This window comes from Capricornis sumatraensis, chromosome 16 (genome assembly GCF_032405125.1).
Source record: "Capricornis sumatraensis isolate serow.1 chromosome 16, serow.2, whole genome shotgun sequence".
Taxonomy (NCBI): domain Eukaryota; kingdom Metazoa; phylum Chordata; class Mammalia; order Artiodactyla; family Bovidae; genus Capricornis; species Capricornis sumatraensis.
This window is the reverse complement of record NC_091084.1, coordinates 58,909,061-59,053,239: the sequence shown is the minus strand read 5'-3', so window position 1 is coordinate 59,053,239 and position 144,179 is coordinate 58,909,061. Positions and strand designations below refer to the sequence as shown.

General features: G+C 41.9%; 1 protein-coding gene across 2 annotated transcripts; it reads left to right on the top strand.

The window, feature by feature from the left end:
• The first annotated feature begins 56,008 nt into the window (after positions 1–56,008).
• Positions 56,009–96,320, top strand: BDNF (brain derived neurotrophic factor). 2 transcript variants are annotated; one of them, XM_068988934.1, is made up of 2 exons: positions 56,009–56,082; positions 95,547–96,320. In XM_068988934.1, the coding sequence occupies exon 2, from the start codon at positions 95,568–95,570 to the stop codon at positions 96,318–96,320; it is 753 nt and encodes a 250-aa protein (XP_068845035.1). In that variant the 5' UTR covers positions 56,009–56,082; positions 95,547–95,567. The 2 variants fall into 2 exon arrangements, with proteins under 2 accessions (XP_068845035.1, XP_068845037.1); XM_068988936.1 differs by lacking the exon at positions 56,009–56,082 and adding an exon at positions 56,352–56,411.
• Positions 96,321–144,179: the final 47,859 nt, after the last annotated feature.

The following is a 144,179-nucleotide window of genomic DNA, read 5'->3' as shown; positions in this document are numbered from 1 at the left end:
TGGACTGTTTCAAATGCTTTTATTATTATGATTTTAGCCTCAAAAATCCTACAGTATAGGTATCAATAGTAACCCCTTTCACAGATGAAAAAACAAGCACAAAAAGCTCAGTTAACATGGCCCCGGAATTAGATTTAAGATACTTAATGGAGAGTGCCTCATTCCACAGTGGGAAGGTGTATCAAACTGAAAATATAATCTTGATGTGGCTGGAAACACCAGATGAAATTTTATTTTCCAGGGCAGTTTTTCCACAGTAGTTCTTTTTGAAAGCCCAGCAGAGTTGGTGACTTGGGCTTGATATCCAGGCAGTGGAGGGAGATATCCAGAAAAATTCCCGATGTCACAGGTTCCGAAAGCACCAGATGTGTCAGAACTCTGCCTCGTGAGCTGACCCAATGGTTCTAAGTATGTAAACAAAGCCACTCTTTAGACATCTGGGAGGAAATGACTTTTCTGATGGCTCTGATGAGTGTGGACATGTCAGAAGCCCAGACTCTACCCTCTTCTTAATGTGTGAGCTTGCGCAAATGAGTGTCTGTGTGCCTCCAAGAAGTGGTGAGGAAAGATATAAAACAATTGTGACTCAAGTGAACAGTCCAAGTTTCTGGTAACATGATGGAATACACAGACTTAAAAAAAAAAAAGAACTATTCCAAGCATAAAGACCCTGTTCTCAGGAAGAAGCCCAGTGTCTTCCCATTACACTCGGCAGATCTCATTTGTGTGGCAGGAAAGGTGACTGCTTGCCTGATGTCATTCTTTGTCTGCCTACTACGGGCCAAGCATTTATTCAAATCTTCATTTGACATTCACTGAGGCTCTTGGTAATGCTTTCCTAATCACTATGACAGAGGAGAGTCCTTCCGTTCTTCCTTGTTTTACCCAGCCAAAGAATATTCCTTGAGTTCTTCTCGTGGATCCATTATCCAAATTCTCTTTCCATACAGATTTGTTAGTCATCTGTGCTGTGCTCACTCAGTTGTGTCCAACTCATTGCGACCCAATGGACTCTAGACCTCCAGGCACGTCTGTCCATGGGATTCTCCAGGCAAGAATACTGGAGTGGGCTGCCATTTCCTCCTCCAGGGGATCTTCCCAACCCAGGGATCGAACTCTTGTGTCTCCTGCATTGGCAGGAGTGTTCTTTACCACTAGTGCCAGCTAGGAAGCCCAATTCTTTGTCTAGTGCGTGCTAGATGTTGAGTATAGGTCTACAGATACATGTGATTCAGTGTCCCTTTCCTCTGACATCTTCTAGCACGGCGGCTTTATTTTCTATAAGTCCACTTGTCACATGCCATTTTGCCCTTAGAGTCTGGGCCAATAGCAACAGCCTACAAGCAAAAGTTAAACAGCAATGTCTTGGATCCTTGGAAAATCCTCCAGGCATGTGCAAATGCACATATGTAAAGATACCAGTTTTAAGTGGAACTTCGTACAGCACTGGTCTTACCTTCATTAGAGATTTAATATCCATCCCATAGACATTTGCCTCCATATTACAAAAAAAAACAAAAATAAGGGAATGGATTGAGGTTGATATGAAAACCCCAAACAGAGAAAAGAATAAGGAGGAATTGGAAAAACCAGTAATCTCCCCACCAATATTCATGGTTATATGACCAGATTGCCATAACACAGTTTTAGGAGTTTGCTGTTTGGTGTTTTGTGTTCAGGACATGCAGTTCCAAGAAAAGCTGTGACTCGACTCCAGCAGCATATATATTTATATATTTCCATCTTCATCATCTCTATCACCATCAAATGTCAGCTCTCTCCCATGAAGGCAGTGAGGCCCACGTGATTTGCTGAGCACACAATTATTCATGCTTCCTGGTGCCCAAGCCGGGCTTTTGCCAATCTATATCCAAAGTGACCCCAGCCCCTGTTTCTGAGGTGGAAGATGGGGATCATTAAGATCAGGTGGGTGAGTGTCTCTGCGTTGAAGCCGCCAGACTGAAAGGACGTCTACTTCCCTTTTGGAGGGGTCCATGGATATCAAGACCCACCATTCATCACTGTCAATTGTGGAAAAGTGACATTTATTTTAGAAAATACCAAATGTGTTTTCCTTGCATATCTGTTACCACATTAGTGATCTGTCCTTAGATCTCTCTGGGAAAAAAAGAAAGAAGCAAGCAAGTAGATCTTTCTGCCTCTTTCTTATTGGGTGATCTTTGGTAAATTACTTAACTGTCTGAGCTTTAATAAACTTAACAATGGAAGCGTTAATACCCACTGAATAGAATAATTGTGAAGATTAAATATAGCACCTTCTACACAGTAGGTAACAACACTACTGTAAATACTATTATTAATACTATTTACTAAATACTTACAATGTGACATTTGATAATGTTAATTCTTCCTTAAGTTGTCTGAACTATGTTACCTCTCTAAAATTTACCTTTGAAAAATCTGTACAGTAGGCTTAATATTATTTTATGCATTTGTTTTAAGGTAGTGGTTCTCAAACTTGTGTATGCTTAAGAATTCCTACTGAGCTTCTTAAAGCATTGCTAGCTGGGCCCAACGGCCAGTGTTTCTGATGTAGTAGGTCCGGGTTAGAAACTGAGAATTTGCAGTACTAACAATTTCCTAGTAGAGGCTGATGCTAATGGTCTGGGGCCACACTTTGAAAAAGTGTGCTCTAAGAATTAAATTCATTGAACATTTTTTTTTAACGTGCATTTATTGAATTCCTACTGTGTGCAGAGGGCTGTTTTAGCTGTAGAAGGAGAAGCTATGAACAAGAAAAAGCCCCTGTCCACATGAAGATTACATTCTGGCAGGGGAGGTAAACAATAAGTAAAGCTACAGGGGAACACCAACATTCAGCCCTTTGAAGTGAAAGATAGAAGGTTAGGAGGGCAGTGAATGATTGGGTTACACTGGGAAAGATATTTCAAGTACAGCAGTCAGGGAAGGCATCTCTGAAGATCTGGTTTAAAAAAAAAATGATAGGGAAAAGAAGAAAGCATTTGGGAGAAGAGCACTCCAGAAAAAGAGAACACAGCAAGTGCAAAGATCCCAAGGAGGCAAAAGATTTGAAGACATCCAGGGGCAGAAATGGCCAGCATGGCCTGAGCAGAGTGAGTGAGCTGAGAGAGAATGAGGAGATGCCGTCAGAGAAATAGGCAGGGAGGCCACGTCATGCAGAACCTCGTAGGTCGTTGTAGGCAGGTTGCATCTTATTTGCGGCATGATAGACAGTGCCTGCAGGGTTTTAAGTAGGCGAGTGACATGAAGGGAAGCCCCTGTGTTCTAGAACAGTCCCAAAGAGCACACTGGCTGCTGGGTAGGATAGGAGAGTTAGAACACAGAGAGCAGAGAGAAGAGTACAGAGTTGGAGGCTGTTGAGACCCTCCGAGGTGAGGGACGAGGAGGGTGTGGCCCCAGGTGGTGGCAGAGGAATGGCTAAGCAGCGATCTGATGTACATTTTACTCTGTGCATCAAGCCGAGGACCTGCTATGGAGGTGGGGTTAAGGAGAGGGAAAGGGTGCACTTGGGAACGACTCCTGAGATTTTTGACTGAATTTAATAAAATAAGATCATCTGTAAGAAAGTATCTGGCACATAATAAGGGTTCGCTACTCATCTGTGTATTCTGGAATCAGGACATTTCAGGTTGGAAATGCTCATGCTACCAAAACTGCCATGTAGCCCTGTGCACTGCACAGCCTCCGTAGACTGGGCTGTGAACAGAGCTGTGCAAAGCTGTTGTGCTGAGAAAGCTCTGATTTGCAGGACTGTGACTCTTTATCAATGCTCTTCCTTAGGCTTTTTGACCTTTCTGCAACCATATATAACTCCAGGACACTGAGAGGAGTGTCCAGTGTGAAGGCCACTGTACCGGGGGCTGAGCCTGTGTCACTCAGGAATATTTTAGAACTCAGGGACTTACCTCTGGGGTATGAGCTTGTAGCAAGGAAAAAGTTATCATGTCATCAGTAATCAATATTGATGGGGAAGCCTTCTTTCTCGGCATTTCCCCCCAGATCTTGCTTACGGACTATGGGCCAGCTGCCCTTCTTGATTATGAGGGTGGTTTAGAGTGCTTGTGCCATGTGACTTACTCGAGGACAGCCACCCTGGAGGCCCACCTCCTCCCTGAGTGGGGCTGGCAAGCTTGCTGCCACATGAGCAGAGATGAAGCACATGCATTCTGGGGGAGCCGTCATGTTTGAACTCTGGACCTCTCCAAATATCTTCAGGAAAGAAATCTGACTCATTGGAATTCAGTTGTATTTTTTAAGACATGTGTTGTTGTTTATAATTTAGGAGATTCAGTTTGTGTTCATGTACCAAAATTGTGAAGAAGTCAGTTTGTCTCCTCAACTTCTGAAGCATATGTAGCATCTATTTCCTGAGTGCCAAGGTCACCATGAACATGTATGCAGTTCCCCATTCCCGTCCTCCCTGGTCTTACCCAGGTGCCCGTGCTGCACACCTGAATTCACCAATATCCATTAACACATATGCATTTAGAAAGCATTTCATACATCCCACTACACATGTGTCACAAAGCACCCGTTCTGAGTTCTGCTCTTATTTATCCAGTATTTTTTGAGTGTCTGTTATTTGTCAGGCACTGAGTCAAGTGCTTTTAATAGATTATTTCATTTAATCCTCACAGCAGTCTTATGATTTTAGTACTACAATTTTATTAGCTCCCATACAAATAAGTATTTATACCTGTGAAAAGGTGAAATGATGCCCGGGATTAGTCAGGAAGCATATAGCAGGGCAAGATGCAAACCCAAATCATTCTGATTCACAGTCCATGCTCTTAACCACCACCATCTTGCCCTTCAAGGCAGAAGAAAACTAGCATTTATGGAACACCCATTGTGCAGCATACCCTTTACAAATGTCATCTCATTTGATCCTCACAGCAACTCTTCAGCATAGATATCATTGTCAGCTAAGAGGAAACAAGGGTCTTGGAAAGGTTAACAATCTTATGCAAGGCCGGGAAAAGTGACTGAGCCAGGACACAAAATCGGATTTCCTAAATGCCCATGTTCATGCGCTTTCCATAGCACCACACAGCCCAACTTTGTAGCTTCATTGAGGAGCTGTGGTATCTGAGGGGTTCTTTGAAGGTTGCACGGCAGATGGAGGAATAGCCTCTGGATGTAAAGAACAGCTCAGTGTGCACACAGGTACCATTCATGCTCTAATTTTCCTGGGGTGGAAAGCCAAGAGAGAAAACATATCCTCAGTTTTTACATTTCTATATATTTTGTCTCCCCTTCTCCTTTGTTTGAAATCCTTCAGTGAGTCGCTGTTATGCAATGACTTGCATGATCTGGCCCCTGCCTGCTTCCTTTTCTTTTGGGGTTTACCCACTCTGCTGCAGCCTCGCTGGCCTCTCTTCTAATCATCAGATATAAGGTGAATGTGATAACCACTGCGTGATATGAAAGCCTACTAATCCTCCAATGGATCCATCATTTTGCACCTCAGAGATTCCTGTATTTACTCTGTGCCTTGCCAGTAACTTGTTTTTACCTCATCCTCCTACAGCAAAGATCAGTACAAACGTCACCTCCTCAAAGGCCTTCCTTGTCCCCATAGTTACTCTCATTACGACATTCTGCTTAAGTGTTTCTGGAATAAATAAGCTATGCATCCTTGAATGTTTGCAATTCAAGAGGAAAAAAAAAAGAAGCAGTGTTTGTTGTCAACCTTTTCCAAAATTGGTTTGTTTGCAGGTTGATCAGTCCTGCCCTAAATCAGCATTCAGCTGAATCTTCAGATAATTTCAAAGCAGCTTCCTGACATAAGAAGTTTTAAACTGACGGCAACGGTGATGAAAACCAAAAATCAAGTGACAAACCCCATTAGGAGAAGGTGATTGTGAGAGTGCAGGCTTTAAAATCTTGTCTTGATGGGTGAGAAAGACAAAATAACTCTTTGCCCTTTAACCTAAAATTGATTTGTGCTGCTGCCCTGAAATCATAGCTGATAATCCCAATAGTCTGGAACAGCCCCCAGGGCTCCTATAAGAACAGATTTCACAGATTAGTGTGCTAGGAGACAGAAGGGCCTCTTTCCTGTATGTGGTTTACATTGCAACACAGGCTAACATTCCCTGGCTTCTTTCGTTTATTCCAAGTCTTCTCCTCATTTTTGAATTACAGTAGGAGAAAAAAGAGATTTTTTTTTCCTGCCCATAAAACATAAAGGTTACTATTGGCCAGTAGAGCATCCCCCAACTTCTCAAGGCAATATTATATGTGTATGAAATGAAACACAGTATCAGTCCTTCTAATTAATATTCAGGGTTGAGTTCCTTTAGGATTGACTGGTATGATCTCCTCGCAGTCCAAGGGACTCTCAAGAGTCTTCTCCAACACCACAGTTCAAAAGCATCAATTCTTCAGTGTTCAGCCTTCTTTATGGTCCAACTCTCAGATCCATACATGACTACTGGAAAAACCATAGATTTGACTAGACTGACTTTTGTTAGCAAAGTGATATCTCTGCTTTTTAATACACTTTCTAGGTTTGTCATAGCTTTTCTTCCAAGGAGCAAGTCTTTTTTAATTTCATGGCTGCAGTCACCATCTGCAGTGATTTTGGAGCCCAAGAAAATAAAATTTGTCACTGTTTCCACTGTTTTCCCATCTACTGGCCTTGAAGTAATGGGACTGGATGCCATGATCTTAGTTTTTTGAAAGTTTGAGTTTCAATCCAACTTGTTCACTCTCCTCTTTCACTTTCATAAAGAGGCTCTTTAGTTTCTCTTCGCTTTCTGCCATAAGGGTGGTGTCATCTGCATATCTGAGGTTATTGATATTTGTCCCGGCAATCTGGATTCCAGTTTGTGAGTCATCCAGCCAGGCATTTCACATGATGTACTCTGCACAGAAGTTAAATAAGCAGGGTGACAATATATAGCCTTGGCGTACTCCTTTCCCAATCTTGAACCAGTTCCATTGTTCCATGTCTGTTTCTAACTGTCGCTTCTTGACCTGCAAACAGGTTTCTCAGGAGGCAGGTAAAGTGGTCTGGTATTCCCATCTCTTTAAGAATTTTCCACAGTTTGTTATGATCCACATAGTCAAAGGCTTTAGCATAGTCAATGAAGCAGATGGTTTTCTGGAATTCTCTTGCTTTTTCTATGTTCCGATGGATGTTGGCAATTTGATCTCTGGTTCCTCTGCCTTTTCTAAATCTGGCTTTAACATCTGTAAGTTCTCAGTTCACATACTGTTGAAGCCTGGCTTGGAGAATTTTGAGCATTACTTTGTTAGCATGTGAAATGAGTGCAATTGTGTGGCAGTTTGAACATTCTTTGGCATTGCCCTTCTTTGGGACTGGAATGAAAACTGATCTTTTCCATTCCTGTGGCCACTGCTGAGTTTTCCATATTTGCTGGCATATTGAGTACAGTACTTTAACAGTATCATCTTTTAGGATTTGAAATAGCTCGGCTGAAATTCTATCACCTCCACTAACTTTGTTCATAGTGGTGCTTCCTAAGCCCCACTTGATTTTACACTCCAAGATGTTTGGCTCTAGGTGAGGTGAATGATCACACCATCATGGTTATCTTGGTCATTAAGATCTTTTTTTGTGTAGTTCTTCTGTGTATTCTTGCCACCTCTTCCTAATATCTTCTGCTTCTGTTAGGTCCATACAATTTCTGTCCTTTATTGAGCCCATCTTTGCATGAAATGTTCCCTTGGTATCTCTAATTTTCTTGAAGAGATCTCTAGTCTTTCCCATTCTATTGTTTTCCTCTATTTCTTTGCATTGTTCACTTAGGAAGGCTTTATTCTCTCTCCTTGCTATTCTTTAGAACTCTTCATTCAGATGGGTGTATCTTTCCTTTTCTTCTTTGCCTTTCACTTCTCTTCTCAGCTATTTGTAAGGCCTCCTCAGACAGCCATTTTGCCTTTTTGCATTTCTTGAAGATGGTTTTGATCACTGCCTCCTGTACAATGCCATGAGCCCCCGTCCACAGTTCTTCAGGCACTCTGTTTATCAGATCTAATCCCTCAAATCTACTTGTCACTGTCACTTCCACTGTATAAGGGATTTGATATAGGTCATACCTCAATGGTCTAGGGGTTCTCCCTACTTTCTTCAATTTAAGTCTGAATTTTGCAATAAGGAGTTCATGATCTGAGCCACAGTCAGATCCCAGTCTTGTTTTTGCTGACTGTATAGAGCTTCTCCATCTTTGACTGAAAAGACTATAATTAATCTGATTTCAGTATTCACAATCTGGTGATGTCCATGTGTAGAGTCATCTTTATTAAAAATTATGTATTACTATATTCATTTTAAGTGGTAATTATAAACCCATTAATATTTACAAACTAGCATATTTTTATTGAAAAATATGAATATTGAAAACTAACTATCAGTTCAGTTCAGTTCAGTTCAGTCACTCAGTCATGTCCGACTCTTTGTGACCCCATGAATCGCAGCACGCCAAGCCTCCCTGTCCATCACCAACTCCTGGAGTTCACTCAGACTCACATCCATCGAGTCCGTGATGCCATCTAGCCATCTCATCCTCTGTCGTCCCCTTCTCCTCCTGCCCCCAATCCCTCCCAGCATCAGAGTCTTTTCCAATGAGTTAACTGTTTGCATGAGGTGGCCAAAGTACTGGAGTTTCAGCTTTAGCGTCATTCCTTCCAAAGAAATCCCAGGGCTGATCTCCTTCAGAATGGACTGGTTGGATCTCCTTGCAGTCCAAGGGACTCTTAAGAGTCTTGTCCAACACCACAGTTCAAAAGCATCAATTCTTCGGCGCTCAGCCTTCTTCACAGTCCAACTCTCACATCCATACATGATCACAGGAAAAACCATAGCCTTGACTAGACGGACCTTAGTCAGCAAAGTAATGTTTCTGCTTTTGCATATGCTATCTAGGTTGGTCATAACTTTTCTTCCAAGGAGTAAGCCTCTTTTAATTTCATGGCTGCAATCACCATCTGCAGTGATTTTGGAGCCCCAAAAAATAAATTCTGACACTGTTTCCACTGTTTCCCTATATATTTCCCATGAAGTGATGAGACCAGATGCCATGATCTTCATTTTCTGAATACTGAGCTTTAAGCCAACATTTTCACTCTCCACTTTCACTTTACTCCCCTCAAATAGATAAGTCATATTATTTCATGTTTTTATAAATCTCTTCAATGCCTCACTTAATGGAAGACAGCTGCATCCTCATCTCTCTCTCTGCATTCAATCCACTGCATTATCAAATATAATTTAGCCCCACTACACACTCTTAAGGGAATTAGACTGAAAAGGACAGATAGCATCTTATTTTTGTGAAAATACTTTGAAACTTGCAGACACCTGAAAGAGTCTTAGGGGTGCTCAGTCTTGGGGACCCTGCAGCTCTACCTCTGACCCTTTCACATGATGGATTCAGTCATGGCTGAATTTCACATGTTCAGGCTGAATTCATGAAAATCTGCCTCTGTGTTTTGGTTTGCTTTGTCCTGTGTGGCTTTATTCTCAGGCATCTTTTCTCCCACTAGCAACAAAGATGGTCACCAGCAGCTCCAGCCTTATGTCTGAGTAAAAAAATTAGCAACTCCAGGGCAAATTCCACTTCTTTCCCTATAGAATTAATAAAAATCTTAGGTTTGACTCTTATTGGACCAATGCGGGTCATGTACCAATACACCAAGCACAAGGTTTTAAAAATGAATTCTCATTTAAGAAAACATAACACAATGCTAATGTTGGAAAATATTAAATAACTTTGAAATCCTAACTGTACTGGAAAATTTGGGCTATGTCTAAAGCAGACACACTGGTATGCTAGCTTCCTCCCAATTAAGCCTAGGAAATGTGCTTGGCTGGGACTTCATGCTTACAGAAGAGTTATCTCCCCCTTCTTTAATTCAGGAATGACACAGTCAGAGGTAGTTGCAATCTTTGATCAACAGTGAGAGAGGCTGTCTCGAGAAATTAAATTCAGAAAGAGTAAAGAATGAAATGTCTTAACATTTTTGAGCTAAATCCATCTTGGAACTATCATACCTCTCTATTTTGTCTATGGTAACTTACAAAGAATATATATTTCATTCTCATCATAAAATGAATCCAATATAAAAGGCAAAGATATTTTATGGTAGATGGGCCTGGTGATGGGGGCAGTTATAAAAGGCTGAGAAGTAACTAAGAATAGATGAAATAAAAGATTTTTGAGGAATGGTGGGCCAGAGGATAGAGAAAGAAGATCTCAAATGTAGGGCTAGCTAATTGATTAAGGATTAATCCAAATTTGCTCTTTATCTTAAAAGCAAAGGTGAATCACTGAGCTGTTTTTTAAAACATAATATGAATTACAATCATGGAAATCCAGGGCACCCTGAGAACTTATAGCTAACATGTCTAAACTGGATGGGGAAATAAGGGTAGATCTTATGGAGGAAGTGACAGTGAAGTTAAGAATCAAAGGGGAAGAGCTAACAGGGAAAAAGAGGGTGACACGTGCTAGGCAGAAAGAATGTAAGAGAGCCGCACATTCAAGGAAGTGAACAAAATCCAGAGATGGCTGAAGCATGATTATGGAGGTTTGAAGAGTGAGGTGGCTAGAGAAACAAGCAATGTGTAGACCATGGAAGGCTTTGCAAGATTTCAGAGCTTAAATTTAAGCACAAGAGCTCTGGGCATTCACTGAAGGGGTTCACTGTGATCAAATTCATGTTTAAGAAAGACCATTTCTTAGGCTCCAAAATCACTGCAGATGGTGACTGTAGCCATGAAATTAAAAAACACTTGCTCCTTGGAAGAAAAGCTATGACAAACCTAGACAGTGTATTAAAAAGCAGAGACATTACTTTGCTAACAAAAGTTTTGTTAACAGAAATCCATCTAGTCAAATCTATGGTTTTTCCAGTAGTCATGTATGGATGTGAAAGTTGGACAATAAAGAAGGCTGAGTGGCAAAGAATTGATGCTTTTAAACTGTGGTGTTGGAGAAAACTCTTGAGAGTCCCTTGGACTGCAAGGAGACCAAGCCAGTCACTCCTAAAGAAAATCAACCCTGAATAGTCACTGGAAGGACTGATGCTGAAGGTGAAGTTCCAATGCTTTGGCCACCTGAGGCAAAGAGCTGCCACATTAGAAAAGACCCTGATGCTGGGAAAGATTAAAGCAGGAGGAGAAGGGAATGACAAAAGACGAGATGGTTGGATGGTATCACCGGCTCAATGGACATGAATCTGAGCAAGCTCTGGGAGATGATGAAGGACAGGGAAGCCTGACGTGCTGTAGTCCAAGGGGTTGCAAAGAGTCAGACATGACCGAGTGAACAACAGCAGCAATTTTGGCTGCAATCTGGGGAAAGAGATGACAGCCTCTGGTTGTGGTCCTTATGGTAGCAAACGCAGTATTTCTATGAGATATCTTATCTCTGCTTAAACTTACCTAACTGGGAAGATATCTTCCTTTCTCTGCTAATTTGTTTTTCTTGATGGGATTAAAATAAAAGGGGTCCCTCAAAACTTCCAAAGAAGGAAACAGGATTGCATGTGCACAAAAGATTTAATTGTATGATCAGGGCATGCTGAATCAGAGCAGAGATGGACAAAGCCACCTAAAAATGAAAGGACTCTGGTCAGAGCAAACATTTGACTAAATGCAAAATCGTATCTAAAAAAAGAATTGTTCATCCTGGTAACCCCAGGCAAAGGGAAATAACAAGGCAAATCTTGGTGTTGGGACTAACCATCAGCCAGGAGAGAGTGAGTCTTCCCCCTAGGGACTTTGGATAATATGGCACCATGACCAAACCATTGCTCTTGGGGAGACAACTGTGTATCAGACTGATGGTCTCAATCATGATTGACCAAGAAAATCATATGTAGAGTTTTTAAGAAAAAAAAAAAGGCTGACCCTCATTTTAGGTCTGAGGTAGACCCCAACCTTCTGAAAATTTTGTAAAGGCCACTGGTTTCACAAAAGAGACGTAGCCTCTGTAGAGAACCACCATTGTGTCAGGTAATCTTAGCTTGATGCTGGAATCAATTTAATCTCCTTTATTCTGATTCTGTGCTTATCAAACAACCTCTCATTATAATTTGGTGTCATAGGTAGGTCTTTGTACAGAGAAAGAATATGCTAGTTCTTACCACACATGTATTCCAGTTCAAAGGGTTATTACATTTCTTCTCATGAATGGATTAACTAACAATGGCTATTTATACAGCAATCTTAATATACCTAATTAATATAAAACCATCTTTGAGAGAATAATATTTCTCTTTGGGTGATAGTCTCAGGGACTGTCAGCCTTGAAGATGGTCTAACTTCACCAAGATAATATCATCATTTGAGCCTTTGATCAGCTCAGAGATGTTACTGATTTTTCATTAACCCTAACACAAATGGTTTATCCCTCCATTCAGCCTCCAGGAATTATCAAATAGCAATATTTTAAACTCAAGCATATGTAGTAATTGTTTAGAAGCAAAAATCCAGGTACTGGGACATTGAACACATTCCTTAATGAGTCCCCCGATTATACTTAAACTAAAAGCCCCACTTACCTTTAAAAATATTGTTTTCATCATCAAGGGAAAGTGTTCCCTGCAGTGTATTAAGCTGCTCGGGGGAGAAAGGGAAAAATATTAAAACTTAAATGTGGAAATGAATATAAAAGACGCATCATAAACTTCACAGACCCAGCAGCAGGTACTAAAGGAAGATTTTTATTTTATTAAAATAGTAAACGACTGTTCAGCTGAGTAAGTGGGACTGAAGCTAAGCTTTAGGAGGTATTGTTCCAGCTTTACAACAGAGTCGCTACCCTTTTTCAAATGTAAATGGAGGGTATCTTTTGTCATCAACAAAAGTTGCAAGGAACAATGGAGAATGGAAGAAATGTCATAAAAGCAAATGTAAGAAAGCGCAGAGGTAGATAATTCAGCAGCAACATCCTTGAAAACGTGCCAAAAATCCTTATCTACGGAGGGAGCTTTGGTGGGGAATGAGAAATGGCATGGGGCCAGAGTAGCCATTCAGAGGAAGTTGGAAGAATAGAGTTTCCTCTAAGGAGGCCCAGGTGAAAACAGAGTTGTGAGTCAAAGGGAAAAAAACAATTGCTCACTGTTTTCTGTGGCTGCCTGGGGAAGCACAGGCCTGGATGCAATCTGGGTGTCCCTGGATCCCTGGGGCTTCTGTAGGAGACACTCCTAGAGATAAAAGAAGAGCTAACACTTCTGCACTGGCTAGATAACAATAGGAAATTGGGCCTCTTAACTACCTGTGCACTCTTAACCACACAGTCCAAGCCTGAGCCAAAAGGAAAATTTACCCAACAGCACCAATGTTCATGAGTGTATATCGGGGCTTCCTTGGTGGCTTAGATGGTGAAAGAATCTACCTGCAGTGCAGGAGACTGGGGTTTGATCCTCCGTGGTCCAGTAGCACTCATGTTCATGCATCCTCAACTTACCAGGGTATTAGAGATAGAGAAATGAGAGAAAAGAGAAAGTTCAGCATTGTATCAATGCAAGGACCAGGGTTCAATCGCTGGTCAGGGAACTAGATCCCCTATGCCTCAACTAAGAGTTGGCATGCCATAACTAAAGATTGTACATGCCTCAACAAAGAAGATCCCAAGTTCCACAACCAAGACCCAGCGCAAATAAATAAATAATTTTTTTTTTTAAAAGAAAGAAATGTGGGCTATTCTAGAGAAAATAAGAACACTGATAAGCAATATAGAGCATGCATCATGAAGGCAGGAACCATACCTGTTTTGTGCACTACTAAACCCATGGTGCTGAGGTTAGTGTCTGGTTCATAGTAGATGCTTATTCATTCATTTCTTCATTCACTCAGGAAGTCAGCCATTCCACAAGTATTTGTTGAGCACCAACTACATGCAAGATACTGTTCCAATAGCTTGAAATACAACAGGGAATAAATAGCTGAAGTCCCCTCCTCCCTCACTGAGCTTAAATTCTGTTGGAGCAATTTAAACAGTAAATAAATAAATAAAGACATAAAGTGTCAATCATTGATAAATGCTCTAAAGGAAAATAAAGCAGAATCATGTTAGGGGAGTATAGGCAGTGAAGAGATGGTACATATTGTTTGAGATGGTTAAACACCTCTCTGACGAATGTTCTTTACTAAAGAACTGAAAGACTCAGGGAGTGAGTCATATGGTTGTCTAAAACAAGAGCATCTAGGCAGAGGAACAGCATGGCCAAAGGTATCAAAGAGGGACCGTCTTTGCCGTGTTTCAAGAACTGTGAGGAAACCAGTGTAGCTGGGACAAAATAAATGACAAGAGTGGACAGAGATACAGTCAGAGAAGCAGTCGGAACCTTCAGAGCCTTGAGGAGGAAGAAGAAAATGTAGAGCTCAGAAGTCCTTTAGGGACAAAGGATAAGTCTAGAAGAATATCAGCTTTTGTGCCAGATAAGGCTGGAAGCCCTTGGAGAGTTTTGTTCAGAGGGGCAACTTGACCTGACTTTGATTCTACCATGATCTCTCTGAGAGTTATGCTGAGGGAGACTGGAGATGCAACACAGAAATGGGCCAGGGTGGGAGCAGGTAAACCGATGAAGAGGTTGATGAAATAACCCAGGTAAGAGGTAATGATGGCAAGAATCAAGGGAATATGGGAGGCTGGTAGGAAGTTGTATTTTCTGGTTATGTTTCAATGATAAACAGCTGAAAGGATTTGCTGATGGATTGAAAATGGGATGTAAAAGAAAAATAGGTGTTAGGGATTATACTGAGATTCTTACCCTGAGCAACTTGAAAAAATTAAATTGCCACTGAGATATGGGAAGACCATGGGACAAGCAGATTCTGAAGGTGGGGCAGGAGTCTGCAGTCCAGTCTGGGACATTTAAATTTGAGGTAGTTACTGGATATCGAAGCATCTATCACGTAGGCAATAGGATATATCAATCTAGCATTAAATGGAGGGGTCTGAGATGGAAGTCTAAATTTTAGAGTTGAGTTATTTAAAAGATATTTAAAGTTATGAGACTTAATTAGTCAACTGAAAACTGATTATAAATACAGAAAATCACTAAAAGCTAAAACTAGGAACTGAACCCCATAATTTAGAAGTCTAGGTGCAAAGAAAAAAATCAGTAAACTGAGACCAAGGAGTAACCACTGAGAAGAAAACCAACACAGAGAACTCCAAAAATTAATTTTTATTGAAGATGAATGAATGAATAGGATCATTGATTTAGGAGAAAATTCCAAGTCATAATCATCCTTGCATTCCTACTTGCTGCTCCTGCTGCTGCTAAGTCGCTTCAGTCGTGTTCCACTCTGTGCAAGCCCATAGACGGCAGCCCACCAGGCTCCCCCATCCCTGGCATTCTCCAGGCAAGAACACTGGAGTGGGTTGCCATTTCCTTCTCCAATGCATGAAAGTGAAAAGTGAAAGTGAAGTCGCTCAGTCGTGACTCTTTGTGACCCCATGGACTGCAGCCTACCAGGCTCCTCCGTCCATGGGATTTCCCAGGCAAGAGTACTGGAGTGGGGTGCCATCGCCTTCTCCAGCATTTCTACTTACATGTAGTTAAAAGCAATAGGCTTCCCTGGTGGCTCAGACAGTAAAGAGTCTGCTTGTAATGCAGGAGACCTGGGCTCGATCCCTGGGTCGGAAAGATCCTCTGGAGAAGGGAATGGCAACCCACTCCAGTATTCTTGCCTGGAGAATTCCCATGGACAGAGGAGCTTGGTAGGCTGCAGCCCATGGGGTTATAGTCGAACACAACTGAGCGACTCACATGCACACACAAAAGCAGTATAATTGTGAAGGCAAATAGCCCTAATTGTAATGTTTCGAAGTAGAATTAGCTCATGAAACCCAGACTACCAGTTTTCGGCCTCACTTTCCCCTCGGAGGCTGTAAACATTCCAGTTAAGAATGTGGGCACAGGGACCAGGCTATGAGGGTTCTCATTCCAGTTCTATTACTCACTGACTGCATGGTTTTAACTAAATTACTTAGTCTTTCTCTGCCTCAGTTTCACCATCTATAAAATGACAATAACAGGATCTATCTCACAGGTTTGTTAAAGATGAACTGTTAAGACATAAACTCTGAACAGTCAGGAAGAACTCAAGTAACTATAATCATGTGGCTCATGATAGGTGATCAGTGACTGATCGAATTTGTTTTAAGCCAAGAAATCCCTCAAAAGGAAAAAGAATGGACTAGAAAATAAAGTTATTGTGGGACATTCTCACGGGGCCCCAAACTGTCTGCTTAGGTATATGCACATCTGTTTTATTTTTTAACACATTTTTAACGTACCTAAAGTTCTTTTGCTCATGTAACATTTCTCTTTGTATTGTGTGCGTGGGGGTATGTGCTTAGTCGTGTCTGACTCTCTGCGAGCCCAGGAAATGCAGTCCACCAGGCTCCTCTCTCCATGGGATTCTTTGGCAAGAATACTGAAGCCGGTAGCCATTCCCTTCTCCAGGGGATCTTCCTGACCCAGGGACAGAGCCCACATCTCCCACATCTCTTGCATTAGCTGCTGCTGCTGCTAAGTCACTTCACTCGTGTCCGACTCTGTGCGACCCCATAGAGAGCAGCCTACCAGGCTCCGCCGTCCCTGGGATTCTCCAGGCAAGAACACTGGAGTGGGTTGCCATTTCCTTCTCCAATGCATGAAAGGGAAAAGTCAAAGTGAAGTCGCTCAGTCGTGTCCAACTCTTAGCGACCCCATGGACTGCAGCCTACCAGGCTCCTCCGTCCATGAGATTTTCCAGGCAAGAGTATTGGAGTGGGGTACCATTGCCTTCTCTGCCTGCATTAGCAGGAGGATTCTTTACCACTGTGTCACCAAGAAAGCCTTAATCATTTTTTAATTAATTTACTTTTAGTTGAAGAATAATTGCTGTACAGTATTATGTTGGTTTCTGCCAAACACCAACATGATCAGCCATAGGTATACATATGTCCCCTCGGTCTTGAACCTCCCTCCTACCTCCTACCCATCCTACCCCTCTAGGTTGTTACAGAGCTCCGTTTGAGTTTTGCTGAGTCATACAGCAAATTCCCATTGGCTATCTATTTTACATATGGTAATGTATGCCTTTATCTTTTTTAAATCTTATGAGTTCTAAGGAAAGTCCCCATGTTTTAGTTTGTCCAGCTGCTAGAACAACACAGCATAGATTGGGTGGCTTATAGACACAGATATTTATTTTTCACAGTTCTGGAGGCTGGGAAGTCCAATGTCAAGGCCTCAGTATATTTGGTGGCTGGTGAGAACACACTTTCTAGGTCACAGAGAGCCATCAGTCATCTTCTCCCTGAATCCTCAGATGGAGGAAAGGGTTGAGGGAGCCCTCTGGGGTCTCTGTTATAAGGGCATTCATCCCATTCATGAGGACTCTATCTTCACAACTTAATCACCTCCCAAAGGTCTCACCTCCAAATATTATACTGTGGATTAGGTTTCAACACATGAATTTTGAGAAGACACAAGCATTCAGTCTACAAGTCCCAAGTGAAGTTGCTCAGTCGTGTCCGACCCTTTGCGACCCCATGGACTGTAGCCTACCAGGCTCCTCAGTCCATGGGATTTTCCAGGCAAGAATACTGGAGTGGGTTGCCATTTCCTTCTCCAGGAGATCTTCCCAACCCCGGGATCAAACCCAGGTCTCCCGCATTGTAGGCTGACGCCTTTACCATCTGAGCTACCAGGGAAGCCTCAGTCTACAGTCTACAGACCTTGCTAAATTGATGTCTTACTTTAAAAAATACTCTATGCTTTGTTAACATATTAAGGATTAGACTTTGCTATAAAAGCTAATCTAATAGGAATCAGAGGGTTTTTTTTTTTTCAGTCAGGAAACAAAAGAAAAATGAATATTTTTTTCCTGTGTCAAATGGAGGGTGGAAGAGATTTGTATAGTAATTTTAGTTTCATATTATTTCTCTTCACTCTCATGCTGCTGCTGCTGCTGCTGCTAAATCACTTCAGTCATGTCAACTCTATGCGACCCCATAAATGGCAGTCCACCAGGCTCCCCCATCCCTGGGATTCTCCAGGCAAGAATCACTCTCATTGAATGCTTTAATTTCATTTTCCTACTCTGAATTGTTTTTCCTTGAAAAACCAGTCTTCCCTATTTGTTCTGCTTCATCTCATAGTCCGGTGAAGGAGTTTAATTGAACTTGAACACTTCATACGTGTGTGATACATATACAAAATTCTATGCGCAGTTGATCCTGTTAAGCAGGTCAATCAGAGGATGATAACCTACTTTTGAAGTATATGTTTTTGTTTTTCAAAAGACGATCTGAATAAGATTTCCTCTAAGTCGTTTTCATCTTTGGGACATAACTACTAAATCCATTGTTGAGAATTTGATCCAGTATGTAGTAAATACTTAAGGAATATCTATTTTTGTTAATGATATGGTCTCCCTGATAACATAGGTATTTGTGTATGTATCTGTCCCCCCACTAGAGTCAGGATGGCAAATGGATTTTCTTTCTTGTTCCAACTTAGATGGATTGGAAAGAGCTGCCTAGAGCACCAGGTTTAAAAAGATTTTGAGACTGAATCCAGATTCAGACAGAAAGAGCACCATCATTGATTAGAAATGTCTGACGTGGGAGCAAGAAGGGACAGTGGCTGTCCATGTGCTTTCCAACCTTCACTAGTAGTAAGTGTCTTCAGAGAAATTATGCACTTTTTAAATTACTCAGAGAACATAACACAATTTATGGCATGTGTAGACAGTTTATATTCATTAATTAAATTAAATGGAAGATTAGTGACTTTCAAGACTATTTGCAGTAAAGCAAGTTCCATCTTTACACATGTCTGGTACTTTCGTTACTCAACCAGTCCATCTATTGAGCATTTACCAGCTGGAAGAAGTATCTCTATAAATAGTCAAATTCCCTCTCTCCCTCCTTGAAGAAATCAAAGTGTTCACACACACACGTACATACACACACACACACACCTCAATCATAAACCCATAAGAGAGATTTTGATTCTGCCTGTAGAACCCAAGTACCCCCAGAACCCTTCTATAGTTACCAACCCTAAGTCCATGATCATCCATGAGCCTTTTTAGTCTGCTTCTTTTTGCTAAAGTCATGACAGAAGGCAAGTAAAACATAGATAAACGGGTCTGGCCTAGAAGTTGTATAAATACCATGTCATACTTTTGACTTTAATCTCCTAAATTAAAGGATAATGTTGACACTCCTTTAAACCAGATCATAATCACTGAAAAAGTATATAATCCAAAGATTTTCTAACCATCAGAAAAAGAGTCAGAAGATTAAGAGAATGTTAACTGATTGAAAACTAACATATAAAAATGATATAATATTATTATTACCGATTATAATAATGATAATAAATTTAAGGTCATAAAGCCAATCTGGCCTTTTAGCAGGAAACTTCCTGTCTTGAGTGACATGTGGAGCAATGCAATAAACCCCAAGGGGAGATCAGCAATCATGTGAGAAATCTTACAAGCAGCACATGACATGCTTTGGATAGCAATGCAAATGTTTACTCAGTTTCACCCAAATATACTGTTATGGAGCTGGGTCACGCGGAAAAACTTCTGTGAGTCTGTAAATACTCCAAAATTCCAAACCAAGCTTGGAAATGGGTCCTTTTTCTAAGAGATTCCAGAAAAAGTCCAAATAGAGTTAGAGGACCCCCTACAGAGACTTCATTTCGTAATTCATCATCAGCACCCCTTTCCTCTTTCCATGCCTCATCTCATTTATCCTAACTACAGATATAGTTAGTGAAATTGTTAGTTTTTTCCAACATGTATACTATCTGTGTCAAGGAGGAAATGGGTAACAGGGTCATAGCAGTACAGCAATCGTTTTATCAGTCTCTTCATACTTAGCCAAAGGAAGTGCTCAGTAAACATTTGGTGATGAAAGGGATGAACCATCTATTTATAATAGCAGAGTCATTGAGCTGTTAAGATTATTACGGGCCTCAAGTTAGGATTTGATTCGGTGTCATTGTGTTCACAACTTGACTCTTTTAAGAGCTACAGATGAAGGAAGAAACTCATTTTAATTCTGAATTTAAATATTACAATAGATAGCAATTAGCACAGACATCAAAGGAGTGGAGAAAATTTCATCATTAAGAGGATAAGGATGTTATTATTATAACCAAAGAAAGATGATCAGATGGAACCTATTATAGCAGCTGCTAATAAAATAAAGCTTCACAAAATGGGTTAAATTACCTCCTTAATATTAAACAAATGATTTTACAGAGGTATCTTGCTGGAATTGAATATGAGGGCAAGCTATGGCACATTGCCTCCTCTGTTTCTGCATTCGATGATGAAGACAGAAAATAAACCAATAAATGTAGTCATGGTTATAGCCACAGTAATGGAGCCACCATAATTTCCAATACCTTTCACATGTTCTCATTCCTTTATTAGATTGGGAGGTATATCAGGTCAGATTAAGGGTGTTTTAAGACACAACTATACAACACACTGGAATCTACAGTTATCTTATTAAAGAGGTAACATATGTGGCCCCTGGCAATTTTTAGAGGCAAGTCCATGCCTCTGTCAGAAGGGCAGTTCAACTTTTAATGGCATTTTATTCTCCTCCCATAAATACGTGGATCGATCACTGTGAAAGAATTTTCATATTGCAGGGTCATTCTTTAACACTGAAGGACAACTAATAAGGTTTTAAAATATCCCCAGTATATTAGGTAGGCACAGCCTTACATCCACGGTAACAACACAAAGTCATATAATATTTTTTGTGGTCAAAATTGTTATTAAACCTTAGCAAAACTACATAGTCCTTCAAAAGAAAGAATAAAATGGCTTACAGATTGTGTGTTTAACAGCCAAGGACAGCAGTGCAAAATAATTTGAGAAGGGAAGCGAAGTCTACCTTAACCAATTGAAGAGTGCAGGGAAACTTGAAGTTGTCAGAATGCAATTATCCCTGTTGGAATTTGGGCAAGCCAGCATCTGACACTTCCAAGCAATGCCGTAGGCCTTTTTAATGAACAGGAGCCCTCTAGATTGGATTTCACCTCAATTCAAGGTAGAAAGCTCGCACTCTGAGAATAAAGAGAGCAGAGATGTTAATTAGTTCACTGCTGTCAGGTTCAAAATTGCCTTCCTAGAGATCAATAGGTCTAAGTCCATAATTTCACAGAAGGAAACTGAGGCCAGGTGAATATCACACAAAAAAGAAATGTTAGTAACTTTGTGTTTTTTTAAGCATTTAAAAAAATATGTATTTATTTGCCTGCACCGGGTCTTAGTTGCAGCACGTGGTATCGTTGATCTTCCTGGCAGTATGCAGGATCTTTAGTTGTGACCTGTGAACTCTTAATTGTGGCATATGGGATCTAGTTCCCTGACCAGTGATTGAACCTGGGTCCCCTACATTGGGATTGCAGAGCCTTAGCCACTGGACCACCAGGAAAGCCTAATAACTGCGTTTTTTGTGTTCTTTTTTGTTCCTCTGAGTGCTCTGAGTTTCCTCAATTCAGTTCAACAACCATTTATTAACTCCTCTTTGCCAGATCTCTGGCTGGGGTCCTAAGAATTTATAATGATAAAGGAAACCTGATTTCTGCTTTCTCAATTCTGCTACTCTGGATGAAGAGACAGACATAGACACAAGTAGTTCTATCAGAAGGCAGAGTGTGCTATGGACTAAAGGACAGATAGGGCCTTGGGAATACACCAGAGAGAAAGAGTTCCTTCCCTGGAGGAATCTAGGAGACATTGCTGGGAAAAGCCTTCCTCTCTGTGCTTCCAAAACCCCACCTAACTTCCCAGTGGGTTTGCCCTCCTGATTAGTCTCTTCTCTGCCATTTCTCAGACCTGAGCTTTCATTCCAAACTTCTCTGGAGGACTTCCTGGTGGCCCAGTGGTTAGAAGTCTGCTTGCCAATGCAGATGACACAGGTTCGATCCCTGGTCCAGGAAGATTCCACGTGGCTTGGGGCCACTAAGCCCATGTGCCACAACTACTGAAGCTTGTGAGCCCTGGAGCCATGCTCTGCAACAAGAGAAGCCACTGCAATAAGAAGCATGCAGACCACTGCTTCAGAGTCACCCTGCTCGCTGCAACTAGAGAAAGCCCGCACGCGACAACGAAGACCCAGCACAGTCATAAATAAGTGAAGTGTCAACGGTGGGAGTTTGACTCTGCGGCAGACCAATGAAAGCGGCTCGTTTGGAAGATGCATTTCATCCAACTCCACTGGCAGATATAGGTAAGTGCACCTGGTTTCATTATCATAACTGGAAGAAGTGGTAGCATTACTATCGAAGGAATAGTGGTTATCACCTACAGGAGGCTCACTATCTGCCTAGCAATGTGATGTCTAACACATTAAATTCTCACGAAGCCCCACACAGCAGGGCTGATTATCCCTATCTAACTGATGAGGAAACTCGGATCAAAGATATCAAGTGACTTGAAATAAGAGACTTGTCAAAGGCAGAACTTATCAAAATCCAAATCTTAGCCCAAAACCTTTTCCCTTACTAATTGCACCTTACTTCTTCCCCCAAAGTGAGACCTTGTAAGAGAGGCTTGTATAGAGTTAATAGAGCTATAATATCCGGTAAATCAGTGCAGAAATGTTCATTATATCATTGTAGCAAATTAACAAGAATCTTAGTGGTTCACTTATATCTGCAAGCTTGTTATAACTGATGTTTTTGTGAGATAATAATTCAGACAGGGCTCGGCCAGACAATTCTTCCACTCTACCCGTCATCAACCAGGGTCACTTAAAAGCCTTCAGGGGTAGCTGATGTGGTCTGGAGGTTGTAGGACAATTTCACTCATGTGCCAGCTTCTTGGCAGGACATACTGGAAGGTTAGGCACCACTGGGCCCATTTCTTCTCTATGTAATTTCATGGCTTTGCACATGGTCTTTCTAACATGGCAGCCTAAGGCTCCAAGAGCAAGCATTCCCAGAGAAAGGAAGAGGAAGCTCAGAATCACTTAAGGCCTAGACTCAGAAACTGCCACAGTGTCTCTTTTGCTATTTTCTGTTAGTCAGAGCAGTCACAGAGTCCACCAGGATTTGGGAGAGGAGCACACTGATCCCACTGATGGGAGAACTGTCAAAGCATTTGCAGTCAGCTTCGAGGGATCCCAATACTAAGTCTATTGAAGAAAATTTCACAGAAACAGGAAGGCAGAACATTTGGCAGTTTGAAATATGCATTCATTTTCTGGACTGCCATTACAAAATAGCACAAACTGGGTGGCTTTAACAAGAGAAATTTATTTTTTCACATTTCTGGAAGCTGCCAAAGACAAGGTACCATTAGGGTTGGTTTACCTCTGAGGCCTCTGTCCTTGGAGTGCACATGGCCACTGGCTTGCTATGTCCTCTTGTGGTCTTTCCTCAGTAAAAACGCATCCCTGATGTCTTTCTTCTTATAAGAACATCAGTCATATTGGATTAGAGCTCCACTTCCCTGGTGGCTCAGATGGTAAAGAGCTTGCCCACAATGTGAGACCCAGATTCCATCTCTGGATTGAGAAGATCCCTGGAGAAGGAAATGGCAACCCACTCCAGTATTTTTGCCTGGAAAATTCCATGGATGGAGGAGCCTGGAGGGTTACAGTCCATGGGGTCCCAAAGAGTCAGACACAACTGAGTGACTAACACTAACACCGTCATTTAATTTAATCACCTCTTTAACCACCCCATCTCCAAATATGGTTACATCTGAGGTACTAAGGATCAGGATTTCAAAAGATGAATTTTGGGGGGATGCAATTCAGCTCAAAACAAATGTCAAATTGAATGCCATTATGTGAGTAGAAAAACTGAGGCCCAGAGAGAGAAAATGATTCGCCAAGGTCAGAGAATACAGCTGGTAAGAGTCTGAATGAGAGTTCTTTCCAGTGCGGCCCTTTTCTAAGACTTGTGTCCTGCCTTACGGGAGGCAGAAGACAGAGACAGAGGAACCAAGAAAGGCCCAGTGTGGGGGCCAGAGATTCCTCTTCTTCTCTTGAAATTCCAGGCTTTTCACAGTTATTTTATTCAGACCCAGATCTCTATCCTGCTCATTCCTTTTCCTGTCTCTTGGCTGACATTTCTGGTGTTTAGGTCACTATTTAGATTCTGAATCACAGTAATATTGGAGAATATGATGTCCTTGTTTCTGCCTTAACATAGATCTGTCAAGACTTTGGGAACATCTCTTCAGTGATTTGCAAACTCAGACCCATTCTGGGACTCTGAGTCATCGCATTAGTGCCCCCTAATTTGCAGTGTATACCCCATCTTTGATTTGTAGCTCTTGGGTTTCAAGAATAACCTGCATCGTAGAAAGGAGTTGGCCTACGTTTTGGCGAAGCTTCTAGGATGCATCTGCTTCCTTCTAGGATGGAGATGGGGGAAGGGGTGACTCCAGATGTGGCTTAAGGCTTCCTGGAACGTGGGGCCATTAGTATTCCTTGCTCGTCTTCTGGCCTCACCTTGCATTTCAATCTAGCCTTCTGTGTTGTATGAGGTTAGAAAACTAGTCTTCCTAGAGATAAAGGATCAGTTTAATTTTAATTCACATAACAAAATTATATTAAGCTTCAATTATATACCAGCCACTATGTGTTGAGCGGGGTGGAGGGAGGGAGGGGGGCAGTATAGTTAATTAAAACTGGCCTGTGGCAATATTCTAACACAAACTACAATAAAAACAAAAATGAACAAAGAGCATATGATATCACTTACATGTGAAATCTAAACAATGATACAAATAAACTTATTTACAAAACAGAAACAGACTCATAGACAAAGAAAACAAACACGCTTTGCCAAAGGGGAAGGGGGGGAAGATAAATTAAGAGTTTGAGATTAATATGTACACACTACTATATATAAAATAGATAATCAACAAGGACCTACTGTATAGGTTGGGGAACTATGTTCAGTTCATTGTAATAACCTACAAGGGAAAAGAATCTGATAACTGAATTACTTTGTTGTACACCAGAAACTAACACAACATTGTAAACCACGTACGCTTCAATTTAAAAAAAAAAGCTAAAAAACCCCAATAATGAATGCATTAAAAGAGGGGAAAGACAAGGAGAGATCGTGCAGTCTAGGACTTAAAAGCACAAGGTCTAGAATCTGAAAGTCCTGAGTTTTAATTTCTGTTCTATCACTTACAAGCTGTTTGACTTTGGGAGAATTAGTTAACCTCTCTATGCCTTTACTTAGTTAGTTTACTGAGAGGATTAAAAAGATTGTAGGTAATGTCCTGAACACACTGCCTGGCACAGAGTTAGTGTCCAGTAGATGGCGGCTATCATTTTAACTTGTCTCTCAGTTGGCTGTGAAAATTAAACGACCTAGATTCTTGGTCTCTCCTTCCCCTCACCTAAACTGCAAATCTGCTTTTTCTCCGATCTTTTCTACTCCGTAATAATTCTTTCAAACGTTCTCATTGCTCATGCCAGAACCCTCTCTCCTCCTTATCCCATAAACTAATCAATCATCAAGTCCTTTGATGTACCTCCAAAATATAGCTCATATCTACCCACGTTTCTAAGTCTAAGCTACTGTCGTCTCTCACCTGATGCCTGTAATAGACTCCAACCTGGACTCCATACCTGTGTGTGTGTGTTAGTCACTCAGTCATGTCCCACTGTTTGTGACCCATGACCCGTAGCCTGCCAGGCTCCTCTGTCCATGGAATTCTCCAGGTAAGAATACAGGAGTGGGTTGCCATTTCCTGCTCCAGAGAATGCAGTCTTCATAGGGCAACCAGAGTATTCATTTTAAAATGTGAAACCTGTCATGTAACTCTTTCCACTGAATGGTTTCCCAAAGCCCTGAGAATAAAAATCCAAAATATTCTCCAAGCCCTGCATGATCTAAGCTGCAGACTTGTTTCCCAGCCTCCTTTGGCACTCTTCCCACCCTCTTCCATCATGTCCCAGTGGCATTGCCCTTTTTGGGGCCATATACAAGTTAGAGTTTTTCCACCTATGGTGGTTTTAAAAAGTTATAAAATTCTTTGACAACTTTCCATTTAATAGATGAAGTCTAATTTTCTTCTCTTTGCGTGTAGAACGAGACAGGGATTCACTTCTAACATAGAAAGTGACAGAAGTGATGCTACATGACTTCCGAGGAAGGTTATACAGAAAATGGTGGCTACCTGGCTCTGTTTCTGGGATTGCTTGCTCTGCAGGAAGCCAACTGCCATGTTGTAAGGAGACTCAAGCAGCCTGTGGAGGGGTCCACATGGGGAGGAACTGAGGCTTCTTGCCAACCAGTAGCACCAATTTCCTATCCACATGAGTGGGTTAGAAAACTAATCTCTCAGTCTCCATCAGGTCTTCAGATAATTGCAGCCCTGGGCTGAAATCTTGACAGCAGTATCATAGAAGTCCTGGCCCAGGGTCTTCCCTGGTGATCCCGTGGCTAAGACGCCATGCACCCAGTGCAGGGGGCCCAGGTTCCTTGGTCGTGAACTAGACCCTGTAGGCTGCAACTAAAGAGCTTGTGTTCTGAAAGGAATATTGAAGATCCTGCAAGTTGCAGCTAAGACCCAGTACAGCCAAATAAATAAACAATAAATAAATAAAGGGCTTGCCCCACACCACCTCCCCACCTATTTCCTTCCCTCAAGCCAGAACTACCTAGCTAAGCTCAATAAGAATTCCTGACCCACAGAAAGTGTGGGTATAATACATGTTTATTGTAATTTTAAGCGACTAAGTTTTGGAGTGACTTGTTACACAGCAGTAACTAACTAAAACACCACCTCAGGGGCTTCACAGAGGCTAGTTTCTCTTCTTGGAACACTCTCTCCCCATCTCTTCCTCAGGTTAACCCTTATTCAGGATACAGAGGAGGGCAGGGTAGTATAAAAGTGAGAATAGAGAATTCCATGTTGTCTTGGTGGAGGAAGAGGCAGGAAGAGATAATAGCATCACACCTTTCCAAGGAGAAGCTAGAGAGAACTGCCTCCTTCTTCCAGTGACTTCCTGAACTACCGACCATTCACAGCAGTTTGAAGTCACTTAAAGCACTGGAGTGTTTGAGTGTTAGTTACTCACTTGTGTCCAACTTTTTGTGACCTCATGGACTGTAGCCCACCAGGCTCCTCTGTCCATGGGGGTTCTCCAGGCAAGAATACTGGAGTGGGTTGCCATTCCCTTCTCCAAGAGATCTTCCCAACCCAGGGATTGAAATGCAGGTCCTCTGCATCATCTGAGCTACCAGGGAAGCCCCCAATATATTTGAAGTGTTTATTTAATGCTGGAAATTCACCCTAGGGGACAGAGGATGTGAAAGGAAAGTGAAAGTGAAAGTCACTCAGTCCTGTCCGACTCTTTGCAACCCCATGGACTGTAGCCTGCCAGGCTCCTCCGTCTGTGGGATTCTCCAGGCAAGAGTACTGGAGTGGATTGCCATTTCCTTCTCCAGGAGATCTTCCCAATCCAGGGATCGAACCCGGGTCTCCCACATTGCAGGCAGATGCTTTACCATCTAGGCACTGTAATTAAGCCATTCTTGGAAATGATGAGGTTTTTTTTTTTTTCCTTTTCTTTTCTTTCCCAAATACATTCAGATTAATGTAACTTCAAGCCCAAACATTCTGGGAGGTAAACAGTCCGGTAGCTACAAGGGATGAGAGGCAGGATGTGCCCCAGGAGGAAGGGAGCACTGGTGTCTGGCCACTCCATTGACTCTACAGCAGGGCCTCAAACACGAAAGCCCTGAGCAGCTGGAAGACAAAGGACTCCTCAGGTTCCCATGTGAAGGCACTCTGTGATCTAGAGTAATATCTCTTGCATGGGTTGACTTATTGAAAAGACAGGTCATGGTATGGCTAATATTTTCTGGAGAGTTCACTGGGGAATTTTCAAAGTTTCTGAAAAGTGTATATGCTCCAATACCAAACAGACAAAATTGCATGATTATCAACTCAGTGAGTTCTATATTCCCCTGCTAGAAAACGATGGGCTTGACAAGAAGCTTATAAGTAGCTTATAAGTCCTTCCATCTCTGAGTTTCAGGGATCATATGAAAATGTTAGGATCTCATAAGCAAAATCATGGACAGTACTTTTCTATCAACTGAAAAAGAATGTTTTCCAGGATTGATAAAGAGGAAAAAGTAAATCAGAGGAAGAGCCTTGCAACTGTAATTGATTATTTACTTTTTTTTTTTTTGCTGAATTTATGGAAGCACTTGAGGGTGAAGAGGAAGCAGAAATGTGTTACAGAAGCAAAGTCCTTGAGCCTGAAGAGTGTCAGAAAAGTCCATCATGGGCTATGAGTGCAGTGCTTCTGTGGGATTAATAAATGCCCATTTGAAAATTTTCTCAATAAAAAAAGAAATAAGATGCCTCTTTGTCTCCTTATTTTACATCCCTCACTTATTTCCTGATCTAAATTCAGTGTTTACCACTCCTTTTGTGACCAGTGGAATTTTGCCAGTAGGAACACTGCTAGCTGAAGGCCTTTAGAAAAGCTAGAGCCGTTCTTCTGGCCTTCGTTCCTTGCCAGAATCCTTCTACTCTTTGTTTCCATAAGGCACTCTTGTCGCATCCTATTACTTCCACTACTTTCAGAATGATATCACCTCAGTGAGGTACCATCTTTTCTCTCCTTACAAAAGAAAACAGACCTAGTTTCTTTAACCTTTCAGCAGAAGCAAATTCCCCAAATCCCTCTGTCATTCTGGTTGCCTTCTGCTATGCCTTCTCTAGTTCCAAAATATCCTATTTATAGAAAGAAACCCAGAATGAGCTCAGGACTCAATATGACCTAACCAATCCTCTTTACATGACTAGAATAATTTTCTCCGACTCCTTTTCAGTTTTGCAATGTGCTCAATATATTCCAAGCTGATTCTCTTTTCTTTTCTTCCAATACATATGAAATGACAAACATTCAAACTATGGCAGTGTGACTGATTGATGTGAGAGGTTGACGCCCATTATATTCAGGAACTTCCTGGAATTAAGGGATTGAAAAGTAAGCTAGACTTTGTGATTTGTGTAACATTAGGGTTAAAGGAACAGGTCTCTTCCTTGAATTATTTCTTGTTATTTGGCATTCACTTCACTTAATAAAGAGATTAGCTAGTTTTCAATGAAGTCATAATGCAAACAATACCATAGGCTGAAGTAGCATTCACAAAGAGTGGTCCAACCTCATCACCAGGGGATTTGTTAAAAATGCCAAAGCTTCGTCTTCAGGATCCACTTTTAACAAACTGCCCAGAACACTCACGTGCACACTAATTATGAGAAGCATGTTTCAGCACCTATGAACATTTCTTTCCAGATACTCTAGGCAAAGTTGATTGGAAACATACCTTGTTGGGCCCAATCACAATATGGACCCTTTTACTAGTTTTTACTTGCCTTTCCATGGTCCTAAGTTATATAAGGGTTTCCCTGGTGGCTCAGTGGTAAAATATCTACCTGCCAATGCAGGAGATGTAAGTTCCATCTCTGGGTGGGGAAAGTCCTCTAGAGAAGGAAATAGCAACCCACTCCAGTATTCTTTGCCTGGGAAATCACAGAAGAGTCAGACATGACTTAGAAACTAAACAATGACCACAAAGTTATATTACTCCTTCTGGATTTGCTTTCTCTTTTTATTCAATTTCTAATATCCTCTTGTGTTCTTTGGAAGGAATGATGCTAAAGCTGAAACTCCAGTACTTTGGCTACCTCATGCAAAGAGTTGACTCATTGGAAAAGACTCTGATGCTGGGAGTGACTAGGGGCAGGAGGAAAAGGGGACGACAGAGGATGAGATGGCTGGATGACATCACCGACTCGATGGACGTGGGTTTGGGTGAACTCCAGGAGTTGGTGATGGACAGGGAGGCCTGGCGTGCTGCAATTCATGGGGTCGCAAAGAGTCAGACACGACTGAACGACTGAACTGAACTGAACTGAACTAAACTGAATATGCTCTTACATTTAGCTCAATGTATTTGCTCACAAGCCCTGACCTGACATGCTCTTGACCTGTCTTAACTCCTATCAACTTTTTTTATTAACAACATCACTTCTCCTCTACTTGCCACCCAGACTTCCTCTTATTCATCTCTTGTCTGTAGGATGGTTTAGACAGCGTCATTCAGTTCTTCCTCAATATTCCATGTGGTCTTGCTTCGGCCTCATTATGGGGTTGTCTGGTTTTCCTGAAATTGAGTTAAGTCATATCCAGATCTTCTGTCTCATGCTTACTTGTCAGGCTCAGGAATGCACAGAGGTTATTAAAACTACCTCATAACTTTTCTAAGGTTTTCTCTTGCTTGCTTTCTTTTTGATGCTTGGATTGTTTCCTTTCTAACTAAACTAGGTTTGTAGATGGAAGATTCCTTGAGTTCTTTTTAAATATGAGCTCAACGCCAGGTTCTTGGCAATCGCTGCCTATTCTTGTTTTCAGAAAGCCTTCCAAATTGTGCATCGTGATTCTTTGCTTCTCCTTCTATTGCCTGTGGAGAACCATTAGAGATCAGGAAGTGACTAAGAGAGCCAATCTTTCTTCCTACCTGGTCAGAATCACTTCTTATATCATGAGCAGAACTCCTTTGCTACCTGGTTTTGGTTTTTTTTTTCCTGAGCCTCCCAGACAGTAGCTATGTCACTATCTGAGGCCTTTCTGTGAATACTTTTCTTCATTGATTACAACTGATCCTTAGGTAATGGCTGGGAGAAGGCAACTGTTGACATCTTGGCAATAATTAACCATGTGCGATTCAGCTGTATCATCTTCACCTGACTCATTGACTCTTTATAGATTAGATTTTGGGTCTATTAGACTCTGAGATTCTTTAGGGTAGGGAATTATTAATACATGGATCATCAGCTTCTATCAAAGTACCTGACAGAACAAGTACTGAAGGGGAAGGAGAGGAAATATAAGTAAGGAGGAGGAAAGGAAATAATCTATCCAACACAAGGTGAGATGGAAAGCTCAGTAATTAACTACTAACAGATTAAGGAGGGAAAGCTGGGAGAAAAGAATAAAGTACTCTCGTCGATTCTGCCTTGACACAGGGGAGGGAGTACCGAAAATATTCTTTTGAATGTGGCTTGCTGAATTTCCTTTTAGAAATTGAGATAGAGGGGACTTTGTCTCAAGAGATATTCCAAGCATCTGCTAATTGCCTAAACAAAAGAAATCCTTTTTCATTTCTGATTTGGTAGACTCCTGTTTTGTTACCTCTCTCCCATTAATTCCAAGACTCCTGACACATCAACTTGATGATATTTTTGTGCCTCCTAGTCTTGATAAGCTCCTTCTTATTAATTTTTGTACCATTCTTCATAAAGGTACAGGCAAAGGATAAACTTTATGGCTTTGGTAGAAAACTGCATGTGAACATCAGACCACGCACTGATAAAGAACACAGTACTCCTAGTTTGAAAACAAAAATCCTTCCTTCTAGGTTGTATTAATACACTTGCCTTTAAATTTGGCTACACTGTTGCATTAGTAACCTTTAAGAAAGCAAGCTTTGTTTACTGTTCAGTTTGAAATGTTCTTATCAGTACTAAAAATGAATGGGGTCAGATGAACCTAGAGAGGTGTGATATTCATATCATAGTGGACCAAGGCTTTGTGGAGAAAATGAGATGATCTCAGGAATAAGTGCTCCTGAGATGAACACTGTGGAAGATCCAGTGCTTGGCATCTATCTCAACAAATTAAATGAATGCAACTTTTGCTTATTTTAGAAACTGGATTTTTTTGCAGATGTTAAAAAAGAAAATATGTAAGTGAGTGGATGGAGAATAAAAGGTGGAAGGCTGATAACATATCAAGAGAAGAGAATTCTTCTTCAGATCACTGAGAAATCAAGAGAGGAAAATATATGCATGTCAAACACCATCTCTTAACTCCTTTCCCCAACTCTCTATAGCAAGTCTCTTTATATAACAGCTCCTGTCTCTCACCAAGGGGCTTCCCTGGTAGCTCAGACAGTAAAGAATCTGCCTGCAATGCAGGAGATACAGGTTCCATCCCTGGGTTGGGGAGATCCCTGGAAAAGGGAATGGCTACCCGCTCCAATATTCTTGCCTGGAGAATTCCACGGACACAGAGGTGGTCACTAACAGTTGGACATGACTGAGTGACTTTCAGTACTTTTTCGTCCCTCATCTTGGTCTATGAGTTATAGGTTTTAGTAATGATTCCAAGAAAGAACAACAATAGTCAAAAATATTCCTTGGGAAATATTTTCAGCACCATCATGTGTTGTCTGAATCATTTCAAACTAATCAGTCATTCAGTTCATGCTTTGAATCCCCAGGAACCCAAGCTCACAATTCAAGATATCCCACTTAGTATCATACAAAATATGACATTAATTTTCAGAATAAGGATCCATCAGAGAAGTAACTTAATAGTCTCTATACAGACCACAAACTGTTGAGGAAAAAGTCATATAAATATATCATAGATGATGGGGAATAATCATGTTCATATAGTAATCATCGCCTTGGGTTATTTCAAGATTTCAGATCTATATATGAGACACTGAATACTTAATTACAGTATTATGAATTGCATTCCCAGGAAACTGGTTTTGTCCACAAAACCTGTACCCCAAGACCTCTGAGGATGGCATGTGCCAGCTGTTCTAGTCTTAGGGCAGCATCTGCTGGCTAATTCATGGATCGACAAAAAGTGGCAATTTGTGGACAATCTGAACAGTCCTTTCGGTTGGCGGGAACTGTTACACTGGCGATTGTGAAGATGTGTGGCATCCTTTTATGATGACCTGTCTCAGGTCTCCAGGAACCTGGCAAGTCTAGAACTGTCCCTAATGAGGTCCGACAAGCATTTGTAGAATATGAACTTTGGCTGGATCCAAGTATAAGCTAGGTTGTCTCTGGAAACATCTCTTGAGCCATCATCAACTCAACACTGGGCTTACTTGTAGTAATAACAACCCAGTACCAATGGAGACTCCAACGAACAGAAGTCCGTATACAGAATTGAGAAGTAAAGCCCGTTTTCCATAAGGAAGGCATTTCTGGGATGGGAGGGGGGAGGGGAGAGGACCTTGAAGCAGCCACTGAATGCTAATCTTCTGTTGCTTCTAATCATCCTATCGTGTAACTGAGGTTTATTCACCTAAGGAAGCACGAATGTCATTCAGACACAGCACTTTTGATCGGCATAAAGAAACTAGAAATTGGAAACGGTTGGATGGACTGAAACTTAAGAGCTATCCACCATCTTCTGCAGCATCTCTCTGCCTCATCCCTGCAGTCGATAGCGCCGCGGTCAGGGCCTGTGACGCCGTTGGTGGGCTTCCCCTTCGTGGGAACTCTGGGTGGAGAGCAACATCTTGGTGTTGGTGCCAAAACGACGAAACCTGAAATGCGTCTGGGGACTTTCCAGGGCACTTGCGCTCCTCAGAGCGACCGGCATCTCCATAACAACTGGTTTACAGTCGTCTTCCGTTCCTCTGCTCGGCTGTGGAGGCGCCGACTGGGGGTAGGCAAAGGGCAGCTTCAATGGAAAGCTACGTTGGGTTAGCGCCTCCCTAGGCCGGGGGGACGCTGCGGATGACCGGGTTATACAGCTCGTTGCCTGAGATTTCGCAAGCTCTCCGCAGGTCTCCAGCAGAGAGCCGCGCCCCCTCCCACCTCTTCCTCCTTTGCCTTTATTTTACACATGGGGTTGGGGGGGGGGGGTCGAGGGAGGTGCGGGTGAGAGGGTGGGGAGGTGGTTTGTTTTCTTTTGCTTTTTTCTCTTCTCCTTGAAGTTCATTCTATCCCTTCTAAGTTACTTTCCGCCAACACGTGACCTCTCCAGCGGGAAGCGCGGGTGCTAACCGCGGGGCTTCCTGGGAGAGGCCCCTCTCGCGGAGCTCAATCCCATCTCCGGCTTCTCTAGCGCCGCTCCGCTTCCCCGTCGCTCTCACCCGGGCACCCTGATGGCCCGGGAGCCCCCGGATGATGCGGAAGCGACTCCGGGGAAGAAGCACCGAGCGGACGCGGAGCGTCAAACCGCTGCGGATGCACCCCTCCCTGCCTTTGCCCGCGGCTCCACACTTCGCGGTGCGCCATGCCGACCTAGCTGCGCACCCGCGCTGTTAACTCACATTGGAGAAGCCATAACCATTACAGCAAACGCAGTCAGAACTTCATTCAACTCGGCCGCTCGAGAGCTCGATTTACACAGGTTCCTGTGGGCAACTAGTGGCTCGCTCGGGTGCCTCTCGCCTAGTCATCAGTCCCTAAGAGGGAAAGGGAAAGTTGCTGGGCTCATGCGCGCTTCCACGCATGTGGTTGTTCCCAAGGACAAGTCACTCACCCACACCCCCTCCCCGCTTAGCCCCCATCGCCCCCCCCCCCCGACTTGATCGTCACTCACGACCTCATCAGCTGGAGACCCTTAGTCATTGGGGGAAGGGGGAGGGGTACGAACTTTTCTAAGAAGTTTCCTTTTTACCAAAGGAGTCACAGTAAGTTGGTCACGTAAACAGCACGGATAGTCGTCGTCGATGCCGCCCCCCGCTTTCGCCCCCCTCCTGCTGCGTTTTTCTGGAATTATTAAAGCGGTAGCCTTCTGGCGCTGATAAGCAACAAGTTCCCCAGCGGTCTTCCCGCCCTAGCCTGTCTAGGCGAAGGTTTTCTTACCTGGCGACAGGAAAATCTCCCGAGTCGAGCTCAGCTTTGCCAGAGCCCCAGGTGTGACCTGAGCAGTGGGCAAGGGAGCGGTGTGCAGGCTGGGTTATTTACATGAGGGTACCCTGAAACTCCCCACTTTCCCCGGGAACTTTCTGTGCCAGGACCCAGTGACCGGCGGTTGGAAGGCAGCCCTGGGAACCACCGCTATATAGCAGGGCAGTTGGGCAGTCATTGGTAACCTCGCTCATTCATTAGAATCACGTAAGAATTCAAAAGGAAACGTGTCTCTCGGAGTGAGGGCGTTTGCGTAAATCTATAGGTTTTCCAACATCGATGCGAGTTGCTTTGTCTTCTGTAGTCGCCAAGGTGGTTGAGAGTTTAAGCTTGCGGATATTGCAAAGGGTTATTAGATTCATAAGTCACACCAAGTGGTGGGCGATCCACTGAGCAAAGCCGAACTTCTCACATGATGACTTCAAACAAGACACATTACCTTCCAGCATCTGTTGGGGAGACGGGATTTTAAGACACTTGAGTCTCCAGGACAGCAAAGGCACAATGGTGAGTAGCAATAAACCCTGCATTATAATTGAAAAATCTTGACATGTTGCTTAACAACGGGCATATCACAGCTCTTCCTAGCACTTCACACGCCAAAGAACAGCAGCTACTCAGGCCAGGAGAATCGGGTTTTTACATAGTGCAACTTTAATTGGAATCATTTGAGATTTAACACAGCAATGTGGAACTGCGTGGAACAAACTTGGAGTTGGAGGGAGGGTGTGTGTGTTATATTGGCTGTTCAAGGCTGATGCTTCTCTCCCAGCCTTCTTGCATTCCATTCTTTGCTTCTATGTGTGTGATATATGAGCATATTCTATGATTTATATGTGGGCATGTAATTGACATTCGCAAGAAGATTAATTTCCATCTTAAAACAATAATGCTCTTAGAGTTTGGGGTCAGGGGGTGGAGTGGGGGTAAGGATAGGATAAAGACTGGGAGTTTGGGTGCAGATGGGGGTGGGGTTGGTGGGAGAGAAATAAGTCAGAAGGGCATATTGCCGGTAATGAAATGGGTAAGCCTCTCATAGGAGAAAAGGGTCTCATCAACATGTGATCAACTATTAACAGGATGGCTTTGGCAAAGCCATCAGCACGTGACAAAACGTAAGGAAGTGGAAGAAACCGTCTAGAGCAATATCAAATATCACTTAATTACAGATTTTTTAGTCTTTTCCTCCCGCCGCGCCGGGTGTGTAATCCTGGAGATACGAGCCCATTCAGCACCTTGGACAGAGCCGACGGATTTGTCTTAGGTGGTGGTACCCCAGGTAGCTGTCTCGGCCCCGCAGTAAGCCAGCCCTGTGTCGCCCTTAAGAAGCGTCTTTTCGGAGGTTCGGCTCACACTGAGATCGGGGCTGGAGAGAGAGTCAGATTTTGGAGCGGAGCGTTTGGAAAGCGAGCCCCAGTTTGGTCCCCTCATTGAGCTCGCTGAAGTTGGCTTCCTAGCGGTGTAGGCTGGAATAGACTCTTGGCAAGCTCCGGGTTGGTATACTGGGTTAACTTTGGGAAATGCAAGTGTTTATCTCCAGGATCTAGCCACCGGGGTGGTGTAAGCCGCAAAGAAGGTAAGCACCGGGGCGGGGACCCCTGCAACCCCAATTTTTGAGCTATTTTGATACTCGATCTTCCCTAGAGGACGCGCGGTGGAGGGGAGGAAGTAGAAGGAGAGTGTGAGAGGGGGGTTGTTTCTTGGTATTTGCCCAGTTTGAATTGCCCTAGGTGAGAGCCTTGGGGTAAAGCGAGAAGGGGGGTGGGGAAGCTCAGTTTTCCTGCGGATATAATGAGTTTAGTTAACTTGGACCTGCAAATGTCTGATTCAAATGTAAGATTTCTCTTTTTCTCCCCTTCATCTCCTTCTTTTCCGTTCTCTGCTGGTGTGTGTGTGTGTGAGAGAGAGAGAGAGTGTGTGTGTGTACAGTAGGTTCATTACTAATTATGAAGCTTTTACCCAACATTCGATTTCCTAAATTTTGACTTTGTACCATTTAGAATTAGGCGGTGGAGGTGGTGTGCGGTGAGGAAAGGGGCGGTGGAGGTTGGGAGAGGGTAGGAGGTAACGCTAAATCTCCAACACAAAATACATCAAGGTAATTTCAGCTCTTCTAGGCAGAAGGATTCATTCTCTCTGTATCCCTCCCTCCCTCTCTCTCCCCCTCCCTCCTTCCCGCCCCCCCTCTTCCACCCCGCCCCCTCCTCCTGCCTCCGTCCCTTCCTTTTTCTCTCTTTCCCACCGTCGCCCTCGCGCCTGGCTGGATGTTTCTGTTTTTGTTTTTTTTTTTTTTTTTTTTTTCACCCCCCTCTTGCCTTCTTTCCTCCCTCCCGACGAGTTTCGGGTGCTGGCTTAGAGGGCTCCCGCTTTCTCAAGGGAAGGGGAGCCTCCGAGACCGCGCTCCGCTCCCCCGCCGGACTGGATGCCTTTCTGAGCCCAGGTCCGAGTCAGTAGGGGTAACTAAGGAAAAGGGGGCCTCTACTTGGGAGGAGATGTCCTTTACGGGCCGAAGAGCCAGGGAGCGGGCCGGGAAATGGGGTCTGGGCGGCTGGAGGAGGAGGAGAACACGAGTAGCTCCGCGCGGCGGCTGGACCCAGCCACCAATCAGCTGGGTGCACAGACCGCCCAGCCACCGCGAGGTTGCACCCGGAGGCGCGTGTGGAGGGCGGCCCGCTCGCCGCCGCCGGGGTGGGCCAGGGGGCGGGGGTGGTCAAAGCTGCTCAGAGCCTCCCAGTCCTCCGTTCCACCTCCCCTCCTCGGTCCCGGGGGGACAGAGAGCGGCCGGAGAGCGCGACAGCGTTGTCTTGCCTCCCCTCTGGGAGTCCAGGGACTTGCGCGCCCCTGCGCAGGGGCCACCATCCTCTCCACACTCCTACAACCCTCAACCTACCCACTTCCCGGCCCCTTTGTTCCGGCCTCCGAGCCAAGCCGGGTGGTAATTTTCACCCCAGGGCTTGTGCCTTCTGGACTCCTCCTTCGTGGATCAGCCCTCTTTAATTGAGAGACAAGGCTTGAGGTGGGGGTGAGGGAGCGTAGGGGAAAACCTATTTCCGAAACTCACTGAACTGTTTTAGCGAACGAAAAAGAAAGAATTCCAACTCTGCTCAGGTGAAAAGAATGGATTCATAGGCAACGGGAGGATATTGTGGCGATTTAGAAGGAAAAAAAAAAAAAAACAGGCACTAGGATCAGATGACGGTGATAGGCTGCTACGCACACAAAGGGAGCGTTGGGCAGGGTTTACGGAGCAAGCCTGCAGCGAATGGGGCACAGATTGTTCCGAGATCCAGTCATTTTCTCAGTCAGATCTACGCGCAGGGAGGGGAGGGGAGGGGCTGGGAGGGGAACGGGGCGGGAGGGGCTGGGCTTGGGGGCGGGGGGATTTCTGATCAGTCTGATGCAATTCCAAGCGTGCTGCAAAGGAACTCCAAGGAGTCCGCATCACCGTCGCCGCCCACCCTTCCCAGATGGTGCTGTTTTAAATACGGATCTGCAGGGCTGAACGCAGAACTGGGAGATTTATTGCAAAATCCCGAGAAGGGGGGGAAACGGGGAATGGAGGGGCAGAATTTAAAGGTGCAACACTTGCTTTTCCCCAAATCAAGCGGCAACCGGTCGGCATTTTTTTTTTCCTCGTCTGCCTGTCTCTGGATTCTAATTCACCAAGAAAGAGGTGTAAATATTGTGACATTTTGAGGCGGTTTGATGGATGAGAAAAAAATCATCTGTCACTCTAAATTGCAGAGTTCCTGTCTCCTCGAAATGCTTTGCTAGCGAATACTCGCTGCTGCCTAATACAGTTGCTAGGGCTTCAAATGAATGCACCGTTAAGGGAATATTATCCTTTTAGTCGACTTGCCAATTTATCTGACAGTCAAATGGAGAAAATTGTAGATTTCGAGTCTTCGAGAGACAAGGAGGGAAAATGCTTACCTAATTCTTGTAACCTCGAGATCTTTCATAACTTAAACCACAAAAGTGTCACGTCATCCTCTTTCACACGCGCTCACATACATATCCTTGACTTGTAGGTGAAATGGTTTCGCCTGGTGTTGTGAAAATGAGTATCACTTTAAGAATAGTGCACCTGATCCTCACTGTTTATGTATATTTACATGGAGCTCTTCAGTAGGAACGCAAGAAATTTCAACTGTCCTGTTTGAAACTAGAGAGAACATTAGAAGGCGTTAAAGAGGAGAGGGGAAGAAAGAGGAAGGGGGTATTTTTGACCTTAAAAAAAATGAACAGTAAACTAGCCTACTTTTGTGCCCCCTGGTCTTGCATGTTAATATTTCTGTGTGTGAGACTTTAGCTTGGTCTAGCTCCCCCAATGGAATATATCAGTATTGATTCAGATGAAAATATATTCATTTTGCCTGTAGCTTTTTCAGTGTCATTGATAGTAAGACCTACAACACAGCAATTTTTGGAGGATAGAAGAGAATGTCTGAAAGAGCTTTGCAAACTGGGAAGAAGACACTCCATAAGGGGGAGGTATCACTATGTAATTCTCTGCCTACAGCATTTCCATTTCAACCAGAGTGCTAGTTATTTTTAAATATCATCTAATGTATATGGTAAGGCAGTAAATGGGATTTTAAAAGCAAGTTCTTGTTGGCTTACAAAATATTGTTTGTAAAATTGCCTATCTGTAAATTGGAAAGAATACCTTTAAAAGATCTAAAATCAAAATTCACATGCTGCTTCGTTCATTTGCCAGACTCTTTCCCTCTCGAATCTGTAATCTGTATTCTTAATAAGAGGAGAAGCTAGTGAAATTTAGTTTCTTTCCTTTTCCTGGCCTGTCCTCTAGGGGAAGCTTAGTAAGAAACAGCATTCCAGTATCAGGCAATGTGAGAGGCAAAGGCCTGGATGACCACAAAACAGATAATAAGCCACAAAAAACAACAAATAGAGATGAGGAAAAAATCATCACTGGGGCAGGACTTACAAAGGATTTTTATTTCTAATTCTGTGATTTAGGGACGAGGCTCCAACTTGCTCAAATAACATTCATTTAATCAAACTGCTTACAATATGTCAGTTAAAATGATGTCTAACTGAACATAGTTTTTATTAAATATACTTCTATCGAAAGCCAGGAAAGCTAATCCTTTTCTTTAATTAGGAAAAGCTAATCTAACCATTTAACTGATTCTAGTGAATATGAACTGATATAATCTGATTTTAAGATTCTGCTTAAAACTAAATTTGTTCTAAAAAGCACTGACTTGCCAGAAAAATATCTATTTTTGTAGCTCTCTTTTCACTCTATGGATAATTTAATGAGTTGCCTATTTTAATTTTACAACTGCTACCTCAGAAGTATCTCAAATTATCTTTCTTTGGCTGGTGTCTTTCTCTGCTGATCTGCTACTGCTGTGTGTATGTGTGTGTGTGCACTTGTGTGTATGGATGTGTTTGTGTGTTTCTAGAGAATTTAACAAGCGGTGAGTCTCTTAAATTTACATGCCATGATCCATGTAAAGGATACTTCATGGCATTTCATAAATAACAATAAACATTAACATTTAGTGAGAGCTTACTGATATTGAATCCTATGGAAATGGGGAGAGGGGCTGTTGCTTTTAAGGGGAGAAAGATTAAATTCTTAAACAATAAAAAGAAATTTTCTCTCCTCTTTGGCCAGAGTGGCCATAATTTCAAAAATATTAAATCTTCTTTTACTGTGGATGTTAAAGCTACTGGTTGAATAAGTGTGTCTTGAGAGAAACAGGTAGTCCCTAAAGACTAATACCCCCAAACACCAGGGTGCAAAAATCAAAATGTCAAATCTTTATCCCTGCTTCCATTGTCATTTGGCAATTTTTGGAGTGTTCATTCTGAGTTTTCTAAAGTTCAGATTGACGTTTCCCCTTTTTTCTAACATTCTAAAGGAGTCCTATAAAGAATTCTATATAATGCAGACTTTATTTGTATTTGCTAGTAATAATACTTTATACGCACATAGTGGTTTGAAAGTTCTTCACAGGTTTCCTAATCTGATCTCAGCCAGGAGGGAAGAGTAGGAATTATCAATGACCTTTCACAAATGAGGAACCTCAGGTTCAGGGTTTCCCAAGAGCACATGGCCAGTAAGAGGGGAAGACTGACTCAGAATCTTTCTTCAGATTTCAAGGACCACACTTTCAGCTCTCCAGCCCATGCTGCCTCAAACCCCACTCTGGCATCTGAGGGGCTTGTAGGCATTATTTGCTCCTGTTTTGATTTCTTTAATTTAAAAGGGGGGAAAGGTTATCTACAAATCATTCCCACAATTCTATAGGCCTAATGAAAAGTTTTTGCCAGTCTCTGACCTTTTCTTCCTAAGCCATTCTTTCACTCTCCCATAATTGGAGGCTCAAAGAAGGCAGGGATATTTCTAGGGTTGACACACTGTCTAAGGAACAGTCACTAATTCCCCCCGAAACAACACAGAGAATAAGAGGAGCTGAAGACAAAAAAGGACTCTTGTGAGCTGTAGAATCTGGGGCCTGGCAAGGCTCTCAGGGGTCATTTCTGATGCGTGAATTTATGGTTATTTATGCTTATTTTCTTCTTCTTGTTTAGTTGTCCAGTTGGGTCCAAGTCTTTTGCAACCCTATGAACTGCAGCCAGTCAGGCTTCTCTGTCCATGGGATTTCCTAGGCAAGAATGCTGGAGTGGGTTGCCATTTCCTTCTCCAGGGGGCTCTTCCTGACCCAGGAATCGAACCCATGTCTCCTACATTGGCAAGCAGGTTCTTTACCACTGAGCCTCCTGGGAAGCCCTGTTTTATTTTAACCCTCTGGAATTTCATCTTAGTGTTGAATGCCTGGGATCTTGCTTCTCTTGATAGATACTCTGATATTTATGGGGATCATGAGCTTAACAGGCCATTTTCCATTTGCCCAAGAGGAATGCTTTCTGTAGAGACTCTAATGTTCATAATTTTATTTTATAAGCATTAACTGACAATCTACTATGTGCCAGGAACTATGCTAAAGTCTGGAAATTCAGCAGTGTGTAAGACTGAAAGGTACTTAGCTTGGTGGACTTACAGCTTAGAGACCTGATTTGTCCTTTAATTTCCCTAGAAGAAGACAGACTTCTGGATTCTTATCTTTTCCAAGAGAACACAGTGAAGTAGATTAAAAACCTGAGTTCAAGCTCTGCTCCCAACTAATTGCCAGTAGCTAGAAAAATCAATTAGTCCCCCTTGATCCATATTTCCTCACACAGAAAACAAGGAAGATGTTCTTAGGATAAACTCTAAGTTCCATTTTAGCTCCAAGTTTGAGTGATATGATGGCTAACTTATTTCTTAGGCCTAAGTTACCCTAATCTTTGATGATGTACAGTTTTGGGCGTCACCAATTTTTAACTTGTTTGTTAGGAAGTACATTAAGAAAAATCAAAGCAACGTATTTGAATCTAGCATAGAAAGAATCGGGATATTGAACCAATCATTTTTGAGAAACAGACTTGGAAAGTTTTCATCTGAATGATGATCTCAAACTTCTGCAGGTTATTTTTTAAAGGGATGGGCTGATGAGAGACTCACTAACAAATTAAATGCTTATTTTCTTTGTGCCAGCAGAAGTTCTCATTTTTCAGGTCATTTCCTTTTAAAATCAAAGATATTACACCCTGAAATTGTCTGGGCCTCATGAATAATGCATTATATACACATGATAATGGGTAATTAGATGGACCAACCAGGAGAAACATGAAAGGGAGCTGGTAGCCCAAGGATTGCAGAAGGTGTGTGGGCATTTTGACATCCAGGAAATGCTATAGGTCTGTCCTTAGCTAACTCAGCCTGGTGGAGATAATTAAGAAAAATGTGGGTGTAGAAAGGCTGCAAGCCATTCCTTGGGATTGGCTAGATCGCTGCAGTAGTTCAAAAACAATTGGCACAGCCACCCACACTGGACATGATTGCCCTTTGATGAGGCAGCTATTGACTTTTATAAAGATGCCATATTTAAAATAAGTTCTGATGCACTCAGGATGACATGCATCATTCTCGAATTCTATTTTAGACAAATGGGAAAATATATTCCAAAGTATTAATTTAAAAATAAAAAAGTTAAAAGTCGAGTTGCTAAAAATCAACAGTTTAGCAGTGTGTGACCTCCAAATTTACCTTCAGTCTGAACTAGGAGAAACCTGTGGCCTGTGTGAGGCATTTTTGACCATTTATGAACATTTTCTGGATCACCCCAGGAGGTAGATAGTACTTTGCCACTGTTTTTAACCTCTGAGTGAATGTTAAATGCACTTAAAAACCTTCTCACACTGGAAAAGGGAAACCCAATCAATTGCCTGTAACAGCAGAAGAAGATGCTTTGAGATCTTTGGGCCCAGGGTGCATGCTATGATGTTATGGAATTCAGGATTCCTTCAGAGTATGCTAAACCTCATACCCATCAGCACCAGCAGGACAGAAAGGCTCCATAAATATCTAAAGCCTGTGGGATAGGACATTACAGGGCAAGTGAATGGGAAAAAAGAGAGGGAACATGGGAAAAATTGAGCCAAAACAGGGTTAGTGTTAGAATACTGGACGTGTTCTTAAATAGACATGTCCTCTCTGAGGGTAATCTTCACATCCATTTGTCCACTGAGCTAGATCTCTCCCACCCTTAACTCATTACTGTTCTGGTTATGTTGGTAGGCAACAATGATTTCTTCTACTCTTACCTTTGTCCTCCAGTAAGGGCTTCTTTCTCCCCTAACAACTTCCATAGCCAGTGTTTGAGAATGGCCTCGCTATTACTTCTCCTTGGGGTGTGTTGGATTAACATGGGCTTGATAACCACTTCTGTGCTGTGGACTCCACTCTTTTGGCAGTCTGGTCAAGCCTAGAAACCCTTCTCAGAATGTTTCTAAATGAATAAAACGTAAAAGTATACGATTACAAAGGAAGTCAATTACATTGAAATATAGCTGTAAAAATATTTAAAAAGTCGATTTGTATGATATAGTAATAGATATGCTGTGCTGTGCTTAGTTGTGTCTGACTCTTGCGACCCCATAGACTGTAGCCTGCCAGTCTCTGTCCATGGGAGTCTCCAGGTAAGAATATTGGAGTGAGTTGCCATTTCTTTTCCAGGGGAGCTTCCCAACCCGAGAATTGAACCTGGGTCTCCTGCGCTGCAGGCAGATTCTTTACCAATTGAGCTATGAGTCAGATGCCCAATATATGTGCTTTCTTAAAGACTAAATAAGATCAAGCAGCAAAGTGAATTCTGTAGTTTCCCAGGAGTGATAAGCATCTGTGTATTTTGGGATATCTATAACAACTGACATGTGGTGTAAAGGGGACTGATTTCTATTGGTGGCAAAGTCTGGCAAATACTACTGAAGCATTTCCCAAACATATTTGACAATAGAACACTTGGGGAAGGGGTTACTTATTAACATGGCATAGATTCAGAAATGTTAGTTTAGTCTCTCCCTGCCTTTCAGTATGAGCCATTGAATGTTCCATCCTGGCAAAAGGAAACTGGCATTTGGAGAAAACTTTTAAAGTTCACGTCTGCCACTTAACAAGTTGCCAAGTGGATAAAGAACTAGCCGATGAGATGGCTAAGGTGTAGTGGACATGTTTCTATTAGCTGAACTTGCTATTGTTGCTGTTTAGTATGTCCGACTCTTTTGTGACCCCATGGACTGTAGCCTGCCAGGGCCCCTCGTCCATGGAATTTCCCAGGCAAGAATAATGGAGTGGGTTGCCATTTCCTCCTCCAGGGGATCTTCCCAACCCAGGGATCTAACTCACGTCTCCTGCATTGCAGGTGGATTCTTTACCACTGAGCCACCAGGGATGCCCCTATTACTCTGAGGTTTATCTTTATTACCACTAGCACTACCCTCACTGCTCTAGAAATCCATCACTCCACTGATAAAGACAAAAAGTTCAGATTCTGGTCATTAACTTAGGGAGCATTGCCTCAGATTCCTAGTGTGGCTTCACTAACCTCAAGAGTTTATAAAGACTTCATTTCTGTCATTACTACACTATGGGAAAGTACATGCAAATTATGATGGGATGGGATAGCATTCATTTTGCATTTACCCAGTGCTAAGTTATTATTTATTATTTATTTATTATTTAACCCTCTGAGACAGATTCTATTATTGTATAAGGAAGGAAACTGGAGCTCAGAGAGTTTATTTACCCCAAATTATACAGCAAATCTTAAATGGAAAAGCTAAAATTCAAACCTAATGTTCTCTAGTTCCAAAGTCCATTATAATATTACACTTCCCTATGGAATAGCTACCACACAGATTAGACTTGGATTCCCCATTGTCAGGTTGGCACACATGTTTTTGTCAAGAGATCTTTAACACAACCCTTTGGTATGGCTGAGAATCTCAACATCAGTGGCCACAGATGCTGCTTTAGAATTATATTGAATCTTTGCTAACCAATGAAAGATTTTCAAACCACTGATTGTCCCCTATCCTTTTTAAAACCCCGTTTTCACAATCATAATATAGCGAAAGTGCTACCGCTTAAAGTGGGGGAGGATCAAATAAATTAATCATTTAATTTAACTTTGTTGAGTTCACCATGATGAGCGTTCTACATTCCCATAGCTGAGTTCTTGCAACAATCTTTCTAGGCAGCGCTTGTTAGTATTCCTATTTTAAAGATAAGGAAACTGAGGCAGCCGTTAATTCCTTGAGTGAAGTTGCTCAGTTGTGTCTAACTCTTTGCGACCCCATGGACTGTAGCCCACCAGGCTCCTCAGTCCACGGAATTTTCCAGGCAAGAGTACTAGAATGGGTTGGCATTTCCTTCTCCACGGGATCTTCCCAACCCAGGGATTGAACCCGGGTCTCCTGCACTGCAGGCAGACGCTTTACTGTCTGGGCCAATATCCTAAATTAGCAGAGTCAAAAAGTAGTTAAGCTTGACTAAACCCACGTCTGTCTAATTCCAAGCCCTTTTTTTTACTCAGTAAACTACTCTGTAAGTCCCTACACAATCTTAGTTGTTCTTATTATAATTGTTGTCATGTTTAAAACACTAACAAGAGAGAAAAAAGTATATATTGTCCAGAAATAAGTATATAGTCATTGAAGAGAAAGACTACTCCATGGAATATTTCACCTGCACACTCTTCCTTCCACTTACTTTAGTTTATGAACCCCATGGATGATGTCTGATGCTTTTCTTAACTTGTTTAGGGCAGTTCCAAGATAGTTGACTTCTGAGAGTTATTGAGTAAGAAACGTTATAAATTGTTTAGATTAGGATTTAGTATGTTTAGAAGCCTTTTCATAAATTTGCCTTTTCAAACTGTTACTGGCTATAGCACTGCAGATGCTGTGATGAGGAATGCCTTCTCCAAAAACCCAGTGGATGACAAACTTCCAAAGCTAACATGTTGTTTACAGAGATGGAGAAGAAGGGGATTGACAAGCACAATCCTAACCGTAATTACAAGGCTTATAGTCCCTGCTGGGGACTAAAATGTTTATTGGCTTTTCTTGTGCAATTTAACGTTCTTCCTCCCAAAGCCCTACTCCAAACTTGGAACTTCTCTGGAATTAGCATCTCGTTTGGGAGAATGCCAAGTATTGGTGTCTGGGTCCTTTGCATCTTTGCACCAACTCAGAATAGCAGCTCTAGAAACTAAGCTGGGTGTAGTCTGGGTAAAGGAGTTAAATATCCACTTGGGCATCTTCCTAATAAATTTCATCCATCTTCCTTCTGGAAAACAACTCTTAGAAAGATGTGGTCTTTAATGAGGAAGTGGATGCAAACTGGTAAGTCCAAGATAGTACAAGTCAGTGGTCTTTGCAGAGTTGCCAAAGTTAGATACAGAATCAAGGACCTGGAGGCTATGGAAAAACCTCATCCCACTGCCATTGTGATCTATGCAAGGAAGGATGGCCTGAACTCAGAATGCATTTGATATGTCCCAGAGCTAAGAAACCAGCCCAGGGGGAAAAGATGATATTAAAGGACATTTTGGTGTATGAAAAAGTCTACCTAAAACCTCATCAGAGATAACTATGTAGTATAAAATTTAGAAGAGTATGACTCCTTACCTTGGCTCAAGGCTCTAAATTTAGGGGAAATGATTACATGAGTTCCAAGTTTAGTTTACCAAATATATACAGTTCCTGTAAGCAGCTCAAATTTATATGGAAAAAAAGTACCTTAAAGATGATCTAGTTCACAAATTTCCTTAGTACACTAAAATCACCTGAATTATGTATTCCTTTGAGCTAAAGTCTGAATGTGCCTCTAGACTTGGCAACCACGGCTTATAAGCCCGCTGTCCCAGCCTCATTGATCAGGTGACTGAGATGCACAATAGTTAAAACTGTTCCACTTATTCAATAAATATTTCTATAAAACTGATAGTATTGATGGGAACAAGCTTGGGCTGGTGAAGTGACTTTCCAGGTCACATGACCAGAGAGTGATAGAGTTTAAACAAGAACCCAAATTCTCTTGACTACTGAAGGACTTACAATCATATCATATGATAATGATACTTCTTCTATTTTCTAATAATCAAAACATAAAACAATAAATAGCCTGAGAAAGGTTTTAATTATCTTGATTTTTCAAAATATCTTGATTTGTGTGTCTATACCTTAATTTCTTAAATATAAACATAATTAACAAAATGTTAATAACATTCCAATAAAACATTGCTAATTTCAAATTGTTGGGACAAAACTAATTATAATATTTTAAGTTTCTTCACTACTCCCTTGATCCTACTGGTGGCTCAGATGGTAAAGAATCAGTCTGCAATGCAAGATACCCATGTTCAATGTCCGGGTCAGGAGGATCCCCTAGAGAAGGGAATGGCAACCCACTTCAGTGTTCTTGCATGGAGAATTCCATGGACAGAAGAGCCTGGCGGGCTTCAATCCATGGTTTGCAAAAAGTCGGACATGACTGAATGAGTAACTTTCACTTTCAGGACAAAACTAATTATAGTATTTTAAATTTCTTCAATACTCCATAGTTACTTTTATGATTATTGAAACACTAAGACAAGATGAATTGAAACCTCAAGTTTTCATTGATTCTTATATTATTCCCAGTGTTTTCAGTTGGTTCTAGATTTTTATCTGAGGTTTGGCAACAGCTTTATTTATTTATTCTTGTAGCATACTCCCCTCTTACGCTAGGAAAACAAAGCAAAAAAAAATTGATTTATTTTTCTTAAAACAACAAAAAAATAAGGAAAAAATTCTAAAATTCCTTAAAATCCTTTTTCTTAAAAACACTAGGAAATGTTTACTAATTTAAACTTTAAATTTTTTAACTCATATCATTTTCTAAAGAAATATTCTTTGAGACTGTTTCTTTGTACTTCATATGACATTTGTACATGTATTTCTGTTTTTAAGATTAATTTTATTATTAAATACTGTATTGAAGTTGTGCTCTTATCAATTCATTGAAGGGTAAATTAGACACTTTATAAATTTTTCCTAGGAATGGAGGGCAAAATCATATCAATAAATAACAATTTGACTTATCAAAAACACAGTAACAAGTAAAATTAGAAAAAAATGTTAATTAGTCAAGCAAATAGTCAAAAATATGTCAAACTTTGACATATTTTCTGAGATAAATTGGCATCATGTATGTTAGCATGATTCTTTTTTATAGAATTCAACTTATTTTTACTCACTTTAATTAGTTTTTGTGTGCAGATAAAATGAAAGGCAATGGAAATTTGGCTTGCAAAGTAGTTCTAAGATGATCTACATCCACAATCTGGTTGTAATACCATAAAAATATGTTTATTATGTGAGAATGGTAATTCAAGTTAGCATTCATCATAGACATAAAGCAATGAGCAATGCAAGTTAACTTCAGTTATTTATCCTGGGAACTTTTTTTTTTTGCTAAAAAGGCCAGAATGCATGATAGCATTGGCTCATTCTTCCCAAAGCCTCCTGGAAAACATGTCTTTGAAATAAAAGCTTCTCAATGCTAAAATTTTTACTGCATTTGGGAGAAGCATAAAATTTGATAATAAAGAGTTGGGTCTTCATTTTTCTAATTCAGTATGGAGTCTGTTTTGAGGAAAATTAACTGTGGGCTGAATTTGCATCCTAGAAATATATTTAATTTGTATCATAGACTCAAAATCTGACTTCCAGAACTGGGCATCTATTTTCCCCCACCTCTTATATATCACCCCCTCTCCCAGGTCATGACTTCAGTCCAAGCAGAGAAAAATAAATTTCCCTGAGGATATATGTAACCATAACTAAAATGACAATAATAATAATAATGAAGAGATCTTGGAATTTAAATGTGTGGCTCTGCTTTTCCCCATTCATTTCCCACTCTACCCCAGCTCTTTGTCCTCATGTTTTATGAGCTATTATATTTGTCTTATCCATCTGTATCACCATCACTTTTTCTTAGGTTCAGCTAGACTTTGCACTTCTTGGTACCCTTCTTGGTACACTAAAGTTTTAGAAGCAAATGCTCTCAGTTTAAATCTTTTGGTCACAGCGTGCCTTGACAGTTTCTCCAAATGATGTTAGGAAGGGGAAGTAAATGTTCCCCATTTCTACTCAGTTTCTTTTTAGAGTATTGATTTCATTCCATGTCTGGCTTAATTTCTTTTGGGGATTGCTGGATTGATTTTGAAGTTACCGTTGAATTCCTTCAACATGGCCTAAACAGACAACCAGGAGTAGTGCGGATGATATTTATGCTAATCTCATGCTCTTCAACTGGGCTATCAAGAATTAGAAGCCCCAAAATAGTTGGTCACATTGGACTGTGAGATCATAACAGAGGTATTCTTGACAAGTGAAATGATCAGTTAAACCTGATTCTAGCAATCAGGTAGGTTAGCTTGATTCTCTTTTATGGACTTCAACTTAGTGTTACTGTATTCTAATTAGGTTTGTAATGCAGATGAAATGAAAAGACATGGTTCAATTTAGGAGAAAGTTCAAAGTTCAAAAGTCATGTAGTGTTTTATAAACCTTACGTTCTGAGAGAAATTACTTAAGACTATGAAAGTACTATCCTAATCTACCAGATAAGGTCTACAACGTGGGACATTAAGTGAACAGAAAAATTAGTTGTTCTTAAACAATTTTGCTGAGAATAAATAAAAACAAACTGTCCTATTAAAGATCTGTTTCTTTTGAAAAGTGTTTCATCTGAAAACTAAGGATAGAATATATAGCTTTGACATAAAGGCTCATCTTTTTCTGAAACAACCGCTTCTGTCTCCAAGTTGCAAGGGAAGGATTCATCAATCTGATTGAATCTTCCCTTTAGTTTTTCCCAACAGCTGTGTTCATATAATTCATGACTCCCATGTTTCCTGAGCCCTGGATAATTTCACAGACATGTCTAATACAGGCCTCTACATTTTCAGAAGAGTATGGAAATCTTGGAGGAGGTCCAGGGTAGACCAAGGAACATGATTAATGCATTGGAAGTTGGAGTTTATGAAGAAAGATTGTGAGAGCTGATTTCTCGCTATGAGAAAAGCTGAGGGGTGACTTAATAACACAAGATGGTTAGGAAGCAGCTGGTCTCTATCTTCACTAAGGTTGGATAAAATGAAATAAAATATAAATTGCAACAAGAACAAAAATATGTTACAAGTGGGAACTTCCAAGCACTATGATGACTGGATTCTTAGAAAAGTCATCGGAGGAAGTATGTGTAGTCTATTTTCCTGGTCTGTTGTGATAGGCCTATGAGTAGTGAGGAAGAGGAGATAATCTTGAAAGATCCCTTCTGGATCTATCTTTTTATAAGTCTGCATGTATACATGCTAAATTGCTTCAGTGGTGTCTGATTTTGTGTGACTCTATGGACTGTAGCCTGCCAGACTCCTCTGTCCATGGGATTCTCCAGGAAAGAATACTGGAGCCAGTCACCATGCCCTCCTCCAGGGGATTTTTCCAACCTAGGGTTTAAACCCTTGTGTCTCCTGCATTGGCAGGTGGGGTTCTTTACCATTAGTGCCACCTGGGGAGCCCATTTTATAAGTCTACCTAATCATATTTAGAAAAATTATTTTCCCGATCTATGTCTCATTTTCTCCCTATCACTAACTCTACCCTAATTTCTTATCCTTTGTCTGCCTTCTGTAAAACACTGCTAACCAAAGATGGCTTGGGCACTGATCAACCCTGAGGGGCCCTCCCCAGCTGCTAGCTTCCCTTTCAGCTTTGGGAGCAGGTTTCTTGTCCATCACTACTACTCCTTGACCACTAGGATCATGCTGATGGTCATCTTTCTACACAGTAAACCCAAGGCAAGGGAAAACAAAACGAAATAAAGCATAATTTCCTACTTTTAACTAACTTATATGTGGCCCAATGGATTAAAACACAAACCTTAGGTGTAGGATTTGAGCAGCTGAAGGGCTAAGATGTGTTTTACTCATTTGCATGGATGCTAGTCCATAGAGCATTGTCTGGCAGGAGGTGCTCAGCAAGTTTTCATCAATTGAATGAATGGAACTATGAAGTGAAGGTAGTAAACTGAAGTTAAGACAATCACAAGTCTCAGAGGTTTCTAAATGATTCTGTATGTGGCACAAATCTAAAACCTAATCCTTGCATGGGTACCACTGGGGACTTTATTCCTACCACATCTGGGTTACCCAGAAGATTTTGACAAGAGTACTTGAGTCCTTCCTCCCAAAAAATATTCACCATAGACACTGTGTAGATTCAAAATCATGGAAAAATAGGCCAAATTCTTGGTGTGCTTTTTAAAATATGACTTTAGGAAGTTCAGTAATTATTTTTCTAAATTATCTTTTTGCATACGTTGCTAACTTTCTCCATGAAGAATATAAAATTTAGCAGTAGGAAATCTCTCACTCCCATCATCATACAACCTAAATAGTTGGGTTTCAAAAATAAGGTAACCTGCTCCTTACAACCTGATTCAATGTCCTAAAACGCTTTGGTTTAAACTTACTAAGGTTCTTCCTGGCTCTTCTCCCTGCAAAACCAGCAAACCATCAGCTACCATTGTCAGTCCTAACTTTGGTCCTAAAGCCTACGGTCAGGTCCTTTCTTACTATCCTTGTAGAAACATTGTAACAAGTAAACCAATTTATTGCTCACTATTGGTTTTTAAATGTTCTGGGGGAAAATCTGGTAACTTGGAGGGCTACAAATTGATGACTCTCATATGCTTGGGAGTTAGTTGTTTCATAATGGTTTTTATGCTTTTTGTTTTTTTTTTTTGATCCAGCTAAATATTATTCCCAGATGGGATCAGTTTTTGACCTTTTTGCGCTACTCTCCTAATCTTGGTGCTTCTAACATTTTCTTACTGTGTTTTTCTTTTGTTCATCACTAATGGCCATGCCTGGTTACATAATTTCTGTAATAGGTGTTGACCCATTTGGATGTATTTCAGTATGGCAGACAGTTATCGTTCATGAAAAGCTTACCAGCAAGAAGTACACCTCATATTAAGGTACCATCTAATGAATAGGGATATTATTTCTCCTGTAAGATTATTCTCAGGATGGCCTTGCTCAATAATTTGTAGGATTGAGTGACAGTTTCTCACTGGATTGGCCCTTTGAAACCATACATCATGAATTTGAAAACATCTTTGCCATTCTGCTCAGCAGGAGAGTTTTCTGTTTACTTATTATTTCCATTATGCCAATTTTCAACAGTTTTTGAGGTCAGTTGATTTGATCCTAGACATTTTTTCTTTTTTTTGCAAGGAAGACTGAAGACAGGGGTAACTAGGAAACTTAAGTAAACATAATTAAACATAAAATGCTTATAGTGATAGTAGAATTGACCTCAGCCAATTAAAATTATTAATAGAAAAAATATGTCAATGTCACATCTAAGCTTACTGCCTCTGCTCCCACTTGGGTAATGAGGATTAGTTCATATTTCCTGACAAGAATAGATGGGAATTTCTCCCTGACCTTTGTCCTTCTAGAATATCGTGTTAGAAGGATTGATTAGATCCAACCAAAAATAGAGATTTTGATTAATTCAAAATTAATTTTGTAGGTCCCACAAAAGTAGAATCGAGAGCATTTTCTTTTCAAGCAGTGAAAATTTTCCCCATTTTGGTGACTGAGAAAATATTCAGATTACAAACTTGGAATCTTTGCTCCCACAGCAATCATGTCAGAGACCAATCTTTAAAAATAATCAGAAATACGTGCTTATATCTTCAGCATCACCCTTGTTCACAACAGAAAAATGATTTTTGTAAAGCATTTGATCTTAGACCTCTAACACTATCTGTATATGCCACCTGAATTAACCAAATAAAAAAATTATTCAGAATTCCAATCAAGACACTGGTACAATTTTATCTTGGCATCATTGTTTTTAATGTAAGATGTATTTTTAAGGCAAATAGACAAGCATTTAAGTCTGTGTTTTTATTGTTTTGGTAACACCATTATCACAAAGCAGAAAGTTGGGAAATTCTCATAAGTGTCCAGAGGTCTGATTCATCAGAAGGTTTATCTGAATTGGCATTTGATCTTCTTTTATTTTTAAATATTCTTGCCATTTCTGGCTCGTCTGTCTTTTTCTCAGTAAAACTGCACCACACACTGGAAAGTAAGGATATATCCATCTGTATAACACTGAGGGAGAGTAGGAATAAGATTGGCTATATATACAACCAGAGTCTCAGAAATAAGAACACTCCTTCCTTCAGCAGAAATGCTGACATGGCAATGTGAATTTAGCAGGTAGATTTGCCATAACTTCTCATTTAGCAGTATTGAGAATGCTCAGATTCTTGATATTCACTGGTTAGGTATTTCTCCAGAAGGAACGCAATTACAAAGGAGCTTAAAAACCTGGGGAAATAACTCATTTTCAAGTAGATTTAAAGTTGGAAAGTAAGCATTGGTTTGAAGTCATCATAAAGTCATAAATATATATATATATATATATATATATATATAGAGAGAGAGAGAGAGAGAGAGAGAGAAAGAGAGAGAGAGAGAGAGAGAGAGAGCTTAGGGTAGGGCTCCTCCAGTATTTTATAAAGCAGTACAGTTTTTTTTTAATTTATAAACTAGCCTCTCAAATTGTTTTGCCATATTAAAAGAAATTGTGTTTGCACTCAGCCTACACCTCTAGGAATCAATTTGTTGTTTAGTCACTAAGTTGTGCCCAGCTCTTTTGTGATCCCATGGAGCCTGTCAGGTTCCTCTGTCCATGGGATTTCCCAGGCAAGAATACTGAAGTGGGTTGTCATTTCCTTCTCCAGGGGATCTTCCCAACCCAGGGATTGAGCCCAAGTCTCTTGCACTGCAGGCAGATTCATTACCATTGAGCCTTCGGGGATGTCCTAGGGAATCATACAGAGGTGTTTTGAGGGGGCCAAGCTGGGCTTCTTGACCTCTGTCCTTCATTGCTTCCAACTAGCCTGTATATTTCACATACATTAAATATTCCACAATATACTTCACCATCTGTGCTGTAGGGTAGTTTGTGCTGGTCATGTATACTGTCAAGTTGATAGAGGTGCAAAGCTAAATGTGTGACACTCTAAGAATATGCATATATTTGAATAATTTGACTATTCAGTCCAACAATTTGCAAAGAGGTGCTGAAAGATCGCACATCTTGGTAACACTTCCAAGAAACATAGCTTCCCTTATTGGGGGTGGGGAGAGGCAGGGATATTTCTAGCTGGAGTTCCTGATTTATTAAAGTCTTGTCTCTGGCATTTTAGCTGTGTGAACTCGGGCAAATGATTTCGTGGCACTGAGCCTCCGGTTTTCATTTATAAAATAAGAATAGTAATTTCTGTGACTGGTCTTTAGAAGCTCTAAAACAGCTAATATAAGTGCACTCATTTTTTTTTTTAAACTGTAAACCCTTAGGCAAACTGAACTGAGTATATAATGATATTACATATTCAGTTCAACAGCACATTCTTGATAACCACAGAAGGGTTCAGGGGAGGAAACTGTTTATAATCTTTCCCTTTCCCCAAATTAATGTTGGAGTGTTTAGAGAAATTCTTAAAGCAATGAGTCTTAGCAATGATTAGGTCAAACTCCTTTGAGATTACAGAAGAAATGCACATACTCATAAAACTGCCTACCAAATTTGGGGGAAATGAGAGATTCCTATGACACCCAAATATGCATTGCTTAAGAAAGAGTGCTTCTCAAATCTGACCCCAGATTTTCTGCTTCGCAATCGCTAGAGGTGATTGTTAAAATGCTAATTTCTGGACGCTGCCCCACCCCTACTAAATCACAATTTCAGTAGGATAGATCTACATTTTAATAGGCAACCCAGGAGGTTTTTTAGGCTTCTCTGGTGGCTCAGAGACCTGGGTTCGATCCCTGGGTCAGGGAGATCCCCTGGAGAAGGAAATGGCAACCCACTCCAGTGTTCTTGCCTGGAGAATTCCATGGACAGAGGAGCTTGGAATGCTACCGCCCATGGGGTCGCAAAGAGTTGAACACGACTGAGCGACTAAAACACAGGTGGTTTCTATGCTCGGAAGAGGTCCCAGGATTACAAGTTAAATGTCAGGGTCTTTTTCCGTTCCTTATTCTAAATTTTAAGGTCTGTACTCTCGCGCAGGAACTGGTCGAACTAGTGGGAAGAAAATTCCGCCTTCAAGCAGGAACCTAGATAGACGGTTGAAAGCGTTTGTCCGATAGTATATTGTAAGTGAATATGAAGTTCTCTGCAAGGGTCTTGGCTACCTGCAACTAAGAATCAGAAAGACTGCTGCGGGGGAAGAGGGGCGAAGTGAGGATTAATTGAGCCAACTGCCCACCCCAAGACACACACACACACACTAAAACAGAAGGCTTTTTATTTATCTTTGCTACCCAGGTTCTTTATTAAAAGGGTTGGTTTATGTGTGTAAGTTTGCTAGGGAGGGAAGTGAAAACATCTGCAGAACCATGCAATGCCCTGGAACGGAACTCTTCTAATAAAAGATGTATCATTTTAAATGCGCTGAATTTTGATTCTGGTAATTCGTGCACTAGAGTGTCTATTTCGAGGCAGCGGAGGTATCATATGACAGCGCACGTCAAGGCACTGTGGAGCCCTCTCGTGGACTCCCACCCACTTTCCCATTCACCCGGAGAAGGCTGCTCGCGCAGCCGCTCCCCCCACAAGCTAGCATGAAATCTCCCAGCCTCTGCCGAGATCAAATGGAGCTCTTCGCTCAGGGGGTGCGAGTATTACCTCCGCCATGCAATTTCCACTATCAATAATTTAACTTCTTTGCTGCAGACCAGAAGGAGTACATACCGGGCACCAAAGACTCCCCTCAACCCCACCCCTTCTTTTTAACCAAAGGGAACGTGAAAAAAGAATAGAGTCTGGGAGTTTCGGGGCCGAAGTCTTCCCCAGAGAAGCTGCCTTGATGTTTACTTTGACAAGTAGTGACTGAAAAGGTGGGTTTCTTTTCTTTCTCTCTCCGTTTTTTCCTCTTGTTTGGTCGACTAGAAAGCGTGTGGCTTGAGTGAGGTCTGTCATTGCCTCGGCTTCCCGACTGGAGCAAGTAACTTGGTGTAACGTTATCTGGGGGTGTTCATGAATAAAAAATGCCGTTATTATCTTGATTGGATTCCTATTAGGCAAACTCCGGAGAGGTCAGTGCACGAACTCTGTTTAAGCCGCGGCGTGTTTAAGGCAGCGGAGTAAACCAATAGCCCCCCTGCTCTGTGCGATTTCATTGTGTGCTCGCGTTGGCAAGCTCCGTCGTGCGGGAAGGTGCGGGAAGGTGTGTCCGTGGCCCGGGAAACGCACGCCCTCTCCCACAGAACTTAGGTGCCGGGATGAAGCGGGGGGGAGTTGCCACAGAGGGGAGCGAGACCCCGGGGGCGCCCGATGCGCGCTCGCTCCCTTCAGTCCCGGCGTGGACCGCCCGGGTTTCCGCGGAGGGCCCGGGACGCGGGGTTCCCCCGGGCCGGGGCTAGGTCACCCATCGGAGGCGCGGGCGTGGCGCGCGCGTCCCGTTGAGGCGCCCCAGGGACTGGCGCGGCTTACGGGGCCACATCGCGGGGCCCAGGGGACTGGCCGAACGGGGGCGCGCGGGTCCGGGGCGCCTGGGCAGCCCGGGGACTCCCCCGGGCCGAGCGGGGCCGAGGAAAAGGCGCGGCGTTCCCTTTAAGCGGCCGCCCCGCACGGGTCTCGGTGGCGCGGGCGAGCTGGGGGAGGGGGGGCGGGGGGCGGCGCCGTTTGACCAATCGAAGCTCAACCGAAGAGCTAAATAATGTCTGACCCGAGCTCCAGGCGCAGGCTGGAGCTCCGGGTCCCGGTTGCCGCCGCGCCCGGGCGCACCCGCCCGCTCGCTGTCCCGCGCACCCCGTCGCGCCGGGGGCTTCCGGGCGCGGCCGAGGAACCGGTCCGGCGCGCCCCCCCACCTTCTCCTCGGGAAGCGTTGATGAGACGCTTGAACTGCAGCTGCCACCGCTGCTGTGGGGCCGGCGGCGAGCGGCTCCGCGACGGGGACCTGGGCTGGGCGCAGGGGCCAGGAGCGGGACGACGATGTGACTCCGCCGCCGGGGACCCGTGAGCTTTGTGTGGACCCGGAGGTAGGCGAGCATCGGACTTGGGGCTTGGCTCGGGAGCCGCCGGTTCGCCGGGGAAAGTTGGCTGGGGCGCGAGGGGTGGGGGTGCGAAGTTATGGGGAACAGGCCGGAACTCCTTTCTTCCCCTCCAAAAGAAGGGGGCATTTTGAGTTGTTCCTGTTGAGCTTTCTTCTCCCACTGCACGATCCAAAGGGGTAGCCAGGACGCCCGAGAGAGAGGGGACCCCGGGAAGCCCAGAAGTGGCGGAGAGAAAGCCGAGAAGAGACGCAGAACTGCGCGATAGAAGACGGCGCCCCGGGGACCCCCCAGAAGAGGAGGGGTCGTGAGAGCGATTTAGGGCGCCAGCTGTGTGGGGCCCCGACTAAGGTGACGGGGTTGGGGCTGAGATATGAATCTTTCCCAAGGGCTGGGCGGCCCCTGCGCAGGTTTTGGAGGGCCGCTTGCTCCTTCAGCCCGCTTACCGCTTCCCCGGGGCTTCAGCAGGGCTGCACACCATCAGCTGTTCCCCAGGAGTTGAGTTAAAAAGCGGACGTATACGGGTCCAGTACGAGTTTATCTTGGGAAACTTGACACACTCCTGCAGCTCGGACCTGAAAAGGGCTGCGGGACTCCGGAGCTAGTTGTGCTCACGCGTCTCCCCACCCCGGCCACCTCCCTTGAGGCACCTTGCAGAAAAGTGAAAAGTTTTGGCTTTCAGGGGCTGGGAGGGATGTGTGTATATGTATGTGTATGTGTTTGGCGGAGGGTGATGTTCTGACTCGAATAGGTCCCCGGGGATGCCATGCACAGCCGGGAAGAGGAAATGGGTGAATGAGACGTGCCTGGAAAGAAATAGCTGAGGGTTGGAGGCTCTTTGCTCGACGGGCAGAGAAGGGGACTTCCAGACTGGTGGCACCCCCTAGGGAAGAAAAGCCTTGGGACTGCTGGGGTGAACTAGAGTCACCGTCGAAGGATGCTGTTTGTGTGTTGGGGGTGGAGCGGGGTGGAGGGACACTGTTGGAGGGGCCGCGAGGAGGAGGGGTGGGGAGAGCGGCGCTAGGGAAGGTAGAGGGTGCCCTCTGCCGGCTAAGCTGCCCAGAGCGGCTGCAGGGGCGGGAGGCTGGGGGGTGGGGAAGTGGTAAGAGATGGCTTTGCGGGATCTCTTCGGTAGCTGGTAGGAGGGACTTGTTGAATGACGCTTCTGACTCCCGACTCGGATGAATTTCGACTCCTCGCGCCTCCCTGGCTCCAGTGCAAGTTTTCCTTGAGCTGGGGGAGCTTTGACAGGCTGTGGTTGGTGGTGTGTTAGGGATTCCTGGATCTCATTTTAGGGTCCTTCAGGGATCTTAACACTTACTCCTCAATGTCAGCAGTAAACAGCGAATATTTTCTGACAAGAGTGCAGGAATGTTCTTGGCCAGAAGCAAAGAAAAGCATATTTCTGAGTGTGTATTAATTCTCCTAGTACAGTTATCTTTTTCTAGCAAAGTCATGTGTAATTGGGAACGTTGATTTCTTTTTACTGCATATAAAACTGCATATTGATTTTAAATAGGAAGTAATGTTATTAAATGAGACCTTCAAATTGGTTTGACTTCTGGGAAAATATCCCCTTACCTTTAATTTTACCCCCCAAAAGTATTTTTATGTGAGTCTGTTATAAAGTCAGAGGCCATTTTGGTCTTAAAATTATATTTGTATATACTTATATTTTTTGCATTTTAATTTATTGAGGTATAATTACTGATTTAATTCGTCTAAGGGTGTTTGTTTACCTCATGCAAGATTATGATTTTTAGGTTGAAAATTTATAAGATTATGGGATGTAGTACTCCAAATTATTATAAGCAATAGATCATAAAGTTTTTACCCAAGGGACCATACCCCTTTAAAAGCGGCATTAATCCTGTTCCTCGATTTTGCAAATACCTTGCTTAAGGTCATTAACTCCTGTTCCTTGATTTTGCAAATACCTTGCTTAAGATTCTTCTTTTGCAAGTTTACTGCTGGAGGTAAGGGAAAGGAAAGAGACACTTGTTGAAATGTAACCATAACCTTTACTGGAATTTAAAACACGTTGGTCACCATTACTGGAATTCCCAGGCCATAAAGTCGTCTTTTTTTTTCCTTCCACTTTATTTTGCAAAATGTGATAAATGTTGGTAAATATAGACCTGTACTAAGTATTATGACAGGAGAAGCATTATGTATGTAGAGCTATTTTAAGTCATTACAAAACATTTTCTATTTATAAATGATATAAGCAGAAAGAAATGATTTCCAGATAAACAAGACTTACGTACATGTTTTGAAGCATTAGAACATTGCAGACACACTTAGACATCACATTTTTTTTAAAAAGGAAAATAACAGTAATTTTTCACATACCTTTGGAGGCTTTCATTGCCTATTCAGAGCTGAATTAGTAACTGGAAATCTCATTTATTTTAAGATTATTTAAGACTTACAGCAGGTCAACATTTGGGTGTCCAGAAAATAAAACATTTAGGAACTCTGTTTTAGGATGTCTTTTCAATAAGTGTAACTTTTACTTGCAAACAGAAGGAACCAAGAAAATGATCATTTGCCAGAAATACAATGACCTCACCTCAAATGATTCATTTGTACTATGTGAGTTAATTGCCTAAATCTCAAAATAGCCAAACAGGGGTGGGGAGATGCTGGAATGTTGCTGGTTCATTTGATTCACCTGGAGAGAGGGAAGTTCTGTAAATAATGCAAATTTCTAAAATCCTGGTTCAAAACCCTTGAATTTTCTGCTTAATAGGGGCACCATTAGAATGTAAGTTGTCCTCTTCTTCCTGGAATCTTTGAAGAGTTCCAGCTTTTCAATACTCAAAAAGCAGATGATTGATAATCTCATTTCTTTTAAATATAAATAGCTCTGGTTTTCAGCTTAACACACAGCAAGTTGAGCATGCCCGCCTCATAGTACAGCAAAGAGCTTGTTGATTTTTTGGGTACTTTTGTCTTTAGAACCTACTGTTAAGTATCCAGTACCTCCCCCCGACCCTGGTCATACACACACATCCACAGCCCTGTATGCAGGTGTGAATTTGTGGAATGTAAGAGCCAGCAGCTTTGGATCTCAACCATAGACTTAATCTTCTACTAAGTTTTAGAATATCGAAGACGTACACAATGGAAAGGTAATCTACAAGTACTTCATTAATTAACATTTTAGTTTTAGGAAGTTAGTCCCACAGCAAACAGACTGATTTTAGGCTGCTTGAATGAAAACAGAATGGAGAAGTATATGAGAGCTCAACTCTTAAGTATCTTTTAAAATGAAAACCATTGCCATTTCTGATGTCCATAAAACTGAATTTATTTTAATGGGGAAAACATTTTCAGCTTGTGTCTCCCTGTGTAGAAGATTTCCCCTTCTGTGAGGGGGCTCTCCTAGCCTAGCTCTGCCCAATGCATGTGAATGTATCCCTCTAATAGGGTAATTGGTAACTTGTCTCAACTTGTTGTCAAATGATTGTTATGGTTCCCTCAGTTTCCACTAATTGCAAAATTGCTGCTTAATTGAAGGACTCTCAGCCATCTAGTGCAGTCATTCAGCCACCGGCAGACTCTGTAATCTCAAGCTGTGAATTGCATTTTAAAAGAGGAATGGAGGAGAAAATTCCGGGGAATTCTGGGTTTCAAACGGCTAGCTGTTGCTTCATGGAGGAAGAAATCTTTGAATGTTTAACTGCATTGTGATAAATTTTCTCCATTAGGATGAATAACATGCCCAGATGGGCTTCAAAAGTGAGTGAGTGGACTTCTTGGTTACACTCTGCATCCATTTACTCTGTTTAGGATGGAGTCACGTTAAACAGTAAATGATGGCAAATGAAACCGGTATGTCATTTGTACACGGGGTTTAACCCTAGGAAACGGAGGAAGGCTCTGGTATTTTTAAGCTTAGACATATGTGTCCTCAAAGTCTCCTTAAACTTCCTGTTAAGTCATAAAATTATTTGCTGCTGCTGCTTAGTCACTTCAGGTGTCTGACTGTGTCACCCTATGGACTGTAGCCCACCAGGCTCATCTGTCTATGGAATTCTCCAGGCAAGAATGCTGGAGTGGGTTACTATGCCCTATTCCAGGGGATCTTCCCAACCCAGGGAGCGAACCCTGGTCTCCTGCATTGCAGGCAGATTCTTTACCACTGAGCCACCAGGGAAATCCTAGAATTGCTTAATCCTAAATATGTATACTTTGAATGCATCCCTGGCTTTCCAGAATACTCACACCAAAGGCTTAGAAAAGTCATGGACCTAGTTATTAAATATATGGAATCATTATTGATGCTAGATATGGAACAGTGGAGCTCACTAATATATGGACTTTGGAAAACTTATGGGGGTGACGGAGTGGTAAATGGGCATGTTTTCTAAGTGAACTGGAAGGTATTCTTGTTTCTGTAAGAAAAACATGAATATCTGTCAAAGTAGTAGTGTGGGAGCTTTCTTTAAATGAAAGTACTCAAATTCAAGTACAAACTCTGCGACACTACGCTTTTGGTGAAACAAATCTGACCCGATAACACTGGATGCTAAGAAGTGGCTAATTGCAGTGATGTCTCATCTATACATTGTCTAAAGTTTAAGCATGGGTTTCATTAGATGAATTGGGGGGTAGGTGTCGGACAGCAGAGTGACTGGGGGTGGGGAAGCAAAGTCATTTCAAAAGGTTCTATGACAGCCATCATAAAATAAAAGTTTATTTCCAAAGAGCCCAGAGAATAACGTGTGTTATGCAGTTTTCCCAAAGGTTCACTTGAAAAAACTTTTCATTGGTTGTCATGGTAGTAATGTCCTGATTTTGAGAGCTCGCAGAACCTAGTAGCTCTTAAATGTGCTTTCATCTTGGTTCCTTTGGTCTGGCTGAAGCTTCATGATGCTCCTCTGTGTTTCTGACATGCGTCTGCATTTTAAAGGGAGGAGGTCAGGCAGAGGAAGATTCCTTAACTCTAAGACAACATAACTAGGAAATGTGTAACATCAAGTGGTGAAAAAGTCACTTTACTTCAAAATAGCTTATTAAAATCAAACTGGAAGGCAATCTGTCATTTAATTACAGCTAGTACATATAAAATTAAGATTTATATGATGGAAATAGAACATAGACAGTTGCAAGGAATTTAATCAATTCATCAAAAGTGGAATAGCGCCACCTAGAGAACAAAATCACCAGCGTTACCAGCCAAACGGATTCTGTGCCATATGAGCCTCTTTTCCAAGGCTACGGTTACTAGGATTGCCTTGCCACCCTATTCAGATTTGGTGAGTGTATGTGTTGGTAGGGGTGTGGTGTTTGTGTGTGGGTGGTTTAGGATGCACTTGGGTTTGTAGATGAGATTTTAAAACAGGCACATACATACCTCAATATCTACACCAAGTCCTTTTTAGTGTTTTAATAGTAGCCAAATGTAGAATAACCTGCCAGGAAGAAGAGCTGGCCTTCTTTTTAACATTTTTTATTTTCAACAATATGTGCTGAAGCACTGAGTACAAAGGTTCTGATTTTGTTTACTTGCTACAGAGAGTTCATTGCCCTTTCTGAGATATAATAACACCAAATAAATTGAATAGAACTACCTTAAGAATGTCTTTGATCTGTGATCTAATTTTAACTTTAATGATTTGAGAATTAAAAAAGGGTCATATATGTAGCAAGACTTTAAACACCAAAAAAATAAGGGGGTAGGAGGAAGACAAGGAGAAGGCATTGTATGTAAGAGCTGCCTCAACCTTATGAGCCAGCTCCAAAAATTTATGGAACCAGGAACCAATCATTACAAATTAGCTTAAAATTATTTGATGCCAAAATCTGCATTTTCTTCATTTTTGCATGCTTCCGCAATAGTATCCAAAATGATTCTGGTCGGAGAAGAAACACTTCAACAAATATTGTTGAATGAACAAAAAGATTGATTAATAGCTGCCTCAGATTCTGACAGTGTGGACAATGAAGAAACTTTGTAATTACAAAAAAAAATTTTTTTGCTGGCAGAGAGGCAGAAATTGGAGGAAATAAGTGTAATATTTTTGTTTTCATGGTAGGTATTATAAATGTCCTTCAGTTGGGTGAATTCTAAGGTTGCTTGTGCCCAGTTTGGTTCACTCATAAAGTTGTCATGTTTGGAACATGAAATGTTAAAGCCGATTTAGATAGTAGCAACTATAAACCTGTTGGTGAATTTTCACTTAATGTTTTCAATTTGAGGTACTGGTGGCGATGCTGATCATTGTGCTTCAGGGAACAGAAAACAGTATAAGTTAAGTGAGTGTCAATTTCTGGTAAGCAGATAACCAAAGGAAGTTATTATATTTTCTGTGCATTGTGTCATGCATAGGAGCAATCAGGTGCAGAAAACTTAACTTTTCTGGAGAAAAATCTATATATCTCACACATACAGAGAGAGCGAGATGGAGGGTGGGGTGCAAGAGGGAGAGAGAAAAAGAAGGAAACTCATAGAGTAAAATTTTTGCAGCATGGGATTTAATCTAATCACTCTTGATTCGGAGCTGTTACCATCAGCATTTGCTGCCTGTTCTGATACTTGCTTTCTGCTTTTGAAAACTGAACCGATGCCCAAACTGAAACAAGTTTCCCTGTCTTTTCACATGTTCATTTATTTCTTGAATTATGGGGAGTGTTTTTAAACACAGATAAATTTCTTTTACATCACACAGAATCTGAAGGTCGAGAAATCTGCTTCACGCTGCTGGCAGAGATGCTTGGCGGAGTCCCAGGCCACATTCCTAGACCAAACTGTTGAAGGTGTTCTCTCTTATGCAACATGGGGAAGGCACATTCAGTCTTCTCGCACCGGCTGATAATGTATCTGAAGGCACAGACGACATGCTTATCATTTTGAAACATAAAGCCAGCAGGCATTCTGTTGAATGATAGAATCTGGATCAGCTAAATGTAAATTACTATGATTAGTTAGGTTCAAAGTCAACTGTATAAATAGAGAGAATATGGAGTTGGGACCAGATTTGGGGGCTGACTTAGACTGCACAAAGGAAACTCAGAGGTTTTAAACGGTTGCAGGCTATGAGTGTGAGACAGTGGTGTGTCTATATGGCGGTGGGGGTGGAGGGACTTGGATATAACTACTGCAGTTTAGGGCCTTCCAGGCAGCTCAGTGGTAAAGAACCAGCCTGCTAATGCAGCAGACCCAGGAGACACAGCTTTAATCCCTGGGTCGGGAAGATGCCCTGGAGGAGGAAATGGCAACCCACTCCAGTATTCTTACCTGGAAAATTTTGTTTACAGATGAGGCTGATGGGCTACAGTCCATGGGGGTCACAAAGAGTCAGATACGACTTAGCACACACACACACACACACACACACACATACACACTGCAGTTTTGGTCTTCAGTTTTAGTTTGGGGAAACTAATAATTTCCCCCCATTTCTCAAGTAAACTATACCTAGAATAGTACAGGGAAGTCCACTCAATGTTAAGTGGCAGCCTGGACAGGAGGGAAATTTGGGAGAGAATGGATACATGTATAAGTATGGCTGAGTCCCTTTGCTGTCCACCTGAAACTGTCATTACATTAACTGGCTATGCTCCAATAAAAAAGAACAAGTTTCAGTTCAAGAAATGAAATAGATTGCTTTCGGTACAACACTGATGAAAGGGTATATATTGAGATCAGTGTGACCAGGATGCATAGGAAGTTGGAAACCATTGCAAGTAAGCAATGACTGAGGAAACTTGGAATGGGTGGCTTGGGGACAGGAAGACTTAGGCTGGAATGGCAAATGTATTTTTGTCTTCTTTAGTCTAAATTCACATGATGGTAGCTCCCAGAAGTCTGGGTTAAGAAGAGTTCTGAACCCAAACCCAGCCTAATGCTGTCGCTGCCCACCATGTCTGGGGGACTAGGGGGCAGCGTGTCTGACTTGTTCTTGATGTCCAGTCTAGAGGACCGTCTTCACAATTGTGAAGAACTGGCATATGGAGGAAAGAGAGAGTTTACTTTATGTTGCCCCAGAGAGCAGATCTAGAACCAGTGATATAAATTTAAGTACTGTACGTAGTATCTAAAAGAACTTTCATTTCGATTTAATTAAGTAAATATCACAGGCTCACCACATACAAAGCATTGAATTGAGTGAATTTATGATTTAACAAAGAAAGAATATGGAATATGATCAGCTTCCTGTTATAAGCACAGACTGAAACCCTTTTAGAAAGGAGAGATATTAACATGGAAGCTTGGAGTTAGGTATATTCTGAAGTACCTTTGTACTCCTAAGTTTTTTCAAATATATCGGTCATATCATCAGTATGCTCCTTGTTTTAGTTCGCATACAATCCTGATGACAGTCATGTATTTCTTTGGGTCTTCTGCCTGAGATAGGTGCAGCATCATGAACTGAGCATCAGAAATCCTTCCCATTTCTTTGAAAAGTGCTGGACTTTTGCTTTTTTCATACTTTCACGTGGGTTCTCAAAAGTAGTTATTTTTCCTTTGGATCATACAGAATGGAATGTTTTAAAAAAGAGTCCTGATCAGGTTCAGACACCCAAATTGCTTAAGAAATTAGCTTTTGACGTTAGATTTTTTTAGAGTTCAGTAACTGAACTAAAAGAAGCCCACAGCACTCACCTTCTTCCCCCTCTCAAAGTACGGCACCCTTGGCTATTAACAGTTTTCCAAAGAGTTTCCTTTTCTAAATGTAAACTGTCCAAGAATTGGCCCCTCCCTCAACCTTTTCATGTTTCAACATGGATAGATTAACTTTCTTTTTTTTTTTAACAACTTATTTTGCTCTTCTGTTGAACAGTCAGAAATTAATTAACCCACATTTAATATGCAAGTTTAGACTAGAGGTTTCACAGCCCACTCCTAGGAGTCATGACCGTTTTATTCTGCATGGTGGTCTCTCATTACTGCTGTCAAATATTCATATTTTCAGTCAGCAAAACAAGCAGTTTACTGTTTACATACTCTTTAGAGCTTCACATATTTTATAGTTCATGTTGCTGCATGTATGTTTTCTCCTGTTTCAAAGCTTTTCTTTAAAGAAAGTAAAGGTGTTATACATGGGGAATGATTCTTTTATTTATTAATTCATCTAGCATTAATTTAGTGCCCAGTGGGTGCCAGGCACTGGGCTAGATGGATCCATCCATCATCAGGTGCTCCCTAGTAAGCCACTCCATTGATTCTCCCAGGTAAGACTTCCGTTACTTCCTTATATACTCACTTCAAAAGAGTATTTTTAAAAGCTGCTGAACAAATTCTCTGAGTCATTTCAGAACTTCCTGCCTGTCTTGTATTTTCAGTTGTGGATTGTAATATTTTGGAAAAACTTATGTCACTCTTAAGAGAATAATCTCTTATATATATATAACAATTGAGTATCATTTCATGTTCAAATTAAGGCAGTGAAAATGCTTAGACATTGCCTTAAACATTTCGCTATTGGTATTCTTATTTATTTCTGGAGGAACTCATGTTAATGGTGCTGGTAGAAGCCACAGTAGAAGAATTTCTGGACTAAAAATGCCATTCATTTCCACTGGTGTTATGATGGAGTTTTTTCCTTACTTACAAGGACATGTTTGGGCCTCTTAGTATCCAGGAATGTGTCTTTTATTTGACAGTGTTTATAAATCCCATGTGTTTCCCCCCTCAAGGAGCTAAAATGTGAGAATGCTTCCATTTACTAGAATCTGGTTTCATGATTCTGCTGAGTAAGAAAAAGAAGGAAAGATCAGTGTTGTGAATATTATCATTAGTCAATAATATGTTTAAGTTTAGTAATGGTATTTTTTAAAGAGTTTACTGAAAACCACTTTTCAGTCTGTTGGGTGGTCTCCTTTTACCATGAAGTCAGGAGGTGTTTTGACTCAAATATATGAAATAAATAAGAATACCATGTGGTATTCATGGATCGTGTAAATATGTCAATGGAACTAGAGCACAGTTTGGCACCATCAACTCAGAAATATTTAACCTCTTGATATAAAACAAGGAAGCAAACTCTCACATAGTTCTCTTGTGAATCTCAAAAAAAACAAATGAACCACCAACCCAAGCCAAAATTAAAAACAAAAAACCCACAGGATTAGGAAGTGGTGAGAAATCCCATTGTCCTGCTAATACCAAACCTACAGCCGTGTTTCTAACCTTCTCTTTCCCTCCTGAGCAGGGCTTTCAGATTAAATTGTAAACCCATAAATACAAGAGAATAAGCCGTAAATAGTGACCGAGACCTTTGCGTTCTTTGAGACAAAACCAGAGGAGTAGACACAGATCTTCTAACCTCCAAATTAGTAGTATAGATGTAAATAAGTAAATTGTAGGACTGGATTATTCTCGCTCTGACAAAATCTCCAGTAGAACCCCAATGTATAAAACAAAATAAACAGTGCTGGGCTCGTTGAACTGTAAGTGGGAACAGCAGAGTCCTGCTTCCTTGACCTTGACTTCGCCCCTTGCAAGAAGCCTCTTGATACTCTTCTCTGCAAAACCATGTTGGAAAACTGTTGTTCTTGAGAGAAGTCAATAAGTAGAAATCCCCAAGTCCTAAATCTTTCTTCCTTCCTCATGGAAATGACCGTCCTGCCTATTCTTGCAGCCATTCTCTTGCATTCAGGATTGTGTTCATCCTTTTGTTTAAATTATGCAGAAATGGAAACTTGGTAATGTAGATATGGATATGTGAAATTTTACCTACTGGATAATTTTTGGTAATAATCGTAGACATGTAATGGCTTAGAAGCAATGCAGGGTGACCTTATCTTAAAGATTTTAATAATCATTTAAGTTTATCTTCATTAATAAAATTTTATCAGGAATTTCCTGGAGGGCCAGTGGTTAGGACTCTAGGCTTTCACTGCTGGGGCCAAGTTCAGTCCCTGGTCTGAGAACTAAGATCCCCAAAGCTACGTGACATGGCCAAAAAAATAAATAGAATTTGTTTTAAAATGTTCTTCCTAAAATACAAGTATATTTCTCTGGTTTTCACATCCCTGGCAATGATTTTCTTAAAACTTGAAAGTGTCTATTATTCCAGAGTATTTGATTGTTCTTCAAAACTAATCTCATGTTGAAATTTAGGGGAACCCTTGCCATCACTGCTTCAAGCAGTATCAGAGGTTTTGATAGCTTGTCCTAGTGCCGCGCCCTGATAGACATTGGTACTGGGACCAAAATTTAGTTGACTTGTCATCATTAACGTTCCTACGTGAATGTATGTCATATGTAGGTAAGATTTTATGTACATGCTAAGTTGCTTCAGTTATGTCTGACTCTGACCCCATAGAAGGTAGCCTGCCAGGCTTGTCTGTCCATGGGATTCTCCAGGCAAGGATACTGGAGTGGATTGCCATGTCCTCCTCCAGGGGATCTTCCCGACGCAGGGATCATAACCCACGTCTCTTATATCTCCTGCATTGGCAGGTGGGTTCTTTACCACTAGCACCAAGGTTGTACATTTCAATAAAAGTCTTGTCCACAGGTATAGGGTTCCATACATTAAGAAAACTTTTTTGCATTTCTTTTCCATGGGGATGGTCTTGATCCCTGTCTCCTGTACAATGTCACGAACCTCATTCCATTGTTCATCAGGCACTCTATCTATCAGATCTAGGCCCTTAAATCTATTTCTCACTTCTACTGCATAATCGTAAGGGATTTGATTTAGGTCATACCCGAATGGTCTAGCGGTTTTCCCTACTTTCTTCAATTTAAGTCTGAATTTGGCAATAAGGAGTTCATGATCTGAGCCACAGTCAGCTTCCGGTCTTGTTTTTGTTGACTGTATAGAGCTTCTCCATCTTTGGCTGCAAAGAATATAATCAATCTGATTTCGGTGTTGACCATCTGGTGATGTCCATGTGTAGAGTCTTCTCTTGTGTTGTTGGAAGAGGGTGTTTGCTATGATCAGTGCATTTCCTTGGCAAAACTCTATTAGTCTTTGCCCTGCTTCATTCTGCATTCCAAGGCCAAATTTGCCTGTTACTCCAGGTGTTTCTTGACTTCCTACTTTTGCATTCCAGTCCCCTATAGTGAAAAGGACATCTTTTTTGGGTGTTAGTTCTAAAAGATCTTGTAGGTCTTCATAAAACCGTTCAACTTCAGCTTCTTCAGCTTTACTGGTTGGGGCATAGACTTGGATAACTGTGATATTGAATGGTTTGCCTTGGAGACGAACAGAGATCATTCTGTCGTTTTTGAGATTGCATCCAAGTACTGCATTTTGGACTCTTTTGTTGACCATGATGGCTACTCCATTTCTTCTGAGGGATTCCTGCCCGCAGTAGTAGATGTAATGGTCATCTGAGTTAAATTCACCCATTCCAGTCCATTTTAGTTCGCGGATTCCTAGAATGTCGACGTTCACTCTTGCCATCTTTTGTTTGACTGCATCCAATTTGCCTTGATTCATGGACCTGACATTCCAGGTTCCTATGCAATATTGCTCTTTACAGCATCGGATCTTGCTTCTATCACCAGTCACATCCACAAGTGGGTATTGTTTTTGCTTTGGCTTCATCCCTTCATTCTTTCTGGAGTTATTTCTCCACTGATCTCCAGTAGCATATTGGGCATCTAATGACCTGGGGAGTTCCTCTTTTGATATCCTATCATTTTGCCTTTTCATACTGTTCATGGGGTTCTCAAGGCAAGAATACTGAAGTGGCTTGCCATTCCCTTCTCCAGTGGACCACATTCTGTCAGGCCTCTCCACCATGACCCGCCCGTCTTGGGTTGCCCCACAGGCCTGGCTTGGTTTCATTGAGTTAGACAAGGCTGTGGTCCCAGTGTGATTAGATTGACTAGTTTTCTGTGAGTATGGTTGCAGTGTGTCTGCCCTCTGATGCCCTCTTGCAACACTTACCATCTTACTTGGGTTTCTCTTACCTTGAGCATGGGATATCTCTTCACGGCTGCTCCAGCAAAGCACAGCTGCTGCTCCTTACCTTGGACGAGGGGTATCTCCTTACCGCCACCGTTCCTGACCTTCAACGTGGGATTCCTCCTCTAGGCCCTCCTGTGCCTGCACAGCCACCACTCCTCGAGCAAGAAGAGATAAGAAAGCCTTCTTCAGCGATCAATGCAAAGAAATAGAGGAAAACAACAGAATGGGAAAGACTAGAGATCTCTTCAAGAAAATTAGAGATACCAAGGGAACATTTCATGCAAAGATGGGCTTGATAAAGGACAGAAATGGTCTGGACCTAACAGAAGCAGAAGCTATTAAGAAGAGGTGGCAAGAATACACAGAAGAACTGTACAAAAAAGATCTTCACAACCCAGATAATCATGATGACGTGATCACTAATCTAGAGCCAGACATCTTGGAATGTGAAGTCAAGTGGGCCTTGGAAAGCATCACTACGAACAAAGCTAGTGGAGGTGATGGAATTCCAGTTGAGCTCTTTCAAATCCTGAAAGATGATGCTGTGAAAGTGCAGCACTCAATATGCCAGCAAATGTGGAAAACTCAGCAGTGGCCACAGGACTGGAAAAGGTCAGTTTTCATTCGAATTCCAAAGAAAGGCAATGCCAAAGAATGCTCAGACTACCACACAATCTCACATGCTAGTAAAGTAATGCGCAAAATTCTCCAAGCCAGACTTCAGCAATACGTGAAACATGAACTCCCTGATGTTCAAGCTGGTTTTAGAAAAGGCAGAGGAACCCGAGATCAAATTGCCAACATCCGCTGGATCATGGAAAAAGCAAGAGAGTTCCAGAAAAACATCTATTTCTGCTTTATTGACTAAGACTTTGACTGTGTGGATCACAATAAACTGTGGAAAATTCTGAAAGAGATGGGCATACCAGACCACCTGACCTGCCTCTTGAGAAATCTGTATGCAGGTCAGGAAGCAACAGTTAGAACTGGACATGGAACAACAGACTGGTTCCAAATAGGAAAAGAGTACGTCAAGGCTGTATATTGTCACCCTGCTTATTTAACTTCTATGCAGAGTACATCATGAGAAATGCTGGACTGGAAGAAACACAAGCTGGAATCAGGAAAATATCAATAACCTCAGATATGCAGATGACACCACCCTTATGGCAGAAAGTGAAGAGGAGCTAAAAAGCCTCTTGATGAAAGTGAAAGAGGAGAGTGAAAAAGTTGGCTTAAAGTTCAACATTCAGAAAACGAAGATCATGGCATCTGGTCCCATCACTTCATGGCAAATAGATGGGAAAACAGTAGAAACAGTGTCAGACTTTATTTTTTGGGGGCTCCAAAATCACTGCAGATGGTGACTGCAGCCATGAAATTAAAAGATGCTTACTCCTTGGAAGAAAAGTTAGGACCAACCTAGATAGTATATTCAAAAGCAGAGACATTACTTTGCCGACTAAGGTCCGTCTAGTCAAGGCTATGGTTTTTCCTGTGGTCATGTATGGATGTGAGAGTTGGACTGTGAAGAAGGCTGAGCGCCGAAGAATTGATGCTTTTGAACTGTGGTGTTGGAGAAGACTCTTAAGAGTCCCTTGGACTGCAAGGAGATCCAACCAGTCCATTCTGAAGGAGATCAGCCCTGGGATTTCTTTGGAAGGAATGATGCTAAAGCTGAAGCTCCAGTACTTTGGCCACCTCATGCGAAGAGTTGACTCATTGGAAAAGAGTCTGATGCTGGGAGGGACTGGGGGCAGGAGAAGAAGGGGACGACAGAGGATGAGATGGCTGGATGGCATCACGGACTCAATGGACATGAGTCTGAGTGAACTCTGGGAGATGGTGATGGACAGGGAGGCCTGGCCTGCTGCGATTCATGGGGTTGCAAAGAGTTGGACATGACTGAGCGATTGAACTGAACTGAACATTAAGAAAATGCATCCACATGTTCCACTTGATCCTATAAATAACCCTTTGAAAAAAACTGGGCATACCTTATTCCCATGTAACAGTTGAGGAAACTGAAGCTTGGAATAAATAAATTGATCTAAGTGGCACAGCTATAGAACCAGAGCAGGGATTACAGCTCTGTGTTCCTAATCCAGCCCTCCTACCATCACACAGGCTATCTAAACCATGACCTGCAGAATTCAAGACATCATATTCCACCCTTGTTAACATGAATGCTTGGCACAGATGGAGACGAGTGCCATCACCGTGACCTAGTCTCCGCTCTCTAGAAAAGAGATTGGCAAAAAGTGATGGTGGGAAGATAAAAAAAAAATGTTTATTTTATGGACTTTTTAAAGTTCCTTGTTTTAAGGAAATAAAATACTTGAAGAGAGAAAAAGGGCATGTCTTGTTCTTTGAGCTTCTTAGTAATAATTTTGCTTAAAGCTGAGGATCCTATAAGTGAACTATTGGAGAGCATAGCATGGAGCAGTGGTTCTTAAAGAGGGTGATCATCAGGGCCTTTCCTTGGTTGTCAAGTGGTTGGGAGTCCGCCTTGGAGTGTAGGGGACGCTGGTTCAATCCCTGGTCCAGGAACTAAGCCTGTGTGCCACAACTGCTGATCCTGTAGGCTCTAGAGCCTGTGCTCTCCAACCAGAGAAGCCACTATAATGAGATGCCCTTGCATCACAACAAATAGTAGCCCCTCCTTACAGCAACTAGAGAAAGTCCACGAGCAGCAATGAAGAACGAGCACAGCCCAAACTAACTAAATAAAATTATTTATTTATTTTTTAAAAAGGTGATGATCATCAGAATTACCTTTGAAACTTAAAAAAGAAAATTCACAGAGACTTTTCTGGTGGTCCAGTGGTTGACTCAGTACTTGCAATGTATGGGGTGTGAGTTCAGTTTCTGGTTGGGGAACTAAGATCCCACATGCCACCCAGTGTGGCCAAAAAATAAACATTAAAAAAACAAACAGATATCAGGTTCTAGTCCCTGAGATTTGGAGGTTTGGGCTGCAGCTTGGGCATGTGTTATGTTTAGAAACTTCCACAGGTGGTTCAGACTTGCAGGAAGGTTGAAGAATTGCTGAGCTAGAACCCGAATACATTTTAAAAGACTCATCATTGACTTCGTCGTCCAAATACTTGGATTTGAGCATGGTTAGAAGGGATTTGCAGCCTTATAAATAATCAGAAACTCCAAAGCTTTGAAGTAGGAGGCCTGTTGAAGATAATCTCCTGACTTGTAAGATGTTTCCTAATCACAGACTTCCATGTGGCAGCAATAGAGTAGGCCTGGCCCAAGGATGGAGTAGGATTCCATGGCTACCACTTACTTACAAGGTCTGGGACCTTGTACAGACTATGTCTAATCTCTGTGCCTCAGCCTCCTAACAGGGTTGCTGTAGGGATTGTTGTTGTTTAGTCACTAAGTCGTTGACTCTGTGCGACCCCATGGACTGCAGCATGCCAGGCTTCCCAATCCTTCACCATCTTCCAGAGGTGCTCAAACTCATGTTCATTGAGTCCATGATGCCGTCCAACCATCTCGTCCTCTGTCGCCCCCTTCTCCTCCTGCCCTCAATCCTTCCCAGCAGCAGGGGCTTTTCCAGTGAGTCAGTTCCATCAGGTGGCTAAAGTATTGCAGTTTCAGCTTCAGCATCAGTCCTTCCAATAAGTAGTCAGGGACATTTGACCCATGTCCTTTAGGATTGAATGATTTAATCTTTCTGTCCAAGGGACTCTCAAGAGTCTTCTCCAGCACCACAGTTTGAAAGCATCAGTTCTTCAGTGCTCAGCCTTCTTTGTGGTCCAACTCTCACAACCATGCACGACTACTGGAAAAACCATAGCTCTGACTATACGGACCTTTGTTGGCAAAGTGATGTCTCTGCTTTTTAATCATCTTTTTATGTTTGTCATAACTTTTAAGGAACAAATGTCTTTTAATTTCATGGCTGCAGTCACCATCTGCAGTGATTCTGGAGCCAAAGACTTATTGTTGAGACTATTAAGAAGTTTATCAGTGGGCTTTCACGGTGGTCCAGTAGTAAGAATCCACCTTGCAATGCAGGGGAGCGTGGGCTTAGTCCCTAGTCTGGGAAGATCCCATGTACCATGAGTGACAGATCCCATGAGCCGCGACTACTGAAGCCCAAGCACCTAGAGCCTGTGCTCTGCAGCAAGAGAAGCCACTGCAATGAGAAGCCTTCACAGCATGACGAGTAGTAGCTCCCGCTCTCTGCAAGTAGAGAAAGCCTACACAGAGCAACGAAGACCAGTAAAATTAAAAGAAGACTTTATTAGCATGCTCCCTGTCTAAATCTGCTTCACTTTGCTCCAGCGGTAACAAGAAAAGAGCCCTGTTGTTGTCATCTTTGGAGGCTAATTTGTTTACTCATTGACTTTCTCTTCCTTTCATCCAACTAAATCCGACTCATTGTTTAGACTCACCTCGAATTCAACTTCCTCTGGGAAGACTTTTGCCCAAGAGAAACCTACCCTATTTGGATTCCTGAATCATTCACAGTCTCTATCTTACAATAGTTAATTATATAAGCAATAATTGTGCAACTATTAAACACTGGGTACCTTCTCTGTATAGGTTCTCTGCTAGGAGCTGTGGATGTGAAGTTTAGTCTAGAAAAACATTCTAGAATATCCTGCTTAGGATAGTCTGTGACTTTAAAGGAACATTTCTTTCTCTCTTTCTCTTTCTCTCTCTCTCTCTTTTTTTTTTTTTTTTTTTGGTATACCTTAAGGTACCTTGTGTTTTTATTTTTAATTTTTAAATATTTATTTATTTATGGACTTTTGACAGCATAGAGTCTTAGTTGTGATATGCTGGGTCTTCCTGTAGCACGTGGGATCTTTCATTGCACACAGTCTTAGTTGCTTCATGGCTTGTGGGATCTTAGTTCCCCCACCAGGGACTGAACCCCTGTCCCCAGCTTTTGGAAGGTGGTTTCTCAAACAAGGCCACTAGGGAAGTCCCTAAAGAAACACTTTTTAAATAGAAAGTTCATGAAACAGTCTCAGCCTGGGACCCTGCATCTCTGGAGCTGATGATCAAGTTTCATTCCATTGCTCAATAGATCTATGATCTTGGGCAAGTCGCTTAAATTCCTTGTGTCTAGAATAATGAGGGAAATCCTCGTCCCCCTCCTGTGTTTCCATGAGGGGACTTGATCTGAGGTAGCAGGAAATAGGCCCCACTGCACTTTCTAGCACAGCTTTCCTAACATGACTCTGACCCTGTATTTTTCCCATTTGACGTCTTATTTCTATTCTGTTCTCAGCAGAAAATCCCAAGGAGAGGAGGGGTGGTGAACCCAAACATGTACTAGTGGGAAGAGTTAAAAAGAAGTGGTAATTTTTTCAAAGTTGAGTGAGCTATATGTCCCAAGGAAGTTGTCTTTTAAGTTAGGTTTTTTCTTTTGTGTATTTTAAGCAAAAGCTTTATCTCCTATATTGTCGTTAGTCTCCATAGCACATAGCTGACTGATGTGCACATACAAAGTAGGGGGTTCCACAGCTATTTGCTAAATAATTTAGCATGTCTTTTTCCCTGGAAAAGATAAAGATTCCAGCATTGTGATATTCAGCTAAAAAAGCACTCTAAATGGGAAATTGGTTCTATGTAAATATTCATAAATGAGCCTTTTGGTTTCCAGTTTATGAAGCTCATCAACTCTGGACTTTTTATGGGTCCTTCATGGGTGGTAGATGCCAAGCAGGTAATTCTCTAAAACATGATCTATTTTAAACAAAAACTTGTACTGACAATTTCCTCTCCTCTCTCACCTTCCCTTCCTTTACTCTCTAAGGAATCCCCATGTGCATGTCAATTACAGCACGTTCTACATTGAACCATAATTGTCTGTAATATGTCTTACCTGTTCCCCACCCCTCACCCTCCCGCCCTACCCTTTAATAGTGAAGTCCTCAAAGGCAAGGATTCTGTCTCATTCCTTTTGGTATTCCCAGTATCTGTGCTCAGAGAATGTCTATTAAATGAACAAAAGTTAAAATGTCGATTTCAGGAGAATGCTAAGCCATAGTCATCCGAAGTTATAGTCACCCTAAGCTATGAATTTGACAAGTTGACATATCCAAATAGAAGATAACCCAGCCATAGAAAGAGGATGATGACCTTTGTAGCTATGAAGGGAGAAGAGGCCAAAATGTAGCTTTAAAAATATTTGTAGGTTTTTTCCCTCATCGAATAAATATGGAGTACAACTTAGTTTCCTTCTCATGAGGAAATGACAGAAACATAGCCTGTTATGACCTTCAACTTCAATAAAATGACCAGAGCTCTGCTGATGAAATATGAGCTTGTATCCTTGACCCTGACATATACCTTGGAAGTGTTAACGCATTGTCTCTGTGTTTCTGTGAACATTTTTTTTTAAAGAATTGTTTTTGATCTAGTGAATCTCTAACTCAGTATTTAGCCATATAATATTGACTATTTTGGGGTAACATTGAAACACCTCCCTTGAAAGCTATTGAGTTAGCTGGGCATGCACCCAACCTCCATAACTAATTTTTTTGTTATATTTGAAAATCAGTGAGAATTTAAACTCAGGATTCAGTCACTTGAAGAATCTATTAAGAGTTACAAAGTTAATTATTCCTGCTTTACAAGAAACTTACTTGAAAATTATTTTCCTAAAGCAAAGTGCATTTAAACTTGGTAAGTTCTTAATAACCTGTGCTGAATGAATAAATGAATCCTGAACTAAAATAGAACACATTCTGATTCTTAATCAGAGGTGGTTTAAACCTTTTGTGCAAGAGGGGACTCTGACTTGAAATAATACAGGATAGTAAGCCTCCTAGAGAAATTTCTGTAAGGAAGCATGGTTGATTGTGAAAATGAAGCTGAAAGTGAGAGGACATGGCATTTGACCCCAAGGAGCCTGAGAACGTCTCAGCAGGGTTCATCAAAGTCATTAAGTGGTGGTCTCAGAATGCATGGTACTGTTTCGACTACCTAGCCCCAACTGGAATCAGGAACCTTACTCAAAGACCTTCCTTAATCAAAGCAGAAAGGAGTTCTTCACTTTCTTTGAGTTCCAAAGAGGCTTCTGGTTTCCAGGCATCTAGATAGCAGTACCAAGTTAGGGTACCACCAGTGAACTTCCTCCTGTGGTTATTTCTTACTTCTTGGAATGTTTCACTTCAGGAAGGTGAGGAAAGCAACCTTGGGGTTTTCATGATGAGTTTAACATTGTGGTGCAGCTTTGGCCATCCATTTCATAGGAGATCTGCTTTCCAGATGATGTACAGATGTGCATATGGAGATGAGTGGGTTTTTTCCTTTCTTGCCTTTTTAAAGAGTCTTTTTTTTTTTTTTTTCATTCTCTTTCTAAATTTGGTGTGTAAGGTCCTCCAGGGAGCATTTGTAAAAGTATCTGAAGTTTGCATCTGATTTTAGAGGAAAGTTGGAGGCCTACCTGCATGTGACAGGCACACGGCTTCAATGGCTACACTGATCGCAAAGATAAGGGCCATCCTTTTGGATCATTTGTTTGACATTGATCATGCATCTGTATTCAGGTCTGAATGTTTGCCCCATATATGTTTCCCTGATTTCCCTGTTAAGGCTTCTGGATTTTGCAGTATATTCCATTGCAGATGACCACATATGGAGTCATTTAACCACGTGTTTTCCTCTTCAAAGTCTTTCTTTGGCATTCTACTCTTATGTTCTGTTTAATTTAGGTTCCATCGTTTAGAAGTCTTCTTTCTTCGCCACCATCTGAGTGTCTCAGAGACTTTGGGGGATGGGTCTCGTTCTCCTCCTGTGTTTGGCCATCACCACTCAGCTTGGTGTTATGCTTTACTTGCAAAGGTTCTTTATAGGACTGCCCTTTGTTGGTGACCCTTGGCATGATGCTGTGGCAGGTAGGGTGAGAACTCTGACCCTCTGCCTGTCACAGAGCTGAGGCAGCAGAGTCCTTGAATGGGCTCACTCAGGAAGGTTCACCCACAAATTTGCCCAATTTGTTGGTTAAAAAAAAATGAGTAGTTATCAGCCATTTCATAGGGTCAACTTAATAGCAAGTGGGAAAAATAGGACCAGAACTCAGATCTTCAGCCCCCTAGCCCCAGAGACTATTTTCTACATCCAACCATCCTACTTTAGACTGGTTTTTTCCAGGAAAATGTCTCCAAAATTGAGATGGGTGGCCACCACCACCCAGAGTTTTTAAGATCTTTCTTGAATTTGTTACGATATTGCTTATATTTTTATGTTTTGGTTTTGGGCCACGAGGCACATGGGATCTTAACTCCCTAACCAGATGTTGAACCCCCTGCACTGGAAGGTGAAGTCTTAGCCACTGGACCACCAGGGAGGCCCCCCTTCCCCCAACCCAGACTTTTTATTTTAGTTACCACCAGGTCCCAGAACTGCTCTGAATCTCTGGAGTGTCTGTTGTATCAGAGCAGTTTGAAGGATTCTTTGGTGCCAAAAATGAAGTCTAGGTTAAACATTTTAATTGGTTATTTTTTTAAGTTTTTGATAATTTTTAAGTTTTTGACATGATTCAAAAATCAAAATAGTATTAAAATGTCTACATTGAGAAGTCTTGTCCCACCTGTGCTATGCTCACTTGTAACCCCACCTGACACATACTTCCTGTGGGGTGGATATTTGTTTCCATCTCATGTGAATCCTTTACAGTATGTTTATATGGAAATACAGGTAAATATGGATATTATTTATATTACCCGATTTTAAAGCAAAAGATAGTATGTATATGTATACATGGGCTGATCTGTATCTTGCTTTTATCACTTACCAATATATTTCAGAGAGCTTTCCATTTCAGTATATGGAAGCTAACTTGTTCCTTTCAATTGTGTGAATTTATTATGAATATGTACTATAGTTTATCTGTTTTCCTTTAGCTAGAAATGGGGCTTCTTTTTAGTTGCTACTCTGTGCTTTATTGCAATTAATGACCTTGTGTATTCGTCATTTTGTACATATGTACCTACCTGTTACTGTACATGTATTCTCAGGGAAATTCATTTAAAGGTTTGATAAATATTGCCTTACTGTACTGCAGAAAGGTCTTGAACTTTTTGTATAGCCACCATCAGTAAATGAGAGTGCTTGTTTCAGTACCAACCTTACCAACAGAGTGCATATTAGTCTGAAAGATGAGAAACAGGAGGTGACCTTGTAAGTGAGGCCTCAGTCTCTTCCCTGGCCTCTGGTTTGCAGCGGGGATGCTGCCCAGTTCCAAGAACCGGTGCCGGCATCAGTTCCAATGGAAGTAATATCTCAGTGTGGCCATGGGTGTGTGCCAGCTCTAGTGACACATGGAATGGACCCGCGTTGCCACTTGCAGAATTTCCTGCAGTGGAAGGTTACACCTGCATTCATTATTCACCTAATAGCAATACTGGGTCGAAAGAGCCCAGCAGTGTTTACTGGGGCAGAAAAGGCTATTGTCCCACTGCAGTGCACTACGTACCAGGCTTTCAACACTTGTTTCCCACCTGCTAACCTTATTTCTAGGGACTGAATTCAAGAGAGAGATCCCAAATCAGAGTGGAAGTCTCCCTAAGCTTGAAACTTTCATTCCCACGGGGATGCTCTTTTGAAAAATAATTTTGTACTTCCCCCAAGAATGGCAATCCACTCCAGTATCATTGCCTGAAGAATCCCATGGACAGGAGAGCCTTGGACTACAGTTCATGCGGTTGCAAAGAGTCGGATACAACTGAGCAACTAACACTACTAGTACTAAGTCTTTTATAAGATAAATTTAAACTGTAGGATGGAATGTTACAGTATTGCTAGACTTCTCCAGCTGTAGGGAGTTTCCTGCATGATGCCAACAGGCCATCCTGTAAATGCAGATTTATGCCCTAGACAACATCTCCAATTGTTGAAGAGCATACATATATTCCATGTCATCTTCGCAGGACTCTCTGCCACTTTCACTGCTAAGACTGATTCTCCGTTACTTTTCTCTGTGAGTTCCTGAATTTAGGGGAAAAAACTCCTTTTCATTCCACTGCATAGAGAAGTGTGCCAAGTGAGACTGGCAGGATGGTTATTCAGTCCAAATGAAACTTCTTCTTTCTCATAATTTTTGATGGGGCCACTTTAAAGCAGAAAGCCACTCCTCTTCCCCTGTGAGGACCAGTTGCACTTGGGGAGTTGATTGATGACTGTATCTGGCCTACACAAGAAACACGGAATGATTCCTGGGCTTAAGGGTGGACTGCCAGAAGCTAGCTGACACACCACTGACAAATGTGGATACACATTTTCTTTTGTTAATACCTGTCAAGGCTTCACAACAGGCATTTCCAGTTTTGTTCTCAAGCTCCTTACAGCTGCTTCTCTAGAAGCTTACTGTCTTCTGAGGGCTGACTGTTGCCGGAAGCAAGGTGTTGTTTTATGCCATTATCATCTGACCCACCACACACATTCAGGACATCATCCCAGGTGTATGTTCTGCATCAACTCTATAGAGCCATGGGGTCCGTTTTGCCTGGCCATTCACATGGAGGGCCTCAGGGTACCAGTTGGGTGGCAGAGAAGATGCATGAGGCCTGCATTCCATTACCCTTCTTCCTTTGGCTTTTTGGCACGATGGTTCCTATTAGCACAGTCTGAGAGTCCGCCGTTCTGTCTACACTGGACCATCTGGTTTCCTGTCTTTGGGGCCCTAACTTGTCTGAACTGCTCCCCGAGAATAACTTTGACACTCTCTAGCCTTACGTTCACTCCCGTCTCAGACCCTCAGCTCTACTCTTTTTTTTTAAATTTTTGACTTCACTGGATCTTTGCTGTGGTGCTCAGGCTCTCTAGTTGTGGAGCGTGGGCTTGGTTCCCCGTGGCATATGGCATCTTAGTTCCCAGACCAGGGATCAAACCCGTGTCCCCCTGCATTAAAAGACAGTCTCAACCACTGGACCACCAGGGAAGTCTGCCCACAGCCCTATTCTTGAGTAACAGGACAAACTGCACGGATCAGAAGCGGGGTAGCCTAGTTTGCCAGGTCTCTACACTTGGAAGGGATCAGGTTGAGATACTAACAAGAAAGATTTTTATGTCACAAGTATTTTTTAAAGGCACTCGGGTGCTTCTTGATTGAAGTCGTTCTTGCATATGTAGAGCTGACAGGCGTGTAGTTGTGGCTCCTAGTCTGAAAAGCATGTGGTTCTTTTCCAGTGCCCAAAGAGACCTCCAGGGGAAAATATCTGGCCATGTCCAATAAATTCCTGCAGAGTTTTGACACTGCCCTGTTAAGTATGTGTGTATGGTTGGTATCTTGAGGGATAATTCAATATTGGGAAGAGGGTAGTGAAGAGGAAACCTTAGGATTATATTCAACCTCTGTGGAATTAGCATGTAAACAAACTACTTATTAGGAATGATCACATGGGGCTTTGCTTAAATAAATAAGAAACTGGTGCAACGGACCTCCCTCAAAATATAAGACACCACATCCACATCTGACCCCATATGGATAAAAGCATGCAAGCCAGCCGGGTTCACATTCCATTTCCACCACATGCCGGGCATATGGTGTTAGGCAATATGATTTATAAATCTCTCTGAGTCTCAGTATTCTCAGCTGTAAACTTACTATTCATAATTAGATTATTTACCTCCAGAACCAATAAATGTTAGCTATTATTTTAAATCACTTTCTAATTCGAAGAGAAGTTCGACATTACTTATTTAATGTAATGTCCCAGAGCATCTTCCGCAAATCCCCACTATATACACCACTACCAATACTGTATGTCTTTATGATACTGTGTCGAAACATGGCCTTCCTTACCTTGCTTAGATTAAATATATTAGTGTTAAGAGTCTGCATGTCTTCAGTTCAGTTCAGTCGCTCAGTCGTGTCCAACTCTTTGCAACCCCATGAATCGCAGCACGCCAGGCCTCCCTGTCCATCACCAACTCCCGGAGTTCACTCAGACTCAATGTCCATCAACTCAGTGATGCCATCCAGCCATCTCATCCTGGGTCGTCCCCTTCTCCTCCTGGCCCCAGTCGCTCCCAGCATCAGAGTCTTTTCCACTGAGTCAACTCTTCGCATGAGGTGGCCAAAGTACTGGAGTTTCAGCTTTAGCATCATTCCTTCCAAAGAAATCCCAGGGCTGATCTCCTTCAGAATGATGTAGGCGTCAATGTTGAGTGAAAAGGATTGGAGGCAAGCAGATGTTCTCACAGTCCTCATACTCATGAAACCACAGAATTGAATGTTTCCTATAGGTACAGTCTGTGATGTGGATATTTCCTGACCAGCCATATGGATCTTCTGTCATCTGAGATGTTAGTATTTTCCTTGTATCTTAGAGTAGCTCTGGAGCACAGCCAGTTTCTAGAATAGGGTCCACCTGGTTCATTATGTGTAGGGCCCAGAAACCAGCTTCCCTGGGCTCTTCAAATGAACGGTGACACACAGAAGAGTTAGGGGCTAGGGTGAGGGCAGTGGGCGGGGGACTGCAATTATTCTTGCTCCTGCATTAAGCTACAAATAATGAGCACTTTCCTGTGCTTTATAGTAAGCAATTAAAAGAAATTATAGAGTTGGATGCAAAAATAACCCGAAGGACAACTCTGTGTGTGGAGCCACCAGCTTTCTCCATGTGTGGAAAAGGTTAATCCTCGTGAATGCTCAGAACACTGTGTTGCTGCAGACAGGGTGGCGTGTCCACACATGTTTGGCCTCTACCCACACGCTTCTCTGTGGTATGACTGTGCATCCCAGAAGGAGGGCTGTGGCTGTGTACTGGTGCTGCAGTGGAATTTAACAAACTGATTCCTGAAAATGGTCTCCTAAAGGTGAGCTTTTCTTCTCTTGCTCACTTTATCTTTCCCCTAGGATTTCTTGGTAGTGGCTTCTAAAGGGATGTTATTCTTTTGATTCTAGAGGCAACTTATCCATCCACATTCTTCCCCTACCTGTTTTCACCTCTCTTGCTTTGTTAAAAATTAAAATTTTGTGTATTTCCGAAGATGGGGTCTGATCTAGAGAGAGGTCTCTTCATGCATCCCATTCTCTTTCCACCCCTTCTGACTTAATGACATTGAAGCCTTCCAGTTTGGACCTAAGATGGGTCTAAGTAATGTGCAGATATTCTTTCTATATGGAAATTGCTCAGATAACTAATTAACCACAGGCATACATTGGCTATGGAAATTTTCAGGAGCACCATCTGTGGAAACACTGAGAAGGGCATGCCTTTACCGCAGCTCTGGGGTCCATTAAGAGCGTGTTTGTGTGGCGACGGTGTCAAGTGGGTGTCGGCTCACAGCTGTCAAACTCCCCACAGCATCTCCTGGCAGGAACTCGAGAGTGTTGAGTCCAGCAGCACCCTGAGAGCAGCCCGTCGATGTGACATTGCCGCTTCTGAAGAAAAAGACTGAAATAGGACAGACGGGTCTTAACTTTCTTCTCTGCTTTTTTTTTTCCCAATTGTAATTGTTCTGGCATGTTCCCAGTCTCCACATTGTGGCAAACTTCTTAAAGGGGGCTTTTCTTTATCCTCTGGTTTGAGTTACTGCATGTTCTCCCCTTAGGGACAGAGAATGCAGTTGTGTTACCCCTGCATTTTTTTTTTTTTTTTAGATAGAGCATGCTCCTTCCTGGATCCAGAAACCTAGAAGAAGATCCGGGTTCTGCTGCGCTTTCACAACAGCCCCTGTCAGTAGGCGCGCCTTGTTTGGGGAGGCAGTCCCTAACAGCGCTGACGTCTCTGTCAACTCTGTGGGGCTCAAGGTGTATCTGGCTGGGAAAACAGGGTTCTGTGGCATCTCAGCCCCACCCATTCACCAGTGATTTAACAGCCACTATATCAGGGTTCTCCATGTGAGTCATTCACATTTGTACCGGTGAACTTGGTGACTTCTTGGGCTTTGGAAATTAGCCATCTTTTCAGTCCTTTGTAAAAGCCTGAACAGTGGACCAGTCTCCAGTTCTGTTTATGAAACTACCCCATCAACTTCCTGATAATGTCATTCAACTCAAAATTTTTACTTTTCTTTAGAAATCTTTTTTTTTTTTTTTTTTAAGCATTTTTGGTGCTTCCATCTTGAAACAAATGATCCTAGATGTTGGAACTCAATTGAGAAATTGAGTTGCTGCTGAGTACCTTATTGAAATAAAGACCGACTTGAGTTGTGGAGGGGATTTTGATGCTTTATACTTTCGAGTTTGACTATTTGCTGCTGCTGCTGTTGTTTTTGTTTGTTTGTTTTAGCCTCACCATTTGGCTTGCAGGATCTTAAATTCCTCGACCAGGGATTGAACCCTGAGGTTGAGCCTCAGCAGTGAAAGTGAGGAATCCTAACCACTGGATTGCCAGGGAATTCCATGTTGTAGTTTTCTTTTGTGAGTTTTTGTTTTAATTTCATAATACTTGGTAGGAGAGAGCTGGATCTGTTTGTTTTAGGACAAGCCTAGAAATAAGAAATCTTCATTGAGTGGGTGAGTCTGTTCTTTCTGCCTCTGTTCCATTATTTCAAGACAGAAGCACTCAAAAGGATCAGAGACATCTGGCTGAAAGTATTTGCCTGGAAATCTACTAGCTGCTGTAACTAGTCATATCATTTCCAGTGTCATTCTGCTTGAGTCAGTGGTGTTAAGGTTGCAATGATTAGGGAAGCCAATTATGCTTGCCCTTGCCTTGTAGCATTGAGATAAAAATTAGTAACTGAGTGGAAGTCCGGATTTAGGTCAGTAGTACTCTATAAATTTTCATTCAGCCTGTCACATTTATAAGTATCCTGCACTTTATGGTATAAACACAAAGTGGAAAAGCCAGTTGACATAAAGGGAACCCAGATTTTACTTAACATTATAGAAGCAAAACTACTTTCCCACCTAATAAATGTCCAAATAAAACAAGTTGAACCAAGGAAGATACTTAAGTTGATGTTAACCCTATCATTTCTGTGTCTTATCACTTAGTCCAGTGCTTCTCAACTTTTAATAAGTATGTGAATCACCTTGAAGTTTATGAGCCTTGTTGAAATGCAGATTCTGACTGAGCGGATGTGTGGATGGGATGGAGCAGGGGAAGCCGAGAATCTGCTTTTCCTATTAGCTCCCAGGTTTTGCTAATGGTATAGGCCTGTGGATTCCACTTTGGGAAGCAAGACTTCATTTAATTTCAGCCCGTGGAAACTGATCCCATACCGATATTTCCTAAAACTTATTTCAGGCTCCACAGGTTTTTCCTTCTGTTGTAACTGATTGGAATTGCATTAATACACTTAGCTTATAAATATAGCACTAAAAAAATTATCTGAAGTTTGGGACTTTAGGTTGCATGAAATAAATTTCATAATTAATTTTTTTCTGTAAATTCAAAGCCTGTGTGATTAAATATAACTTAAATGCCTATGTTATAATGAGGTTTGTATCTCCTTATTTACTATTTCCACAGTCATTTCCCTTTGTAGGATAATTTTCCCTATGATTTCACAGGATTTGTAGAGATCAACACTTGATAATTTTTTCAGGCCCTTCCTTACACAGTGGATTACTAAAACTTCACAGCACCAGGTAGACAGTGTCTTCATAATTAATATTACTGTCTACCCTGTGTGGAAATTTGATAAATAATTCCTTGCTTTGGATCATTTAATAGTCAGAACATTATTAAATATGAACTTTATTTTAGATCATTATGATAAATTCCACCAGAGATTCTAAGGAAAACAAAATCCTATTAATAGTTAAAGAAGTTAGTTTTTTAACTGAATGTTAACTGCCATTTGGTTCTTACAATCTAACAATTGGTTGTTTTTTTTTAAAAAGCATCTTTTAAACAGTCTGCTTACTTGATACGCACATGACTTGCATATGCTTGAGACTTCTTTATTAGAGGCTAGAGATGTGCCCTGTGGGGCAGTATTAGGGTGCAGAGCATGGGTAAGACTGCTAGCTCTGGGCGGCTCTGGCTTTCAGGGATGCTCCCTTGGTTCTAGCAGAACAGCAGGTTTCCCAGGGCAGTAACGATGGAAGCACTTGGAGACCTTCACATGGTGACAGCTGTGCCCAGGGTTAGACTGCCAGGTGGGGTGTTCTCTGCCCAGACTTGGTTCATCTGCCAGGCATTTTCTGTCTCTTATTCCAAAATTCAGTCCATCATTGTCACTCACTTTAAGTCTTACTGCTCTGACTTTAATTGTGCTCAGTCGCTTCAGTCCTGTCCAGCTCTTTGCGACCCTGTGGACTGCAGCCCACCAGGCTCCTCTGTTCATGGGATTCTCCAGGCAAGAATACTGGAGTGAGTTGCCATGCCCTCCTCCAGGGGATCTTCCTGGCCTAGGGATAGAATCTGAGTTTCCTCCATCTTCTACATTGCAGGCGGATTCTTTACCTGCTGAGCCACCAGGGACGCCCCTTACTTTAACTGCACCTCCCTACTTTAATTGTGCCTCCCTAAAAACCACGCAAATATTGCCAGCACAAAGGGAACAGAGTCATTTAGCATGTGTGAGGACGCAGTTTGTGCAAGGTACTGTACAAACTGTGTTAATTCAGAAAATGCCTAATCCTTAGCCTGATGGAGAATATGATCTAGTTTGACTCCTGGATAAGGTAGGTCTCCAACCAGTGGGAAAAAAATCATTTTTTCAGAAATAGGGTGGGGAATAGAAAGAGTGAATAGAGGACCAGAGTTATACGGCTTTCTATCAAAGGAGTATGTACATCTGTGTATTAAATTTATGCTTCAGGGAAATACACTTTCTTTCCATGGTACTTGCAGGTATGTGTCACTCTGGGTTTGAACTAAGAACCAGCAGTTTCTCTGGCACTCCTGGTGAGGCTAAGTAATGTCCCCAGGTGTCACTCATCACATGGGCATCCTCAGGGATCAGAGAGTAGTGTGAAGGACTGTGTTTTATAGGAAGTATAATCAGATGCTCTTGGACATAAACTACATTTTGGTTAAAAAAAAAAAACTACATTTTTAAAGGAACTTTCTTCACAGCTTTGGAACATGTACATTATCAGATATAATTTACTGAAATATTGATTAGTTTCAATTGATTGGTCATTCAAGTAAGTAGGTGAACATCTGAGCTTTTCCCTCTCCATTTTATTTATGGATTCCAGCGACCCATTATTTTAGTTAAGGAATGTGAGGTATTTCTGTTTTTAAGTCTTCTTGGCTAAGCAACATGTACCTAATGGGCAAACAATACAAAAATAATGCAGAGGGATGGAAGAATCTAGTCCCTGTAGGTTAAAGCCTGGTTTTCGTTTGGAATCTGAGATTCTGACCTTGTTCTATCAGGGGACCCACAGTGAGTGGATGAGTTGATTAAAAACTCTGGGTCTCTTTCCTCTTAGATGAAATGGGGATAATTATAGTTACCTGCACCTCTAGGGTACTATGAGTCTTAATTACTTAATATTTGCAAAGCATTTAGAGATCTTTGAATTAAAAGTGCTGAGCAGTAGAACTCAAGTTCAGTGTAATCATAATTGGAATGAGAGTTTATATTCTTGCCTTCTCTCCATCTCCCTCTGTTCTGTTCTTTTGGCCAAGACAGACATGGCTTGTGGCTACCACCTAGCTCTGCATACTTCTCTCTAACCCGTTTGCTTTTGGCAACTTAAGCCTAAAAATACATACATAGAATCAGTTAAAAGATATGTCCAGGCTCTTAACCCCTACTCCATACGTACTCCTTAATATTTACTTTCAAAGCTCAATAGCCACTAAGAATAAAATCAATTAATTAACTTGTCTCTTCCAGTGTATCATTTCTTTCAGGTTCTCCTACACTTGGTGATAAACTGAACTTCTCAAAGCATTCATCCCACTCAGAAACTCTGGTTGATTCTTCCATGCTTGTTTGGCAGGTTCCAAACTCTTTAGCATCACCCTAAAAGAGTCTTTCAAAACCTGTCAGTCATTCGCTCTTATTCCTCACTATTCTAGAACTCTTTTCCCCAGAAATGTCGTTGTTGTTCAGTTGCTAAGTTGTGTCCAACTCTTTGCAGCCCCATGGACTGCAGCACACCAGGCTTCCCTGTCCTTCACTATTTCCCTGAGATCCATTGAGTCAGTGATGCCAACCAACCGTCTCATCCTCTGTTGCCCCCTTCTCTGGCCCTCAATTTTTCCCAGCATCAGGGTCTTTTCAAATGAGTCAGCTCTTCGCATCAGGTGGCCAAAGTATTGAAGCTTCAGCTTCAGCACCAATCCTTCCAATGAATATTCAGGGTTGATTGCCTTTAGGATTGACTGTTTTGATCTCCTTGTAGTCAAAGGTACTCTCAAGAGTTTTCTCCGGCACCACAGTTTGAAAGCATTAATTCTTTGGCACACAGACTTCTTTATGGTCCAATTCTCTCATCCATACATGACTACTGGAAAAACCATAGCTTTGACCATACAGACCTTTGTTGGCAAAGTGATGTCTCTGCTTTTTAATACATTGTCTAAGTTTGTCACAGCTTTTCTTCCAAGGAGCAAGTATCTTTTAATTTCGTGGCTGCAGTCACCACCTGCAGCGATTTTGGAGCTCAAGAAAACTGTTTCCATTGTGTTCCCATCTTTGTGCCATGAAGTGATGGAACCAGATGCCATGATCTTAGTTTTTTGAATGCTGAATTTTAAGCCAGCTTTTTCACTCCTCTTGCACCTTCATCAAGAACCTCTTTCATTCCTCTTCATTTTCTGCCATAAGGATGGTAGCATCTGCATATCTGAGGTTGTTGATATTTCTCCCTGCAATCTTGATTCCAGCTTGTGAGTCATCCAGCCCAGCATTTTGTATGCTGTACTCTGCATAGAAGTTAAATAAGCAGGGTGACAATATACAGCCTTGATGTACTCCTTTCCCGATTTTGAACCAGACTGTTGTTCCATGTCCAGTTCTAACTGTTGTTTCTTGTCCTGCATACAGATTTCTCAGGAGGCAGGTAAGAAATGTACTCCATGCCTCTAACCCAGCTGCTGTCTATCCAGTGGGATCCTTTCTGGATACATTTAAATCCTTTCTATCCTTCGATATCTTGTTCACAAAGTATTCTTCATTCTGTAGCTAGAAGTAACCTCTTTCTCTTTATAGAACTGTACCTGTAATTTCCTGGGTCATTTCTACCCTTATATCTTAGTTGCTTTACATATATGTTCTACTTCCCTCCTAGACTGTAAAGCTTGAAAACAGATCATGTATGATGAATGAACAATATATGCATGGAATGAAACTGGATACAAATTAAAGATTATTGATATTGACTTGAAAGATTTTGTTAAGGTGGCTCTTAATTGATTTGCATCATGTATGTTAGAAATTAAATATTAATTGATAATATTGCCAACATTACCATTATTCTTGTTGCTTATAGAACTAACATGAGCAAGTATATCTTTAAACTGTGTTTTCTTTGGCTACATGCTCATAGACAGAACTCAAAGGGATTGGGGAACAAACAGAGCTTTGTAGTTTTCTCCCTGTATTCCCAAATTATCCATATTATTGTTTGGTTCCCCTTCTTAGCTCTGGCATGAAAACTTGGCTCCAGCATGCATAAATTTTTGCACAGCTTTCTTTTAGAGGAGGACTGAATTGTCTGAAATTCCATCTGCTGAACTAATCAAGCCTTAAAATTGAAGGGTCTTGAAGGTCAAAATATCATCTTAATGGTGCTGCCTTTAGAAAGTTGGACTCTGAGATATACACAACCAGAGAAAACTGTGTCCACACTTTATAAGCTTCTTCTTTGACCACTTTTCATAGCACTGCCTCTCCTCCCTGCAGTTAAATATTTTAAATTTAAAAAATATTTAGAACATATATCCTGATGGTAAAAATGTAGACAGTGAAACAGGTAACCTTTTATTAATAGCTGTATGATGTCTGACAGATTACTTGACCTCTCTGCACAGTAATTGTCTCATCTGTATAATGTGGATAATAACACCTGTTCTATCTCCTTGTGACAGTCAAATGATGATTGTGAATGTTCTGTAGTCTTTTAGACAAATAAAAGCTATTACTACAGCATGCTGTCGTGGATATTCATCTGGTTGAATGTTTAAAACTTGTGAGTAAGGCTTGAAAGCAAACCTCATTTCTATTTCATTAAGTTTCTTTTTAGCCCTGTGCACTGTGTTTAATTTTTCAAGAATGGGGCTAAAAACAACTTGCCTAGCATTTTATAGATGTGGTTGAGTTGATTGTTGTAAGGCTTGGAACAGAATTAGCAGCAATGAATTTTGTTGTATATAAATAGATATATAGACTAACAATCTACTTAGTAATTTTGCATAGCCTCTTTTATCTCCTGCATAATAAAGGCTCATCTGAAGAAACTGTCAGAGAAGAAAATTGTCATGGAAGTACTTACTTAACCTTTTATGATTTCCTAATACGGTATATAGAATTACTCATTAAAGAGGTAAATAGAAGAAAGGGCATTAAAAGACTGAAAGTTCTAATTTTTGCTATAATTATTATTACTGCCCCCTTTTCAAGTCTTCTCTTAAAAACAGCTACACAGGAAGTAGTGTTTCTCTTAGAAACAGCTACACAGTTAGTGTGTTATAGTATTATTTGTAGTATTATTTGTTTTTAAAAATTATTTGTAGTATTTTTAGTAGTTGTATTATTTGTTTTTAAAAATTATTTGTAGTATTATTTGTTTCTCTTAGAAACAGCTACACAGTTAGTGTGTTGTAGTATTATTTGTTTTTAAAAATGATTACTCAAGTAAAATTTTATCCTATTAGAGAAACTCCATGACTGATAATTACCATCTATCAAATACTTTAGAGCTTATAATTTGGGATTAGCACAGCCTGTACTTGGCCTAATAATTTCAGTGAGTTCACTGGTACATGCCATGTGGAAAGACTTCCTATGAAAATGATGTCAGAACTATGTTTTCTCATGATTTAATAAAATGGTCAGTAAGTTTGGCCTGAGTACTACTGTATTATTCAGTGTTAAGCATTATGGGGGAATCACCTATGATTCAGCGAGCTTATCATCCAACTGAAGACTGACCATAATTAACAAACACTGTTAACAATTAACAAGTGAGTACGAAATGAAGTACTAAATGAGACGTCATGTGGAGTTTTAGAGGCAAAGAAGGTCAGTGTGTGCTGGAGCAATTAGAGAAGGTGGCACGTGTGATTTGATGCTTGAAGTGGGTCATGAAGAATAAGCAAGATTTAGTCAGATAGAGAAAAAAGAATTTGCCAGAAGAAAGGAACAAGTCACTTGCGGGTAATGATGTATATGGGACCCCAAGGACACTGGCTTGATCAGAGCAGAGGTGATGGAACACTGAGTAACATAAGAAAGTCAGCTAAGTGGGATGATGCCAGGTTTTGGAAGGTGTTGAATACCAAGTAAAAAAAAAGGACCGATTTGATCTGGTGAAATAAATAGTCATTGCATGTCTTCATATAAGGGCCTCAGATGAGAGGTTAGTCAGACAGTGGTCATCAGAGTTAAGTGGAGCAGAAAGGATGTCCTGTACATTGAAGGGGATGAGAGGATTATAGTCAAAATAAGATGGTGAGGGCTGTGCTGAGATAGTGGCAGTGGGATGGAGAAAATAGGATGGACAGGAGACATATTTTAGAAAAATGAGCAGGATTTCTTCATTGACTGGATTTAAAGGCTCTGAAATAAATACATTATCAGAATTGATTCCAAGATTTCTAACCTGCATCTTGGGTGGTCCAACGTATCAAGAAACCATTGTCAGAAGAGTTAGAAAGGAACATTGTTCCTACAGGAACTATTGACCTGATAAGCCAGCAGGCAGGCAGCATTGTAGAAATGTGGCGGGGGTCGGGGCGGGGGGGGTGGTGGCGGGGTGCGGGGAGGGTTTTATCACCAGGTAGGTTAATTACTGAATGTCTCCCGATGTTCTGCTCTAAGGAAGGCCCATGTTTGGGCTCAGGGTGAAAGCCAAATTATGTTTACTCAGATGCCATTTGTTCCTCTGAAGTACTTGCTTGTGGAACTGATGAGAAAGTGATATATGAAGTGCTAACTACTTTTATAAGCCAAAAGTTTTTAATAAAAAGACAAAATGAGACAAGTGAAAAGCAGTAACTTTACAGTGTCAGCTTCTTTAAGCTAAGTATAGAAAAAAGGATCATTTAAAGACTCACTATGATAGTGATAATAAAATAATTTTCCAACTGTATAGTTTAAGATATCTTAATACCTTGGGCCATTTTAAGCAGCGAGTGTGGGCAGTTAGTAAACATTTACTACACTTACCCATTTTGTTAATTCTAAGATGCACATTTTCTTATTCATTTTTTTAAACATCCCTGAATTGGCTCGTGTCTTACAGTTAATGTCATTTTATTGTCATGGGCTGTGTAGCAGTTGCAACATAGTTGTCATTGCCTTAACCAGGTTATTTTGCTCACTTTTCTTTTTTACATATGCACAAAAGTTATCTGGAGAAGGCAATGGCACCCTACTCCAGTACTCTTGCCTGGAAAATGCCATGGACGGAGGGCCATGCCTGGTGGGCTCCAGTCCATGGGGTTGCTAAGAGTCGGACACGACTGAGCGACTTCACTTTCCCTTTTCACTTTCATGCATTGGAGAAGGCAATGGCAACCCACTCCAGTGTTCTTGCCTGGAGAATCCCAGGGATGGGGGACCCTGGTGGGCTGCTGTCTATGGGGTCGCACAGAGTCAGACACGACTGAAGCGACTTAGCAGCAGCAGCAGCAGCAGCAGCAGCAAAAGTTATCTATGATAAAATATGTCCAAATAAGTCTGAAAGAGCTCTTTTCCATTCTAAGTGGTAATGAAAGCAATAGTTTATCTCGCTGCATTTTTTTTGTATCCTAGTGGTACCTAAAATGATGGGTTTTATAAGGATGGTATCTTAGATTTCATGAAATATGGTTTTAAAAGATAGCTCAGGGACTTTTCTGGTGGTTCAGTGGTTAAGACTCTACACTTTCATTTCAGGCGACCCAGGTTCCATCCCTGGCCAGAGAACTAAATCCCTTAAGCTGCAACTAGGACCTGGCACAGCCAAAATAAAATTCTTTTTAAAAAGGTAGCTCATCACAGCAAATCTCAGCCAGTATGATATAGAGGGCAGGAGTAAAATATTCTAAATTTGTCTTTTTTCAGTGATCTGCATTTGAGGTGCCCCTTGGGTTGCTTTAATTTGGACAGGGAATGCTGGGAGAAAGGGTTTTCATTCAGTGTGTAAATACCGCCTGCCAGGAATAGAAATCTCCTTGGAGGATCCAGTTCTTTGATGGTGTAGAATCCAGAACCTTTCCAGAAGTTCAGGTATTAGCAGAATGGATATCTGTGTTTTTTCCAAACCATTATGTCTGTGCCAATCTGAGACTGTGTACTCCAAGTAGCTCCAAGCTTGCTTGCTATTTGCACAAAGCAAGAGTGAATCTGCAAGGAAATTGGTTGCTGTCTGGGGACGATAATTAAGTCTCAAAGAGGGCTTCCCTGGTGGCTCAGAGGTTAAAGTGTCTGCCTACAATGCAGGAGACCTGGGTTCGATCCCTGGGTTGGGAAGATCCCCTGGAGAAGGAAATGGCCACACACTCCAGTAATCTTGCCTGGAGAGTCCCATGGACGGAGGAGCTTGGTGGGCTATAGTCCATGGGGTCACAAAGAGTCAGAGACGACTGAGCGACTGACCCCCCATAGTAGTAGAAACTGTGATTTCAATAAAAGTGGAGGACAGACACCTTGGCTCCCTATGCCCAGAGTTTCAGTTCTTTCTGCAGTATGACCTACTGACTGGAGGTAGGTTACCTTCCCTGGCAAGTGACATTTCATGGGCAGACAGGCAGTCCCCTTTCCTACTGATTGACACAGTATAACAGCTATGGCACGTGAGTGTCTTTTTGTAAGTCCTTGCTCCAGAACTGAGGAGTAGGAGTAAGTTAGAGTGTCCAGGTGTGGGGGGCGGGGAGGATGCTTCTCGTTACTACTCAGGGATGCGATGCCTCAGGTAAGTGACTCTGACGTCCTCCACCATCCGACGGTAACCTTGGGTCTGTAGGTATGTTCTCATTTCACTTGTTCGCTCATTCTAATTGGCTTCCCAGAGCATGCTTGTAGAGAGAGAGTCAAATTTAGAGTATAGCTACCCTCTGGCAGACAGGAAAAGATTAATTTTGTGGTGTGCTCTTAAGGGACTTCCCAGAAAACTTCAAAAGCCCAGAAAGAATCACCAGCTGCCTGTACCAAAATGTATACAATGCTCCTTGGCCTTTTTAAGGTACGATCAGCTCAGGACTTGTGTGCATCCACACGTGCACACAGGCCACATTCCAATAAAAAGAGAGGCTACGCTCTCTTAGATGGGTCTGCATATGAGCCAGAAAAGCAAGGGGCCAGGGGCCAGGGGAGTTAGTGGAGATACACATGGATTCGCATATGGCAGGCATTGGGAATTGCCTCCCAAGCTTTTCGATGCCTCCTTCTTCAGCTCTCTCTTAAGCAGACACATTGCTTTCATGATAGCAGCCCCAGGCATAGACGCATCATTAAAATCAACATGTAGCAAATGATTTCTGTTTGGGAATAAGCAAAACTTATATTCATTACGGCCACCCAAAGTGTAGTAAGGAAAATAAGTAGAAAGACACTAGAGCTTGACTTGGGAGCCCTGAGTTCTAACAGAAACCTTCTTCATGATGAGAGGCAAGTCCTCCGTGGCCTTTGGTTTTTTAACAGTAAAACTGGATGGCTTGATGAAATGATCTTTCTCTGTTTTTTTTTTTTTTGGCCATGCCACACAGTTTTGGTTGGTTTCCTGACCAGCGACTAAACTCAGGCCACAGCAGTGAAAGTGCCAAATCCTAACTACTAGACCACCAAGGAAGTCCCTCCTTCCTTCTAATGTATTATCTCCATGGGAGGAAAGAGTCAATGGGAAGACTCCTTGTAGCTCCCTGACTCGTTTTCTCATTCATGCCTGGATGGTCTCTGCTAGAAAGGCCCACCCCCCACAGGCCACTACTGGTCCCATCACACATTCCTGCCTTAGAGCCATGTTGCCAAGCTGAGGGGAAAAAATTACTATTACCCCTGCAGTTGTTGCTTGGTAACATTTTTGATGTGTTTCTTGTGACAGCCTGAGCAGAGATCATTAAAAATTAAACTTACAAAGCTGCTCAAGTGGGAGGAAGAAAACACACTCAAAAGCCATAGTTTTTCTTCACTTGCTCAGGAGCCATCTAATTTAGGGTTTACATGCTCAACCTTGGGACCAGGGCTGCACAGCTCTGGTTTATATTAAAGCCTACTGCGCACACTACTGACATTAACCCGTGCCTGGTGCAGCTGCAAGTTTATCGCCAATACAGCAGAAACCTTGACCTTGCAGAAGGGCCTGGAATTACAGTCGGAGGGCTGCCTTGCATCCCAGCAAAAGAAAGCCCTAAACCGTCTTGTGTACCTGTCTCTGCTCTCTCCCTACAGTTCCACCAGGTGAGAAGAGTGATGACCATCCTTTTCCTTACTATGGTTATTTCATACTTCGGTTGCATGAAGGCTGCCCCCATGAAAGAAGCCAACCTCCGAGCACAAGGCAGCTTGGCCTACCCAGGTGTGCGGACCCATGGGACTCTGGAGAGCATGAATGGGCCCAAGGTGGGTTCAAGAGGCCTGACGTCCTCGTCGTCGTTGGCTGACACTTTTGAACACGTGATCGAAGAGCTGTTGGACGAGGACCAGAAAGTTCGGCCCAGCGAGGAAAACAATAAAGACGCGGACATGTACACGTCCCGGGTGATGCTCAGCAGTCAAGTGCCTTTGGAGCCCCCTCTCCTCTTCCTGCTCGAGGAATACAAAAATTACCTGGATGCCGCGAACATGTCCATGAGGGTCCGGCGCCACTCGGACCCCGCCCGCCGTGGGGAGCTGAGCGTGTGCGACAGCATCAGCGAGTGGGTGACCGCAGCCGATAAAAAGACCGCAGTGGACATGTCGGGCGGGACGGTCACGGTCCTTGAAAAAGTCCCCGTCTCGAAAGGCCAGCTGAAGCAGTACTTCTACGAGACCAAGTGCAATCCCATGGGTTACACGAAGGAGGGCTGCAGGGGCATAGACAAGAGGCATTGGAACTCCCAGTGCCGAACTACCCAGTCGTACGTGCGGGCCCTCACCATGGATAGCAAAAAGCGTATTGGCTGGCGGTTCATTCGGATAGACACTTCTTGTGTATGTACACTGACCATTAAGAGGGGAAGATAGTGGCTTTATGTTGTATAGATTATATTGAGACAAAAATGATCTATTTGTATATATACATAACAGGGTAAATTATTCAGTTAAGAAAAAAAATAATTTTATGAACTGCATGTATAAATGAAGTTTATACAGTACAGTGGTTCTACAATCTATTTATTGGACATTTCCATGACCAGAAGGGAAACAGTCATTTTTTGCGCACAACTTTAAAAAGTCTGCTTTACATTCCTCAATGTTGTGGTTTGTTGCCGTTGCCAAGAATTGAAAAACGTTTAAAAAAAAAAAAGTTTAAAAAATACTACTAATAAATTGCATGCTGCTTTAATTGTGAATTGATAACAAACTGTCCTCTTTCAGAAAACAGACAAAAAAAAAAAGAAAGAAAAAAAGTCTAACAAAAATTTGAACCAAAACATTCCGTTTACACTTTAGACAGTAAGTATCTTCATTCTTGTTAGTACTCTATCTGTTTTACTGCTTTTAACTTCTGATAGCGTTGGAATTAAAACAATGTCAAGGTGCTGTTGTCATCGCTTTACTGGCTTAGGGGATCGGGGATGGGAGGGGTATATTTTTGTTTGTTTTGTGTTTATTTTTTGTTTGTTTTGTTTTTTAGTTCCCATAGGGTGTAGGGATGGGGAAAGAATTCCTTCCATCTATATTCTGGTTGATAAAAAGATTCATTTGTCTGTTGCAGAGATGTTGGCAGTATCAATCAGATGATTGGAAAGTGAATAAAATTATGACATGTAAATGAAGTGCTCACTCCACTTCCCATGGCGCACCACCTAGGCGCCCACTCACCCTCTGGGCCTTGGTCGGTGGGTGGGGGTGTGGGGGGATCTTCTTTGGTCAGAAAGATCTTCATTTACTCGGAGCACATTCTTTCCCCCCCACCCCCTCTGGTCCCCTCCTTGTTTCATTTTCTCTTAAGGGAGAAAAACCAATTGCAAGCTCTGAAGTAGTTTACCACTGCTGCAAATGAGTAGACACGTTTTGTCACACCGTGGCACTCATAAGCCTAGAGAATAGTGATTTCTTTCTTTTCTTTCTTTCTTTCTTCTTCTTTTTTTTTTTAGAGGAGAGAAAAAACAACAAAAAATAACTCAAAAATGAAAATTCTTTTAGATGAGGGGTAAACATTTGGGTCAATCATTATAAGGATTAAAAAAAATCATGGTAAAGTTTAAAACTGCCTTGGAAGCTAAAGGTAGAGTTCTATACAGACCCAGAAACACCTAGATATAGAGCAGGAGTCCACACTGCCAGTGAAATGAGACTAAACAGCCATCTGGAGGCTGTGTGGAGCGGATGTATCCTTTCCAGGTGGTGCAGGAAAAATTTCTGAGTGGTCATGCTGAGGTCTAGGTGGGGGTGGGGAAGGGTACTTGAGACATTCCAGAAGAGAGACCTCTAAAGGACTCATCAGGGGTGGCTCTGGCATGACACGTGTCAAGTTGCTTGGACCTCGAGCTTTAAGTGCCTACATTATCTAACAGTGCTAAGAGGTTCTCGCTGGAGGACCCCGCTCAAGCTGATTATGCCCTCCGCCCCTGAATAATTTTGCATGAAGCTGGATTAGCCCAGAGCATTTTTGGAACCACATGGGTGGCATTGTGATCATGAAATGGATTCAGTGAGTTGGGAGATGTTTGCTACATGAACATTGATTGCTTTGAAATTAGACATGAGGAAACCAGGGTTTTGTTTTTTGAGAACTTCAGTAAAGGGGAAGGAAAAACAGGAAAAGGTCCCCCCAAAACTCAGGTTGGATGACCACAGTTACCAATAGAAAATCTTGTCCAGGGACAAGACTTTGGAACAGTGTCTACCCATCCAAGATACCAAAGGCTTAAAGGCACCTTGCTCGGTGGGAGAGACCAGGACAAGCTGACAAAATGTTGCTCCCTGGTGAAATGATGCTCCCCACCTCCTGACCATCCTGTCTGTTCATGGAGAGGGTCCCTACCTTCCCTCTGCCATCTTGGGTTAGGAGAAATCGAGTTGGGAGCTGGAATAGTGGTCCTGGTCCCAAAAGGGATCTCAAAAGGGATCTCAATGACAATTAGTGCTAAGGACCATTTAGCCCATCATGTAAACTTGAAAATCTCCTGGGCCAGTTCTGGAGAATCAGAAAGCCTCAAGAAATTTGCTGCATCTTAGGGTAAGGGATAAACAAAAGAGGCTGTCTACCACAACCCAGGGAGTGAAGATACCATCAGCAAATAATGTGTAACTTGTTCAGTCTTTCATTTAGAACAACCCTATCTTTTATTGTACCATCCAAATACCTGTCTTTAAAAGAAGGGATAACTTGATGTAGTATAGGTATGTTTTGTGCTGTTTGAAATTATTATCTTTGTAATTATCTTTAACATGTAATGAATTCTCAAAATATCTGCTGTCAATTTTTCCCAGCCTCCTTTCGAGGGACAAAATTCTAAAACCAGAAAGAAGTCCCCATCACAGTTTCAAAGTGTATTGCAAAGGCCAAATCTGTGGCCAAGTAGGAGACATTTCAGCAACCATGTGGTCAGTGGCCGTCTCTTACTCAACAACCTACATCACAGTCACATGCTTGGTGGTTTACATTGACCTAAGGTTGATTTTGTTCAAATCTTTCTCTGTTGCTGTTCATTTGTGTTCCGTTTTGTTTGGTTTTTTGTTTTTTTTTTTAAAGTCTTGCTGTGGTCTCTTTGTGGCAGAAGTGTTTCATGCATGGCAGCAGGCCTGTTGCTTTTTTTATGGTGATTCCCATTGACAATGTAAGTAAATGTCTGTGGCCTTGTTCTCTCTATGGTAAAGATATTATTCACCATGTAAAACAAACCAACAAAAAAATATTTATTGTATTTTAGTATATTTATATAATTATGTTCTTGAAAAAAATTGGCATTAAAACTTAATCGCATCAGAAGCCTATTGTAAATACAAGTTCTATTTAAGTGTACTAATTAACATATAATATATGTTTTAAATATAGAATTTTTAATGTTTTTAAATATATTTTTAAAGTACATAAAATCTGGGGGTTCTGGGTTTTTTTCTCTTTACTGTAAAACAAACATGAAAACGTGTTTTGTTAAATACGTGTGTTCCTTGCTTTAAGATCAACCTGACTAGTTTCAGCAATTGCACAGCCCTCCAGAAAGGTTGCTTATTTCAAAGCATGGGAGGCCAATCCTGCAGTCTGCAAGCTTTCAAGAAGCTCTAGGATTGGGCCTGTCTTCCACAGTGGAAGACAGGGGAGTGTCATTTTCTAGGACACTTGAAAGTTTTCCCCTTTGAAGTGATATACTTTCATCAAATACCAAGCCATGTATCCTAGCAACACCAGGATCCATGAATCAGGGCTGGCTGCCTCTATTTGATTATAAAATAACTGTTTAAAAAAATCAAAGTAGGTTTACTTAGGGATAATGAGGATAAATTGGCCCAAATTTAGAAAGTCAGTGACTGAAAAAAAACATAGAAATTCAATATTTAGAGACAGGTCATGTACCCTTGGTTTAGAAATGGTGCCATTTGCATTATGTGCTCACATCCATTGCACTGATTTAATTTTTCTACGTGGAACACGCAGATTTTATATCACAGTACCCACAGTCTAACAGATTGCTAGGATTTCTAAAAAGATTTTGCCTCATTCATGGCTGCCAAGCCACTGGGTAATTTAGTTAAAGTGTTTAAAGTTATCACTAAATCTTAGGGAAATAAATGGAAGGATTTTACATGAGAGAAAGGGCCATTAAGGGAAAAAAGCATCTGTTCCTACTCTTTAGACTCCCCGTTTGAACACTGACAACCCACCCCAGAACGTGGTGAACTATATCTGTGCAATGTATCATTTCTATTTCAAACATACACACACATGGTTTCCTCTTGTATTGTCTTATAAATAAGGATCAAGGAAGTCATAACAAACAGACCTGTGGATTTGGAGGAGGCAGATCCAAAGACAGAATTCCTCAATCCTAAAGGGTCCAGCGAGTTTGCAAAATACTCCTAATTCTAGAAGTCCCAACAGCCAATCAAGACAGGAGCCCAGCCATGGAATTAGAACTTAGGGAAACCTTGAATCTTGAGTAAAATGAAGTGAGAATTCAATGTGACATTCAAACTCTTTAAAGTTAAAGGAGTTTGGTAAACATGATGGGAAGTTTTCATCAGAAGAAGAGGTCCAAGGAACAAACAAACAATGAAAGATCAAAAATTATCCAACCTGAACATAACAGGAGTAGTCAGTAGGTACTCAAGTCACTGAATAAGAAGGTAAACCTCTTTCATCATGAAGATGCCTGGAAATAACCCAGACCATTGTTATTGTTTATCGCCTTATTGATAAGCCTCTCTGGTCATAAGCAGTGCCCATGAAGTCTTTTTTATTAGCTGTACTAATTCTGAATACTGAATTCTGTCACAGTTCTGAGTTAGAATCTGAATTCTTAGCATGGATCAGTGTTAAGTTTTCCCTGGTTCAGTGGTTATTAGACTCTGGATAAAATGTCAACACCTTATGAACTGTAACAGAAGCCTTCATGCCTGGCCTCAGCTCAGCCAGTACCCCAGCAGTGTTAGGGCTCAGGCTTAATTAAAACATACATGTCTTCTCCATGTTCATCAAGCCTGTCCTGTAAGTCAGCTAAAGTGGAAGCGGCTGCATGTTTTGGTAAGCCATGGTTAAATAAAGGAGGTTGATAACTCGGATAAGAAGCAACTTACGTACATAATGTAGGTAGATAAATTATTTAGCTTGGAAACAGTGATCCACAGATTTGCTCTAACCTTAAAATGTTGAACAGCAAAATTAGTGATGGAATCTGGGCTTTTTCTTTTTTAAGCTGTGGGTTGTTTTAACTTGTTTTAAAGATTAGATGGTTGGTTTGGGGGAGAAATAATTGGGAAACTGACTGCTGTTGGTTACAATAAGCTAACTGGTGGTTGGGGCTATGAACTCCCCACCTAAGAACCAAACTCTGGCTAGAGTAGATGCAGCCATTCCAAACCAGCCAGCCTTTATGTACATTTCAGCTAATAAATACCTGACCCACACCTCTATCCCTTGTTCCTTCAGTTCTAGTTTGATTTGTGAGTAGATGCAGTAAATTGCCTGAAGAATATGTTTAAATATTACAAAAATATGTGGCCTTACCCATGATGTTCCTCATTAAGAAAAAAAGCCATTTATGTGGCTCTATAGGATTCCCATAGGCCTTTACCTCAATCCCTCAAATTATTTGCTAGGCACAAAATCCTAGATCAGGAGCTGTGCAGCCTGACATGTGCTTTTCTGACAATCCTGTGTGCTTAGTAATGTCAGTAGCATAGACTTGTAAAAGCTGGTCTTCCAGTTCATTAAATCTTATCCCACCCATCACACACATGCAAAATAAACAAATAGGACCTTTGCATTCATTGCATATTTAACTGTGAGCTGCTAATTTTTGTATCTGGCAAAACAAAAGTACTTCTCCTTTGCAAAAATAGGCCCTTCTGTCCTAAAACACCACAAACAGAACACTGTAGTTAATGACAGGGTATTAATAATCATAAGCCTGTAAGTGACAAGAAAAAAATGTTGGTTGAAAGACTGAGCTTGGGGTACATGTTCTGCATTTAGAAATCATCACAGGGATGCTTCTGCAGCATTGCATTGTGGTGCTGTATGCTGTTCAGATGGTTCCTTAGGAACCAGGAGCTGGTCTGCATAGAATGGCTGAACTCAGGGGAAATATTTTTGTCCAGCTGAAATGCTCATATTTTGGAAAAATCCATATCACGTACTGAGGTACACAGTCAAATTAATTTAGTCTACAGTCTCGATTGAGCCTTAACATTAAAAAATAATCACAATCGTTTCCAAACTCTAATTTGGTGCTTAGCGACAGGGGAAAAGCGAAAGACACAAAACAAAGTAAAAACCCTCAGACAGTAAAGAGTCTGCCTGCAATGCAGGAGACCCGAATTTGATCCCTGGGTTGGGGACATCCCCTGGAGAAGGGCATGGCAACACATTCCAGTGTTCTTGCTTGGAGAGTCCCATGGACAGAGGAGTCTGGCGGGCTCTTCTGTCCCAGAGTCGGACACTACTGAGCGACGAACATCAGAGACCTTCTTCAAAAAGTACCGAGATGTGTTTACCTGAAGATCGTTCTACCTGTTGTAAAGTCACTCGGTCGCCCCACTCTCTGCAATCCTATCTGTATGTGCCTCTCATTCAACTAAGCAATGGTTCTCAAGGTGCGCTGTTCAAACAGCAGCAGCAGCAGCACCCCCAGAGACTTGTTAGAAATGCACGTTCTCAGGCCCTACCCAAGACTTACTGAATCAGATGCTCTAGGGGCAGGGCCAGATCAAAGTTTTTAACAAGCTCTCCAGGCAATGCTCATGCATCCCTGGCCTGAAGGGAGTAAACACCCTGCTACATATGCTAGACAATAAGAAGACTCCACAGCCCAAGAAGTTGGAACTGTGAGTTTCAATCCCAGCCACACCTCGACCTCTTTCCAGGGCCCTGAAAACATCATTCAAACCATCTAGTTTGTCGTTTTCCTAAAAAACACCAGAGCAATGGCTGCTCCCAGGTGGAGCAGTGTTCAGTGATGGGAGATGGCAATGTTGATTTAAAAATCGAGCATGGAAATAAGTGCTGGGAAAGCTCACTGCAGCTGACAGTCAATATTTTTTTTTTCCTTTTTTTCCCAAAGCTATAGCAATAGTGGATTCAGGACCCAGAGCATGTAGTCGTTTGTAGCACATTTGGAGTGACTGTGAGAAATGAGAAGCAACATACAGCAAATTAATAAGAAAAAGATTATTCCATCTGGGGAGCTGGTCTCTGCATCTGCCAACACAGCCCTCTCTTTGCAAAACAGAGCTATATTGGTCACAAATTAAATAAGCTTTCTGAATTAATCAGCTATTAACGTCCAGCTGAAGAGTCCTAGGTTCACCCCTCCAGAATGACCAGATTGCAAATGCAAAGGGCTTCTCCAGTCTCCGTGGCAAACCTTTTCCTAATCGTAGAAACTATTTCTGGAAAGGAGGACAGGAGAATAATGTATTCTCACCCTCACCCCATCTGTGTGCGTGTGTCTGTGTGTGCATATTCCTGCACATTTAAGACACTGCAAACTGCATTTGAAGAGTCTCCCTTTATGGGCTGGGGTGGAGGGTGTCCACATAGGTATGTTACCTATTTATTAAACAACATGGAAACCTGAGCACTGACAAGCCTACCTTAGGAGCCAGGAATCCTTGTAGTTCAGTCTTTAACTAGAATGGCCAAAGCCATTTCTGATCTCTGAACCTTCAAGCCCTCATCTATTGCAGGAAGAGACTGAATTGGATGGTCTTGGAGGTAAATTCCACCCTGAGTCTATCATTCTGACCTGGGTTCAATCCCTGGGTCAAAAAGATCCCCTGGAGAAGGAAATGGCAACCCATTCCAGTATTCTTGCCTGGAGAATCCCATGGACAGAGAAGCCTGGTGGGCTACGGTCTATGGGGTTGCAAGAGTTGGACACAACTGAGTGAGCACACAGCGCAGCATGTATCATGAGATTGAAATCAGGAGGCCCTGTCAAAATAAGAGTTGAGGAAGCGGGGGAGATGCCCCCAGAAGTTTTCCCTTCATACACAACTATGAAACTGTGACTAACTCTTTGACAATTGGGCAGGAAATTCCTTGGCAAAGATACCCATATATTCTTCAAGGTGCAAACATTTTCTGCCTGGCTCTAAACTTGCTTTCAAAGCCAGACAATGATATGTGCCTATGTTGTATGTCACTCCATGGCGGAAATGGTTCCTGGGAAAGAGAGATCTGGTGTGTTTTGCTGAATTATGGTCAGGAAACCCCAGATCAAACTGCAGGATTTGCATCCTGCGAAGTCAGGATGCAAGAACCACGAAAACAGAAGAGACTTGCCTTTTGATTCCTTTGAGCTTATAACTTCACCAAGGTCATGCAGCTCTCAACCTGCACTCTAGGTATAGCCTCTTTCTGGAGACAATGGCATTGAAAATAAGGGTGTCACATGAAAAATCATGGCAACACCACACCCAATAGACTTGTTCACAGCAAACTTTTAGGGAAGGTCAGTCTGAAAAGAACTTTGGCCTGCTTACAGAATCTGGAATTCCTTGTCTAGTCTCCCAACTTTGGCTTATTCCTGGCCCAGAACCCTTTGGGCCTGAATCTCTGAAAACCTAAATTTTCTTTCTAGTTCCATGTATGTCTGCTCCCAGTTCATGCTGATTTTCCCTTTTTGGTGACCTCAGGACACTATTTATTCTGGGATCCAACTTATCACCCCTTCAGAGCACAGGACTGTGGATTTTGAAGCCTGAGGGCAGGGTTCTGAATTTCAGCTCTGATACTAGAGCTGTGTGTCTGTGGGCAAGTTACTTAACTTCTCTGTGTCCCAGTTTCCTCACTTGGAAAGGACAGGTAAAAAATACTATCACTTACCTCATAGTATTTAAGAAAAATGATAGATAGACCCATGGAAAAGTCGCAAACTCTATTGACTGCAGATAAGCTGGGCTCATCTAGACCAGATTAGACTGTTCTCTAATATTCTCCGACCCCTAGAGGCTATCCTATTTCATCTGTGTTTCATTAGCATCTAAGACCACTTTGTCTTTTCTGGAAGACTCAGGAAGGCAACTCTAGTGTAGCCCCTTGCAACATTCCTTGACAATTAAACTGTGGCCAATACTCACACTTAGGCAAATGGAGAAGGAGATGTACTACAGTCAAAGGTATCTTTCTAGACTGTACGTTAGAAATTATCCTTAAAGTGTCCATCCCAATTGAATGGAAAAAATGGAAGCCAGGGTAAAATGGATGAACTCACAGAGTCATCCTTGGAAAGAGATACAAGGTGCCAAAGCCACACTTATAACAATAGCCACTTCCCATCAGGAAGATCCCACCTCATCGTTCAGCTGCAGGTCATCCAGCCCTTCACACAGTAAGAATGATTCGTGCTGACTGTTAGCAGGCAACATTCAAGGCACCTTATGAAGACGTGCTCACTTAATCCTCCTAAGAGTCCATAGACTAGATGGTTGGATTAGGTCTCCCATTTTAGAGATGAAGACACAGGGTAGAGAGTTCAGTGAAGTTGCCAAAGTCACTAGTGAGTAGCCGCGCACGGTCTGGGATCCAGACAGTCTTGGTCTGGAGCCAGTCTGCTAACTCCTGCAGAATTTAATAGAAGCCATGTAAGGGCAAATATGGAAACAAGAGAAATGGAAGTAGCTACTTATCTCAGAAGGGTTGGACCTCCATCAAAAAGGTGGAGCACTAGTGATGCTTATAGTTTTTAGCTTTTGAAAGAACACTGGCTTGCTCTTTAAAGGGTTAACATGCCAAGAGGCTCATATTGGCTGGTGTCCCTTCCAGAAGTGGACACACTCTAGTCTGTCCTGAACAACATGAGGGCATGGTTTCTAGAACTCTGTGCCAGCTGAAAATGAGACACCTGTCACCCCTTCCATCTCATAGCAGCTCAGAAGGGCTTCCTGTGAGTGGCCAGGACTGAGTAGACAAGCACAGTGTTCTAGAACCACTTACTAAACTTAGGAATGCCCAATCCTTCTAGGCCAAAACTTTATAAAGTTGTTTTGTGTTTGGGCTTGGTGGAGGAGAGACAAGGTGGTGATCCAGGCCCTGCTGGGTTGGCATCAGGAGAGGGCCTATGTCCCCTACTCACCCATGTTGTCCTAGCAGAGTTTAGGTGTTACGCTCTGTGACCTTAAGTGGAACAGAACTGACGCAGGAGATGAACTCAGTTTGCTGTTCAGATTTCCTCAGTTTCTCAAGAACAGATCCAATAGGTGATGGGACCCATCAGGCAGCAAAGTCAACATGCCAAGGATTGGATATGCCCATCAGGTTGGAGCAGAATTGGGGCATGAATGGACAAAGCATGTTCTACAGATGTGTTCACAGAGAGTGAATTCCATGGGCTTCAGACAGGTGATCTATATGTGAGAAGCCCAGAAAGAAGTGATCCAGGCCCTGCTTGATTGAACATGGGGAAGAGTTTGACATTCGCAATAATTTACATCATTCTTTTGTACCAGATGCCAGGCTAGGTCCTTTGCATGCTATCTGAAATACTTGTCAACTGTGTGATACATATAATTTTAGAGACAAGGAAACTGACAATAGATAGCCTACATAACTTGCCCCAAGGTCACACAGTTAGTAAATGATAAAGTCAGATTTGAAGCCTCATCTATAAAATCTCATGGTCCCATTTTTTTCAAATCAGCATTGTTTCCTTTCATTGTTCATATGCTACCTACAAGTTGCTGCTGCCTCTATGTTAATCTCTTGGCATTCTCATTATGACCCCGGCATTTTTCTCCCCACCTAGATTTATTAAAGTATAACTGACATGTAACATTGTGTAAATTAAGTACAATGTGTACCTTTGATACACTTGTATACTACAAAATGATAACCACCATAATGTTAGCTAACACCTGCATCACATCACATAATTACTGTTCTTTTTTGTGGTAGAACTATTAAAGATCTATTCTCTTAGCAACTTTCAAGTACACAATAAAGTATTATTACCTATAATCACCATGCTATAATTCAGTTCAGTTCAGTCGCTCAGTTGTGTCCGACTCTTTGCGACCCCATGAATTGCAGCACACCAGGCCTCCCTGTCCATCACCAACTCCCGGAGTTCACTTGAACTCATGTCCATCCAGTCGGTGATGCCATCCAGCCATCTCATCCTCTGTCGTCCCCTTCTCCTCCTGCCCCCAATCCCTCCCAGCATCAGAGTCTTTTCCAATGAGTCAACTCTTCGCATGAGGTGGCCAAAGTACTGGAGTTTCAGCTTTGGCATCATTCCCTCCAAAGAAATCCCAGGGCAGATCTCCTTCAGAATGGACTGGTTGGATCTCCGTGCAGTCCAAGGGACTCTCAAGAGTCTTCTCCAACACCACAGTTCAAAAGCATCAATTCTTTGGCGTATACATTAGTGTCCCCAAAACATATTCCTTCTAATAGTTGCAGGTTGTATCTTTTGCCTCGACCCCCAACCCATGGTAGCCACCATCTAGTCTCTATTTTTATAAGTTCAGTTTTTTATTTTTGTTTATTGCGTAATTGATTTACAGTGTTGTGTTAATTTCTGCTATAGGGCAAAGTGATTCAGTTGTCTATATTCTTTTATAAAAGAATATAAAATGCACATGTACACATTCTTTTTATATTCTTCTCTATTATGGTTTATCATAGAATATTGAATAAAATACACATATGTACATTCTCTTTATATTCTTTTCTATTATGGTTTATCATAGAATATTGAATACAGTTCCATGTGCTATACGCTTGCTGTTTATCCATTCTATATACAAACACTTACATCCGCAAACCCCAACCTCCCAGTCCCTCCCTTCCCCAACTCCCTCCTCCTCCCAACTCCCTCCTCCTTAGTGACCACAAGTCTGTCCTCCATGTCTGTGAGTCTCTTTCTGTCCCATAGATAAGTTCATTTGTGCCATATTGGAGAGTCCATGTATACTTGCTATCACATGGTATTTGTCTTTCTCTTTCTGATTTACTTCAGTTTGTATGGTGATCTCTAGTTGCATCCGTGTTGCTGCAAATGGCATTATTTCATTCTTTTTACGGCTTAGCAGTATTCCATTGTATATATGCACCGCATCTGCTTTATCCATTCATCTGTTGGTGGGCATTGAGGTTGCCTCTATGTCTTGACTTTGTAAATAGTGCTGCAATGAACATTGGGGTGCATGTGTCTTTTTGAATTAGCATTTTCTTCTGGACATAGGTCCAGGAGTGGGATTGTTGGATCATGTGGCAATTCTATTTTTAGTTTTCTGAGGAACCTCCATACTATTTTCCATAGTGGCTGTACCAGCTTACATTCCCACCACAGTGTAGAAAAGTCAAAGTGCAAGTCACTCCATCATGTCTGACTCTTGTGACGCCATGGACTGTAGCCCGCCTGGCTCCTCTGTCTATGGAATTTTCCAGGCAACAATACTGGAGTGGATTGCCATTTCCTACTCCAAACAGCATAGAAAGGTTTCCTTTTATCTATACCCTCTCTCGTCTGTCATTTGTTGACTTTTTAATGATGATTGTTCTGACTGCTGTGAGGTGGTACCTCATTGTAGTCTTGATTTGCACTTCTCTAATAATTAACAGTGTTGAGCATCTTTTCCTGTGCTTATTTACCATCTGTATTTCTTCTTTGGGAAAATGTCTATTTAGGACTTCTGCTCATTTTTTGATCAGATTATTTGATTTTTTTTGTTGTTCTTGAGTTGTACATGCTGCTTGTGTGCATGCGTGCTAAGTTGCCTCATCGTGTTCGACTCTTTGTGACTCTATGGGCCCCTCCTCTGTCCATGGGATTCTCCATGTAAGATTCTGGAGTGGGTTGCCATGCCCTCCTCCAGGGGATCTTTCTGACCCAGGGATCAATTGTTCATCTCTTAAGTCTCCTGAATTGGCAGGCAAGTTCTTTACCACTAGTGCCACATAGGAAACCCAGTGGCTTATGTAGTTTGGAAATTAAGCCCTGGTTGGTTGCATTGTTTGCAATATTTTCTCCCATTCTGTGTCTTTTCTTTTATTTATGGTTTATTTGTTTATGTTTGTTTTTATTTCTATTGCCTTGAGACTGACCTAGGAAAACACTGGTCTGATTTAAGGTTCAGCTTTTTTAGACTCCACATATAAATGAGATCGTACAGTATTTGTCTTTCTCTGTCTGACTTATTTCACTTAGCATAATGCCCTTATGGTCTGTTCTTATTGCTGCAAATTCCAAGGGCCCCAATCTTAATCACCAGACCAGTGGCTCTTGATCAGGATCTATACACTTGAATCATTAGGGAACATTTAAAAAATATTTATGCCCAGACTCCACCCCAGATGAGTTAAATCATAATCTCTGGAGAGGGGAGCAGGCATCTATTTAAGTTTCCCAGTGGTTCTCTTGACGAGCTAGGGCAGAACCACTGCACCAAACTCCACTTCCTCCAGGTAAGCATGACTAGGAAACATCAGAGAATTCTAGTCCTAACCTGGTGCCTAGGACTTGGGCATGGGAGTTTAAGGCCTGTATATTAACCAGCTAGGACTCTAGGCCCAGAGGAAATCAAATAAAGTAGAAGCCACCATAGAAACAAGAAAAACAATTCTAGATATAAAAATCAGCATTCAGAGTCAGGATGGGATGACCAGAAAGCTCAAACACTGAATCCCAAACTAGGGTCCTCAAGTTTCTTCAAATCCACTGTGATCAGCAGCAAGAGACACAAACTCTGGGGGCTGAGCCTGCAGATGAAGATTCAGTGGCAGCAGTGCAGAGAACAAAGCTCCACCGGCCAGAGGGCAGACAGGCCATCGCCTGTCCCACCTCCAAGCAGCCCGCTCTGAGCGAGATGAACTCCCACATGTCGTTTCACAAAAGCTTGGATTGTTCTGCAGGACTCCTAAGGCCTTTGTAAAGCTTAAGCAATACTAAGACTCAATCGTTTGAAATGTCTTCTCTGCTTTCAGATTGACCATTAGGTTTACACTCGGGTTTGTCTTCTGCCCCTTCTAATTTTTCTGTCTCCCTCCCACCTCTACCTCAAATTGCCAAGCAATCAGTCTGATTGACTCCTGGTAGGAAAAACATCTCTGCATATCTCACCGCTTCCAGGAGGGCTTCTTTGAACAGCAATGCAGGACATAGCCAGCTTTGTTAGGCCGCAGGGCTCATCGGAATTGGCACATGCTCTGTGTCAGCAGGCAGCAGGGTCAGCTGGTGAGAGCATGAGTGGGCAAGTGCCTGGCTTCTTCCCCAAATTTTTCAGAACAGGAATCTGAGTCCCAGGAATCACCCGCCTCTGGGACCAGAGGCTATTTTGGGCCTTCACTCATCCAATGGAAAGTCAGGGGTGGTGTCATCTGAAACTGCCAAGGAATATCCTATTTCACTGTTATCCAGGACATGTCCCTAGAGGAAATGGAAGCAATGTCAAAGGGACCAAATACTGGGGTCAGAACTTTTCTTTGTTTTTATTTCAGGGTCATTTCTCCTCATCCATTTCTTCCATTTTCAGCTCACCCTTTCCACTACTCTGATTCAGGTCTTCATTACTTCCAGTCTGGACTCTCAGAATAGTCTTCTGGTGCGTTCTCTACCTCCAGTCTGTTACCCCCATCCCAATCTGTTCCCTCATGATAGCAGAAGGTTCTCCCTGAAGATTCAATGGAAATCATGAGAAAACAGTTTGTAGCACATCTGAAGGAATAGCGACACCTGTATACTGACTTGGCAGGAGAGAGGGATGCTGTCCTTACACACTGGTAAGGGCACTGGTAAGGGATAAAGTCCAGTGCTTTTGCAAAAGGTTGAAACTGACAGACTGAGTGGAATGTTTTAGGGTAATAAGGGTAACAGTTGGTACACACAGTATTGGAGCTTTCAAGGAAGGCCTCAAGAAGTCATTCAAGACGACCTTGTTTGCTCAGCACTGTGTGATAGCATGATAATCCTGATGAAAAGGATAGGATGAAGACCTAATTATGCCCATTTCTCAAGAAAGAGAGGCTGAGGGAAGCTGGATGATTTGCCAAACATTGCTCAGTGAGCACGTAGCAGAATGAGAATATAAATTCAGAGGATGTGTGCTTTCCCATATGCCATATTCATACAGATACACTGATGCAATGATGGATGGATGGAGCAATGGATGGATGGATAGATGGGTGGGCCATATGATTTCCCTTCCTTTGACATATTGAAGGGATTTCCATTGCTGACAGAGCATATATCAGTCAGACTGGCATTCAGAGCCTTATAGATATGTTTGTAGATTATTTTCCTACTGTATTGCCCAGACAACTCCCAGCCTACCCTTCGCCATCCCCCAATACACTTTGCATTCTCCCTTCTCCATGCCTTTGTTCACTTCCTGATTCCCTGATTGTGAAAGCCCCACCAAGCATAAACCACTGCCAGATAAAATACAAGATTCCCAGTTAAATTTGAATTTCAAATAAATATTGAATAATATTTAATATAAGTATGTCCAAATACTGCATGGGACATACTTAAAATATTATTTGTATTTATTTAAATTCAAACTAAACTTGATGGAGTTGGAATTTTTATTGCTAAATCCAGCAGCCCTGCCCTTAAGATGTTGCCTCATATGTATCTTCCGATTTTACTCAGCCCATCTCAAAATGGGACTCAGCATCTTCTTTGTGTTTTCCACACATAATTTACTCTTACCAAATCATTGGTGAACAGTGCAGATTTTATGGAAGGTTTCTTAGTAAACATGAAAGGTAGAATTCCCATTCCATAATACCTAAACTTTCATCTTCAAAAATCTTATTTAAACGGACTCCTGAGCCACATATTTTTTAAATTGGTTTTGTTTTTACATTTTTAAAAACTTTTAATTTTGTACTGGGGTATAGCCAGTTGACAATGTTGTGTTAGTTTCAGGTACACAGCAGAGAGACTCAATCATACATATACAAGTATGCGTTCTCCCCCAAATTCCCCTCCAGGCTGCCGCATAACATTGAGTAGAGTTCCACATGCTATACAATAGTGCCTTGTTAGTGTTCCATTTAAAATATAGCAGTGTGCACATGTCCACCCCAAACTCCCTAACTATCCATTTCCCTCCCCTTCCCATGCCCCCACGCCTCCAGGCAACCATAAAGTCACAAGTCTGTGAGTCTGTTTCTGTTTTGTCAGTTCAATTGTATCATTTCTTTTTAGATTCCACATATAAGGGATGTCTTACACTATTTCTCCTTCTCTGACTTCCTTCACTCAGTATGACAGTTTCTAGATCCATCCATGTTGCTTCAAGTGCTGAGCCCTAGTTCTTGGTGAAAAAGTCGCCAAGTGTTCTTTTGAGCTCTTCTCTACAGGGCATTCAGCCCTGCTTTCCAGCTCCCACTCTCTGTTATGCAGGGACACTTCCATCTTGCAAATCCAGACACTGGCCGAAGGCACTTTTGAACACGATGATGGACTTACCGAAGCACCCTTCCCATTAAGCAGGCCTCTCCTCCCCATACGGCTTCCCCGGTGGCTTAGACGGTAAAGCGTCTGTCTACAATGCTAGAGACCCGGCTTTGATCCCTGGGTCAGGAAGATCCCCTGGAGAAGGAAATGGCAACCCACTTCAGTACTAATGCCTGGAAAATCCCGTGGACAGAGGAGCTTGGTAGGCTACAGTCCATGGGGTCGCAAAGAGTCAGACACGACTGAGCGACTTCACTTCACTTGTACTTCACTTCACTTGTACTTCACTTCACTTCTCCTCCCTATAAGTGAATCGTCTACTAAGAAGATAAAATTGTTCCCACATGTTATAGAATCTTCACGGTTCAATTTTACAAGGCCTTTAGGATTTTCCCAGGAAAAAGTAATTGCTGCCTTCCCAGGCAGTAGTTATTAATGTCTAGGAGATTGAGGCCCTTGTTTTACCCTACGTTCTTCTAGGACCATGGGCATTTTCATTCATCTATTCACCCCCTGCAGTCCATCTAACCATCAAGCACTCAACAAGTGTCTATGAGATTGAGTGATGCAGTGTAACACCACATTTTGAGGGCATTTAACCCTAAGTGTATACAAAAAACTTAGCAGCAGCAAAAGGATGGGTCCCAGCAGTCACAGAAAGCTACTGGATCATCCAATTGAGTGGTTTTCCATCCTAGTTGCATGTTACACATCTGGGGAGTTTTGTAAAAAATCTTGAGGTCTAGATGCCATCCCAGATCAAGTGAACCAAAATCTCTAAGGGTGGAGCTCAAGCATCGCTATTGTTTTTAAAGCTCCCAAGTGATTTTACTGGCCAGACAAGGCTGAAAATGATCACTGGTTGGTAGAGATCAGGACCAATATTCTTTGGATCTAATCTATTTAAAGGAGTTAGAATGGAGTATGAGGGAGAGTTACGGATTTCTTTTCATTTTTTTCCATATATTATGTTTACTAGTTCACACAGTGATTCCACACATGCACATGCCACACCCACGAGCCGGTCCAGCCATCGAGACTTCACCATGTGTTCCCTTTGTGAGTGTGAGAAGCGGGTGGATGCAGCCATGCTGTGCAAATATGAAGTTTTGGCTTTGACTGGGTTGGGCCCAGTTCAAAGTTCCCGATTCCGCTTTGACTGGCTTGGGCTCTGGCTTCACAAAGACAACAATAACTGGGATGCATTTCGGGGAGGAAAGGATGAAGGACTTGCCAGAGCAGAATTGGCCAGCTCCCCACACCTCCACCCCACCACACACCAACCCGAACTGACCATCTCAGGAAAACCAAGGACACAGCTTCATCCTGGTATGGATACATTCCACTTGAAGCTCCTCCAGGCTTTATGCAGCAGAACTCCTTTCAGTGTGTGTGACTGTAAAGAGATGGATTCTTGAAGTGGAGACTCTGAGGAATAAGGATGAGCATGTACAGAGAGAAAACATGGGCCTGAGAGTCAGTGGACTGGAATCCCTGACCTTACTCTGCCCTTCTCCAGCTGTGAGATCTGGGCAAGACCCTCCTCACTTCTCTCAGTCTTGGTCATCTCCTCTGCAACAGGAGGACAGTGGATTTGATGATCTTTAAGTTCCCCCCAGCTCTAAATACTTCATGGTTTCTATCTTGAAATAGCACATGAGAAGTCTGTTGGAACTCTGCGAACCAACCACTCCTAAGAAACTAAATTCTCCCCAGAGCCCTGCTTACACATGTGCTCAGATGATGTGCTAAAATGAGCATTGGATGGGGAGCAGAGGATAAAGTCAGGGTCCAGCTCTGCCTTGCTGTTGTCCAGTCATTCAGTTGTGTCGGACTCTATGCAGTCCCATGGACTGCAGCGTACAGGGCTTCCTTGTCCTTCACTGTCTCCCGGAGCTTGCTCAAACTTGAACTGGTGTCATGTTCTTGAGAAAGACATGCTCCCTCTCTGCACCTTCGTCTTCTCAGCTGTAATCTGAGGTTATATCCTCTCTTGACAGTACCTTTCAGTTTGGTCATGCCAGGGATACTGGGTGTGCTGGTGGCTGAGAATTCACGATGCAGTGAATGTGAAATTTATTTATTTATTAAAAAAATTTTTCATTGCGGTATAGTTGCTTTACAATGCTGTGTTAATTTCTGCTGTACAGCAAAGTAAGTCAGCTGTAGTTCAGTTCAGTTCAGTAGCTCAGTCGTGTCCGACTCTGCGACCCCATGAATCGCAGCACGCCAGGCCTCCCTGTCCATCACCATCTCCCGGAGTTCACTCAGACTCACGTCCATCGAGTCAGTGATGCCATCCAGCCATCTCATCCTCAGTCGTCCCCTTCTCCTCCTGCCCCCAATCCCTCCCAGCATCAGAGTCTTTTCCAATGAGTCAACTCTTCGCATGAAGTGGCCAAAGTACTGGAGCTTCAGCTTTAGCATCATTCCTTCCAAAGAAATCCCAGAGTTTATCATTCAAACCCATGTCCATCAAGTCGGTGATGCCATGCAGCCATCTCATCCTCTGTCGTCCCCTTCTCCTCCTGCCCCCAATCCCTCCCAGCATCAGGGTCTTTTCCAATGAGTCAACTCTTCACATGAGGTGGCCAAAGTATTGGAGTTTCAGCTTTAGCATCAGTCCTTCCAACGAACACCCAGGACTGATCTCCTTTAGTTATCTATTTCATACATATCTATTTCATCCCCCTTTCCCCTCTTGGTATCCAAACATTTGTTCTCTACGTCTGTGTCTCTACTATTGTTTTGCAAATAAGTTCATCTATACCATTTTCTAGATTCCACATGTAAGTGATATTATACGATATTTGTTTTCCTCTTTCTGTCTTCATTCTGTATGACAGTCTCTAGGTTCATCCACATCTCTACAAATGACCCAATTTCATTCCTTTTCATGTCTGAGTAATATTCCATTATATATATGTACCACATCTTCTTTATCCATTCCTCTGTTGATGGACATTTAAGTTGCTTCCATGTCTTAGCATGAAATTTAAACATAGTACAACATTGAAAATGTGAAGGAGAGAGCAGAATTAAAGTTGGAGAAGACACTACTTGTCCAGGACAAAGGGGTAAGCTAAGTTCAAATGCAAGCAAAAGGAAGGGACAGAGAGAAGAAGGGTAGGAGGAAGGCAAAGAATTCACAAGTAAAGTGTAAGTTTTAGGTATATTTTATCCAGCCTAGGAAAAATACCCACAATAGTATTTTCATTTAAATAATGGAAATTATATCACATTTCAGAAAGAAAGCTTTTCAAATGAACGAGTATTTGTTTGCAAAATCATTTCTCTTTGTGGTTAAAAAAAGCTTTTTTTCTCTGTAAACTGATGTGACTTTTTCAGAAGAGATCTGACTGATCCATAAGCTTATATTTTGCCAATTCTCACTGATAAATGATAACCGTGTCTAAGACTCTTGGGTCTTACTTTTTTGTTTTCATTCTTTTTTTCCTTTCATCTCTTTAAGGGCCATTTTAGGAAACTCCGATTTGAGATGCACACTTTTTAGCTTCGCACTTGAGGCCCGTGGTGATCTGGCATCACTTAGGGTTTCAGAGCCCTTGCCTCCATGCTCCCCTGCACAGCCCTCAGGATCCAGTTTTCCTGAAACACCCACTCCCTGCTTCGCACCAGTGCCTTGCCCTTCTCACCCCTGGCCCTTTGCTTGTCCTTGCTTACTCCTGTCCTTGGATAACTAAGTCCTTCAAGACTCAGCTTCAGTTGCACATCCTGCAGGACGTTGCTCCTCATCTTCCAAGATAGCAACCATCTCCTTCAGGCCCTGTCCTAAAGCCTCCATCCCACATTAGCTCTTGGTCTCACTGGACCTTGAGCATTTTCAGTCCTGCTGTAACACGCCTAGAACACAGTTTCCTTTTTTAAAATGTATTTTATTGAAGTAGAGCCGATTAACAATGTCATGTTAGTTTCCACTGTGCAGCAAAATGACTTGGTCATACATATATATACAGTCTTTTTCATGTTCTTTCCATTATGGTTTATCATAGGATGCTGAATAGAATTTCCTGTGCTAGACAGTAGGACCTTGTTGTTTATCCATTCCACGTGTAATTGTTTGCACTGGCTCATCTCAAACTCCCAACCACCCCTCCCCCTTGTCAACCACAAGCCTGACCTCTATGTCTGTGAGTCTGTTTCTGTTTTGCAGATAAGTTCATTTGCATCATATTTTAGATTTCACATATATATTATGTCATATATCTGTCTTTCTCTTTCTGACTTACTTCACTTGGTAAGATAATCTCTAGTGGCATCCATGTTGCTGCAAATGGCATTATTTTATTCTTTTTTATGGCTTAGTAGTATTTCATTGTGGAGAAGGCAATGGCAACCCACTTCAGTACTCTTGCTTGGAGAATCTCATGGACGCAGGAGCCTTGCAGGCTCCAGTCCGTGGGGTCGCTAAGAGTTGGACACGACTGAGCGACTTCACTTTCACTTTTCACTTTCATGCATTGGAGAAGGAAATGGAAACCCACTCCAGTGTTCTTGCCTGGAGAATCCCAGGGACGGGGGAGCCTGGTGGGCTGCTGTCTGTGGGATCACACAGAGTCGGACACGACTGAAGCGACTTAGCAGCAGTAGCAGCAGCAGTATTCCATTGTATATGTGAACCACATCTTCTTTATCCATTCATCTGTTGGTGGTAATTTAGGTGGTTTCCATGTCTTGGCTACTGTGAATTGTGCTGCCCTGGGGTGCATGTATCTTTTTGAATTAGAGTTATTTTTGGATATATGCTCAGGATTGGGATTACTGGATCATGTGGCAAGTCTATTTTTAGTTTTTTTGAGGAATTTCCTTACTGATCTCCATAGTGGCTGTACCAGTTTACATTCTCACCAACAGCATAGGAGGGTTCCCTTTTTTCCACACCCTCTTCAGCATTTGTTATTTGTAGACCTTTTAATGATGGCACTCTGACTTCTATGAGCTGGTGCCTCATTATAGCTTTAGTTTGTGCTTCTCTAATAATTAGTAATGTTAGTATCTTTCCATGGGTTTGTTGGCCATCTGTATATCTTCTTTGGGAAAGTGTCTATTTCAGATCTCTGCCCATTTTTCAGTTGGGTTGTTTTCTGTTGTTGTTGTTGTTGTTGTAGAGATGTATGAACTGAACACAGCTTTCTTGACAGCAAATTTGCTTCTCAGGACAGTACACAGTATAGTGGGTATGAGAACAGGCCTGGGTGTCAGACAGACCTGGGTTTGAATTCTGGTTCTGCTGCTGGTTTCTGGGTGTCCTTCAAGAGGTTACTTGCACTCTCAGCGCTTCAGTTTACTCCCATGTAAAAGGTGGAGGGTACCAACTTCATAGAGTTGCCAGGAGACTCAATGAGATAGTGTATGTAAAACAGCAATGCAGCTCTTATTGTATATCATGCACTGTGAACACCTGCTATGTATTAAAATCAAATAAGCCCAAATAATATCTTGCTTTTGGCAATTTAATAATCAGACATCATTAAATATGAACTTTCCCAAAAGAATATTTAAACCACTGCTAGGTGAAGCCCATCCTGACACAGGAAAAAGCAAAGGGAAATGGTATTTATCAGTGTCTATCCCATGTGGGGGCTTTCCTGGTGACTCAGTGGTAAATAATCCACCTGCCAATGCAAGAGACACAGGTTCAATCCCCAGTTGGGAAGACCCTCTGGAGAAGGAAATGGCAACCCACTCCAGTATTCTTGCCTAGAAAATCCCATGGACAGAGGAGTCTAGCAGGCTACAGTCCATGGAGTTGCCAGAGAGTCAGACATGACTAAACAAGACTCAATATTTAATTTGAAGAAAGTCGCCTGATTAGATGCCTGTTGGCCAGAATGCAATTGGCTACTTGAATGGTCTATCTGTGTGTGGTGAACTGAGAAATAAGTGGTGAGCTTGCAAGATTTTCTGAATTCTGTCTGCTGCCTTATTTCTGCCATCTCCACTGGTGAATTTAAGACACACAGCATTGCCCTTGAAAGAAAGGATTTCCCTTTAAAAATTGTTTTCTTTCCAAGGACATATCAATATACCAAAGACATCAAATGTTCGCAAGGAAGAATAATGACATGCAAAGGTTACATTTCACTGTGTGAACTTAGGCAAGTCATTTCATGTCTCTCAGACATAGTCTTCTCATCCATAAAATAACAGAGCTGAACATAATGATCTTTAAGCTCTAAAATTTCATGATTCTGAGTTGTTATACATTTCTCTCTTCTTTTGATAGCTCAATATGTGCCTTAAGGCACACAGGATACAGAAATATAGAAATTTGACCTATATAGGATGTTTTTGCCAAATGCAAAGAACAAAACAGAAATAAAAGCAATTTTGCTTATAGAGTTGCGGTTTCCATTGCTACTCATAAATTCGTATAGTATTAGTAATAATAGCACCTCCTGAAAATTTAATAATACCTTTGCATTTGAACAGGGCTTTTTGAGATTTTTCAAAGGCTTTTATGCTCATTGTTAAGAGGTCACCAGACTACTGAAAAACATTGCTACAATAACATGAAAGACCAATGCAGAGAAATCCTGAATTCTATCTGTATATCTAGCATTTATTAGGCATCCATCATTTCTAAGTTTTGTAAAGAAACATTAAAGACACACCCTGGGCTCAAGACTCATGCCATCTAAGAGTTAAGATGTGCAAACACATCCAGCTACCAATTGAGAGTATGAAAGTACTGGGCAAACAATGCTTGCTTAAAACATCCCAGCAACCAGGCAACAGGCCAAGAGGTCATTCTAGGATTTTTCTGCCTTAATAATGATCTCTTCAAAGTGTGCAGTGCTTTAGAGGTTCCAGAACATTTCCCATGCCTTTCTTAATTTAATCCTTAGAACAGACACACACATATACCATCACTGCCACCACTTCCATATCTTTGCAGTATTCTAGTCTTCTTATAGATGGGAAAACTGTGATTCAGCATTGTCAAAAAACCTGCCTTAGGTCAAGAAATTAATTTAACGCTGACACAAGATTCAAATCCATATCTTCTGACTCCTAATACTGCTTTCTTATCACTTTTTTCTGACCTGAGAATTCATGGAGAATGAGGGGGTGGTTGGAAAATTCTGGACGTTTTGGTTACCGTCAGGTTGAATGAGAGAATAGGTGTGCCTGGATGAGGCAGGGAAGCCCAGATAGATGGAGAAAGAGAATGAGAGCCTTTAGTCGCTTAAACCTTTTAAATTGGAAAGGTATTTTTGTGTCCATTTACAGGTCAGGAAACTAGACTCAGATTAGTCCAACATCACATATCTAGTGGCAACCTCAAGATTTGAACCTAGATGTGCCAGACTTTAAATAAAATAACTAGAAGCATAAGTTTTGGCTTGAGCCCTGCTACCTATAGAGATCTTGGTCTAGCCGGCTCCCTAAGCCTTGTGTCTTCATTATGAAATGAGGCTAATAGTAACCACTGATATGATCTTGTTTTACGTATTAGGTGAGATAATTCCTGTGACACACTGAGTATGGTATCTGGTGTATAGGAAACATTATGTAACTACTAGGTACCAAGATTGTTTGCTAGATCTCACTACTTCTCTTAAGTACCATCCCTCCCCTCCTCAGTGCCATTCCAGGAAGATTCAAGTGAATGTAAGAGATATGATTAGGTAGAATGATGGGTGCGTTTTACTGCATTGAGACCGTCTGTCTAATCCTGTCTTCCCTTGGACTGAGTTTTTTGTGGGTTTTCTTTGTGTGTGTGTGTGCAAGTCCTTACTATTATCTTGCCCACTAGGCATGCCTGGATGTCAGTGCTGAATGTGGCTCAGAGTTTCGTTGGAATGCCTGAAATCCCCTGAACCCTTTCTCTGTAGATGGCCTTTGCTCCATTGACACAAGCATGTGGGTTGGACAGAGCTGGGTAGACCAGAGGTGAACATGGATCTAAGTAGAAACAGCCAGGTTCTACTCTCTGGAAGTTTGAAAGTGGCATTGGGAAAGATGTGACAAGTTTGCTTCTTTCTGGCTCTCACATGTAAACCTGAGATCTCTGGGATGGCCATACACCTTCCTGTCAGCTGAGGATGACTGTCTACAGAGAAAGGGGGTGAAACCAGCCTGCAGAGGAAGGCAGTGGTATGAGGGTTTCCCGCCTCTGTCTCCTCCTAAGGCCCGGCTTTAACCTGTCTTTGGGTTCCATGTCTTGTCCTCTGTGTCACCTCAGGAGTCCGTCCTATTACAGCAGCAACTGGGGCCCTGGGGCCCTGTTACTCAGCCCACACAGTGCAGGAATCTAAACCCCAAATCTCCTTTGAATCATGAGGCTTTCTTCATTAGGAAACAGGACACTGAAAGTGCATACCCAAGCACCCGGAGGAGCACTTAAGCCAACCTGTGTCTGGACTGAAGCTGTAAGATAATCCTATTTCAGATGATTTGGGCTTCAAGGCCATGAGATAATATAAAATACTACCACCTAAGATTTCAGGGGTTCCAACTGAACTCTGAACCACATTCATCACTACCATCCAGACATGCCTAGAATGGGTAAGATAAATAGTAAGAGTTTGCAAAAAAAATTCAGTCTTAGGGAAGACAGCATTAGGTGAACTGTCTCAGTGCAGTAATATAGCCTTAGTCATTGAAGGAGAAGGGCAGACTCCAGCTCAGTATCGTGCCTCCCAACCCATTTCCCCTGGGCATCGCCTCTGGATTATGTAGAGCAATGGGAGGGTATATCTGGAGGGAGAAGAGTGCTGTGATAAAAACCATCAAGCTTAGGACTTCCCTGGTGGTCCAGTGGTGCCTTGCCACTCAGAGGATATGGATTTGATTCCTGGTCAGGGAACTAAGATCCCACATGCAGTGAAGCAACTAAGTGCACACAGCAATTAGAGAGTCCCTGCACCGCATGATGCGAGACCCGTGGGACCCACTGAGACTCAGCAGAGCCAGATAAATAAACATTAAAAAAACAAAACAGGCTTCCCTGGTGCCTCAGTAGAGAATCCGCCTGTAATGCAGGAGACCCAGGTTCCTTCCTGGAGAAGGAAATGGCAATCCACTCCACTATCCTAGTCTGGGAAATCCCATAGACAGAGGGGCCTGGTGGGGTCGCAAAGAGTCAGACATGACTGAGTGACTAAACCACCACCTAAAAAAGAGAAAATTCGAGGTCAGACTCTCTAAGAACTGAGGCTACTGGCAGTTTGGTAGCCACGCTAAAACATCACACAGGAGAAGAGGCATTGGTTCTACCACGACTGCACAGAACTCATATGACCTTGACTTCCCCCTTGGCCAGGGGGTCAGGTGAAAGACTGTGGTGTTTGGCAAAAGGAGCTCCCTAGGAACTTTGATGGAGAAGGCAATGGCACCCCACTCCAGTACTCTTGCCTGGAAAATACCATGGGCGGAGGAGCCTGATAGATTGCAGTCCATGGGGTCGCAAAGAGTCGGACACAACTGAGAGACTTCACTTTCACTTTTCACTTTCATGCATTGGAGAAGGAAACGGCAACCCACTCCAGTGTTCTTGCCTGGAGACTCCCAGGGACGGGGAGCCTGGTGGGCTGCCATCTATGGGGTCGCATAGAGTCGGACACGACTGAAGCAACTTAGCAGCAGCAGCAGGAACTTGGATAGAATGAGGCAGGTGTCCCATAGAAACCCAAAGGATAAAAGTCTGATACACACACAGTAGCCTCTATGGGCTCTTAGAAATAATTAAGGGAGGGAAGTCTTTAACAAATAATACCAGAAGTGCTTCAAGAACAGTTAAGGCTAGCGGGGAGGTGGGAGCAGTAAAGCATAGGTTGAGAAATGGCAGTTTCTTCTAGGACATGAATATGAACTCAGGAAACACTAAAGATTGGGACTGAAGGACCTGAAAGAATGTATTGAGGCTGAAAATTCAGGCCAGTGATGTCAAGTGCAGATGGCTGCTGAGTTGTAGGACTGGGAGTCATCCAACTTCTTAACCTGAACCTCTTCACCTTAAGGCAAATGGTAACCTGGCTGACTTACAGAGAACCTTTCATCTTTGAATATCACTGCACACATCCTCATCAGGGATTAAAAGAGCAGAGAAGATGCTAGCCAGTGCAAGACTCTACTTGGATTTTCCTGGTATCGAGGATGGCGTTTGGTATAATATTAACACTGAAGGGCCTGACAGGTGCCCTAGGGATTCAGGAATGAGTGGGTATCCTATTCATAAGGAGGAAGAAGATCACCAGTGAGGTCGTTGCGGTGGAAAGGCAGAGTGGGATTCTGTGGTTGCACACCTCAAATGACAGTTCTACCACTTAGCAACCACATAACATTGAACATGCTAATTAACTTCTCCTCCAATTTCTCTTTCTGCAAAACTTGATAACAATATATGAAGGCAATAGTTGAAAAGTGCCTTTTATTTTTCCTGTTATAAACTATGACTCTCGTATAATCCCATTGCTACTTTCCTTTGCTCTTTCAAAGCCAAAATGCCCAGAGGACCAGGCAACTAATCAGGCAAATAACTTGAGTGTGTGGAGCCATGAGCACCGAACCAAGGCATGCAGGAGAGTGCCTGTCCTGTCTGCAGAGGCTTCCTTAGATCCAGCCTACTCTCACTGTGGAAATGCCAGCCTGGGATCATCAGATGTGATTTTTCAAGAGATGCCAGAAATGTGGAGTTTCATATGCAGTCTCTCATTTTAAATGTCGCAACTAATTCCTTTTTTTTTTTTTTTTTAACAAACACATTATGAGGCAAATCCACAACAAGCTGCACTCAGTGTGTGGCTGCTGGCTTGTCTTGAGAGAAGAGGGAGCCTGAGATCCAGCCTTAATCTTTCCTCAGAAACCAGTTCAAAGCCCTGAGGCATCATTGGTTTCCTCCAAACCTAAGGCCAGAAACTGAGGGAGGAGGGAAGACTAGATGCAGGGGTTGTTCCTGGAACTCCTAGAGGGGCTCTCGGTGACCCATGTTGGACCAAGGAAGGGCTCTTAGGTCCTACCTGCAGCTTTCCGATGTCCCAGGGGATGGATGACATCTATTCAGTTCCCATCTTCCTGCTCTGGGACTCAAATGCTATGAAACTCAATTTCCCCCATGCATGACATTCCATGCTCTAGGAAGTGTTCCAGCCTCCTCGTTCTCTTCTGGGAGGCCTCACCACTCTCGCGAGAATTGGGTTGTCAAGATTATCCTCTACACAAACCCAAGGGATGTACAAAGTTTGTGGAGGGATTGAGGGATTTTGACATTATCTCTCAGGTTGCTCAAACTCAAATGATAAACAAATCATGTTGGGAATCAGGTAGAAGAGGAAATGCCACTGAGAGAGTCAGGTGCAAACAAATGCAGATGGAGGTCTCCTAGAGGAATTGCCAGCAGAGAAATTCAGCACATTACAATAAGGTCATGTGATTTCTATAGATTAAGATGCTATCAAATTCACAAAGAACATGGCAGTCTTTAAACAAATCCTAGGCCAGCAGAGGGGGAACACTTTTCCAAGGATTTTATCTTTAATAATCAAATGACTTTAAAATCATCTATGGCTAGTATTGCAGGCAGAATGAAAGCTGAGAACTCATGTGTGTTAAACATATACCGTGCTAAACCATGCATGCTGGTTATATATGTTCTCTAGCTATGGGAGATGACACAAGTTACTTCAACAGACTAAGACTCAATTTGCATCTGTAAAACAAGAATGATAGTATATCTATCTTGTAGGATTATGCTAGGAAATAAGGCAAAGTGTATGAAAACCCCTGGTATTGGGCTTGGTACATACTAAGAATTCAATAAATCATCACTATCATTACCTCTTTACTTTAGTGATCCCTCCTTTAGCTGAGGGATATTATATGCATTTCAAGATGAAAATTTAAGTGCACAGAGATTACTTCTCTGAATTGCTTGCCCAAATTCTTCGAGCTATTATATTAAGGAGCCAGGACTGAAATTTGAGTTTGCTTTTTTTAAATTGAAGAAGAAGATATTAGGAAGAGGTGGCAAGAATACACAGAAGAACTGTACAAAAAAGATCCTCATGACCAAGATAATCACGATGGTGTGATCACTCGCCTAGAGCCACACATCCTGGAATGTGAAGTCAAATGGGCCTTAGGAAGCATCACTATAAACAAAGCTAGTGGAGGTGATGGAATTCCAGGTGAGCTATTTCAAATCCTGAAAGATGATGCTGTGAAAGTGCTGCACTCAATATGCCAGCTAATTTGGAAAACTCAGCAGTGGCCACAGGACTGGAAAAGGTCCGTTTTCATTCCAATCCCAAAGAAAGGCAATGCCAAAGAATGCTCAAACTACCACACAACTGCACTCATCTCACACGCTAGTAAGTAATGCTCAAAATTCTCCAAGCCAGGCTTCAGCAGTATGTGAACCGTGAACTTCCAGATGTTCAAGCTGGTTTTAGAAAAGGCAGAGGAACCAGAGATCAAATTGCCAACATCTGCTGGATCATGGAAAAAGCAAGAGAGTTCCAGAAAAACATCTATTTCTACCTTATTGACTATGCCAAAGCCTTTGACTCTGTGGATCACAATAAACTGTAGAAAATTCTGAAAAGAGATGGGCATACCAGACCACCTGACCTACCTCTTGAGAAACCTGTGTACAGGTCAGGAAGCAACAGTTAGAACTGGACATGGAACAACAGACTGATTCCAAATAGGAAAAGGAGTACATCAAGGCTGTATATTGTCACCCTGCTTATTTAACATATATGCAGAGTACATCATGAGAAATGCTGGGCTGGATGAAGAACAAGCTGGAATCAAGATTGCCGGGAGAAATATCAATAACCTCAGATATGCAGATGACACCATTCTTATGGCAGAAAGTGAAGAACTAAAGAGCCCCTTGATGAAAGTGAAAGAGGAGAGTGAAAAAAGTTGGCTTAAAGCTCAACATTCAGAAAACAAAGATCGTGGCATCCAGTCCCATCACTTCATGGCAAATAGATGGGGAAACAGTGGAAACAGTGGCTAACTTTATTTTTCTGGGCTCCAAAATCACTCCAGATGGTGACTGCAGCCATGAAATTAAAAGACGCTTACTCCTTGGAAGGAAAGTTATGACCAACCTAGATAGCATATTAAAAAGCAGAGACATTACTTTACCAATAAATGTCCACCTAGTCAAGGCTATGGTTTTTCCAGTAGTCATGTATGGATGTGAGAGTTGGACTGTAAAGAAGGCTGAGCGCTGAAGAAATTGATGCTTTTGAACTGTGGTGTTGGAGAAGACTCTTGAGAGTCCCTTGGACTGCAAGGAGATCCAACCAGTCCATCCTAAAGGAGATCAGTCCTGGGTGTTCATTGGAAGGACTGATGCTGAAGCTGAAACTCCAATACTTTGGCCACCTGATGCGAAGAGCTGACTCATTTGAAAAGACTCTGATGCTGGGAAAGATTAAAGGCAGGAGGAGAAGGGGACGACAGAGATGAGATGGTTGGATGGCATCACTGATAGACATGGGTTTGGGTGGACTCAGGGAGTTGGTGATGGACAGGGAGGCCTGGCGTACTGTGGTTCATGGGGTCACAAAGAGTCGGACATGACTGAGCAACTGAACTGAACTGATAGTTAATTTACAGTGTTCCAGGTATGCAGCAAAGTGATTCAGTTACATACATACATATATATATATATTCTTTTTCAGATCCTTTTCCATTATCGTATAAGATATTGAATCTAGATCCCCGTGCTATACAGTAGGTCCTTGTTGTTTATCTACTTTATATACAATAGTGGGTATCTGTTAATCCCAAATTTCTAATTTATCTCTCACCCTACTCAGGTTTGCTTTTGCTTTTTTTTCCTACAAAGTTCCCTTTCTGATTTGGTGATGTTAGAAGCCAATTTGCTGAATTTTTCTTGTCAGAGTTATTTTTCTCTTCAACCAAAATGGAATGAGGCAGCAATCAGCACCGGAGTAAACCTCCGTATGGCCCTTGGTTCATCCTTGCTGCCTTCCTCTCCTCCACCCAAACTGCATCACCTCCTTAAGGCCCAGGGCCAGGCCCACTACTGTCAGTACCCCGTGGCCATGAATCTTGGTTCTGGGGTGTCCATCCCAGGCCAAGTTACTCTCACACCATGCAGCTGTTTTCTCACACAGGAGGGCTTCCTGGATGGATCTGGAGGACTTCCTGGATGGATCTGCCCCTCAGCACAGGGTTGATACTCTCATTTCTTGTGACTCTCCCTCCATTCCTAAACTTTGTCTCCTGTCCATCACAATGTTCCTTGCTCCTTTGTCCTGACATCTGATCTGGCTTCTTCATCTTGACCCTCAGACCCCTGGTTAGCATGGCTCCAACAAGCCTTGTTCCACTCTTTGAACTCTCCCCCCCTACCCCACCTCCCACAACCTGCCATGCTTATCCTTGACTGAGGTGAGGCTGAAACTTGGTGAGCTCAGCAGATCAGCTCCTAAAACAAACATTGTCAATTTTAATGGGAGAGCCCATCATTTCTTTACTAACAGCTGATTTTCTGAAAGCAAAGCAGATGGGGTGACAAAACATTTCACTGTTAAGACTAACTCACCCTGACTTCAGAAGCATTAACAATGTTTGCTTCTCTCTCCTCTGTGTGTATGTCTGTATATGTGTTTTCTTGGGGGCACTGGTGGGAGTATGTATGTTAGGATAAAGGAAGCATATTACTACACTTGAGTGAAATTTTTGTTTTTCCCAGAGTGATTCTTAAAACAAAGCATTGATCTGTAAATGAGTAAAATCAGAGTCTCTGTTCATTACCTCTGTTGGGCTTCCCAGGTAGCACTAGTGGTAAAGAGCTCACCTGCCAATGCAGGAGACAAGAGATGTGGGTTAAATCCCTGGGCTGGGAAGATCCCCCGGAGAAGAGAGTGGCAACCCACTACCAGTATTCTTACCTGGAGAATCCCAAGGACAGAAAAGCCTGCTGGGCTACACAGTCCATAAGGTCTCAGAGTCGAACACCACTGAGCAACTTTCGCTTTCACAGAAAGGCAGGCTAAGCCCTGCACTCACTACAAGGGATGTAGGCCTGAGGAAGAACTCTCTGTCCGTAGGAAAAGACAGACTCTTATATGGAAAATACCAGCATGATGTGTTCAGAAGGGGCCTGAGCCCTTAACCCAGTTGGGGGTCTCAGGGCTAATTCCTTCAGTGAACTTTTGAAGGGTAATAAAAATGATAATGACACATATTGGAGAAGTATTATGTAGTAGTAGGCACTGCTCTAAGTGTTTCCCATCCATTACCATTTAATCCTAAAAACTGTTTCATGAGATAAGGATTATCACTCTGCCTATCACACAAAAGAGGAAACTGAAGCACAGAGAGCTTAAGTAACCTGCTCAAGGTCACACAGGCAGTGAGGCGCAGAGGCAGAATGCAAACCTAGGATGTCTCAGGGTTGTAAGTTAACCAGATAAAGAATGGAGAAAGGAGAACATGAGCAAAGGCAAAGAAGAGTTAAGTAGCAGACACTGGTCGTGGCATGCTCATATCCCAAAGCGGTGTTCCAGAGAACTCTTCCTGTACTTTTTAAAAAAAAAAAATTATTTTATTTATTTCTTTGACTGCCTCAGGTCTTAGTTGCAGCAGGCAATATCTTTCTGCGTTGCAGCATGTGGGATATTTAGTGGTGGTATGTGAATGCTTAGATGCAAGATATGGGATCTAGTTCCCTGACCAGGGATCAAACCCAGGTCTCTTGTACTAGGAGGATGGAGTCTTAGCCACTGGTCTACCAGGGAAGTCCCTGTTCTTGTACTCTTGATTGATGTCCTCTCACCAGGGAGGCAGAGATGCGGTGCATGGTAGGCTAAAAGTGCTGCTAATTAGCACATTATAGTATGCTGGTGAGAGGTGGTGTATAAACACCCCAGGTTCCTTGCCCTTCCGGCAAGATAACTGTACGGCAGGTGTTTTATACCTTTTCCCAGGACTGCCTTTGGGACTAAGCTCCAGACATCCATAGTGACAGCTGTCCGCATACACCCTATATTGGCCACTTTCCTTCACTGCAAACTTTCCCTACCCCTTTAGAGGTATTTCCTGAACTTTCCAAATATCAACTACTTGAACTTGAATTCTGGTCCCAAGGTTTACTTCTAGGGAAACATAAGCTAATACAAATACGGTATTGCTAAAATATAGTGTAAGAGACTGAAGAGGTACGCATGTGTGCATGCTAAGTTGCTTCAGTCGTGTCTGACTCTTTGTGACCTTATGGATTATAGCCCACCAGGCTCCTCTCTCCATGGGATTCTCCAGGCAAGAACACTGGTGTTTGTAGCCATTCCCTTCTCCAGGGAATCTTCCCAAGCCAGGGATCTAACCCACGTCTCTTATGTCTCCTGCATTGGCAGGTGGGTTCTTTATGATGTAAGCGCCTCCTAGGAAGCCCCTGAAGAGGCATAGTAGGATCCAGAGCAGCCCAAGGTCAGCCGTATACCCACAGAAGGATGCTGGTTACCGCCCTAGGACAGTGGATGTTTATGGACTCAGAGAGCATAGGATACGTATGATATGACTGCAGGAAGTCCCTGGGAGGTCATCTGTGTGTCTCATCCCCACTTTACTAACACACCTAAGACCTTGAATGGGAAGTGACTTGCCTGTGTCATGTAGCAAATTTGTGGTGAAGTCCAGGTTCTTGTTGCATAAACACAAATGGTGAGATACTACTCCAAGAGGCAAACGAGGGAGCTGTTTGGAATAAATTTTGGACCAACTGCACCTCCTTTATCAAATTTACAGGAATTAGGAACTTGAGAAATCCGTTTTAGGGGCTCTGTCTTTCTCTAAAACCAGCTTGTGCCAAACCACCACCAGAATAGGCCATAGCCCATGGTACAGGATTCAGAGAACTCAGTTGCGGTTTGCAAATAAATCTGAGTACTTAAGCTTCGTTAACCACTTGGTCAAGCCAGTCAGTTCACTCCTAGGGAGCAATGGCAGGAAAATGAACAAAACAAAGACATGCATATATGTGCATAACAGAACATGGTTTGTAAGAAAAAAATCATAGAAGTAACCTGAATATCGATCAATAGAGCAATACCCAGTCTCATCAAATATAATAAGATTAATCTAGGAAGATGCTATACTAAGTGAAAAAATGAATTTGTGACTACATATGTTTTTTGTCTATGTCTGATGCAGGATACAGGATGCTTGGGGCTGGTGCATGGGGATGACCCAGAGAGATGTTATGGGGAGGGAGGTGGGAGGGGGGTTTATGTTTGGGAACGCAAGTACACCTGTGGTGGATTCATGTCAATGTATGGCAAAACCAATACAGTATTGTAAAGTAAAATAAAGTAAAAAAAAAAAAATCCCTTTTTGTTTTTTAAAAAATAGCTTATGTGTAGATAGATATTTTGTTTTGTAAACACAAAAAATTCTGAAAGGATAACTCACCAAGGTTTCAACAGTGTGTGGTGATTTAGTTTTGGGAATATTAATTTCTATTTGTCCCACCCTGTGTTTCTTCCTTTCCTGCATTGTAAGCAGATGGTCAGGCCTTTCTGTGGCCTCTTGCCATAAGAGAGACTTTTGTCACAGGGCCAGAGGCCAAAGTTGTCTGCGAAACATTTCTGATCTTGATCCAGAATTTTATAAAACCTAAACCCATTGAGGAGATTACCTTTGGCATTCTGGAAGGAGCAGAAGAAAGAAGAGAACTTGGAAATGGAAATGGAGTGGAAATCTGTGCATCCTGGAGTACTCCCTGGAGGAGGAAGATCTCAGATGCACAGGCCTAGGGAGCTGGGAATGCTCAAGCCTCAACAAAGATTTTCCTGGCTTTAAAAGAGGCAGCATGGGACTTCCCTGGTGGTCCAGTGGTTGAGACTCCGTGCTCCCAATGCAGGGGGCCTGGGTTCCATCCCTGGTCAGGGAACTAGATCCTACCTGCAGCAACTAGGATTTTGTATGCTGTAACTGAAAAAAAAAAAAAAAAGATCCTGCATACTGCGAGCAAGATCGAAGATCTCACATGCCACAGGCAAGACTAAACACAACCAAGTAAATCAATTTAAAAATAAATTAATAAAAGAGGCAGCAGAGGAGCCAGTACTAGAAGAGGTCATGTGGTCTGAGATGGTGGATGCCTCAGCTGTAAATATCACAGATGAAATCCGATGGCTGAAGAGACCTCCCGAGAACCTGTGTAAACCTCTGGCACCCTTGTCCACCCCATGAGGATGACAGTAATGGCTGATATCAAATTCCTAATTACCTGATAGGATGAGGAGAGTGGCTGCAGGCTCCCATGTGCTTGTGTGCACGCTAAGTCACTTCAGCTGTATCTGACTCTTTGTGACCCCATGGACTGTAGCCCCCCAGGCTCCTCTGTCCGTAGGATTCTGTCCAAGAATACTGAAGTGGGTTGCTATCCGCTCCTCCGGGGGATCTTCCCAACCCAGGATCCAACCTGCATCTCTTAGGTTTCCTGCATTGGCAGGCAGGTTCTTTACCACTGCACCACCTGGGAACCCCAACTGTAGTCTCATAATTATATTTAGTTTACATAAAAGGAATAAAATGCTATTCCTTGCACATCTGAGTTTGTAACATAAGATTCATACTCGGCACAAGAAACAGGCTGGAGATTCAGAAGGGAGAACTTTACTTCTCACGTCATATCATTTTCAAGTAATAGGATTGTGGATAGTTTTGATTCCCCCCCACCACAATGCCAAATCCCCAGTATTTTTCTAATAAACCAATTGTTAGTGTTCATTCAGGCATCTCACCCTCTCAGGCTGGTGACAACCTTTCTGGAGGGTCAGAGTCAATTGCATAAACATCATTTCTGACCTTGAGACATGAGTTCTGTTTATTCATTTAAATGTCACTGGAGAGATCCTCTTGTTCAATCAGTCTGTGACACTGGCAGCAATAAGAATGCCCGCTCTCCTGGTTCTTGAATTTCTGGTTCTCCAGGATGCAATTTCTCTGCCCTCTCACAAAGGAACCCTCGTATCTCTTCATCCATCTCCTGACTCAAGCATTCCCCTCAATGTTCATCAAGTTGTGAATTTACCTTTGTACTCTTTCTCTTGGATTTCCTCAATGAGACTCTTTTACAGTTTCTCTAGAGGGCTTTCCACTTAGGAAGAGAATATGCCTCTGTGGTGGGTAGGAAGGAGAGAGGGTATGCTGATGGCTGGAGACAGCTGCAGGCAGTCTGACGTGGATGCTGCTGTCAGTGTGCTATAGAAATGACCACTCTGTTTTGAAAAATGCAGGGATTCCAAGCCCCTGCATGGAAGAAAAGCAAGAGGCACTCTTTTACGCACCAGCCCTTGGGTCCCCCACCCATCCAATCTTAGCGCAACCTCTCAACTATCAGGCTGAGGCTCTCCATTGATCCTCTCAAGGGACAGGACCCTAGGTCTTGCACAAGCTGTTCCCCTTCTTTTTTTTCCAGATTTTATTGGAGTGTAGTTAATTTACAATGTTGTGCTAGCTTCAGGTGTACAGGGAAGTAATTCAATTATACATATACATTTTTAATACTCTTTTCTCATATAGCTTATCACCAAATATTGAGTAGAGTTCTCTGTGCTATACGGTAGATTCTGTTGGTTATGTCTCTGATACATAGTAGTGATGTTCATCCCAAGCTTCTGATTTGTCCTCCCCCCAGCCATATTTCCCTTTTGGTAACCATAAATTTGCTTGCTGTATTTGTAAGTCTATTTCTGTTGTATGAATAAGTCCATTTGTGCCCTTTCTTTAAATTAGATTCGGCATATAAGTGATATCATATGATATTTGTCTTTCTCTGTCTGACCTACCCTCCCCAGCACAATAATCTCCAGGTCCATCCATGATGCCACAAAAGACATCACCACTGGTTCTCCTTTCTGATGAACCACTTCCATCATACTTCTAAACTAGTTTATTTCTCAGTGAAGCTTTTTCTGTCCCTTCCTGGCCATAGTTAAGTTCTCTGAACACAGATGTTACCTATACACACCTGTATTAGTCAGCATTCTCCAGAGAGACAGAACCAATAGGAGGCGATTTTATGTGTGTATACAACTGACCTTTGGACAATTCAAATTTGAACTGTGGTTTTCAGTAGTAAATATTTATAGTACTACATGGTCTATGGTCTATATATGTATGTGCTTATATGCTTACTCACGTAGTTGTGTCTGACTCTTTGCAACCCCTTGATCTGCAGCCCATCAGGCTCCTCTGTCCATGGAATTCTCCAGGCAAAAATACTGGAATGGGTTGCTATTCCTTCTCCAGGGGGATCTTCCCAACCCAGAGATAGAACCTGGGTCTCCTGCTTTGCTGGCATATTCTTTACCATCTGAGCGACCAGGGAAGCCCAATATGTATGTATATATGTATGTATGTTATATATATTATATATAATATGTATGTAACACATTATGTATATATGATAACATACAGTATAATATAATATATATCTGTTTTTCCAGAGAGAGAGATTTATTTTAAGGAATTGGCTCACACAATTGTGGGGGCTGGCAAGTCAACAATCTGTAGGGCATATTGCAAATTCAGATAAGACTTCAGCTGCAGTCTTGAGTCAAAAATCCACCTCTAAAAAGATGACCTTTACAACAATATATTGACTGGACTGATGTTTGATCAGACAACTGAGCACTATAGCCTAGCCAACTTGACACATGAAATTAACCATTAGAGTCCTTCTCAGTTCAGTTCAGTTCAGTTCAGTCGCTCAGTCATATCCAACTCTTTGCGACCCCATGAATTTCAGCACACCGGGCCTCCCTGTCCATCACCATCTCCCGGAGTTCACTCAGACTCACGTCCATCGAGTCAGTGATGCCATCCAGCCATCTCTTCCTCTGTCATCCCCTTCTCCTCCTGCCCCCAATCCCTCCCAGCAGCAGAGTCTTTTCCAATGAGTCAACTCTTCACATGAGGTGGCCAAAGTCCTGGAGTTTCAGTTCCAGCATCATTCCCTCCAAAGAAATCCCAGGGCTGATCTCCTTCAGAATGGACTGGTTCGATCTCCTTGCAGTCCAAGGGACTCTCAAGAGTCTTCTCCAACACCACAGTTCAAAAGCATCAATTCTTCAGTGCTCAGCCTTCTTCACAGTCCAACTCTCACATCCACACATGACCACTGGAAAACCCATAGCTTGACTAGATGGACCTTTGTTGGCAAAGTAATGTCTCTGCTTTTCAATATGCTATCTAGGTTGGTCATAACTTTCCTTCCAAGGAGTAAGCGTCTTTTAATTTCATGGCTGCAATCACCTTCTACTATTCTGTTATTTCACATATTTGATTCATATCTCCTCAATGGGATTTTATTCTTTGGAAGGCAGGGAACAGGATAACATCATGAATCAGACAGGGATGAGTCTATTGAAAGCCCTCATATAGTAACCAGAATCTCAAATACATTTCCTGTGACTGTGAACTTAACCTTTCAGGGATAGAAAACGTGGGCTTCTTATTCTTTCTGCTACTGCCTTCTGGAGCTTGCTGTGGAAATGGGCTTTTCATCAAAGTGTAGTTCAGGAAAAGAAAAGGAAGCAATCTCAGCTTAGCCTTTAAGTTAGCAACCGACATAAGGGGTCAGTGGGAGTAGATGGTTTAAAGTTGTGATAGAAATACAACTTATTTCTGGATTTCAACTGGATTTCTTTAAGCCATGCTGACCATGATGGAGAATACACAGGGCTAGTTGGACAACTGGTCAACAGTAGGTCAAACATTAATCAGTCCATCCTCCCTTCCCCATCTTCTCTACCCTCACCTCTACTACCCGATGCACACCATCCACTCACACCCACACCCACACACATTGCTACAGCTGGATTTTTGCCTGATTTAACTGAAGATTGGCCAGTTCATGGGAAGTCTGAGATCTTAATCTTAGGCTCTAGCTTCAAGGAAGCTAATGGGACTCTGGGTCAGAGAAGATGGGTACCAAAAGCAAAGGGACAAACTTGTCTGCTTTTGCTAGCGTTCAGAGTTAACCACAGTTCAGAGCCGCACTTTAAAAAGGTCCCCACTGCAGTTGACTGTGAGCAGAGATACAACCCTGTTATAAAATATCTCTGGTGTGGCAGCATTGAAATGGCTCCTGGCTTTTCTTGTTCTTTCCCTAAGATCTGTCATTTCCCAGAGGGGTAGTATGTATAATACTTTAATATTTAATATAAAACACTTTCCAGTAGTACTGCATCTGCCTGTATCATGTTCCTAGAAATATATTTAGAATTTAAGCTGTTCCAACTATTACGCATTTTGCAAATTTTAGTCATTGAGGGAGTTGTGTTTAAACATCTGTTGACTGCAGATGTTCAACAGTGTGAAATATTCCTTTAAGATGCCAAACTGCAATTAAAATCATAATATTTTTCTTAGTAACACATCATGCTACATCAATGAAAATTCAGAAAGATAAAACTCAATGAACAATGGATGGTGATAATTCTCTAAACAAATCAGCTGTGGCTCACAGAAGGCAAGAATTAACTTTTAACTAAATTAGGTTAAATTAATCAATGCCAATTTGCCCAAACTGCCAATTTGAAGAGCTGATTTTTTTTTTTTTTTTTTTTTTTTTTGGTTTTTGTTGTTGTTTCAAACCACACAATGGTCAGGTGGAATAAAACACAAGAAAGGACATCTTTTTTTTTTCCTCAGAGGAGGAAGATAATTAGATAACAAACTTTTTTCCTTACGTTTGGCTAGGCCATTCATTCAGAGGTCAGTATTTAAAAAACTCAGCGCCTCTCTTGAATGACAACATGAGGATGTCTGATTAATGTCCCTGGGCTCTGGATTCAGAGGAAGGAGTGTAGAATACGGCCTGGACATGCCTCAACCTGAATGATGATCTCCACCCCAAACAGTGGAAGAAACTGATCACAAAAGCAGAGAGGATTCTTCCTTTGACTTTCTTAGGACCTGTAGCTGCCTTCTTTTAGTTGCTGGGTGTGGAGGTTGGAGCAATACCAGAACTTCCAGAATGGAGGACAGAGCTTTCTCTTTAGTGTTAATTAAGCAGTACCAACAGATCTTACCATTCAAAATAGCTCTCTCCCCCCTGTCTGAAATTCTACTGCTAGAGTTTTCTTTAGGTTTAAAATCTTGAAAGCTCCATAATGTTCCTGAGGAGAACAATGAAGCCATTAGGAGTCAATGCCTTCCTTGAATGTTTTTTCCATTTCAATTTTAGATCTAATTTTATCTGCTTCCTAAGCATAAGTTTCATATTTTCATGAAGATTGGGCCTACATATGTAATTAGCTTAAACATCTTAATTTGTTGCCTAAATCAATCCAAAAACCAGATAAAATTGCTTTTGGAGCAAAAGTGAATTTGTCAAATTGGGTGATCCCATATTTCTTAAAATCATCATTGGTTGATTGAGCATCTGTTATGTGCCAAGGCCTATACATTTGTCCCTGGGTAATAGAAATGAACATTTCTGGCACCCTGTCAGCCTGATAGGGACATGGGCACATAACCAGACCATCACCATGCAGTTTGGGACCTGACGGAGGAGGTAGGCGTAGGTGATTTTGAGTACAGAACCACAACCTAATCCTGGAAGTATACTGGTGACTCTGTCCTTGGGTTTCTAAGTGTATTGTAAAGGAATAATGAGGAAGTGCATGATCAGTAGAGAGTATTTATATGAAGTTCCACAATATTTCTACTCCTGGGCCAGGTGTTTGGCTTGAGCATGGGTATTAGAGAAAAGAACAGAAATTAGAAAGCAAGAAAACATCATGTCAGCCATCAGAGTTCACAATTTAACTGCAGGAAATAATATGGAAATCAAAGTGGAGGGACCCACAACAATCTATAAATGTGTAAAGTGTAAGAATCGAATTGTGTGGGCAAACTCTAAGCACTACGGGTGAAGAAAAGGAAAAGAGTGGGATGGGCTGGAGTCATCTCAGAAAGGTCTTCCAAGAGTAGACAGGTGTGCAGTAGACCTAGAAGGACTGTCTTTGTGACACTGGTGAAAATACAGGGCTCACGTTATCTGTGCAGTGGGATAGCAGGGGTACATGTCCAGCACTGGCAATGAGGGGGGGAATGCTTTTGTTGTATTATAGGTATTGCAGGGGCGTGGGGGAGGGGATTGTGCAATAAGGGACCAGAATAAGGGTCTGAGGTTGAGCTTTGTACAGGGTCTTTTACTCACCCATTTTTGAGGGCCATGCTCTGTGCTCCATACTATAATTATAGGAATTAGTTAATTTCTGCCATCTTGAGTCTTGTGATTTAGTCCTAAAAAGATACTTAGATTTCTCAGAGCCTTAGTGTGTCAGTGTCTATGCTCCTTTCATTTCATCCTGCACACAGGGTCCACCAAAGGAAAGTTCTCTGATCTGTTCAGCCAAAATAATGTATAATGACAATAATAGTTACCATTATCAAGTACCTCATAGACCAGGGACTGTACTAAACACTTTGTGTGCCTTATTCACAGTAAGAGTTAGCATTTAAGTGTTTTAATGTACCAGGCACCATGGTGTGTTTACAAAGATTACATAATTTAATCCTTACAACAAACTTTAAGATCCCATCACCTGTGAGAAAACTGAGGCTCTGCAGGGTCAGATGATTTACCGAAGACCACCCTTAATTTTGGAGGGAGGAGAGAAAAAGATGTTCAGAGAGGGTGATGACCGACACTGTGAATCTCCTAAAGTGATAGAATGTGTGGCACTCAGGACCACTTCAGAAGCATGCTTGCCAGAAAAAAGACCGAGTTAGATCTTTAGTTTTGGTTTGTTCAAAATAGAGGGGTAAAGAATCAAGACAAAGCCCTCCCTGGTGGCTCAGTGGTAAAGAATCTGCCTGCCAATGCAGAAGACACAGGTTCTATCCCTGGTGGGGGAAGATCCCACATGTCACAGGGCAATGAAGCCTGCCGACAGCTACTGAGCCTGCGCACTCAGGAGCCAGCATACCACAACTGGAGAGAAGCTCAAGTGTTGCAACAAAGATCTCGCGTGCTACAACTAAGACCCAACACAGCCAAATAAATAAATATTTTTAAAAATCAAGATAAATAATACCATGAGGAAGTAGACAGAAAAATTTAGAATCTGAGAGTGCAGGGATTATAGGACAGCTGATCTGATTTCTTCAACATGTCAATTATGTATATTTAAATAAAATATAATATAATATGATAGTGAATAGGCAGGTAGAGAGAGAGAGAGAGAGGAAGGAGAGGAAGTAGAACTTGGTCTGGATTGAGCTAAAGTTTAGGCTTTGTTTCCTAATTTGAGCAAACAAATTAAAAAAAAACCTTTTTTTGTGTAAGTAAGGAAAACTGAATTTGGACTGATTATTGAAGAATGCAAAGGAAACATTCTTAATTTTCTTGGGTGGTACAGTCATGGCACTGAGATTATGGAAGGAGATGCTAACATTTTTGAAGATATGTACACGTGAGTTAGGAAATGACATGAAGTGGATTTGCTTTAAAATATTTAGCCACAGTAACTATAACAAGAAAGGATAAATGACGTAAGCATGGCAAATGTTTGCTAATTGTTGAATCTGGGTACTGGATATTTGGAGGATGGTTGTATTAGTCTCTCAACTTTGCTGTGTATTTGAAATTTTTAAAAATAAGAATGTATTTTTAGAAAGGCTTAGCTTAAATAATTAACAAGGCTGAAAGTGAATCCTCCTGTACCACTGAGCCCAGTTTTGTGGCCAGAGTAGCTGATCAATAAGTACATGGTGAGTTATTGGATTTGGAGCCTGGAAAACAGCTGCAGCATGGATGGAAAAGGCTCTGTGTTCCTGATGAACAATCTCAGCTCCAGGCAAGAAACCTCTCTTCTCTTCCAGATGCTACATGTTGCTTTTTAATGAAATATTCTCTTTCTCTGTTTGCCTTCAAGGCTGCCCTGGATGTTAATTTTGATCAGAATTCATACAGGTTAAGATTTTAAGTGTGAGAGAGATGGCCCTTTACAGTGTGGTTCACCTTGAAAGTCTGGCTTGCTTGATTACAGTGAGCTTTGAATGCAGACTGGGACTTCAGCCTTGTCTCTGAGGATGGCAAACAACAGCCATAACTTAAGCATAGACCCGATGAAATCAGTGCTCTAAGGGAATCAGTTGCCAATTCTTCTGCCTTTCACAAAGGCATTTCTCTTATGCTAGGGTGAAAACACCCCTAAAATGTGACTGCAGAGGTTGGGGGCTACAGTAGACAGGAAGGCCCTGCCCATGCTCATCTACTGCTTTGAACATGACCAGACAATTGTTCCGTATCAAATCTTCAGGGAATAACAAAAATGATGTCAACAGATATTCTTCTGGAAATTGATTTATTAGACCAAATATGATATTACAGATATTTTCCCTAGGGCAAGCAAGACAGAAATCTCTGTACATAGCTTGTTTATATTGTGTCTCAATTCCAGAAGCTGGTGAGTGAACTCCCAGAAATGAACTGGCACCAACTCCCATGAATGAAATGACTATGAATCATTTCATTCTTGGATATTAAACAAAGTTGTGACTTAACAGGTGATGAGATGGATGGATGTGCAATATTTCCACAAACACTCAGCCACAATACATGCTCATATTATTTAAGGGTGTTTCAGAACCCTTAAAGCCTTCCTGCATCTGCGCTTTACAAGGGAGAAGAAACAGAATGTATCTGTTTAAACATGTTTAACGAATAATTTTGTGAAGGTCTATCTTTGAGTGTTTCAGATGAGCTGTTGTGTAATTTTTACAGCATGGAATGTCCCATGTAGCCAGAGCATCCTATTAGAAGCCAGTTTCTACTTTAGAATAGTTCCTTCACCTACATAAGGAATAGAAGAGAGAGAGGACGAAGATTACCAGTCACTTCTGTTTTTTTTAATTTATTTTTTTGAATTAGAATTGATTTACAATGTTGTGGTAGTTTCTGGTCTATAGCAAAGTGATTCATTATACATATATATACATTCTCTTTCATGTTCTTTTCCATTATGGCTTATTACAGGATATTGAATATAGTTTCCTGTACTATACAGTAGGACTTTGTTGTTTATCCATCATGCATGCCATGGTTTGCAACTGCTAATCCCAAACTCCCCATCCATCCCTCCCACAACCTCCTCCTCCTTGGCAACCACAAGACTGTTCTCTATGTCTGTGAGTCTGTTTCTGTTTCATGGATAGGTTCGTTTGTGTCATATTTTAGATTCCACATATAAGTGATATCATGCAAAATGCCGGGCTGGAAGAAGCACAGGCTGGACTCAAGATTGCTGGGAGAAATATCAATAACCTCAGATATACAGATGACACCACCCTTATGGCAGAAAGCAAAGAGGAACTAAAGAGCCTTCTGATGAAAGTGAAAGAGGAGAGTGAAAAAGCTGACTTAAAACTCAACATTCAAAAAACTAAGACCATGGCATCTTCCCCTGCCACTTCATGGCAAATAGATGGGGAAACAATGGAAACAGTGAAAAACTTCATTTTCTTGGGCTTCAAAATCACTGCTAACAGTGACTGCAGCCATGAAATTAAAAGACATTTGCTCCTTGGAAGAGAAGCTATGACAAACCTAGACAGCATATTAAAAAGCAGAGACATCACTTTACTGACAAATGTCTGTATAGTCAAAACTATGGTTTTTCCAGTGATCATGTATGAATGTGAGAATTGGACCATAAAGAAGGCTAAGCACCAAAGAATTGATGCTTTTGAATTGTGGTGCTGGAGAAGACTCTTGAGAATCCCTTGGATTGCAAGGAGATCAAACCAGTCCATCCTAGAGGAAATCAGTCCTGAATATTCATTGGAAGAAAGGACTGATGCTGAAGCTGAAACTGCAATAATTTTGCCACCTGATGTGAAGAACTGACTGATTGGAAAAGATCCTGATGCTAGGAAAGACAGAAAGCAGGAGGAGAAGGGGACAACAGACGACAAGATGGTTGGATGGCATTGCTGACTCAATGGACATGAGTTTGAGCAATCTCTGGGAGATGATGAAGGACAGGGAAGCCTGGCATGATGCAGTCCACGGAATCACAAATAGTTGGACATGACGGAGCAACTGAAAAACGACAACAATATGTGATATCATACGGTATTTGTCTTTATCTTTCTGACTTACTTCACTTAATATGATAATTTCTAGGTCCATCCATGTTGCTACAAATGACAAAATTTCACTCTTTTTTTGATAGCTGCAGAGGACATGCCTGCATGCTCTGTGATGTCCAGCTCTTTGCGACCCCATGGCCTATAACTGGCCAGGCTCCTCTGTCCATGGAATTTTCCAGGTGAGAATACTGGAGTGGGTTGCCATTTCCTACTCCTGTGGATCTTCCCAGCCCAAGGATTGAACTCACATTTCCTGTGTCTCCTGCATTGGCAGGCAGATTCTTTACCACTGGGCCACCTGGGAAGCCCAGCATGGCTGACTAGTATTCTGTTGTATCATGTGTGTAGGTACATATACATATATATACACAATACATCTTTACCTATGCATTTGTTGATGGACATTTACATTGCTTCCATACCTTGGCTATTGTAAATAGTGCTGCTTTGAACATTGGGGTGCATGGGTCTTTTCAAGTTAGTATTTTGCCTGGATATATGCCCAGGAGTGGGATTGCTGGATCATAAGATAACTCTATTTTTAGCTTTTTGAGGAACCTCCATACTATTCTCCATACTGGCTGAACCAGTTTACATTCCCACCAAACATTGTAGAAGGGTTCCCTTTTCTCCATACCCTCTCCAGCATGTATTATTTGTAGACAGTTTTAATGAAGGCCATTCTGACTGGTCTGAGTTAATACCTCACTGTAGTTTTGATTTTTATTTCCCTAATAATGAGCTACATTGAGCATCTTTTCATGTGTCTGTTGGCCATCTGTATGTCTTCTCTGGAGAAATGTCTATTTAGGTCTTCTGCCCATTTTTTAGCTAAGTCACTTCGGTCGTGTCCGACTCTATGTGACCCCATAGACGGCAGCCCACCAGGCTCCCCCATCCCTGGGATTCTCCAGGCAAGAACACTGGAGTGGGTTGCCATTTCCTTCTCCATGAAAATATTCCATAAATGAATTTCAGTAACTCTTAAACATTCCACAAAATTTCCTAAGAACCTTTGAGAGTATAATACCTGGCAGTCCTTTCTAAAACAGAAATTCACCTATCTGCTACATTACTGGTGATGATCTGAAAAGATGTATTTATTTATTTTTTGCTGCACTGGGTCTTCGTTGCTGTGCAGGCTTTCTCCAGTTGCAGCAAATGGAGGCTTCTCGTGGTTTCTGTGTGTGAGTTTTCTCATTGCGGTGGCTTCTCTTGCTGCAGAGCATGGGCTCTAGGCACGTGGGCTCAGCAGTTGTGATACATGGGCTTAGTTTCCCTGAGGCATGTGGGATCTTCCTGGACCAGGGACTTAACCTGTGTCCCCTCCACTGGCAGGTGGATTCTTAACCACTATATCACCAGGGAAGCCCTTGCCCTTAATTTTTGGATTGGATTGTTTTTTTTGTTGTTGAGTTGTATCAGCTGTTTGTATATTTTGGAAATTAAGCCCTTGTCAGTTATATCACTTGCAAATATTTTCTCCAAGTCTGTAAGCTGTCTTTTTGTTTTGTTTATGGTTTCCTTTGCGTGCAAAACCTCATAAGCTTGATGAGGTCCCATTTGTTTATTTTTGCTCATATTTCTATTGCCTTGGGAGACTGACCTAAGAAAATATTGGTATGAGTTGCAGCAGAGACTGTTTTGCTTTTGTTCTCTTCTAGGAGTTTTATGGTATCATTTCTTATATTTAAGTCTTTAAGCCATTTTGAGTTTGTTTTTATGCATGGTGTGAGAGTTCTACCTTTAGGGATTTACATGTGGCTGTCCAAATTTCCCGAAACCATTTGCAGAAGACACTATCCTTTCTCTATTGTATATTCTCGTCTCATTTGTCAGAGATTAATTGACTGTAGTATGTGGGTTTATTTCTGGGCCCTCTATTCTAATCCCTTGATCCATATGTCTGTTTTTGTACCAATACCATGCTGTTTTGATTACTATAGCACACATGAAGATATGCTCATGTAAAACATAATCCTTTATCTTATGTGTTAGGAGAGTTATGCTCTAGCTTTGTTCTTTCACCTCAGGAATGCTTTGGCAGTTCTGGTCTTTTGTGGTTCCATATCATTTTTAGGATGATTTACACTACCTCTGAGAAAAGTATCATGGGTAATTTGACAGAGATTGCATTAAATCTGTAGATTGCTTTGAACAGTGTGGTAATTTTTACAATATTAATTCTTTCCACCCAAGAGCATAGGATATCTTCCTATTTCTTTGAATCACTTCAGTTTCCTTTATTAATGTTTTATAGTTCTCACCATATAAGTTTTTCATTTCCTTGGTCAGGTTTATTCCTAAGTATTTAATTTTTTAATGTGATTTTTAAACGGATTAGTTTTTATTTTCCTTTTCTGATATATCATTTTTAGTATTAAGAAATGCAACAGATTTCTCTATGTTAGTTTTTTATTTGCTACCTTGCTGAATTCGTTTATCAGTTCTAGCAGTTTTTGTGTGAGTTGTTATGGTTTTTTATATATAGTATCATGTCACCTGTATATTGACAATTTGACTTCTTCCTTCAAATTTGGATAGTTTATATTTCTTTTTCTTGTCTGATTGCTGTGGCTTGGACTTCCAACACTATATTGAATAGAAATGGTGAGAGTAGGCAACAGTCACTTCTTAATTCCTCTTTTACAAATCCAGAATCCCATTTATCTATCACAGCAAATAAGCTTTGCTGTGACATACAGTAGCCACTAACTACATGTGAGTATTTAAATTTAATTATAACATTCAGTTTCTCAGTTGCACTAGCCACATCTCTAGTACTCAATAGCCCCACGTGGCTAGGGTTTCCCAGGTGGTTCAGATGGTAAAGAATCTGCCAAAAATTTTGGAGACCTGGGTTTGATCCCTGGGTCAGAAAGATCCCCTGGAGATGGGAATAGCTACTGACTCCAGTATTCTTGCCTGGAGAATTCCATGAACAGAGTATTGAACAGCAAATATTTAGAATATTTCCATTGTTGCAAAAAGAATGACCAATGCTAGTGGTCACTGTACTAGACACTTAGAGTATGTGAAGAGAAATAGGCATTAAAGAGATAATCAAATGAATAATTAATTGCAACTGATACAAGTGTCATAAAGACAGAATAAAGGGTCCTATAAAAGCATAGAATAGGAAGACCAAATCTACTTTAGAGAGTCAGAGAAGGCTTTTGTAAAGACATGATGTTCAAGGAAATAGCCAAAGGACGAGTAGAATTTACCCAAGAAAGAATGTATTGGGGAGGAGGATATGCGTGTAGACTTTGTAAAGTAAGAAACAGCGTTAGGCATTTGTTGTGTGTCAGAGTGCAGCAAGCAAGAAATAGGAGAGTAACATGAGGCTAAGAGGTAAGTGGGCATGTGCATAGGATGGGCACATGCAAGACCTTTTAGTACCATGATCAGTGAATAGATTAATCAACTACATATGCATTTATATAAGTATTGCTTGTATTTTGGTGAAGAGCTATAATACACAGTAAAAGACATAAGTATGCAGAAGTACATGAAATGGAATACTACTTAATCATCCAGATCTATGAAAAGAAGGATTTCCAGATGGAAGGCAACAGTGTTTTCAAAGCTATGGAGGAAAGAAAGAATATGGAAATCATTTTCTAGAAATAGCTAAGGGAAGAGAAAAAGTTAAATTATAGATGAGGCCAGATTGTTGAAAATT

What these genes read in the sequence shown, in the direction of transcription:
- BDNF (XM_068988934.1), top strand. Translation starts at nt 95,568, where the DNA reads ATGACCATCCTTTTCCTTACTATGGTTATTTCATACTTCGGTTGCATG.